Raw genomic sequence first — 144,179 nt, 5'->3', positions numbered from 1 at the left:
ACTCAGCTTCTGACCTCATTACAGCCTTGGTTCAAACATGGACAAAAAGGCTGACACCCAGAGATGAGGTGAGAGTGACTGCCCTTGACATCAAGGCAGCATTTGACCGAGTGTGGCATCAAGGAGTCCTAGCAAAACTGAAGTCAATGGGAATCGGGGGAAAACTCTTCGCTTGTTGGAGTCATACCTAGCACAAAGGAAGATAGTTGTGGATGTTGGAGCTCAATGATCTCAGTTCCAGAACATCACTGCAGGAGTTCCTCAGGATAGTGTCCTTGGCCCAACCATCTTCAGCTGCTTCATCAATGACCTTCCTTTCATCATAAAGTCAGAAGCGTGATGTTTGCTGATGTTTGCACAATGTTCAGCACCGTTTGGGTCTCCTCAGATACTGAAGCAGTCCATGTCCAAATGCAGCAAGACCTGAGCAATATCCAGGCTCGGGCTGACAAATGGCAAGTAACATTCACATCACATAAGTGCCAGGGGGCAATGACCATCTCCAAAAGAGAGAATCTAACTATCGTCCCTTGACATTCAATGGCATTACCATCACGGAAACCCATGAGTTTCAGTGATGGTAATGCCATTGAATGTCAAGGGGCAATGGTTAGATTCTCTCTTATTGGAGATGGTCAATGCCTGGCACTTGCGTGAATGTTAATTGCCAGAAACTGAACTGGACTAGCCATATAAATACTATGGCTACAAGAGCAGATCAGAGGCTAGAAATCATGCGACAAATAACTCACTTCCTGACTCCCAAAGCCTGTCCACCATCTACAAGGCACAAGTCAGGAGTGTGATGGAATACTCTCCACTTGCCTGCATGAGTGCAGCTCCCACAACACTCAAGATGCTTGACATCTTCCTAGACAAAGCAGCTCACTTGATTGGCACCTCTTCTGCAAACATTCACTCCCTTCATTACCGACACACAGTAGCAGCAGTGTGTACCATCTACAAGAAACTGCAGAAACTTGCCAAGCCTCCTTAGACAGCACCTTCCAAACCCACGATCACTACCATCTAGAAGGAACAAGGGCAGCAGATAGATGGGAACACTACTACCTGGAAGTTCCCCTCCAAGTCACTCACCATCCTGACTTAGAAATATATCACCGTTCCTTCACTGTCGCTGGATCAAAACCCTCAAACTTTCTCCCTAACGGCGCTCTGGGTGTACCCGCACCACAGGGACTGCCGCGGTTTAAGAAGGCAGCTCACCAGCACCTTCTCAAGGGCAGTTAGGGATGGGCGATAAATGCTTGAATAGCCAGCGAAGCCGACATCCCATAAATGAATGAAAAAAAAGCCTGACATCATTCTGCTCACTTGCAGGTTTCACTTGGGTGGGTTTTCAAGTGAGTGAGCTGTCGGGTAAGTAATTGTCACATGCAAAATATATCATTAATTGCTGTTTGAACCAACCATTCTGGTATTAACAGCCAGCACACCTATTTCCCATGCTGTTAGCAACTCACAGGGGTCAAGCAGGCAAGTGCACGACAAGGAATGATTCTTCTGTGAAACTGACAGGCTGGGAAGGCTTTGATCGTTGAAACTGATGAATTCCAGCCTTGCCTAATTGAAAGATTGGTACTTAAAGCATTCCTTCTTAGACAGGTGACTTCCAACTTCTTGAAAGTAAGTTCACTTGTCCTGCACTTCATTTACCTTGAGATTCACTTCCCTGTTGCCAACATTTACCCACATAGGGAAGGTGCTTAAACAGCTCTACTTTGCACTTCTGATGAAGGCAATGGCAGGAACAACACCACCCTCAATTGCGGCAGGAGCAACGGCACCAGAAACATCAGCTGCTTTCTCCTCAGCCATATGCTGCAAGACAAAAGGGGATGGACAGAGATCCAGCTGGATGAAGGCGGGACACCCCACACAGGGTTGACAGAGGATCAGCTCTCTTGACATGTCTGAACACCAGTACTTCAGGAGGGTCAGGTGCTTATGGCAGGTCATGTTGACGTCTGCAGCCTCCTGAACAAGACCTTCTTCTCAATGGGCCAGGTGGACAGACATTGCCAGTGGCCATCATAGTGGCTGTTATAATCCCCTGCTGCCTTCCCCAGATCTCTGCCTCTCCCTGAGGTTGTGTGCTCTCTTCTTCTCAAGAAGAGAAAGCAGAGAGTGATGTGTGTTAGAAATAGCTTGTGTGGAGATGTGGTAAGGACACTATTTGTGAAGAGGGACCGTGAGGCATGATTGTATGAGGTCAGTTGGATGAGGGTGAGTATGAGTGTTGGCTGTTCTGATGGGGATGTGAGGTGTATCTGGAGAGAGAGAGGAATAAGTGGAACTGCAAGGCATGTTGTTCTGTGGAATGCTTTGCAGGAGAATTCTGGGAAGGTCAGAGTGAAAGCTTGGCACCTAAAGGTGTTATTCCATTCATCCATCATGCCCTCCTGAGGTCTTTGAATTTTTTGAGCTACTGTCTCCAAGTTGGTGGGACCATGCTCCTGCTGCTGACTTCCTTGGCTTCTTCCATCTGAGCCTGCATGGTTTGAGAGGCTGGCCTCTTTCTCCCATCCGGGTCAGACATCACCTCCCTGCAGTCTCTCAGCAGGACCTCCAGGTAAGAGTGAGAGACCTGAGGATCAGCTTTCCCAGGTTTCCTCTCCATTCCTGTGGTTCCTGCAGCCTCAGGAATCCATGTCCAGTTTTCTTTTTATTTGTTCACAGGATGTGGGTGTTTATTTCCCATTGCTAATTTCCCTTGAGCATCAAGCCAGGGAAATAAAAACAAAAAATGCTGGATAAACTCAGCAGGTCTGGCAGCATCTGTAGAGAGAGAAACAGATTTAACATTTCGGGCAGAATTTGCCATCAGCGTGCGGGGGCGGGCCCGACACGCCGACACGTAAAATGACATGCAATGACGTTGGGTGTGCGTCCCGACGTCATCGCGCATCATTTCGATATTTCGTTCGGTGGGTGTATGCTGGAGGCGGTTACGTGCCTGCCGAACTGTCAACGGCCTATTAAGGCCATTAAAAAAGCTATTAAACTTTTTAAGAACACTGCCCGTCCAACCTTAACGCTGGCGGGCAGGCAAAGAGCCCAAGCGGCTTTCGCGTTTTTCAGGAAACCTCATCCACGGGCGGGATGAGGTTTCCTGAAGGTTTTATGAAATAATTAAATAAACTTCACAAACATGTCCCAGCTCTTGTGTCACTGTCACAGGAGGGGACATGTTTAAATGAATTTTTACTTTATTTATTAAAACGTTTTGTAACCCATTCAATTTTCCTGAGGCAGCTCCATGCCTCAGAGAGATTGCTGCACTCTTGTGCGTGCATGCACCTGCCTGCTCCCACCCAGCCACCCCACCATAGGAAAACTTCTCCCCTTCGAGTCCAGTACTAGACTCGAAGAGTCATATAGGACTTGACACGTTAACTCCGTTTCTCTCTCAACAGATGCTGCCAGACCTGCTGAATTTTTCCAGCATTTTCTGTTTTTCTTTCAGATTTCCAGCATCAGCAGCTTGCTTTTGAATAAATTTCCTTTTAATTAGAATTTCTTCTTTGACAGATTCTGTACAGGGAAACCTGGAAGCGAGGTGCTAATGCCATGGCTCAGTTAAAGAGCCTAGGCAAATTCCACTCCAGCAGCAATCGGGTTCCTGACAAGCTACAGTTCCCAATGTTCCTCCAGGGACTATTAGTTTAAAATTCTGCCTGTAGTTTTTCTTGTAAGGAACGGACAGAAGTTCCACCCCTGCAAGGTAACTTGTAAACTCACAGAAATGGTAGAAATCCACTATATTCAGGCGCTGCTGGTTTCCCATCAAATTTACATAGAGAGCTATAAGACCCTGTGAAATTCATGGTTTTATTGGCAGAGACATTTTGACACGATTCATTACTTCTAACAGGCTACTTGTGCCAGTAACAAGCTTCAGTAAAGGCCATTCATGTTGTTTGACTCCGTCTTTTACATTGGAGTGGATACAATTTAAAATGATTCTCAGACCCTCTCTTTGAAGGCTATAGATTCAAAAGGATTCAATTTGTGTTGAATGATGTAGAATAGAATATGTAAATATGTCACTTTTGACCTTGTGGTGGTGCATAGTAACTAGTAACAATCCACATTATCAAGAGCCTCATCGTGGCACTGGATTCTTGGTTGGTTACTGCAATGGATGTTACTTCAGCCCCAAATCAGGGAACGGAGTAATTTACCTTGTTGGGTTTGACAGTAGAATGGTATCTGGCCTGATGAGGTGCTGGAACTTGGAACAGCACCTTAGCCCTCCAAGAGGCCATGGCCCAAATAGGGCTGCAAAAGGAATCCCAAAATAACTTTTTCACCCTCTTCAGGTAGCACAGGGCCATCCATGGATTGTAATCAATATGGAAACGATTACCTATGTGCTTTTTAAAATTAGCTCTTTCCTGCAGCCCAGTGTGCTACTTATTGTTTTTAAGGCATAGATCCCACTATCAGGTGGTATATGTGCAGAAATCTTCATGTATTCATTTGTATGCCCCCAATCTGTCCTGGGAGATGTTCACATGTTTAGTTCTGCCCATAAAAAAGGGTGGCTGGGGGACATACTCACCTGCAGCCATTTATCAGGATTTCTCATTACAATTAAATGGGAAATATGGGGTTTGATGTTTAGATCCTGCCGGGAGCGGTGGTGAGCGGGCGCTGAAAATAGTTCTGCCTGCCTGCATGCCAATTCCCTGGCTCCATCCTGCCCCCGGGCCATTTTCAGGGAGGTGAGATGGGGTGAGGGCTACTCACCTGCAAGTGGAGAGTAACCGATCAAAGTAATTAAGGGACAGTTAAGGTTGATTGGGATTTTTCAGGTGCTGGTCTGTTTGCAAAATTAATTTTTTAGTTAACGTTTAAAAAATGCTAGAGAGAGGGCACCTCCATTTTGAAGTGCCCTCGCCTTACTTACCTTTCATTGCAGCCTGCAGCTCCTTTCAAGCTTGAAGGACTCTGGCCCTCCAGCTTCAAGGGCCTGCCCACCTTCCTTATTTGAACAGCAATCTTGCCCTTTGCCCATTAATTGACAGCCCCATGGAAAATCACATTGAGTTTTCCACATAATGTGAGTACCTAACCCACATTTGAGCTTCATATAAGGTTCAGAAACCCACAGGGAAATCCTGTCCCCAGTAGGTCCAAGTTTTGCCTTAATCTCTCCCCATACCCTGCCACCAGCACCACGAGATTGGCTCTAGTTGTGACCTTCAAACTCCAGAGGAATTTCAGTCTCCATATTTTGATTTGATTGGACATGCAGACAGAATTATGGCTACATTTGTGTGGACTACTTGTTGATCATGATGCAAAGAATGGCAAGTAAATATCTTTAATTCCTACATTTAATACATTTAAAGCCCACATTCAAGTTATGAAGTTTAACTTTCTTAAACCAATAAATCTGTGCAACATTTGTCTCATGAAATTAGGGGAAAATATAACTTACTGTCTTTGTCGCTTCTCATTCATCTTTGTAGTTGAAGTAATTTCCAGCAATACTGCTCCTAAGCAATGACAAATTGGATTTTCATATATCGAAAATTAATCATAAAAATCCACCCTATAAAATATTTTTAGTTTTTTTTAATTACATGACTTGTTAATAAGAGATGAGTAATTAGACCAACTAATAGGCAGGCTCTGAAGTGTGGTTGCATACACATTGTATAAAATTTGTGCTTCATATTTCTCAACCCATCAAACCAACCCTATTTTAAATGTGAATTGAATTCACTAATTATGTCTGAATTAGTTATCTGCTAAATGCCATTAATTGGGAATGAATGCAAATAAAATCATAGAGACTTTCCGGAGATGTATGATTGATTATTTCCTAATAGGATGTGTGCTACTTTTCTGCTTTGTTATTATGTATGTATTGTAAATTTGTGTTATTTGATTATTCATTTCAGAAAATGAATGTTGTTAGAAGTAAGTCATTTATCCTCATTCTAATGCATTGTCATGTGCTTTTAGCGATATTCCAAATGACTTTTTTATGTAATTTTATTTTTTGTTGACATTATTGCTTCATAATGACCATACGGTTTTCCTATGTATGTGTCTAAAAGTCTTCACCCGGAATTTCTAGGTTGTCTGACCTTATGCCATAATGTAAGTGGGATGCCAAAGTTATGGCAGGGTCTCAAGAAAATACTGCTGAAATTCAGGGTACCTGCATCTATACATGTTCATTGAGTCCAGCTGTGTTTATTGAATCACATGTTTCAAAGACATCACACTTGAAAGTGTGGCCTCAATGACATCATATTTAGATAGTATTATACCTCTCAATCTCACATCTCAAATGCCACATTTACATTGGGGTAAAATTAGTATAGTGTAATTGGCTGCAGTTAATGTTAATTGTTGAGTGCCTCTCTTTTTTTGCATTTTGGTTCCATCTATTTCCTCCGTTAAAATTCCAATGACATGCAGAAGATCCCTCAAACCCCTATTTATTACACCCAGAAATATTACACCCAGCTAATGTGACAACATGCAGAAGGGAGAGGAGACATAGCGAAGAACAAACTTATGGAGACAGTGAAATGGAAACAATGAGAAAAAAAGTTGAATAAAACAACAAATACAGCAGAATGACAAAATTGTGTTTCAGCCATATGAGAACTCTTGACCACAAACTAGGTTGCTGGGGGAGGGGGAATTAAAATGGATTGAGGTGAATGGAGGGTGCACCCACTCCTTTCACACTCACTCCTTTATTCCTGCCCCAATCTGGCTGATTCAAATTTTAAATTGCAGGCAGCTTAGTCCACCCTAAAGAATCAGCTTTACAAATGCTGATCAGGCTCTAGGGCTGTCATTGAAACTGAACCTTGAGGTTTTAACCTGAGGTCTGAGTGGCACAGGAGCGGTGGGTCCCCAGGAGCAAAATAGGTCCAGAGGTAAAAGAGGGAAGATTTTTTAGTTTATAGTGGAGGAGCTGAAGTTCTCATCCCAGTCCCACAAGGAAAACTTGGACCATCCTGCCTTGGCAGGAATGCCCTCTAATGGAATTACCTGTGAAAACAGTTCCCAGAAGTGCCCTCCTGCCACCTAAATTCGAGTTCCTGCTCACTGCCAGGCAGTGATTCATGCACCCTTCAGGTTGGGAGTTTGGGTCTTGTATGTCTAATTATGCCTGTGAGTTCCAGCCTCAGCGTGTAAGTGACCAACTTCGCCATGCACCAATCCCACTCTGTTAAAATAAGGCCACAGAGAGAAGGAAACAAAATGTAACGCAAAGAAGGTGAGAAGATGGACACAAAAAAATAAATTACAGGCCAGAATTTTTAGGATGGCCGGTTTTCCCTTCCCACCCTCTGAAGAGTTGTTGGGGAACACATCCGCGTTGACATTATCTGCCCCTCAGCGATTTCACGCTCCAACAAATGTTTATTGGCTGCAGGTGTGACTTCCGCCCCTCACTCAGCCTCAGAAGGGCATCTTGCCTTAGAGAGCTGCCAACCAATCTAATTGACCGGCATCTCTCTAGCCCCTGAACTGCCAGAAGCTGACAGGACTGGTACTGCATGCAGTCCCCGGAGCTTAAGTCCCGGGATTCCAGGAAGAGGTAAGTTTTGGGGGTCTCGGGATGGGAAGGGTAGGGGACGCCTGGGGGGTGGACAGTGAGGGATTGGGGTGTCAGGGGAGAGGCCATAGGGAGAGGGAGGTCCTGAAGTTACTGGACCTTAAGGGAGGGGGCACTTGAAGTTATAAGGGGGCTGCTGATGGAGGCGCCATCTCCCCCTTCTCGTCTGAGGCCTGAGTCCAATTATTTATGGGTTTCCCCTATACCCGGGATCTCGACCTGCTAGCCTAAAAATTGAGCCTGGGCGGGAAGTGGCCCTTAAGTGGTCAGTAATTGGCCACTTAAGCGCCTCAATTGGGGCAATGGTGGCAGGCCATCCGAAGCCTCACCCACCCCAGAGTAAAATTGCAGAGATGTTAAGGCAGCTGGGAAAGCAGTGGGAAACCCAAGCGAGGAATTTTACACCCCTCCCGTCACCCCCTCCCATCACACCCCCCCCCCCACCCACCCAGCCTACAAACCTGCTGGCAGGGGAGCATAAAATCCAGGCCGCAGTTGCAGGAAGAGAGATTGTATTTATCCACATGCAATGCCACAAGTGATCAAATATGTTATGTATTTGGGGTAGTAATGACTGAGCCTGATCGTGTTAAATGGGCAATATTGATTCAGGTGACCATCTTACATTTCTTCTGATTTCAATTTCCATTGAAGTCAATGAAAATGAAGATTGGGGAGATGTTTAATGGAAGGCTGATTCGACAGTATAAAATGACTGAAGTCGTTTCAACTGTCCATTATACATTTCTTTTGATTTTCATTTTCATTGACTTCAGCGAAAATTTAAATCGGGAGGGATGTAAAACCCGCAGTCAAATCGATATTGCCCACTTAACATGATTAGCAGTTTCCCAAATTAGTACCCCTAACCCAACCATGGACAACAATGTCACTATCAAAGTTATGGTATGGGCTGTGGAGTGGTACCCCAGAGCCAGGTAGCACACTGAGGAGCCCATTCTTGAAAAACTTTATTTGTGCTTGTAGAGATTTATTTACACAACAATTTTTGGTTGATTACTCTCAGAAGCTTTATTAACTTGCCCTCCTGCCATTTACACTTTGCATTGCAGAAATTAAAATTTTGGAGTGGGGAGTAGAATTTCCATCTGGCAATCCTTCTCTTCCTGCATTATGAAGAGGCAAAGGGAGAGGCTAAATTGGAGGAACACAGATTATGATAGTTGCCACTGAAGTTCATTCTTCTCTCTCCTCTTCTCCAAGCTCTCAGTCAGTAGCAGTGACAATTGGGCTGGGTGAGTAGTAGGCGGCTGATCTGATACTGACAGTTTTCACTCATTGGGTGGGTGAGTGAGGGTGAGTGAGTGAGGGTGGGTGAGTGAGCGAGGGTGAGGTGAGGGAGTGAGAGTGAGTGAATGAGTAAGGGCAGGTGAGTGAGGGTGTGTGAGGGTTGGTGATTGTGAGGGTGAGTGAGTAAGGAACAGTGAGTGAGGGAGAATGAATGGGTGAAGTGCTTAGGTGCAGAACGCTCATCAAGGTGAGACTTTCTCAGTGTTGGGGTCTGCTCCATTTGGCTCCACTACCTCAGCCTCCTCCTCTTCCTCTCCGCCACCTCCACCTCCTGATTTTCAGCAACACCAAGATTGACCACGCAGGCATCTTCTGCTGCTTGTGCACCAGTTATTCTGGATCCAGGCAGCTGTGGTCTCAGCCACATCCCTTATTTCTTGTGCCTTACTTGTAAGGTTCGAGACGGGAAATTCTCAATTTTTTTCACCTTGCCTGTACTGCAATTTCATTGTGTGCAAAAAAGCTATCAGAAATGAAACAATTAATGATCACGCATATAATGGATTTTTATTTTGGAACTATTGCAGATTAAACACCAGCTCATTCCCATAGATATGAGGCTGATAATTGTTCAGCTGCCCAAAATTCACATTTAAATTAGCGGTATATAGACACATCGGAAGCCCAGTGTGGCCATATGTGGGGGAAGGGACGTGCTGGAATTCAGCCTGTCCTCAGTTCAAGTTCCCTCGCTGAAAATCACAGCCAGACATAGCCTAAAGCCAGCTGACAAAATCAGGGGCAGAATGATTTCCGGCTGGTTTCTGGCTGGTGCCTGGTTGATTTCTAGCTGCTCCAGTTGACCCCAGGTACATGCCGGTTATTCTGGTTAGGATGTGGCCTGGTTACAGCTGTTTTATCCTTCTGGGAAGGTTGAAAGTTACTCTCATGGTCTGCAATTTTGGTGCAATAATCACTTTAAAAACTGTAATAAGTTTCCCAGGTTCATATTATGAAACAATTACATTAAACCTTGGGTGCAGGGTGAATTCATGAAGGCTTGCATCCTTCAACCTCTTTTAATCCCCTGCCACAAAATTGCCATGAGAACATATCTTCTCTAACAGTGAGACACCTGAGGTTCCCACTCAATAGCTCCATACCTTAATCTCCTCAATCCCTACAGATCTCTCTCTCCCCAGTCAGGCCAGACCTTTGCAAACCTTTTCTATACAATACAAACAATCTCTTTCCCCAACATCATTGGTCCAGGTCCTAACACAGCAACTCCCAACATTCCCAGTAGTGTCTCACGTAATCCCTTTCACTCCAAGTTGTCCCTGAGCTGCTATATTTACCATGGTGGACAGCAGTGCTGTTAAATTGTCCCAACTTTAGTTTGTTCCACTATCATAGTTTGTTTCATATGTGTACTGACATATGTCCTAACTGAATTTACTGAAACATGTCATAATGTCATAGCTGGATTAATGTACACCAAATATAGATTTAACCCAGTAGCATTACTATATGTCAGCAGTTGCCAGTTGTTGGATCATAGGCTTGAAAAAATCTTACTTTTCCAGTTTATCAGATTGTCTTGCAGAAATTGAATAACTATTTTTTTTAAATACTAAGGTTAGGAACCGAGGTTAAGTACCAATAGATCAGACATTAACTATCTGAAGAATTTCAGTGCTCCAAAGTAGGGTGTCTTAATGGAAGAATTTGGAAGTAATTACTGCTAAAACAGTCAATTAATTTTCACTTTGTCTCTCATTTAGCTTTGGCAAGGTCTTTGCATTGACTCTTGCACATGTCCTGTTTCTGCCAATGTCATTTAGCTAGTGTGCCATGCAGAATATACACATACAATTGCTCAATTTGTGCATTTGAACAATCCAAAACCTGACAGGAATACTACCTGTTTTACATAAATATTCTTTATTTCTGCAAATGTGTCAATTGAGTTTTCTTACAAACAAAATTTAAATATGAATTGTCTGGATTTGTTCCTACACAACAAATCACTATGTTTGCAATCCCTAATATATATGCCCAGTTATTGCTGAGTTGCATTCCATCGCAGACCATGCAATGATTTTATGTTTTAAGGCTTTGTTTGGAGGCAGCATGTGAAATTAACTTTTGAAATTGTATCCTTCCTTTCAAGCAACATCCTGAACTTGGGGTCTAGATTTCGTGCTGTGCCAGTAGTGCATTCCTCAGTCAGAATGACTGGGAGTATCCCAAAATTGGACCTTGGGCCTAAATTTTACTTGATGAAATTCGGATAGCTTGGTTTGCCAGCTGTGGCCCCTAGTGCTGGGGCTTGGCGGGGTGGGCATTGATCAGTGGGAAGTGGGCTGATCTAGGTCATGAGGACGGACACTTATACCTCAATCTGCATTTTTGTAAAAAAAAACACAACTTCCATCTTCACTGGCGATTGGTTCCGCAGTGTCCACATCAAAAAAAACAAACAGAAAAGGTCCAATTTCTGCTCAACTCAAAGCAGTACATTTGCTTAGTGGGTCGGTCCAAAACAGGCATTAGACCCTTCATTTGCATATGCAAGGGACTAGCACCAATGTGATGTTCAAATTTTTTCAAGCATCCTTGCCATAGTACTGCAAAATTGATCATTGCTGCTGTAACCCCTGCACCCTCACCATTTACAGAGTGGAAAAGAACACTGTGCCTTGTGTTGAATCAGCCCAGTCATCTGTCACTGCAGGTAAACTCCAGGTGGCCAGCTTCTTTGCCAAGGTGACTCCCTTTTCCTGCAGAATTGGACCAGGGATGAGCAAGTTTTCTACTCAGATTGCCTTGAACCATGTTAGCAGAGCTTTTTCAACACTGGAATAGGCACCTGCTCCCCTTTCTTGCTGGAGAGAATGCCTGTTTGTTGCAGATGTTCCCCTTAGTTTTCAGAATGGTGGATAAACCTGATGGCAGAATCTCCCACTCTTTCACAATGCTTGCTTTCTGCTTCACACCACACTTTTCCACTTGCTGCATCAACTTCACCTTTTCTCCAATCAACAACACTTGTAACTTTCTCAAAGATTTTGCCATACTCATAGGCTTTGCATTTCGCTTCACAGAGGAATCTCTGTGAAATGATGGCTTGTCCAGTGTTTCATAATTGAGCATGCTTAGGTCTAACCACTCCACACTGATCGGTCAGCGTTGTCACATAACCCCTGGCAGGAGAGGCTGGCTTGCTTCTGCCACCTCTTTTGCAAAGGATTTCAGCATTATTTTTCTTGCCGGCGCCGAACAAAAGTTCAGCTAAACTGGATTGATCACTGTGGAATTTTGGCTTATCATGGGAATTGTTCTATGGCATTTGCTATTCTGCCAGCGGGAATGGTTGATACCTTTGACACAAGCAGAATTGTAGAATTTGCATTAAAGTCTGGCCAGAGAGATTATAGGCATTTCCAAGTTTTCAGCTTTTTGAGGAAATGATTTTAGTAGCAAACCTCCGCACAATGTAGATGTAGAAAGATGACACTGATATATTGGAAAGAGTATTTGAGCTGAGTAGAAACAAAAAAAAGGAAGTTTACAGGAACACTGCCCATTGTAGAACTCCAAGTAATGTTTGAAAATAGAAAGAGGTTAATAATTGGCAGTAAATGAAGCAGACAGCAAGCATTTTTTGAAAAATGTGCAGAAATATGAGGTAAGTGCTGCAGAACCACTCAGGATATGGGATGCAGTTTCAACAAAGGAATGGATAAAGAAGTTCCATTTGACAACAAAGAGGGTATTGAGCTTAAGAATGTTGATAGATGAAGGAGGACTATGAGTGGTGCCATTAAAGGAAATAGCTGTTGCTTAGAATTGTAAGAGAAATGGAAAAACACTGGGTGTCAATTTCAACTTTGTCACTGTCACAATGGTGTGTCATGTGCAATGTGGAATATTAACCTTTAGTTTCATCAGCTGGCGTAATGCCTTGGATTATTTGTAAAAAGGAAAGAAACAGCTAGAAATGCAAAGGCGCTGTTTTAAAATGGCTGCAGAAGTCACCTGATCTGTAAATTGGCCAAGTTTCTAGAAGCCTCTGAAATTGGATTACTGGAGACCATTTCTGAGTAGTTCTGTAAAATACTTGGAGTACCAGGCAGGTTTCTTGTAAAAAATAGTAAACTCTATTTACAAAGCTCCTGATGAAGCTACATTGTAGCAAGACCAAGGCTAGAAAGCTCCGCCCCCAAGATTACCCATACTTAGGGCTGATTCATTGGTACAGTCAGATTACAGTATGAAAGGTTTAACTTACAATTACTACATTCCTCTCCCTTTAACTTTGTTTCACCACTCTTATTTACAAAAATATCTTAACTCACATCATTTACAATCATGCAATTTTAGATTTAGTCTTTGAAGTGGTTTTCTGATTCGGGTAGAGCGACGCAACTCTACAATTTAAGATTCTTCCATTGCATCAACTTGACCAGGAACTGCAGCATCAGGGACATCCTTAGACAATGGCAGTTCAGAAATATTTGTTTCAACAGAGACATCAGGTATGTCTATTCTTTGTCAACCTGGCACCTTGGGGATTAAAGGTTCGACTTTAGGTGGATAAGCTGGTTGTTGGAGTATCTCTCTGCTTCTGAGCTGATTCACATGTTTCCTAACAACTCTGTTTTCCACTTCCATTTGATATGGCAAAGGTCCTGTTTCAGAGACAATTGTACCAGGAACCCATCTCACTCCAGTTGCAAAATTTCACACAAAAACTGTGTTTCGGTCATTACTGTGAACATCATGATTCACTTTCTGACTACTCTGGTTTTTCTCCACTTTCTCCTCTAAATTAAACACAATATTTTACAAAAGCAGCATTTCTTTAGCAAATTCAGACAGTGTTGAACGCGTTGTTGCATGAGGAGTCATGTGATAGTTGAAAAGAAATCTTGAAATTTGTGTTTCTAACGTTCTTTGGATAATTTCTTCATGCCTGTTTTGAACGTTTGTATTGATCTTTCTGCTAACCCATTGGATGAGGGATGATGCGGTGCTGTTTTGACATGCTTAATCCCATTTAGGTTCATGAATCTCTGGAATTCCATACTAGTGAAAGCAGTAGCATTATCCGCCACAATAACTTCTGGTAGGCCATGTACACTAAAACATTGTTGTAGCTTTCATTATTTGCACATGATGTAGGTGATCTCATTTCATACACATCAATCCTCTTTGAATGTGCACCAGTGAACACTAGAAATATGGTACCAAAAAATGGACCTACATTGTCTATATGTATTTTAACCCAGGGTCGACCAGGCCACTCCCACGGGTGCAGTGAGCTGAAATGGGCAATTTCTGCTGTTGCTGACACTTGAGACAGTGTTTAACCATTTTTTCCACGTCACTGTCTATACCAGGGAACTTTCAGTGAGTGCACCTTCGTACATGTGCAAACTTCAGCGTTCGTACTCCTTCCGCCCACCCACCCCGGTAGCGCAACATGCTGTTTAGAGTATCTATTTAGAGTCACAGTGCTCCATTAACTGTTTTAACTTTGCGATGTACGTAGCCATCGACTCACTGGGGGCCTTTACTCTAGAGTTGAACTTGAATCTTTGCATGATCACCGAAGTTTAGGCTGAAAACGTGCCTTCACGAGGTTCACCAGCTCAGTAAAGGATCTGGAATTTGCCATGCTTGGAGCCGTCAGACTATGGATTAGGTTGTACATTGTGCTCCTGCAGACACTTAGGAGAATTGCCTTCTGTTTCTCTTCTATTATTTTGTTCGCCACAAAGTAGAACCCTAGGCGCTCTATGTACTGACTGTAGTCCTCGATGGATGAATTGTATGGGTCAATTCTGCTGAAGAATGGCATTGCTGATGAGTATATTTTTCTTTCTTCCCTTAAAAACCAAAATACTCACATTCTTGAGGTGAGGTGCAGCGTCAGAGCTATTTATCCTTGTCGTCATTTGTAATAAACTTGGAGTACCAGGCAGGTTTCTTGTAAGAAACAGTAAACTTTATTTACAGAGCTCCTGATGAAGCTACACGCTTGTACCAAGACCAAGGCTAGAAAGCACCGCCCCCAAGATTACCTGTGCTTAGGGCTGATTCATCTGTACAGTCACGTGATCCCCATAACTGTATGAAAGGTTTAACTTACAATTACCACAAGTTCCCTGATGGACTTCACACCTGCCATTGCATGAACTCTCTGCCAAATGTAAGGACAATAGGCCACCGAACTACCTGACTCCAGAAGCTGCCAAGAACAAAGAAGGACTAACGAAACTCATTATGCACAGGGTGTAATAAGGGCCCCTACCTATTTCAATGGCATCTTGATAACTTTGACAATGGGAGACTGGAGCTCCTTCATTAATATGGATTACCCTCCATTGTGTGCAAATAGCCATAGACATGATTGGAACCCCACTTCCGAAAAGAATGAATATAAGCTTGTCTGTTTATTACAGCAAAGTGAGTCTACAGAATGCAGCAGTAATATCAAGAAGACTGCAGAATGTAACACCAACTTTCTCTCTCCCTGCTATTCGCGAGTTTGTGACACTACCTCTGTTACATTTTTGGAAAACATCACAGAGATAGAGAATTTTAATAGAATTTTAATGGAACGGATCTTCAAGTGCCATAGCATCCACTTTGTGAAAAGAAGATTACAGTTTAAGAGAGACTGTCTCTAGAGAAACAACCAGCTTACATCATCTGTAACACCACTGGAATTTCAAGAGCACCAGAAAACATCTGAAACAGCTGAACCATCATAACTGAAAATCTGTACTTGTACTGTACTTGTTACAGCTTCCAAGTTCACCTGAGAACCAACCTCCTGGCTATTCATCTAGAAGAGGCTTTGCAGCTTCATGAGAATCCTTTGTTTCTAAAAAGCCTTCACTCCAACTAAAGTATCAACTCAAACAAGAAGACATCAGGCCTGCATCGGTATAAAGACTGAGTAATAAATTTCATTTTTATAATTACAGCTTTAACTTCATCTGCATCTAATCTTTGTGGGTTGGATTTTCAGCTTGGCGTGCGGGTGCACACCCTACATGCATGAGTGTGAAATAACGCGTGATGACGTTATTAATAACGGGTGAGCATCCTGACATTATCGTGCATTTGCGCGATATTTCGGCTGGCGGGTGCGTGCGAGAGTCAGCAGCGCACCCGCTGACAATTAAGAGGACTATTAAGCCCATTAATCAATTAATTACATTGAATTTTTTGCTTCCCATCCAATCTTATGGTTGGCGAGAGGGCGAATAGGCCAGATGGCCTTTGCATTTTTTGCAACACCTCATCCACGGGCGGGTTGAGGTTTCCAACAATGGCTGAGAAAACATTAAGAATTTTTAAAACTCGTTTTCCACATGTCCCTGTTCAGGTGACAGAGCCACATGTGGGGATATGTTTTCCTTGTTTTTAAAATCTTTATCTGTCAGTTTAAAAATCTTCAGCTCCTTGAGGCAGCTCTGTGCCTTCAGGGAGTTTTTACTGAGCGCACCCTCGTGCACCTTCAGTACTCGCGCTCCTTTTGCCCCCGCCCCAGCAGTGCTGAGGTTATCAGTGCGCATTTCATGCTGGCTGGCCCACCGCACCTGCCGACAATGGGAAATTCTTCCCCTGTGTGTCTAATAGTGGGAGCGAGATGAATGATTGAGCTGGTGTTCAAACATCAGGAACATGTGTGTGAAAATAAATAACCTTTTATTTTTAAAAATCACCAGAAAGCCTGTTGCTGCAATGTATTTTAAATTAAGCAAAGCCACTTACACATAAATATCCTGAATATGGACTGGAAGAGACCACACAAATCCTGTCCATAACAGTCACTTAAGCAATAATCTGGCAAAGCGGTTTACCTCCCATTACCTGCCCAATTTTATTCCTTTGAAAATGATGTAGGATGTTAATGGTGTAGTTAATGTTACAATATGTAAATATATAGTCTAGTGATGTAAGGTCACATGACAACAGAGCATGGAGAGAGATAGTTCCATATAGAGCCTCGTGCTGAGCCTACCTTGTAAATTGTTAACATAATATTCAATAAAAAGATAGAGTTTACTAACAACATCACTTCCAGCATTATCTGTAAGTTCAGGACCATGGCTACCACACCTAAGACCAAAAAAAACAATAACATGAATGGGTCTGCCTTGTTGCTGCCCAGGTGGCAAAGTTAAACATTACCTCTGCTGTTTCTGGAAAGAACTGAAAGAAGCAAAATATCCCATTGAATGCCAGAGAAGAGTCTGAAGCTATAGTGATTTATCCATTGCAGTATTAGTGGACTGATTTTCTAAGCACCGACGGGAGGTTTTCTGATGGAAGTCGATGATTGTAGATATGGGCATGGTTGGATGACACGTGGAAACAGTCACTGATGTGAAGAACAATATAGTTACATATGAACATATGAATTAGGAGCATTTGGCTCCTTGAGCCTATTCTCCATTTGGTAAGATCATGAGATCTGACTGTAGCCTCTGCTTTCCTGTCTACTCCCTATATCCTTTGACTTCCTTGTCATTCAAGAATCTATCTAATTCAACCTTAAAAATGTTCAAAGACTCTGCCTCCACTGCTCGCTGGGGAACAGAATTCCACAGACTAAAGACCCTCTCAGAAAAAAAATATTCTCCTCATCTCTGTCTTAGAAGGGAGACCTGGTTCTAGTTTCTCCTATAAGGTGAAACATTGCTTCAGCATCAAGATCACCTCCCATTTCTCTAGAATCCGGTGGATACATGCCCAACCTGTCCAGTCTTTCCTTATAAATTCATCGCAGGAATCAGCATAGTGAACCTCTGCATGATTCTAATGCAATTATATCCTTTCTTAAATAAGGAGACCAAAACCTGTACAAGGTATTCCAGATGTGGTCTCACCAATGCCCCATTTTTTTTCATTGTTTCATAGGTTGTGGGCATCGCTGGCTAGGCCAGCATCTAAGGCCCTTCCATAATTTCCCTTGAGAAGTTGGTGGTGATCTGCCTGCTTCAACAGTTGCAGTCCATGTGATGTAGGTACACCCACAGTGCTATTAGGAAGGGAGTTCCAGGAATTTCAGCCGGCAACAGTGAAGGAACAGCAGTATAGTTCCAGGTCAGGATGGTGTGTGGTTTTGAGGGGAACTTGCAGGGGTGGTGTTCATCTGCATCTTCTGCCCTTGTCCTTCTAGTTGATAGAGGTTATAGGTAGGGAAGGTGCTTTTGAAGGAGCCTTGGTGAATTGCTGCGGTGCGTCTTGCAGACAGTACACACTTTGTGTCAGTGGTGGAGGGAGTGAACATTTCAGCTGATGGATGGGGTGCCAATAAAGTGGGCTGCTTTGCCCTGGATGGTGTTGAGCTTCTTAAGTGTTGCTAAAGCTGAACGCATCCAGGCAATGGAGAGTATTCCACAACACTCTTGACTTGTGCCTTGTGGATGGTCGACAGGCTTCAGAGAATCAGGAGGTGAGTTACTCATCTCAGAATTCCCAGCCTCTGGCCTACTCTTGAAGCCACAACATTTATATGACTGGTCTAGATCAGTTTCATGACAATGGTACTCCCCAGGATGTTGATGGTGGAGGACTAAGTGATGCTAATATCATTGAAAGTCGTGAAACCAGTTCGCAATCACCCACCAACATTTCCTGCCATCAGATGTTGGGAACCTCATTGTCATACATCAGCATATTATTATCAGGCCAGCTAGCCAGAATTGTCTCCCCGCCTCCCCCCCCGGCCTTCCCCCATGCCAGCTGGATCATCCATCTTCGGTGGGAAAGCATGCCGTCGTGTTTCACAACAGCACATAAGAGATGTGTACTTGGTGGCCTGCACATTGAGGTGAACTCAGAGGGTGAGTACACAGTAATGTTGTGCAGCGCTTGCCAGTGTCGCCTGTTGGACATCAAGTTTGAGGGGCGCTAGGGGGTCGGGATTCAGGGTAGCCCTGCTGTTGAGGTGACTTGTTGGGCGGTGGGGGCGGTGAGCAAATGTAGCCCTGCCATTGAGGCTGCTTGTGAGAGGGGCGGGCAACATACAGTAGACTATATCAACTGCAAGGGGTTCCATTTGCTGAATGTGCAGCTGGTATGCGACCACCAGAAACGCACCCTGCAGCTGTGCGCATGGTTTCCAGGGACTGTGCACGACACCTACATCCTCAGTTAGGCACAGATCCCTGGGGTCTTCCAGGGTCCACAGAAGCTGCAGGGATGGCTCCTCGGGGACAAGGGCTACCCACAGATGCTGTGGCTGATGACACCCATGCGGCGGATCAGGCTGCAGCGGAGCGATAGTATACTGAGGTTCATGCTGTAGCTCACAACTTGGTGGAGCAGACCATCGGGATGCTGAAGATGAGGTTCTGGTGCCTGGACCGGTCTGCAATACAGTCCGCAGAGGATGTCACTCATCGTCGTCACCTGTTGCGCCCTTTACAACCTGGCGCTGCAACAGGGAGATGAGCTGGCTGAGGAGGAGATGAGGAGCTGGAGGTCTCCTCCGATGAGGAGGACACCCACAGGGATGAGGGTGAGGAGGTCCTTGGAAGTGACGATGAGAATGATGAGGCCCTCGCACTGGCTAGACGAGGTAGGCACACTTGGGAGGGCCTCATAGCTGCTAGATTTGTGAAGGAATATGATGACATGCAGTGAGATGACCCCATAGGTCCTCACATTGCATCTGTGAATGTTTGACTCCAGTCTGGCTTACGGCAGTGCACATACCCTCTGTGATAATGTTCCTGTCATAGAGACGGAGTGGAGGTCCTAATAGTCAGTCGTATGCAGCAGGATGATGACGATATGCAGTGAGGACACTCCATAGATCTTCACATAGCCTCTGAGAATGTCTGACTCCTGTCTGGCCGAGGGCAGCTCACTTGCACTCTGTGATCAGGGTCATATCATAGAGATGCAGCCATGAGACGTTAGAAGCATCTGACCCTTTGTCTGCCTTCATAGCACCCTCGCCTTTGAATCAGAAGGTTGTGGGTTCATGTCCCACTCCCGGAAACCAAGAACTGTGATTGTACTCGAAAGAGTTGCAATCTGTGACTGTTGATAACTCGAAAGAGTTTCAGCACTTGAGCACTTGAGCCCTTCAGTAGCTGGAGCACAGCATCAGTGGTCACAGGTGTGCCAGCCCCTCCTTAAAGGTGCTGAGAGAAGACAGAGAGAAAAAGAGAATTCAGTGGTGCCTGCCCACTACATTCTGGCAGCAATGGCAAGCACCGCCGAGGTCCAGGCATCAGTAATGTTTCCAGGGGGTGTTAGGCTGGACCATCACTTTGGACTGAAGGCTGCACAGAACACAGGGAAGAGGCCCTGCACTGAGACACCTGCCTTCATATTGTGCAGAAAGGTTTCACATCTGAGTGACAAGAACACTGCTCATCAGAACAAGGAGCCATAGACATGGAGACATTCTTGGGAGTTTATTGACAATAGTGAACAGTATGTACAAATGATTAACACCCGTGCCCATGGTGTGCAATTACTTCTCCTTAACTTTCCTAACCCTGCCACTACATCTTGGTGCTCCCCAGTGTCATGTAGTTATTAATGTATATAACTTTATTGGAAATTATTTTTTTAAAGATAGAGGGTTAGTCTGTAGGTCTGTCTTAATTGGTTTAAAACCAGCTAGCCTGGGTGCTTTGATGTATACTAGTTTTGAGATGTAAGAAAGGTAGAGTGCATTTGCATTTTGCTGAAGAGAGCGAGTGAAATCTGGCACCTAGCTAGCAGAGATCAAGCAATGTTGATATTACTAATAAAATTGGTACTATGATAGGGGTTTTATTGTTAGAAAGAGATGGAGTTCAAAGGAGCTGGTGATACAATGAGAATTTATATTCAATGAAATGTGCTGGCTATAACTGATAGGAGTTTTGTATGTGCACAGCCGAGGCATGTAAAATCAAAGCCTATAAGCCTATCACCGTGTCTGCAAAGGAACCAAAGTGAAAGAAGCCTCATTTTGAATTTGTAAGGCGAAAATGCTTTGCCTGGCGTCTGCTTAAAGTCTATGGGTTGCTGTTGCCTTAGTGGAGATTAGTTTGGGAATTGTTAAAAGTTATGATAGTAGTAATTTGTAGCTGTGTGTATATATTGAACTTGTGTAAATTAATAAATGTCTCATTTAGTTTGATATAAAAACCTCTGGAGAACTCGTGGTCTAATTCCTGAATTTAGAGCTGCATCTCAAACATATCACTTAAAATATAGGTTATGACAGTTGTTTAAAGTTTCCCTCTGGGATTTTTAAATAACACAGCTTTACCGACTGCTAGGTCATAACACCAAACATTCACAGTGAAGGTGGAGGCAGCCTGCTGACTGCAGTGCCCTGTCTGTGATGATCTTGGTGGGCACTCTCTGGAGGGCTGAGATTTTGAGGGCCCCGGCCTGCTTTCGGGCAGTGGCACCTTCCTTGGCCTCTGGAGCTGGAGCTACTGAGGTTACAGGAAAAGGGGAGTCGGATGGGCCAGAGTCACCTGGGCGAGTGCCCCCGGGGTGTGCACCTGCTGATTCTCCTACCTATGGATGCCCAGGGTAGAAGGAGTAGCTGGAGTGAGATCATGCTGCCCAGCACCCCTCTCACGTTCACACTGTTGGAGGCAAACTATGGCATCAGCGATGGAGTTGATCCCGTGCAGCAGTGCAGGAGTGACATCCTGGACCAAAGTCTCCATGGCAGCCACCATCCTGCCAGAGTTGACTTCGGTGCATTGACATGCCGGTGTTATCACTTCAGAGTGAAGGCGGATGACTCCTTCATCGTGCCTTGCAATCTGAGGAGTGCAGCAAACATCCCTTCCTGATGTTCCCAAACTTGCCTTTGCAGCTCCAGTAACTCTGATATGACCGAGTTCAGAGGCTCAACATCTGACTTGGATTCAGCAGATTTCTGGCCTCCAGCTACCCTCCAAGTGCCGGACGCCAGGGAGGTCCCTGCCGTTGCCTGTTGTGGATCAGACAGTGTGATGGGCTCACCAGATTGTGATCCTGAGGCTATTCTAAAGCTAGGTCCCACCAAGATATATGTCTCTGCACTGGTGGAGGGTTTGGGTGAGCGCTGTGACGGGACTTCAGGGAGGGTGCCTCCAGATTCCTCTTCAGAGGTTTCTTCGGGGCTTGATTGGAGTCCTAGGTCATGGACTACATCGACTGTTTCCCAGATGTGTCTGTGGAAGCAAGGGGAGTTAATTAATGCATGGTAGCGCCCTGTGAAACAGGCCACATCACTCACAGCATGGTTGTCTGATGTATGTTGCAATGTTGGATCCTCATGTGGTAGAGCACGGCCGACCTCACCATCAGCACAGGACCAGTCCAGATCCTCTGGATAGTGCTATTTTCAAAGTTCGTGAGGACCTTGATTTCAGGCATTCCACCACCGGTCAGTGATCTCTCCCTCTTGTTGTGTGCCAGCTTTCCCTGCTTGAATAGAGATGGAGAAAGTGTAAGCAGGACCACCTACCAGGCCAGCTGATAAGTACGCCTGCCCAGTGTTGCTGGTGAGTGGTCCCATGGATGGGATGAGGACAATGACAGTGAGTGTGAGAGAGTGAATGGTGATGTACCTTTAACTGGCAGCGAGTGAGATCACTGTGGATGCGTAATGGGTTTGTGAGTGTGAGAGTTGAAAGTGATGAGAAGAATGACTTACCCTAACAGAACAGAGGAGATCATTCATCCTCTTGCAGCATTGGGTGGCTGTCCTCTTTTGAAGGGTGTTGGCGCTGACCACCACTGCCATTGCCTCCCAAACTGGGTTAGTGCTGTTGCTGCCCATCGTATGGCCAGAGTTGGGGTAGAGGACATCCCAGCAGGCTTCCACTGCATCCAAAAGGCAGCGTTGCTGAACCTGAGGGCTGCAGTCTTCTTTAGTTTCAGGGCCATGTGTTCCATGCAGCAGTGGTGGTCTGGAAGCACTGAGATGTGTGCTTGCGGCTGGACTTTTAATATGGCGCCTGACGTGATGCAGCGGTGAGATGGTGGCGGATGGGCGAACAAGGGCCCGCTTGCCCCGGAAGCAGCATGTTTCCCAGGAGTGCATAAATAATGTGGCGGGTTTAGGATGATACGGCGTGAAAACCCACCATCGCGTCTGGTAGGTAAAATGTTGTTTTACCCTCAGCACCCTCCTTTTTAGTCTGAGAAAAAATTTCCTGAGAATTTCCAACTACTTCTCTTCCCTGACTACCTAATGTCCTTTCACCTTCCCACTTTCTATCCTACTCTGATTTAAAAGGGTGACGAAAGAAAGGTTTAGATCTAAGAACTAACTCATAATCATCAGCTATCTCTGCTGCTTCTCTTACCATTTTAACCCTCTATTCCTCCGCATGAGTTCTCACTACCGATGGAATTGAATCTTTAAACCCTTCCAAAAGAATTACTTCTCTGAGAGCTGCATATGTTGTCGCTACCTTTAATGCCCATAACCACTGACCAAAATGACTTTGGCTGGATTTTCTAGCCCCGTCATGGGCAGGACCCGCCATGGGCGAGGCGGCGCCCCAGCCAGAAGTCCATTGACTTGCGGCGGGACTGGAAGAACAGTGGGCGGGTGTGAAAAATCCAGCTGTTTGTTTTACTCTCTTAAACTCAATATAAGTTTGCCCAGGTTGTTCCTTATATTCCTAAATTTCTGCCCAGATGCCTCAGGAACCAACTCATATGCAATCAGAATGGCCTTTTTTACTGCATCATAATCCACCGACACTTCTTCTGACAGTAAAGCATATACCTCATGAGCTCTACCCACTAAACTAGACTGTAAAAACAATGTCCAGATTTCTTGTGGCCGTTTCATCTGCTTAGCTATCAAATGAAATAAGGAACATCTCTACATCCCTTTTTCAAACTTAGGAAGAGCTGGCACAAATTTAAACATCTCCCCACTGAATTTTAGGTTGAAGATTTTTTTCATCATCAGAACCTTCCTCAGCATCTGAGATCTCTTTTTTAAAGTCCAGCTTTTTAAGCCAGTATTCCCTTTTTCTTTCCTTGTCTCTATTCCATTGCTAGCTTCTCCCTTTGGAGTTCAAGTTTTCACATTTCCATTTCTCTTTGAAATATTCTCTATTTTTCTTTTCCTTTATTTTTGTTTTCCTTTTTCTGTTGCCTCTAGTTCAAGTTTTTTTTAATTTCCATTGCTTGTTCAAATTCAAGCTTTTTCATTTGTAACTGAAGTCTCACTACCTCCAGCTGTGACTTACTAGTGTCAGGTATCACTTCCAATTTTAAATGCTGTGCTATCACTTCAACTATGTCTGCCTTCTTTACCCCTACAGGTAACCTCAACTACAACCTATCTGCCAATTCTGTTAACTTACCCTTAGACTCTTTTTGTAACCCAATCAGAATTATATCTTCTGCTTTGAAAAAGGCTTTATCCATAGATACATCCATTTTTGCAGTTTCCCCATTTTAAAACCCCTCACACCAACTCTTGAATTCAATGCACTTGCAGCTTTAAAATCCACCAACTCCAAACCAATAAAGGAATTTCAAATATCCCACAAAAAGTCCCCAATTTGTTATGGCATGGCAGACGATGTGTGCCAGGTGGTCCAAATTCAAAAGGGAAACTTGGTAGCGCTATCACAACGGTTTTGCAATTTGTATTTATTACAAAAAGATGTGTGCACTGAATTGAGAAGTAATAAGTCCACCAAGACCTTTAGTGATTTTAAAAATTAAATTAAAATATTTATTAACAAAATAAAAAAATTCAAACACATACATAAGACTATAATTACTTACTACTATAATAAATCCTAAAATCCCTGATTAACCTGACCGCCAGTTATACCCCCTTCAAGGCAATGGCCCAAAAATAGATTTTGGATTTAAAACAGAACCAGCAAGTTAACACAATACCTACTTGACAGTGGAATTCTAAATGGTTTTTCCCCAACTTCAGTTTTGTTATATAGCAGACTCATGCACACATGGTTGGAGGCTTCATTAAGGCTATTTCACAGATTCCTGTTAGGTCTTACGTGACACTTCTTCCTACACAGCCTATCATTCTCCTTTGTATATATTTCTCTCTTTTTAATATGTAAATTCTATTGTTCCATTTGTCTTTGAAACTGTATCTTCCCATAATATAAAAACGTTCGTGTTGCCAATATTTTCAGTAACCTTTGGGAAAAATAAAAACATTCTTTAGCCTCATCTGGCTAGTTGTAAACAGACTAAGATCCCTTTGAAATCTAAATCTCTTCATTTATCTGAAAATGCAAATTCCCTTCACACCTGGCTAAGCCAGCATTCATGTTTACTCATTAGTATGTCAAGCACATAGCTTATTTTGATGATTTTAACCTTGCAGTCTACTTGACTCCAAACATAATCACCCAGACAGACTCAACTATACTTACCCCCAAAACCTACTTCACAATAAACCAGAAAAATATTACGAAATATCATATTACTTTAATCAAAGTATCTGAGGAGCCATGAATGGTGCTGAACATTGTGCAGCAAATATCCCCACTTATGACATTACAATGGAAGGAAGGTCATTGATGAAACAGCTGAAGATAGTTGGACCTTGGACACTACCCTGACTAATTCCTGCAGCTATGTCCTAGGATAAAGATGATTGACCTCCAAAAATGAGAACCATCTTCCTTTATGCTAGGTATGACTCCAACCTGTGTGCCTTTTGGATTCCCAGTTTTTGAGTTGCTAGATCTGTTTGAAATCTATCCCATTTATCACAGTGGTATTGCCACACAACACGATGGAGGGTATCCTCAATGTGATGACAGGACTTTATCTCCACAAGGTCTGTGAGGTGTTCACTGCTACCAATACTATCATTTACAGATGCCTCTGTGGCAGGCAGGTTGGTGAGGATGATGTTTTTCCCTCTAGTTGGTTCCTTCAACACCTGCCGCTGACCAATTTTGCAGCTATGTTCTTCAGAACTTGGCCAGCTCGGTCTGCAGTGTTGCTACTGAACCATTCTTGGTGAGGGACATTGAAATCCCTCACCCAGAGTACATTCTGCACCCTTGTTCCCTGAGTGTTTCCTCCAAGTAGTGTTCAACATGGAGGAGTACTGATTCATCAGCTGAGGGATAGGAAGGTGGTAGGTGGTAATTAGCAGGAGATTTCATTGCCCATATTTGACCTGATACCATGAGACTTCAAGGGGTCCTGAGTCAATGTTGAGGACTCCTAGGGAAACTCCCTCTTGGCTGTATACCACTGTGCCACCACCTGTGGCGGGTCTGTTCTGCCAGTGGGACAGGACACACCCAGGAATGGTGATGGTGGTGTCTGGGACATTATCTGTAAGATATGATCCCATGAGTATGACTATTGTCAGGCTGTCTGTGGGACAGCTCTCCCAATTTTTGTACAAGCCCCTAGTCATTAGAAAGGAGGACTTTGCAGGTTGACAGGGCTGGGTATGCCCTTGTCATTTCCAGTACCAACCAGAAAATGACCCAATTATCCCTACTCTGTGTTCTGTTAGCTAACTAATCCTCTATCTATGCTCAAATATTACTCCCTACACCATGAGTTCTTATTTTGTAACAACCTTTGATGTGGCACCTTGTCAAATGCCTGTGTTTCTTTTTCACAAAACCATGTTGACTCTGCCTGATTGCATTACGATTTTTCAAGTGCCCTGCTATAACATCCTTAATAACAGATTCTAGCATTTTCCCTATGACAGGTGTTAGGCTACCTGGCCTGTAGTTTCCTGCTTTCTGTCTCCTTTCTCAAAGAGAGGGGTGACATTAGAGATTTTCTAATCTGACAGAACTTTTCCAAAATCTAGCAAATTCTGGAAAATTAAAAGCAGTGCATCTACTATCTGAGCAGCCACTTCTTTGAAGACCCCAGAATGAAGTCCATTAGGACCTGAGGACTTGTCAGCCTTAGGGCGGAGTTGTCCTAGATTTGTACAAAGTTGGGGAGTGGGTGGGAAAAAGGATGTTTTACCTGCTGGCCGAAATGGCAGCTTTTCGCACCATATTGTGCCATTCCTTGCGTGTCCCGCCTCATAAATAATGCGTTCCCGGGAAACACGCTGGGTTGCTGGCAAGGTGGCCTCTGATTTTCCTGCCCTGCCGTCATCTCAGGCCTTCAGTAACCGGGCTCTATGTTTAAAGGGTGCTCCTGCACAGAGCAAGCTCTCTCTAGGGCATCAAATGCTGCTGCAAAGTCAAGGCTGCCAAAAGGAGGAAACACGCTGCCCCCAAATTTAGCAACGCCTCCCTTGGGTGCCTACTGGACGCAGTGGAGGCTCACCATGAAGCCCTCTACCCGCACTTTGGGCGAAGACCAGCGACCAAGGTCACCAGTCCAGCATTGGAGGTGGTGGCAGCGGTGGTCAGTGCCAACGCCCTGCAAAAAAGGACAGCCACCCAGTGCCAAAAGGGAAAGTCACTCTTCTCATCACTCTCAACTCTCACAGTCACAAACCCAACACACATCCACAGGGATCCCAGTCACTGGCAGTTAAAAGGACATCACCATTCACTCTCTCACACACACCTTCATCTGCCTTGCAGACCATGTCCTCATCCTGTCCACAGCAACACACACCACCCACACATGCTGGGCATTCTTCTCATCTGGCCTGGCAGGCGTCCTGCTTACACTGTCTCCATCTGTATTCATGCTGGACAAGCTGGCACACAACAAAAGGGAGAGGCCGCAGACTGGTGGAGGAATGTCTGACATCAAGGTCCTCACAGACTTTGAAAATAGAGTCAGCAGCTGGCCAGCGATGACGTGGACCATTCCTGTGCTGACGGTGTAGTTGGCAGTGCTCAACCAAGAGAGGATCCAGCAGTGCAACATCCATCAAACAACCATGCTGTGAGTCACTTCCCCTGTTCCGCAGTCCCCTGCCATGCACTAATTATCTCTCCTTGCACATCTGGGAAGCAGCCAAGGGGGTCCACGAACCAGGTCCTTGACTCAAGCCCCGAAGACACCTTGGAAGAAGAATCTGATGACATTCTAATTGAAGACCCATCAAAGCGCTCACCCACCCCCTCCACCAGCGCAGAGATATACACTTCAGTGGGACCTAGTTCTAGAATATCCCTGGGGTTACAACCTGGTAAGCACATCGTACTATCTGATCAACAGTAGGCAGTGGCAGGGACTTCCCAGGATTCCCAGGGACTTCGAGGACTGCTGGAGGCCAGAAATCTGCTGAGTCCAAGTCAGATGAGGAGCCTCGGTGCTGGAGCTGCAAAGGCAAGCTCATGAACATCAGGGAGGGATGTGCGCTGCACTCCTCAGATTGCAATGCATGATGGAAGAGTCCATCCGCCTGCAGTCTGATGGGATAGCGCCGGCATGCCAACACACCGAGGACAACACTGGTAGGATGGCAGCCGCCATGGAGACCTTGGTCCTGCGCTGCTGTGTGGGCTGAACTCCATTGTTGGCTTCCAACGGTGTCGATGCGAGAGGGGTCCGCACAGCTCAATGTCTCTCCAGCTTCCCCTTCTCCTCAAGGAGTCAGCCAGGGGCCTTCAGGCACCCATAGGAAGAAGGATCAGCAGGTGCACACCCTGAGGCCACCTGCCCAGTGACTCTGGGAGTGTCTGGCCTCCGAATCCCCTCTTCTTGTGACTTCACAACTCCAAGGAGAGTGCCACTGCCACACAGCAGGACCCCGAAAGTAGGCCAGGGCCCTCCAGATCTCGGCTCTCCAGAGGATACCAGTCAAGGTCATCACAGACAAGGTGTAGCAGTCAGCAGGCTGCCTCCACCTCCACTGTGGACGTCAGGGGAGCACCAAAACTTAGCAGCAGGTTTAGGATGGTTAAGATGTGCAGCCTGGGCAAATCACTTGTACATATGTTCACTTTTTCAATGAACTCCCAAGAATGTCTCCCAGCCTTGTTATGATGAGCAGTTTTCATGTCACTCAGATGTGAAACCTTGGTTCCTGCATGAGATAAAGGCAGGTGTCGCAGTCCAGGGCCTCTTCCCTGTGCAGTGTATAACCTTCAGACCAAAGTGATGATCCGGCCTCATATTCACTGGACACATTAGTGATCCCTGCACCTCGATGGTGTTTGTCATTGCTGCCAGAATGTCGTGGGCAGGCGTCACAGAGTTCTATCATTCTCTCTGTGTGCTCTCAGCACCTTTGTGGTGGGGCTGGCCTCCCTATCTCTTCAGCACCTGTGACCATTGATGTTGTCAGGTGCGAAGGCTGACAAAGGATAAGGTACATTGAAAGTTTCACGGCTGTGTCTCCATGATATGACCCTGATCACGGAGCAAAAGCAAGCTGTCCTCGGCCAGACAGGAGTCAGACATTCACAGAGTGCTATGTGAAGATCTATGGAGTGTCCTCACTGAATGTCATCATTATCTTCCTGGAATCACGTGACCATTAGGGCCTCCGCCGTGCCTCCATGAATGAGCCTGAACTCTGAGGGTATGTGCGCTGCCACCAGTCACACAGGAGTTAAATGTTCACAGATGCAAGGTGAGGATGTCAGGATTATCCTCACTGCATCTCGTCAGCATCCTCCACGAATCTTGCCGCTATGAGGGCCTCCTGAGCGCACCTGTCTCACTTGACCAGTGCGATGGCCTCATCGCTGACATCCTCAACTTCAAGGACCTGATCATCATCATCCCCTTTGACATCCTCAACGGAGGATACATGCAGCTCCTCCATCTCCTCCTCAGCCAGGTCCTCCCCTCTTTGCAGCACCAGGTTTTGTAGTGCGCAGCAAGCGATAATGATATGTGACACGCTCTGGGGACCATATTGCAGTGCTCTACTGGACTTGTCAAGGCACTGGAACCTCATTTTCAAAATGCCTATCGTTTGCTCCACCAATGTCCGGCTTGTGGCATAAACCTTGTGTACCGTCGCATATGTGACCAACCACTTCCCTAGACATGCGCAGTTTTCGGCGACACTGGTTTTCAGTCACCTGCAGGAATGACAGATGCCATCTGTAGACCTTGGATCTAGCGAGCCATGTATTAGCAATGTCTCACTGTGGATCTTCAGTTGCCTGCGCAGGAGGCCCTGCCGGCCCTTCATCTTTAGGGAGGTGTTCCTCCCTTTGTTGAGCCAGGTTCCTCCACTGCTCTCTTCTCCTTCTTCTTCTTCTTCTTTGGTGTCTGTAAGCCATGAGGCATACCGCTAAATCACCAGCTTCATAATCCTAATGTTCTCCTCCTGCAGGATCAAAGAGAGAGACGCATGGCATGGGTGTGCTAAGAACCACTGTTGGTTAAGTCTGAAGGATCCTTCACGTATGCCGGAGAGTACTGACCACCACTTGAATGGCCAGTGTGTAGTGCGCTAATTGGCTGGCTGAAACCCCAACCACTCTACTTGACCAATTAGCCGCAGCTTTGGCCATTGGACTGCATGCTGTGCTCTCAGCTCAGGCGCAGGCATTCTCCTGCACACTGCACAACACACACTGCAAGGCTGCGCTGTTAGCTTGAATCATGATGGATACTGGTCAAAACCTTAATAAATACATTGCAAGGGGCTGTGGGTGCCTTCACCAGTGACTGCACCATGGCCAGCTTTCACAAAGGAATTCTACAACTTGCCCAGTCGGCCAATTGCTCTACTGCCCCCTAAAATGCACATTAATTTGCAGTCTGCGCCTGAGGGATGAAATGTTCTAGAGCATTTGGTGACACATTCATGCTTTTGCTTTGCTTGAGTGGGCAGAAAAGCTTCAGAGGCCCGACTCCAAGCACGTCAATGGAGCTGCTGCTGAACAGTCTCAGCTGCATAAGAATGCTCACTTTTGACAAGTTTTTTTCAAATGTGTGGCGGCTTCCTTCACCCCCCCCCACCCTGGCATTTACCTGAGTATTTATTTCAGTCTATCTGTGCAGCCTTGCCCACCACCCCCAGCACTGCGGTCTGACCCACAGTGGAGCCCTTGCTCCGGCACCGGTGGGAAATGCGGCCCGCCACTGACAGGTGGAGCGGATGATCGCAAACTGGTTTCATGATGGCATAAAACTGATTCTTGGCCTTCTTGCCATATTGCTCCCCCATCCGCCCACACACCGTGACAGCAGCGCCAACGGGGCTGGAAAACTCTGACCCTAGCTATAATCATTTTCTCAGAGCCCTTTCTCTAGTGATTATAATTGTTTTAAGTTGAAGAGAAGTTTAAGTTTTGTGGTACCTCACTGAAAAAAAACCTTATTTAAAACAGTAAGCTATTTGTTCAGGCCTGTGGAGATGTCCAAGAAAATGACAGACGATTCATCCAAATATTCAAGAGCCGAGTTTCATTAGTTGCAGCATGAGAAACAAAGTGACCAATGAAAAGGCCATTGCAAAAAAAAAATTGTATTCTCATCTAAAATGTATTGAGCTTGGCTATGAATACTCTCTTCCCCCTTCACCACCATGATTAAACATAACCTGTGATGCTTCTTGTACAGGGTCACAAATAAAGAATGGCCATGTTAATGAGGCTCAAAGAGGTATCAGTGCTTCAGTATCACGTTACAAGTTGCCATTATATAAAATAACCTAACTCAACATAGATCAGCAATCCATGGGCTATTGATTTTTGTGAAGGCTGCTTCTGTAACAAAAATGCCTGTGTGTGGCACAGTAAATTTAGAATCAGGAAAGCATGTCAGTGACCAACTGATAAAGCAGTGCGGCACATCAACCCCAGTCTGCTGGCCAGCAAATTCAAGTTATTGCAAAATAAAGGGGTAGTAAAGAGCATAGCCCTGCTTCCCAAAAGAAAGCATTATAACCTGCCTGGAAGGGGATGGGTAAAAAGGAGTTTAGGAAACAGCTGATCATTACAATTACTTTAAATACCAAGCAATATGGTATATGTTAGTGCAGTTCTGCATCTGACTAACTGTGGATTAGTAGCTTGTACAGTCAGTTATTACCAGGTAAGATGTGCCTCTGGCTGATAGGAGAGTATTGGCAGGGGCAAGCAGTCTGCCTCTCCTTCAGCCTACCCTGTCTAACATCCCTCCATAATTCCTCTGCTTCTTCCTTCAAAGAACATAATTAACGTGGGATTCAAAGTGAAAGCCTATTGTCCCAACCTTGAACATGTACTCAAAAAAAGATAATGCTGAAACACTTGACACAAAACTCATGGCCATCCAAGAAATTTTTAAAAATCAGTAGAAAGGGTTCATAAATACCCTCAAAATTCTGTTACAAATCTTACTATAGGGCTCCTTCTGCGAATGTCACATTATAGTAGCTATCAGCACCATTTTACAGAGGCAGATAGATAACTGAGTGATATATCAGTACAAATGACTGACAATTAATGGTTGTTATTTGGGTCTGTTTTTAATATAATCAGCTACAAACTAGCAAATGCTTTTGGTGTCAATACAAAACCCCACAGGGCAATTGTAATAGATGGAAATCTGGCACAACAGATCTCTGCTCATTTTTCTGATGGATTACTCCTTCTATATGTCAATCAGGCATAACTGAAATCTATCCTCCAATCTGGAGGCATGAAATGAAGTTTAATGAAAAGTAATGTCGCACACATCTTCCTTACTTATGGTGAAGTGACATTATGATGTATGAGATGGGTGCTATAAGAATTTCTCTTTTTAGCACTCGAGGGTACCTCTCTCATAGGACAGCAGTGCAGAATGTCTGAACTGACAAAGTGGTGTGAAAGGTAAAGGTTGATTTAACCTCCACAACTATTGGCAGTTTGGTGCTTCTGGTAGTTTTTTTTGTTATTATTCATTCACAAAATGTGGGCATTGTTGGTAAGGTCAGCATTTATTGGCCATTCCTAATTGCCCTTGAGAAGGCAGTGGTGAATACAATTGAGTGGCTTGCCAGGCCATTTCAGACAGCAATCAAGAGTCAACTACATTGTTGTGGGTCAGGACACACATAGGCAAGACCACATAAGGATGGTATGTTTCCTATCGAAAGGATGTTTGTGACTCAATGGGCTTTACCCTTGGCCCTTGGCCCATTCTTGGCCCTTGAGAAGCTGGTGGTGAATATTGGCAAGGGCAGTGGAATAGAACTAGCTGAGTTGCTCTGACAAAGAACAAGCACAGAAACAAGCCAGATGGTGGCCTCCTGTGCTGTAATATTCTATTCAAATTTAATTGTCTTAGGTTGATAAATACTTTACAAGATTAATCTATCTGATTCCATTTGGACATCCCTGGGCTGAGTTTTATAGGAGAATGTCAAGTCCCAAAACCGGGGTCGAAAGCGGGAGCTGATCCTACATGGGCAGGCGGCTGGACCCTGGGGTGCCAATTTGCAGCCATCCAACTAAGAATGGCACTACCCCCACACCCCCCTCCCCCAAAGCCCCCCCACCAGAGATGCCAGGAGGGCCGGCAGCTCAGCAGGCTTGGCAGCATCACCACTAGCGGATGTATCATGAAGAAGAGGATTGCTCAATGCTAAGGTGCCCTTGAAGATACGTGAGCCTTTTGGGAGAAACCAGGGCCAGGCAGCCAGATTCAGCAATCAGGAGGGGACGGGCTTGTTCCAGTGGCTGCACAATGCCATTGCCATCAGAGGGCCTTTATACGGGCAATGGAGCAATCACCAAAGAGCAACTTCCTACACCAGTGACCCCTCCTGATGCTGATACTATCATTTTTTTTATTTCATATTTTATTTAATCAATTGAATTTAAATTTCCTAGCTGTCATGGTGGAATTTGAACTTGTACTTCTGACCATTAGTCCAGGCCCCTGGATTACTACACCAGTAACATAACCATTAAATTACCATACCCCTCACTTTTGATACTAGGCACAATTCTGCCAGTACCTTGATGGTGTATCGGGGCTTAGGTGCACAGAGTTTTCCTGGACAGATCTGGGTGGTGTGCCACCTTTGTCTTTGTAGTTTTGTAGTGGGCAGAATCATCCTCTGATGTGCATCCTCACCTGGCAGGCATTCTCACTGGCTTCCTCTTACGCAATATCCAAATTTAGGGTAAATGAAGGGGACCATGTGACCTGTTTTAAAGACTGTCTCATAGTTAGCCTGGTTGGTTTGATTGTTAGAGATCAAAGGTCTTACTGGGAAGAAAGTGTAAGGTATTGATGCTTGGAGACAATGGCAGCAGCCTCTGAGTTCACGATGGGTAGACTCTGAGGCCTGAAATTTGGCTCCCAAGGTGGGTTTGCAGAGCTGGGAAATCTCCCAGCTTGCCGCACCCAAATTGGGAAAAAGTGCCCCAAATGGCGGGATCTTAGTTCCAGGGGGACTTGAGTATGGGATGAAATTGGGCCCACCAGCCCTGGATGCAGAGCAGAGGTGGCGACACAGAGACTGCCAAGAGCTAAGATGAACTGTTTAAAAGGCTCACCTTAGTTTTCTGGGGCTTTGTCCCAGTTGTTTTGTTAAACATTAGGCACTCTGGCCTTCACTCCCCATACCATCTCAACTCCCACTGCCCAAACCCATACATGCCAAACTATTACCAATGGCCTGATACCCTCCATGCCTCTCCAACCACCCTTCCCCAAAGGCCTCTCATGCCTTTCATGTCAACTCATGGCCCCTTTTAGCCCCTATGCCAACTTAGTGTCAACTCATGACCCCTCACCCACCACCCATTGTCCTTACACCCAACATGACAACTCACCCAGTATTCACAATGGGCATACCTCAGTGAATAAAAGAAGTTCAAGATATCTATTGCAGACTTCGCTAAAAAAAACACACACTAATTCATGAATATCCTCAGGTATATAATTCCTTTAGAAGAACAAACATTTGTATTTAGAGCCCCACATCAAAGAGAGCTAATCCTTTAATAACCTCTGTGAACTGTCAATCAAACTGTGAACTTACAGTCTCCCACTCTGATAATGATAGGATTTGGAAAGTAGTCAAGCTGTAATAATGGCAGAATTTTACACCAACGGGATTTTACGGTCCTGCTGAAGTCAATGGAATTTTGAATGGCTCACAGCATTTTACGGCCCCACCCCTGCTGTGACGGGCCATAAAATTCTGCTCAATTCTATCATGAAAGCATTTAGGGTTAAATCAAGAAACAGCTATTAAAATTGCTAGAATTATTTTTTTCAACTCTCAGAAGCAGGCAAGCATTTTTCTTTCAGCATTTAAAGGCTGACCATTTAAATAACTTGACAACGTAACTGTTCTACAGACCTTATCTGCCCTTCACGAGCATTTACATCTACTCTAAAAATTCATAACTCTCACACTGCAAGATGAAGCCCTTGCTCCAACGAAAATGGGATCTATTTGCACTCAGAACTGAATAACTGAGTCACATAGGAACATGGGAAATAGGAACAGGAGTAGAACAAAAACAGACTTACCTGGAAAAACTCAGCAGGTCTGGCAGCATCGGCGGAGAAGAAAGGAGTCGACGTTTCGAGTCCTCATGACCCTTCAGCAGAACTGAGTATAGTTAGGAGAGGGGTGAAATATAAGCTGGTTTAAGGTGAGGGGTTGGGTGGGAGGTGGGGGGAGAGAAGTTGTTGGGGGGGGTGCCTTCCTAATTGCTTGCTGCACCTGTGTGTTAGCTTTCACTTACTCATGAACAAGGACACCTAGGTCCCTTTGGATGTCAACACTTCCCAATTTTTCACCATTTAAGAAATAGTCTGCATTTCTGTTTTTCCTAAAATATCTCATTCCCTTGTTGGTTCCTCAGCATACTGTTCTAAAAAACCATCTCGTATGCATTCCAGGAATTCGTCTTCCACAGCATTAATGCTAGTTATGTTTATCCAGTCTATATATAGATTGAAGTCCCCCCATAATTACTGTATTAGTTTAAATGGCACTGCTGAGTTTGAGTTTTGCACATATGGGAGTCACTTTGTACCCTCACATTGTCTCGGCAACTCTGCAAAAATCCGAGTCTGTGTCTGCCAAAGTCCCAGAAAGGTGTTATAAGTATCAGGTTGCAAACTGATGTGCTGTAAACTGTCTGTTTCCTTCTAAGATGAAAGGGAGTTGGGATCAAGGATAGCTAATTAGTATTTCTACCTGAGTACACAGCTAATGTGTTTCACATTGCCATGGGGAAGAAGGCAGAGGAAGCCATTTTTGAGATCAAGTTACAGGCTTCCCTACTAATCAGTGAACATCAAAGACAGTTAGCCATTCTGTGTGGTCAGCAGAGAGAAGAGGCTGCTTAGCTTTGCGATCTACCACAGACAGATAGAGGAGGGAGATGGTCTCTAGTTGAAGAGATGCAAGCTGCAGCCATCTTAGGATTCTGGGAAAATCGTCCTGGCACGGACAGGGGAAGATTCATCTTCAGAACAGGGTTTACTCCTGATGGTGGATATAACAAACTAATTGAAACTGAGGAAAATGCCTGTGGACAGTTACTTGAAGTTGCTACTCAGTGAAATGGGGATAAGCAAAACCATTGGAAGCTATCAGCAACTCTTGAGTGTTTGCTGTAAGGACTGTAATTCAATGGAGACTGCAGTGTGTGATATACATATAAAGGGGAATTTTCCATTCTGTAACTTAAAGTTTAAGTTGCCTACAAAAAGAAAATAGTGTTTTGTCAATGGTGTTCTTTAGTCATTTGCTATAGTAAAGGTTTTAAAATGTGAAATTTTGTTGTGTCATTCTTTCAGCTTGTAACTGAAAGTTTACATCTTTTTTTAAAAGGTTATCGGGCTCTATGGAGATCACAATAATGTGTAACAAGAAATAAGCAGAAATACTTACAAATCTTTCTTCAAAACCTGTAATGTATCTCTTTCTCTACCTTTTAAACAACACGTCTATTTACTAAATCTGCCCTGGGTATTCCTGCCAACTATTGTACATGGATGAATGTAGATCCAAGGTGAAAAGGCAGAATTTCAGGAATGTGTATAAAAAATAATACCCTCCTCATCAAAATGGTGAAAATTAGCCACTGTCTGATGAAAGCTCTCCACACATTAAATATCCATTGAAAGTGTGTTTGATGTATATTGCGCACAATTTACCTCTTTCCACATTTCCCTTCCAAGTATGCTCTTGTATGACGTGTAAAAGAGCTTAAACTCAGAAGCACAAAGTGTCAGGTGTGACATAGAATCATAGAATTGTTCCAGCACAGAAGGAGGCCACTTGACCCGCTGAGTTTGGCTGGCACTCTACTTGAGCAATTTAGCACTTGGAAGTTGCGTAACAAAAGGAATTTCAAATAGTATCAAATCAACATCCTTGTTGAATATGTAAATAGCCATGAATTCTCTTCACTTTGTAATTTTAAAACACTGTGACAATTCCTAAATTGCATTGTTTCCTCAGGGGCTATTTTAGTACTTTGCCATTTTATGGAATCAATCGAGGATGTCTGGCGACTATCTTCTGATAAACTCGATTAGTACTGCAGAAATGTGTAACTTATTTAGCAGCCATTTTCCTTTTTTGGATGTATGAATCTACTCAGTAGACTGTAAATTGGGGTTTTCATCTGTACTTTAAGATCAGAAAGTGAAACCATTCTACCTCTGTGCTTTAGAGCTTCAGTGAATTGCAATCCTGATGAACCCATAACATTGGAATTTATAGGTAACATTTATGATCTGTGTGTTGTGTTCCACTTTTATGTCATTATTTATCCATCAACTTTTACAATGCATTTCCAAAAGGCCCATAACTATCTAATCCATACACCTCTGCTTCTGCTTAATGGCCTGGTGACAGGTATTTGTCCTACTCCATAAACTAAAACTATGTAACTGTGATGGAAGTTGAAAGCACTGTTGGAATAGTTGTGGCCTTGAACCACTGAATATAATAGTGTCACAGAATGGTCCTGCATCAACTGGAACTTTGTGCAGCAATACAGTTTCTAACACCAACCCACTCTCTGGCACTCCTTCAATACTTTACAGTGCCTGCCAGCAGTGTGAGGATGTGTGGTTACCCAAAGAGAAAGATACCTCATTGGACCCTTCTCCTGCCATATCTTTTGATGGCAAGAATCCTAACTGGATGATTAATGATCTGCATGAGAGAAATTCTTAGGCGCACCCCAATGTAAATAAATCCTGTTAACACTTCTCTTCCAGTCTGAAAAATTGAGGATTAATAGATAAGTAGGTGTCCAAAAACTCAATGGTACCAGTTCATGAGAGAATATTCATTCTGTGTTTGTTTCCTAATTACTTTGGAACTCCTTTGCAAAAGATGATAAAAATGCCCCTTGCTCATGGTACTTTGTAAGTCTCTCCTCAATACTGCATTGATATTGGAGGCAAGAAGAGTAATTAATGTGTCTATGCTTGCAGCTCCACTTGCTCTTGCCTCACAGTTGACAGAACCTATAGGAAGAACAGTTTCAATGCTTCCCAAAGAGAGATAAGCCCATAAGATATTTTGTGCATGTACATAGCAAGTATAGCCCTGCAGGAAGGATTAAGAAAATTAATGTAGGTAAGATAATTAGAAATTAACGATAATTGCTGGTTGATGGCACCACACTTTCAAACTCATTTCCATCAAACCCTTCCACTGATTTGTGAGCATAACAGGCCAGGCTTTTTGTGCAAACTGCCTAACATAGCTGGGCCACTGCCTGTCGTGATTCGTTCTTGGTTTGTTATGTATTGTCTTTCTGGCTCATTATATATTCCGAAACACCATATGTCTTGTCTTTCATCTGTCCTTGTTCCGAGGATTGGCCGCACTATTAACAATCTTGCTCCACTGATTTCTATTCTCTGCTGCCCACACTGCCTGTCCCATAGACAGGCCAGTCCACATTCTAATATTATCCATCCATGCCATCTTGAGTCTTTCTTGTGCATGTTTTCCATCTCTTTCATCTCTTTTTCCAAACACCCCCCTCCTGTTCACATCACAGTCCAAAATATCTGAGCTTCCTTGATATTACTGCCTCAAACAAGTTCCTCTTAACACCAGCTTTCTCATGCATCCACTCATTTGTTCATTTGGCTGTCCATGACACATGTAATATCCGTCTGAGTCCTTTCATTTCAAATGCTCTTATTGAGCCTTCACAGCCTAAACAGAACAAATTTAGGAAAATGTTAGTAACTAACTGCACACTCCAAAAACCATCCCTATTTTCAAGTTAGATCTTTACCAAGGCTGAAACTTTACAGTTAGTTAACATGGTACTTATGCTGGAAATGTTCTATACAAGTTGAACTTTGAACTGCTATGTGCAAAGCACTATTACTGTGCTCACTAAAATTGTGCCCTCCATCTGATGTATGATGAAAAGGGGTAAATATTTTCTCTGTACTATTTCTCTGAGGGTTGAGAAGATGAACGTTCCCATTAGGGTAGTGTAATAGTTATATTAATGGACTAGTAATCCAGACACCTGGATTGATTGTCCAAATAATGTGTTCAGTGCAACCAAGATAGTTTGAGAATTTGGTTTAGTAATGTACTTTAGGAAGGAACCTACCATCCTTACCTGGCCTAACCTATTTGTGACTCTAGTTAGAAAAATGTGATTGACTCTTATCTGCCCTCTGAAATATTCTAGCAAGTTACTCAGTTGTACAAAACTGCTAGAAAGAAAAGCAAGAATCTAACCTCATGGACCATTTAACTGCAACCCAGGCATTGAATCGGGACAAGACTCACCAGCCCAGTCGTCCCAACAAATATCTCCTCACTACCCTCTGGTGGCTGGTGAAAAAACTGGGAGAGCTGTCCCATAGACAAGTCAAACAAGATGCTGACATAGTCTTACTCACAGAATCATACCAATCAATGTCCCAGAATTCTCTGCTACCATTCCTGTGTATGTTCGTTTCCATCGGCAGAAAAGTCCTACCAGAGGGGGTTAGCACAGTTATATGCAATTAAGAAAGAGTGAGCTCCAATATTGACCTTGCACCCAATGAGGCCTCTTGGATACAGGTCAAAAACAGGCAAGAAAACCTCTTGCTTATTACCACTTAAGGACAACCCTTAGCTGATGAATTGTTACTGCAGCTTGTTGAATGCCACTTGCAGGGAGCACTGAAGATACTCTGGGTCATGAATTTCACTGTCCATCATGAAGAAAGGCTGGGCAACATCCCAGTGAAGGACCGAGCTTCTAGGCTGCACTTGCAACAGCTGGTAGGAAACCAACATGAGGCAATAACCTAGTTAACATTGGCCTAATCAATCAGCCTACCACAGTTGGTCTTTCTATGACAACATTGGCAGGCAAATAGTATGTTAACCATTAGTACATAGGGGGTTAAAGTACAAGAATAAAGAAGTATTTCTGCAATTATATAGGGTTTTGGTGAGACCACACCTGCAGTACTATGTACATACTTGGTTTCTTACCTAAGGAAGGAAGTACTTGCCTTAGATGAATGCATCTAAGGTTCACTAGATTAGATCTTGGAATGATGGTACAGTCCTATGAAGAGAGATTGAGTAGAATAGGCCTATATTCTCTAGGGTTTAGGAAAATGAGAGGTGGTCTCACTGAAACAGAAAATGTTTAGAGGACTAAACAGAGTAGATGCTGAGAGGCTGGCTGGAGAGTTTAAAACTAAGGGTCATAGTCTCAGGTTATGGGGTCAGTCATTTAAGACTGAGGAGAAATTTCTTCATTCAGAGGGTTGTGAATATTTGAAATTCTTTACCAGTATGCTGGGATAGATAAATAGGATAGATTAAGAACAGATCCAGCAGCTCAAATATGGACATTCCTATGCATTGTGGATATTGGTAGCAATAGAATTGCATTCCACCACAATCTGCAACCTCATAACCTGGCCTATCCTCATTATTGAATCACCATCAAGCCACGTGACAAAACCCTAGTTGAATGAGGAATGTAGAAGAGCATGTCAGAAGCAGCACCAAAAAATGAGATGCCAACCTGGTGGAACTACAATGCAAGATTACCTGCATTCTAAATAGCTAAATCAGCATATCATAGCCTAAGTGATCCCACAACAAACAGATCAGGACAAAACTTGAGACATCTATAAATGATGGTACACTTCTAGATAATTATGGGAGGAGGAGACTCCATAAACACATGGAACCCAGCACGAGTGCAAAAGGCAAAGTTAAAGCCTTTGTGACCATCTTTATTCAGAAGCGTCATGTGGATAATCCTTTTCAGAATCACAGAATCACACAGTGCAGAAGAGGCCCTTCATCCCATCGAGTCTGCATCGACATGTGAGAAACACCTGACCTACCTACCTAATCCCATGTACCAGCGCTTGGCCCATAGCCTTGAACGTTATGACGTGCCAAGTGCTCATCCAGGTACTTTTTAAATGATGTGAGGCAGTCCGCCTCCACCACCCTCCCAGGCGGTGCATTCCAGACCGTCACCAGCCTCTGGGTAAAAAAGTTTTTCCTCGCATCCCCCCTAAACCTCCTGCCCCTCACCTTGAACTTATGCCGCCTTGTGACTGACCCTTCAACGAAGGGGAACAGCTGCTCTCTATCCACACTGTCCATGCCCCTCATAATCTTGTACGCCTCGATCACATCGCCCCTCAGTCTTCTGTGCTCCAACGAAAACAACCCAAGTCTATCCAACCTCTCTTCATAACTTAAGTGTTTCATCCTAGGCAATATCTTGGTGAATCATCTGTGCACCCCCTCCAGTGTAATCACATCCTTCCTATAATGTGGCAACCGGAACTGCACACAGTACTCCAGCTGTGGCATTACCAAGGTTCTATACAACTCCAACATGACCTCCCTACTTTTGTAATCTGTGCCTCAATTGATAAAGGCAAGTGTCCTATATGCCTTTTTCACCACCCCACTAACATGCCCCTCTGCCTTCAGAGATCTATGGACACACACGCCAAGGTCCCTTTGTTCCTCAGAACTTCGTAGTGCCATGCCGTTCATTGAATACTTCCTTGTCAAATTACTCCTTCCAAAGTGTATCACCTCACACTTTTCAGGGTTAAATTCCATCTGCCACTTATCTGCCCATTTGACCATCCCATCTATATCTTCCTGTAGCCCAAGACACTCAACCTCACTGTTAACCACCCGGCCAATCTTTGTGTCATCTGCAAACTTACTAATCCTACCCCCAACATAGTCATCTATGCCGTTTATATAAATGACAAATAATAGGGGACCCAGCACAGATCCCTGTGGTACGCCACTGGACACTGGCTTCAAGTCACTAAAGCATCCTTCTGTCATCACCTTCTGTCTTCTACAACTAAGCCAATTTTGAATCCACCTTATCAAATTACCCTATATCCCATGTGCCTTTGCCTTCTTTATAAGTCTCCCATGTGGGACCTTGTCAAAGGCTTTGCTGAAATCCATATAAACTACATCAACTACACTACCCATATTTACACACCTGGTCACCTCCTCAAAAAATTCAATCAAATTTGTTATTCATGACCTCCTTCTGACAAAGCCATGCTGACTATCCCTGATCAAACCTTGCCTCTCCAAATTGAGATAGATACTCTCCTTCAGAAATGTCTCCAATAGTTTCCCTACCACTGACATGAGACTCACTTGCCTGTAGTTCCCTGGCTTATCTCTACAACCCTTCTTAAATAGCAGAACCACATTAGCTCTCCTCTCTTGGTCCCAACCATCACAGAAACCAGTCTCAGCCAATCCAACTCACTCCTCATGAGGTTAGGAAATAACTGAGTGCAATAAATACTGCAATGGCTCTGGGCCCCAACAACATTCCAGCAGTAGTGCAAAATGTTTGCTCCGGCAAACTAGCCACACAGTTAACCAACCTGTTCCAGTCGAGTTACATTATGGCATTTAATTGAAAATGTGAAAATTGCCCTGGTATATCAAAAGCAGGTAAAATCCAATCCAGACAATTACAAATCTATTGGCCAATTCTCAATTATCAGCAAACCGATAGAAGGAGTCATTAACAGTCACATCAAGGTGCTCATATTCTGCAATAATCTTCTCCATCTGTTCAGTTTGGTTTCTGCCAGTTTCACTTAGCTCCAGGACTCATTACAGGCTCAAATCCAGAGGTGAGATGAGAATAAGTGCATTTCACGTCAAGACAACATTTGACCAAGTGTGGCACCAAGAAGTGAATGGGAATCCAGAGGAAAACTTTCCAGTAGTTGAAGTAATTCTTGACACAAAGGACAAATTATTGTAGTTATTCATGGCAGGACAACACTGCACGCACTCCTCAGAGCAGAGTCATAGTGATGACTATCCGTAGCTGCTTCATCAATGACCTTTCTTCATCATCAGGTCCAAAACGGGGCTGTGCAATAAAGGTTGTATCGTGTCCATTTCCATTTGCAATTCATCAGATGAGGGAGCAGTCCAAAATTAAAATACTGTGGATGCTAGAAATCTGAAATAAGAACAAAAATGCTGGAAAAACTCAGCAGGTCAGGTAATATCTGTGCAGAGGAACAGAGTTAACATTTCAGTTTTATGACCTTTCATCAGAACTGAAGAAAAATAGAAATGTAAAAAGTTTTTAAGTTAATGGAAGAGGGGAGGGGGCAGGAAAAACAAAGAAGAAGGTCTGTGATAGGGTGGAGGCCGGGGGAGATGAACTAACAAAAGTTTTCATGATGCAACAGCCAAAGAGAGTGGTAATGTATAAAGTAAAGAAACAAAGGTTGTGCTCAAATGAGGCATAAATTGCTACATAAAAAACATTGGAATGCAACAGGAAGGGATAAAGAAAGAAACCAGGCAGAACAAACCCAGCAAAACAAAGACAAAAGAGAAGAAAAAACAAGATGATGGCAGAGGTTATGATCTAAAGTTGTTGAACTCAATGTTAAATCCAGAAGGCTGTAGAGTGCCAAGTCAGAAGATAATGTGCTGTTCCTTGAGCTTACATTGAACTTCATTGGAACACTGCAGCAGGCCAAGGACAGGAAGCAGTCCATCCTACATGCAGTAAGACCTGAACAAAACCCAGGCTTGGTCTGATAAGTGGCAAGGAGCAATCACACCCCACAAATGCTAGACGGTGATCATCTCCAACAGGAAAGAGCCTATTGGCCTTCCCACAACATTCAGTGGCCATACCATAGTGGAACTGGTCATGTAAACTTTGGCTATGAGAGCAGGTCAGACGTTGGGTTTTCTGTGGTAAGTGACTCTTCTACTGACCCCCTAAGTTTCTCCACCAGTGACAAGACATAAGTAAGGAGTGTGATGGAATACTTTCCACTTGACTGTATGGATGCAGCTGCACTGCTCAAAACAACATCCAGGACAAAGCAGTCTATTGATTTGACACCTTATATAGTAGCTTAAACATCTACTCAGGCCATTAATGGTGGTCTGTGCCTGTACTTTGTTCTATCTATAAGATACAGTTCAGCAACTCTTCAAGGCTTCTTTGGTAGCACTGCAGAAACCCGCAGTCTCCACCACCTAGAAGGGTAAGGGCAGTTGGTTCATGGGAGCATTGCGGAGCTGAATTTTAAAGGAGTTGGGGAGACACGTTTATGTTTGAAAATGGTTGCCTGGACCCAATTCTGGGATTTCTGATCCCATTCCATGAGCTTCCAGTTTTCACCAGTGCCATTTAAGTGTATGGGCTGGTTTAGGCTGCGAGCCTGCACCCTGCACTCTCGTCCTGGCTGGCTCTGTCACAGGGGTTGGCATGGCCTGGTCCTCTGCAATTTTCATGAATTCAGGCTAGCTTAGAAAGGACTCATGGTTCACAGCACTGCAGAGGTGCCATGAGCCACCGTCTGGATTAGGGAATCTTTTGAAAGGAAAGTTCAAAAGGTCTTACCCATGCCACCCCTGCCTTGCTATGCATCCATACTCATACCCCATGGCCACTCATACTTTCCATGCTAAGCTATGCTTCTCTAGCCACCCACCATGGCCTCTCATACGCTTCATGCCAAGCAATCGCACTTCCATTCCCAGAACTCTAATGAATGCCTGAGCTTTCAGTCTAGCTTCATCAAGCATTCTTGGCTGAGATCCCAGACATCCAACAGTTTGTTGAAACAGCTGAACCTCAGGAAAAACATTGTTTTATTGACAACTCTGGCTCTCTGATCTATTCTGTCAATTTCACAATGTTTATTTACACAAGATAAAAAGATTACAAGTGCTTGCAGTTTCTGCTATTGATACTTTAAAAGGTCTAGATGACTGACACTTCTATTGGGCTGTAGTAAAGCAATTGTTATGAATGAATGACCTTTTTAAAAACTTTTTTTTTTAACACAACCTATTATTATAGGGTTCATAATACGAATGAATGGTGAATGGGTGAATGGGCATGGAAGTGCCAGAGTTTGGCATGGAGGACAAAAGGGGCAATGGGAGGTGGGTGGGGCCATGAGGTGGCATCAAGGGTATGAGAAACTATGGAGGGGGTGAGAGGGGTGAGCAGGATGAGATGTGAGGGCTAGAGGGCTTTATTGTTTTCATTATAACTGGAACAAAGTGCCAAAGCACTGAAGCAGACCTTTTAAACAGCCCGCCTTGGCACCTGGCAGCCCCTGTGACTGTCTCTGAACTCTTTTCGGGGATAGCGGGCCCAACTGCAGCCTGCAACCATCATCCCCTGGAATGAAAATTCCATCTTTGCAGGTACTGAGACGGCTGCACCGAGCAGGGAAATTTCCCGAATCCCACGATCAACTTCGAAATCCAGCCCATAGTCTACAATTTCTTCTCTAAGTTGTACACCATCCTGACTTAGACAAATCTCACCATTCCTTCATCATCGTTATGTCAAAATACTGGAAGCCCTTGTCCAACAGGATTGTTGGAGCACTTTCATTTATCTTCTGCAGTAATTCAAGAAGAAGACTTGCACCATCTTCTAATGGCAACTAGGAATGGGCAATAAATGGTGACCTTGCCAATGACACCCACATACTAAAGTTGTATTACAAACATGTATATAAGGGAAGGTTCCTTCATTTCAAGACCAGAAAACATATTCCTTAGTAGTTCCCAAGTTCAGTGGTTCTTGGAGACTGTATTGATTTGCTTGGGTATCTTCCTCTATACTGCTTGTGTCTTAGCTGTAACAGGGGTTAGGCCTTTTGCCCTATAATAGAGCACCTCTGTTAAAGCTCCTGCTCCACGTCCTTCAAGATGTTATTAGAAAATAGGACAATTCTTCCCACGTTTCTCCTAGCATCCATTTTTTATCCATTAGAGAGTTGTTTTGGCTCCTTTAAAAACCATCGCAGCCCTTTAAGAGCTGCCTGATCGGATTTTCATTATCCATTTCATAATATCCCTTACCAGGCTCCCAAATAGCAACGCTATTCAAATGAAGGGGGCAACACTTGCTTTGTAAAATTTGATGAGACCAGCCTCTCCTGCTACTGGGTTTGTACATTAGTTCCATTAAATTGTGGTTAATTCTCGCTACCCTAGCTGTGTGACATATATTATAACATGAAGGATGGTGCTGTAGAGCAAGTAGATAGAAACTCAGCATGGTACAGAATGATAATAGAATCAAAATGAGCCCAGCACTAAGAAACTCTTGTAGTAAATTAACAAACACAGTTAAAAATTCTCATTCTCAAGTTATTATGCCTAGCTCAGTTATGATGCAGTAATTGATTGTATTGAGAATGCCCTTGATCTGACAAGGAATTTATATCAGCAATAGATTTTGCTCTAGAAAGAATGTAAAATAGGCAGTGACAAGGGGCGGTGGTGTGGTATTTAGGGTAGAGGGACAGTGGGGGAATGACAGGGAAATCACAGCCTCTTCTGGGAAAGTATCACACAATAAATCTACCTTATTTTTCACATTCATAGTCTGCATTTCCATGAGCATTCTCCTGGGGAAGATTTTCCCCTCGTCGGGCAGGCACAGCAGGCAGGCCTGGGACAGCCGCGCAATGGTCTGCTGCCCGCGATTGGGCCTTGACTACGATTTCATGCTAGCTGGCCAATTAACTGGCCTGGGTGGGGGTGGGGGGGGTGGGGGGGGGGGGCGGAGGAGGGTGAGCGCAGAAGTCAGCACATGCGCGTGGGTGCACTCAGTGAAAGCTCCCTGAAGGCACAGAGCTGCCTCAGGGAGTTGAAGATTTCTAACATTAAAAATATAGATTTTAAAATTAATGTACACATGTTCCCTCATGTGGCTCTGTCACATGAGCAGATACATGTTAAAAATGAGATTTAAAAATTTTATTTTATTTTTAATTAACATCGTAAACCTCATCCTGCCCGTGGATGAGGCTTCCTCAAAAATCCAAAGGCTGCTTGGCCTTTTCGCCCGCCCGCCAACCAAACGGTTAGACGGGCAGCAAAAAGTTCAATTTAATTAATTGATTAAGGGCCTTAATAGGCCACTTAATTGTCAGCGGGTGCGCTGCCGAGCACTATCGCGCACACTTTTACTCCTGTTCGGGTCAGGCACGTGCCTGCCCGCAGGATGAAAAATTCAGAGTGCTGTGTGTATGCTTTAATTTCAGTGCAAGATTCACAAAGCCCCCAGATAAATAAGAGATTTAATGTAAATTTGTAGATGGGATAAGGATATTAAAAGGTTACCTTTTCTATCTTTTTAAATGTCAGTAGATGGAAGGTGTTTAAAAACCAGGACCTTTCTGGTTTTATTAAAAACAGGCATTTCATAGGTGCAGAATGCTGGCTTTTCCCCATAGTGCATAGACAGTGCTATTTTAGAAATGACAGCAAAATATATGATAGCAGTTTGGTTTATTTTGATAACTCAATTTTCTGTATTGGTTTCAGTGAAATACATTATAATCCAGAAAAATAACATTGTTACATTATTGTGAATGGGTGTCAGTTAACTGAGCTGCTCAGGGCTATAACTACTTGACCATGCCAATGGTACAGCCAGAAGGACTGATGCTGGTTTTTACATAACATTTCATTGGAAATGCTATGGAGAAAACAAATCCACAGTTCATAAGTTGCATCACCATAACTTATGTTTCAGTAAATATCTGTTTAGCTGATTTAAATATCTCAATACCATTGCAAATTAGTGGTGACGCTGCCTGATGTCTCATCAACTAATTGCTCTTTGTTGAAATTGAGGAGACTGATAAGTGCACTGGTGAATTTCCTAACACAAGAACTACTTTTTAAAATCTTGAAAAATTATACTGCTCATACTCCTCTGTTGGGAGTGTGGGAACATGCTCTTAACAATAATCAGGCTACAATGCTAGAGTGGAAGAATTGAAACAATGGGTGAGTGGGAAAAAGGACATTTTACCTTCCGGCTGCAAATGACGGTTTTTCATGCTGTTTCGCTGGTGGGTGGCCTCTGATTCACCCGCCACTCCATCACCTCGCCGCTTCATCACGACGGGCGCCATACTTAAAGTGCAGCTGTGTGCGCACCTCTCAGGACTGCGGCACAGAAGACATGGCCCTGAAAGGCAAGAAGACTGCAGCCCCCCCAATTCAGTGACACTTCCCTGAAACGCCTATTGGACACCGTGGAGTCCCACTGTGATGACCTCTACCCATTGTCTGGCCGTAGGAGGGGCAGCAACATCACCAATCCGGCTTGGGAGGTGATGGCAGCAATGGTCAGTGCCAAGGCCTGCAAAAGAGGACAGCCACCCAGTGTTGAAAGAGGATGAATGATATCCTCCATTCTGCCAGGGTAAGTCACTCTTCTCAGCTCCATCACTCTCAACTCACATGCTCACGCACTCACAAACCCATCACACACCCACAGGAATCTCACTCACTGCCAGTTCAAAGGGCATCACCATTCACCTTCTCACACACACCTTCATTGTCCTCATCCCATCCATGGCATCACTCACCAACCATACATTCAGACATACTTATCATCTGGCCTGGCAGGCATCCTCCTTACACTCTCTCCATCTGTATTCATGGAGGGCATGCTGGCACACAACAAAAGGGAGATGTCACAGACTGGTGGAGGAATGCCTGAAATCAAGGTCCTTAGGGCCTTTGAAAATAGAGTCATCCAGCTGACCGGTGAAGATCTGGACCGGTCCTGTGCTGACGGTGAGTTTGGCGGTGCTCTATCAAGTGAGGAACCAGCAGTGCAACATCCATCAGACAACCATGCTGAGAGTGATGTGTCCTGTTTCACTAATTATCTCTCCTTGCTATTGCAGGCACATCTGAGAAACAGCTGAGGGAGTTCACAACCCAGTTCAAACCGTGAAGACATCTCAGAAGAGGAATCTGCTGAAACCCTCAGTGTTTACCCACACCCTCCACCACCACACAGACACACACCTTGATAGATCCAAGCCTTGGGGTCACAATCTGGTGAGCACATCGCACTGTCTGATCCACAGCAGGCGGAGGCAGGGACTTCCCAGGTTTCTGGCACTCGGAGGACTGCCGGAGACCATAAAAATCTGCTGAGTCCAATTCAGATGGTGAGCCTCTAGACTCGGTCATGTCAGAGTTGCTGGAGCTGCAAAGGCAAGCCCAGAAACTTCAGAAAGGGATGTCCGCTGCGCTCGTCAGATTGCAAGGCATGATGGAGGAATCCATCCGCCTTCAGTCTGAGGTGATAGTGCCAGTATGCCAACGCATCGAGGTCAACAATGGTAGGATGGTGGCCACCATGGAGACCTTGGTCCAGAACATCGTTCCTGCACTGCTGCACGGGCTGAACTCCATCACTGACGTCATTGTTGGCCTCCAACAGTGTTAATGCGAGAGGGGTGCGGGGCAGCTTGATCTCACTCCAGCTTCCCCTTCGCCTGAAGGAGTCAGTCAGGGACTCTCAGGCACCTATAGGGAGGAGGGTCAGCAGGTGCGGACCTTGGGGCCATTCAGCCAAGTGACTCTGGGACTGTCTGGCCCATCCGAATCCCCTCTTCCTGTGACCCCAGCAAATCCAGTTCCACAGGCCAAGGTGGATGCCACTGCCACACAGCAGGACCCTGAAAGCAGACCGGGCCCTCCAGAGGACATCCATCAAGGTCACCACAGACAGAGGGTAGCAGTGAGCAGGCTGCCTCCACCTCCACTGTGGATGTCAGGGAGCAACAAGACGTAGTGGAAGGGTTAGGAAGGTTAAGAAGATGTAGTTGCACAGCCTGGGTATGGGTGTTAATCACTTGTACATAATGTTCACTTTGTTAATAAACTCCTAAGAGTGTCTCCTTACCAATGGCTCCTTGTTCTCATGTGCAGTGTTCGTGTCACTCAGATGTGAAACCTTAGTCCCTGCACAAGATGAAGGCAGGTGTCTCAGTCCAGGGCCTCTTCCCTGTGTTTTGTGCAACCTTCCCAGTACACTGATGGTGCACCTTCACTGTCACTGGTCACATCAGTCATGCCTGAACCTCGGTGGGGTTTATCATTACTGCCGGAATGTCCTAGGCTGGCGGCACAGAGATCTGTCATTCTCTCTGTGTGCTCCCAGCACCTTTGAGGTACGGCTGGCCCCCATCTTATCAGCATCTGTGCCCAGTGACACTGTGGTTCTGAAGGGTTCAGCTCACAAAGGATGCCATAGGATTAGGACAAGTTAAAACTTTCCTGCTGCATCTCCAAAATATGACCCTGTTCACAGAGCGCAAGCGATCTGCCATCAGCCAGACAGGATATGTGAGGATCATGGAGTGTCCCCAATGCATGTCATCATCATCCTCCTGGAATGTAGGGATTGTGGGCATCCGCTGCATCCCCATGACAAGAGCCTTATCACAGAGGGTATGTGCGCTGCCATCAGCCAGACTGGAGTCAAATGTTCACACATGCAATGTGGGGCTCTATGGTGTCTCCTCACTGCATGTCGTCATCATCCTCCACAAATCTAACAGCTACAAGGGCCTCCTGAGCATGCTTGTCTCATCTGGCCAGTGCGATGGCTTCATCGCCATATCCTCATCTTCGAGGACCTCCTCACCTTCATCCTCGTCAATGTCCTCCTCATCAGAGGAGACATGCAACTCCTCCATCTTCTCCTCAGGCAGCTCCTCTCCCCATTGCAGCATCAGGTTGTGATCGCAATGAGTGACACCCTCTGTGGGCTGTATTGCAAGGCTCCATCAGACTGATCCAGGCACCAGTACCTCATTTTCAACATCCCTGTGGTCTGCTCTACCAAGTGCGAGTTGCAGCATGAGCCTCATTGTACCTTCTTTCTGCTGCAGCCTGAGGCCGCCGTATGGGTGTCATCAGCCATATCCTCTGCGGGTAGCCCTTGTCCCCAAGGAGCCAGCCCTGCAGCCTCTGTGGACCCTGGAAAATGTACCTGCTGAAAATGTAGAAGTCATGGACACTCCCTGGAAACCGTGCGTAGACCTGCAGGATGCATTTGTGGTGGCCTCACACCAGCTGAACAATCAGCGAGTGGAAGCCCTTGCGGTTGACATAGTTGACCCCTTGTTGCCGCGGAGGTCTGAACGCCACGTGAGTGCAGTTGATGGCGCCTGCCCCTGTTGAAAACCTGAGATCTGGGCAAATCCAATCACTCTTGCACCCTGGCTTTCCTGATCTCACACAAAATGCATGAAGTTGTATCCCTTAGTGAAGATGCGTCTGTGACCTCATGGACACATTTGTGCTTGGAGGTTGCCATATCCCACAGAGCTCACCTGTGGTTCCCCGAAGGGAGCCACTGGTTTGAAAATTGAGTGTCACAGTCACTTTCAGTGACTGGCAGTGGATGCCCTCCATGTCCCCGTGGCACCAAATCCTGCAGCAGGTGGCAGATGTGACCGACCAGTTCCATGGACATGCACAGTTTTCTGCGACACTGGTTCTCGGTCATCTATAGGAATGACAAGCACTATCAATAGACCCTGGGTCTAACTAGGCACCGACCAGTGGGTAGATAAGCTAGAGACCCGACTCCACGCATGTTACTGTGGCTGTGCCTGAATTGTCTTAGTTGCAGGAGGAATGGTCACTTTATACATGGTTTCCCTAATGCATGGCCGCTTCCCTCCCCACCCCCTGCTGCGCACATGCTTTGCACTACCATCAACCACTGTGCAGTCCTTTCCTCCCCACAGCTTGCCTCAACCACAGTGCAGCCCTTGCCTCTGCAACTCACCTGAACCGAGGTGCAGCCCTTGCGTCCCCCAACTCGTCTCAACTGCAGTGCAGCCCTTGCCTCCCCCCACAACTTGCCTCAACAACTGTGCAGCTCTTGTGCTCCCCAACTCACCTCAACCGCAATGCCACCTTTGCCCCCAACCCACCTCAACCACAGTGCAGCCCTTGCCCCCCAACTCGCCTAAACCGCAACGCCACCTTTGCCTCCAACTCGCCTCAACCATAGTGTAGCCTTTGACCCCCCCTACCTCACCTCAACCACAGTGTAGCCCTTGCTCCTGCTCACTCACCTCAACCGCGGTGCAGTCCTTGCCCCGGCATCGCACTGTCATCCAGCCGGGAAAATGCAACTTGCCTGAATGAACCTTGAGGCCCAACAGTTGACCCTCATGAACACTGTGCAATGTTATTGTGCACTCACCTCTAAGTTCCCCTCAAAGTGCAGCTTGCCAAGTGCACGGCTTATATATGTTGTTGTGAAACAGTTTGGTGTGCAATTACGCTGATGTGCACAGATGATCCAGAGCGGGGGGATGATTCCAGCAACCTGGACTTATAATGATATGCAGATGTATTACAATGAAGTTCCCAATGGGCAGAATTTAGCCCTCGATGGGCGGGCGGGCCCCACCGGCTTGGTGGCAGGGGGGCAGCCGAACTCCGCCGCCGAAACGGGGCCCACCACCATTTTGAGTGGGTGGGCTAATTAAGGCCCGCCTAGCGGCCTGCCCGACGGGAAATGCTATGCGCTTCCTGTGTGGGGAGAGGGATTCCCCAACTGTCAAAGTACGCTTTTTCGCACATGCGCGCGAAAGAGCGCACATCTCCCTGAGACTAAGTGATGTCTCAGGGAGATTGGTGACATGTTTAAAAAACATCAAAAATAGAAAAATAAAAAAATTAATATGGCCCCCTCATGTGACGATGTCACACGAGATGAGACATGTTAATAAATATGACATAAAGTTTATTAAAGATTTTTAAAACGGATATGAAACCTCATCCTGCCAGTGGATGAGGTTTCATGTTTTATCTACTGCCCGCTGGGGATCCTGGCCTACCCACCAGCCTTAAGGTTGGATGGGCAAGGCCTTTAATTGGGTTAATTATCCTGCCAATGGCCTCAATTGGCCATTGAGAGGTTGGTGGGTGGACAGCTGATTTCACTGTCCGCCCGCCTTCCTGAATATTTAAATGGGGCAGGATGATGTCGGGGGTTCCTCCCGACGTCATCCCGTGTCATTTTCCTGTCAGCAAGTGGGCCCCACCCCCAAATCGCCGACGGGAAAATTCTGGTCAATGTGTGGCAGTGGGAAATGCTACCCACCATTGACGGGCGGAGTGGATGATTGCAAACTGGTTTCACAATGTTGTGATTCCAATTTTTGGCCTTCTCACCATATTGTCCACTCATGCCCGGCATGACGCCCGACGCAAATGGGCATGGAGAATTCCACCCAATGTCTGGGAAAATATTTTTTTGAGTGACATTACAGACTATGTTGAGTCCCTCGAGCCAGATAGCACCATGGCCAGAATTTTTCACTGAGTGGGCCGGCGCGCACTTGACCTGTTCGAGCATAAAATAACGCGTGATGACGTTGGGCAAGAGTTCCGATGTCATCATGCACTCGTGTGATATTTCGGTCAGCAGGCAGGTGCTAAACACGGAAGCGCATTGACCAACAATTAAGACGACTCTTAAGCCCATTAACGGCGCAATCAACTAGGATTTTTCACTGTCTGTCCAACGTTACGGTTGACAGGTGGACATATTGGCCAGGTGGCCTTTGTATTTTTCAGGAAACCTCATCCATGGGCGGGATGAGGGTTCTGTTATTAAGTTAAAAAAATTATATGCACTGAATTTTTATAATGTCTAGGCTCAGGTGACTGCTTGTGTTACACGAACATTTTTTTTCAGATTTAAACATTTTTATTTGATACTTTTGAAGATATTCAGCTAACTGATGCAGCTCTCTGCCTTCTGGGAGCTTTCTGTGAGGGCTCCCCCGTGCCCGTGCTGACTTCAGCACTTACCCTCCTCCCGCATCCAACCCAGGCAGCGTTGATCATATCAGTGCTCGCTTCACGCTGGCTGGCCGTTAATTAGCCAGCCAGCGTGAAATCACTGTCGGGGGTCGATCGCAGGTGGCAGTCCGTTCCCTGGCTGCTCTAGGACCCGCTAATCGCACCCGCACACCGATCTAAAAATCCTGCTCCATGTTCCAGAAACTTCAGTGATGAAACCCGTGCACAAGTCATGGTTGGGGTATACGTCAGGTTTCTGACAATTGGAAGGCCAGATAATCTGCACTATTAATATTCATTTTTATGGATAATTCACTGTCACTCTTACCTGATGTCAGTTGTGAGTCACTAGCAGCTGTTTTACCTCTGGGTCAGAAGTTTGTGAGTTCAAGTCCCATGTGAGAAATTTAAGCACAACATCCCACTGACAATTCAGTGCACCACTGAGGGTGAATAACGGTCCAGATGGTGAAGGCAAAATTTATCTAATGCACTTTCCAGTAAATAAGGGCACTGTCAGCAATGAGGGGTGTTACAATCTCAGTAGAGACCAATAATTTTTTTTTTAAATAGAAGAAATATGAAATCCCAGTTCTTTACTAAAAGAATTAAGCCACAAGATTCCACAGTTTAAAACAGAAGAATTTTTACGATACAAGAGTTGACATACTACCTATCCTATACTGTAACATCTAGAATTAACATGAGTTAAAGGTGAATTAACAGGAAAATTGGGGTCGAATATCAACTATAAATTACACATTGAATGGCAGATTCTAAGACAGATCTAATGAATTAGCTTAGCAGTCCACTTAGATTTTGGTGATCACACTCAATCACAAAGTTCTACAAACTCTGTTTTCCTCATGAGGAACTTTAGCTCCTCTCCTTCTAGGAGTTAGTCCAATCTCCAACCAACAGCAGCACACAATCAACCTGTGTTCCTCAGACACGGCCTTCACCACAATTGGCACATGTCTGCAGGACCTGTTCAACTCCCTGTGGATTGCATAGAAGCACCAATGTTATCTTCAAGTAACAGAAAACAACAACTTAATTCTCAGTCATCGAACTACTTGCTCAGCTTGGATTTATCTGTGTCTTTTTATATCTTTTAAACAGGTTCAGTTTGCCAGAAGTTTTGGTTTCCAAACTTCAGTTTGCTTTTGTTTCCATGGAAACTGGGAGAGTCAGTTACCTTTCTATATGTTTCCCTTTCACTTTACAGTTCAGTTTCTGTTTTAGTTAGGGTCTGCCTCAAAAAATGCAAATTAAAACCAAAGATACAGATTCCCCCACAGGGGCTCGAGGTCTTACTCCTTATTTCTTCCCTGGCTCAGGGATGTTTAGGGCAAGTTTAATTGTCCAAGCATTGTCCAGTTAAAGTTAGCTGAGCAGTCCTGCCCGTTTTAGAAAAAATCTGCACGCAGCAGATGCACAGGTGTCAAAAATGTATAAGTACAATCAGAAAAAGATCAAATGTGTCACAGGATCCATTGTAAGTTGTGCAGATTTTAAATAAAATATAACAGAATCAGTGCAGTGGAGCCAACTATCCTAGAAGGCTAGAAATCAAAAAACATTTTCAAGAACACTGACAATCAGGTGCATCGACACAGAATGATTAATTAACAAGCAGAAATACATTAAAAGGACCACAGAGTCCATCAGAACTGTTAATAGATTATAGTGGGACAGTGCCACTCCAGGAGAACCCCACAATCCTATCACTAAAACAAAAGTTTTAGCACAAGGGATCTGGGTTTCCTACTGCATGAATTGCAAAAGGTGAGTACGCAGGTACAGCAAGTAATTAGAAAGCTCATAGAATGTTAATGTTCATTGCAAGGGGAATTGAACACAAAAGTAGAGAGGTTATATTTCAATTATACAGGGCATTGGTGAGACCACACCTGGAGTGCTTTGTACAGTATTGGTCTCCTTATTAAAGGAAGGATGTAAATACATTGGATGTAGTTCAGGGAAGGTTTACTAGACCAAAATCTGGAATGGGCAGGTTGTCTTATGAGGACAAGTTGGACAGCTAGTCTGGTATCCGCTGGAGTTTAGAAGAGTAAGAGGCGACTTGACTGGAACGTATAAGATCCTGAGGGACCTTGACAGGGTCGATGTGGAAAGGATGTTTCCTTTGGGGAATAATCTAGAACTAGGGACCAATGTTTAAAAATAAGGGGTCACCCATTTAGAACAGAGATGAGGAGAATATTTTTTTCTCCAAGAGGGTTGTGATTCTTTGGAACTCTCTTCTTCAAAAGGTGGTAGAAGCAGAGTCATTGAATATTTTTAAGGCAGAGCTAGATAGATTCTTGATAAGCAAGGGGGTGAAAGGTTATCGGGGGTAGGCAGGGACGTGGGGTTGAGGTTACAATCAGATCGGCCATGGTCTCATTAATGGTGGAGCAGGCTCGAAGGGCTGAGAGGCCTACTCTTGCACCTAATTGACTGTTCATGTGTTCATATACAAAAGTGACTAGAGTTTTTGAGGGCAGATGGATATGTCAGATTCATGAAGGCAGTAATGTTTTGAGGCTCTAATCACAGAAACACCTCACAAAAATAACCTGGACCACTGCCACCCCTCTCTCATTCCCTGATACTGCTTGCTAGCTAGGCACCATGAATCCAGAAAGCTGCATCAATATGATCAATACAATTCAAATTAAGCCCCCATGTGTTTGGTGATACAGCTTGAAAGTTTATGATGTTGTTCCGCTGAGGGTGAAAAGCTTGAGCTTGAATTGTAATGAAAGATAAAAAAATGTCCTGCAAGGCTAAAGATGATGTAGTGGTGAGTTCAGTATTTGATACTATTGGTTTTGAATGTTATGAGGAGCCTGTTCAACATTCTTCAGGGCTAAATGGATGATAAAATACATATTGGGCCATAACCTCCCAGCTCCCCAGTGTTGGATTTGGGGGGTGCCCCAAATGTGCACTGGGGAATCCGTCTGAGAGGTTTGCACGGCAATTGCCCAAAAGTGCACACTTCCTCTGCACAATTGTGCTGTGCTGGGAACCATCCGAAAATGCTGTTTAAAATGCAAACTTCAGATGGTTCCACCAGGGTTATACTGATAGTTACCCAGACAAAGATAGAATAATTAAAACCTCTTCTAACTTCTTGGTAACTATTGTAAAGACCCAGACCAATCCCCGCACGGGATGCCCCCAACAGCCCTGACCCCCCAGGGGACTCCCCCACCCCTGACTAACCATCCATCCCACCATATTCCACACCTACCAACCCCCGATGGGACTCCTCACCCAACACCCCCTCCCCGTGGACCTGACTGTTACCCTCTGACCCACACCCCAATGTCTGACCCGCACCCCCTGGAATTCCAACACCCCCAACCCCCCGAATGACTGACTCCCCCATCCCATCCTGATGTCACCCTCCACCAGCCCCCACCCTCCCCAAATGTCTGGCACACTCTACCTCCTCCCGGTGTCCAACCCACCCACTCCCTCCTGATGTGCGACTCACCCCTCACCACCCCCGATGTCCGACCCCCCCCCTCCCCCATCCCCACCCGACCTCTGAACACCTCCACCCCCCAAATCCTTTTCACTTACTTTAGGCACTTACCTTCTCCCTGGTCTGTCAATTTCAATGGAACCTTTAAACTTACCTGCTTTATGGCAGCTAGTGCCGTAGGGGTTGGTATTGTCGCTGGACCAGAAACCCAGGGTAATGCTCTGGGGACCCAGGTTCGAATCCCGCCAAAGCAGATGATGGAATTTGAGTTCAAAAACAAATCTAGAATTAAAAGTCTATTGATGATCATGAAACCGTTGTCAATTGTTGTAAAAACCCATCTGATTCAGTAATGTCCTTTAGGGAAGGAAATCTGCTGTCCTTACCTGGCCTGGCCTTCATGTGAATCCAGATCCACAACAATGTGGTTGACTCTTAAATGCCCTCTGAAAAAGGGTAATTCGGGATGGGCAATAAATGCTTGCCCACATCCCAGGAATGAACTAAAAAAAGGGGGTGTGTATTCCTTCAATTCAATGGTGCTGGATTTCGGAGACAGCTGCGCTGCCTGGATCTCTCTTGGCCTGAGTTGGAAGGTCGAGTGAGACAGGCACAGAAGAAATTTGGCATAGGTAAGTGGGCAAAGAGTGGCAATCTGATGCTGATTGCCACTCCAAGGAAGATACGGCCTAATGTATTGTAGTTTGCAGTAATGGATTTAGAAATAGGTGATATTTTCTAAGTAAAGATATTTAATAAAATAAAACCACCAACTATTCAGAAAAGATATAAAAATCATGCTTCAGCCTGAGTTGGAAAATATTGTCTATCTTATTTAATTTGTTGAGCAGTAGGTAACCTCATTAAGTCACATGGCAGCGCTAGAGGTTGCAACTTCATATTTTCACTTCAATAACAACATAATACATACAGCAGCTCTAACTATTTTCTAGTACAGATTCAAATTAAAATATAGCTAGATGTAAAACTCATCCTAACTGGGCAAGAATAGTCCCCTTCAACATATTGTCTCACAATGGGTCCTGAACTCATGCTACTATTATTGTACAAATACAACCACATAAATGTAAAATATCATCTGTAGCATTAACCAAGTTCTTACTCATTTTTGACACAAGGATACATCCAACAATGAATTTTTTTTTTATCTCTACACAAACATTTCGAGGAGAATTCCCTGACAGGGCCAGAAGAACTGTGAATAATTTTACGTCAAGCTGGAGTAACAGATTGGAGTGAAGTTTAACAACTCCTCTTTGTCTGGTGGGAATGATGTGTGGGAGGAGATAAAATCATTTGGGTCCACTCACCATTTTATTCTTGCCCATCAACCTTTCAACTTCACCAGGTGCAGGCTATTGGGGGCCTAATTTAAATCGAAAAATTACTGCCCATTATCATCGTTGGCACCACAATGGCATTTTAACTTTGGCATTCCTGTGGTTGGTGAAGACCGACTTCGACAGCCCTACTTCGGTGGTAGCCGCTGAGTGGTCAGAGCCTTGCTTCCTTTATGACTTCCAGAGGTACCACCTCTTCCTAGCCCCCTACACTGATCCTGCCCTGAGTGAAAACCAACACTAATAACTCAATGCAGTGGTGTTTCCCGGATATTGTATCACTAAAATGCAAACAAGATTATCATGACACTTTGCTGACAAGAATGATTGGGAAAACTATAGCAATCATTTTTCTTGAATCTGCCTGTGTTTCTCACGTGTCAGTGCAGACTCGATGGGCCGAAGGGCCTCTTCTGCACTGTGAGATTCTGTGATTCTGTGATCTCTCCTTCCCTCAGATTCAGCATCTCAGGTCATCCCTGAAGGCAGGTTCTCACTTCTCATGGCCTAGAGCTTTTCCTCCCTAATATATTGATAATTTGCAACAAACCTAGGGATCTAACAGAAAACTCTTATGATTGTAAATTGACTGCTATTTATATCATGTTCACTCCAATAATAATATTGGACTTCAAAAACAATAGAAGAAACATTTCATTAGACTATGATGACTAAGCTACCAAACAGCATTATTCGTCAATAAATGGATAAGTGAATGGACACATTGTAACTCTTATAGAGTCAAAACAATAAACTAAATTAACTGGACACATTGTAGTCTTACAGGAGTTGCAGGTGTGTTAATATGCCTTTAAGGGATAGCAGCATGCCATCACTTGAGGGGAAGTGTGGCATCTGATCCAGCCTCAATTTCACTTTGGTCTGTGAACAGAGCACATGACACACAGCTCCACTGCTGATGTCTTCAAACTCTCAATCCATCTATATATGTTCCCATGTGCCTAGTTTAAATAAATGAACCCACAACATATGTACACAATCCCTTATGCATGATTTGTGCCTTTACATCATGACAGCAGGTTTAAGAATCCAAAAATGGGAAAATAGTAAAATAACAGTTGCATATACTGTGTAAAACTTCAATGTAAACTGGGCTAGACATAAGGCGCTGGATTTTCACCCCTTCTCAGGGCCACAAGTGGAGATGAGCAGGTGCTAAAAATAGCCCTGCTGGCTGGTGTACTGGTTTTGCAGCACCGGGCCAGTTTTACCGAGGTGGGATTGGAGGGCGGCAGGGCTACCCAGCCGCACACAGTGGGTACTGACTCGACTCGTTAGGAGCCTATTGAGGCAAATTAAATGAGACTGTCTGAATTTTCCATCAGTCAGGTTTCCGCTGGAAGCAGGGGCCATTTTAACTGCCTAGAGGTATACTGAAGAGCTAGCACTCCAGGCAGGTGTAAAGTCCCCCAGTAGCCCTTTGCCTGCCTGGGTGCAGCAGCAGCCACAGGCTGCCCCTCCTGCAGTGGTGGACTGCTTGCAAGATCAAATGTTTAACTTGAGTAAGTTAATATAGTAGGGGAAGACAGTGCTGGTGGTGGTGGGGGGAAGGGGTGGGAGGCCTGGGGTTAGGGGAGGCGGCGGGGGGAGGCATCTGCCACCTTATTGCTGCAATGCCACATTACCAGCAGCAGGAACCTCCACGACACAACCACCCACCAGTGAACTGAAACAATATATGCCCAATTAAGAGCCACCACCCATGCCCTTTGGCATTTTATCGGGAGGGGTCACTGGTCTAGGAGGTCGCTCTTTGGTGATTGCTCCATTGCCCATGTAAAGGCCCTCTGACGGCAATGGCATTGTGCAGCCGCTGGAACAAACCCGTCCCCTCCTGATTGCTGAATCTGCCTGCCTGGCCCTGGTTTCCCCCAAAAAGCTCATCTGTCTTCAAGGGCACCTCAGCATTGAGCAATCCTCTCCTTCATGATACATCCGCTGGTGGTGATGCTGCTGAGCTGCCAGCCCTCCTGGCAACTCTGGTGGGGGGTGGCGCTGTCCTCAGTTGGATGACTGCAAATTTGCACCCCAGGGTCCAGCCGCCTGGCTACATGGGGTCAGCTCTTGATTTCAGCCCCGACATTGGGACTTGACGTTCTCCTATAAAACTCAGCCCAGGTTCTCTAAATGGAATCAGATGGATTAATCTTGTAAAGTATTTATCATCCTAAGAGAATTAAATTTGAATATGCGTCTCAACTTCAAAAAGAGCTACCAATCAAGCATACAGGCAAATTAAATATATAGAGATGAAGATATCACCAAGCATGTGCAGGATATTCTTGAGGGGAACGAGATCCAGCCAGAAGTCATAGTCTATGTTGAAACTAATGACATAGGTAGAAAAGATATTGGGTCCTTCAGCCAGGGTTTCAGGAGCTAGGAAAAGGTTACAAAACAAGATCCTCAAAGCTAGTAATGTCAGCTTTACTCCCAGTGCCATATGCTCATGAGTGTAGAAACAGGAAGACAGTGCAAGTGAATGCATGGCTAGGAAGTAATGCAGGGAGGGTTTCAAATTCTTGGGGCATGAGGCCTGACTTTAAGGGAAGGACCACCTGTACAAGATGGGATGGATTATACCTGAACAAAGCCATAACCCAAATGGTCTCACTGAGAGTTTAAGTGGTACTATTGGGCAGAGTTAAACTAATTTGGCAGTGGGAGACAAACCAGAAAATAGCAGAAAGGAGCAGCAATAAGATTAAACCATAAGACCATAAGACATAGGATCAGAAATTAGGCCATTCGGCCCATCGAGTCTGCTCCGCCATTCAATCACGGCTGTTAAGTTTCTCAACCCTATTCTCCCGCCTTCTCCCCATAACCTTTGATCCCCTTACCAATCAAGAACCTATCTATCTCGGTCTTAAATACACTAAGAGATTAAAATTAGAATTAACCCAAAAATTGCAGGAACTAGATTGAGTAAAATAGCAAAAGTGACAAAGGAAGTATCAAATTGTATGTCCATCAATGCCTGTAATGTAACTAATAAGGTTAATTACCACATGGGATTATGACATAGTCATATTAGCAGAGACATGTCTCAAAGAAGGTCAGGAATGGATTCTTGATATTCCTGGGGGAGAATTTTCTCCCCGCTGGGGGAGGGGGGGGGGGTGTTGGGCAGAAGTGGGCGTGGGCGGACGCGCAGCCGATTGCCGCCATTTTACATGGGCGGGCCAATTAAGGCCTGCCCGGCGTGACGCGCACCCAGAAGTGCTGAGTGCTCTCTGTGCGTGTGGGTCGAGTAGGCTGAATCGAGGCACAGAGCTGCTTCAGGGAGTTCGGCTTGATATGTAAAAATTTAAATAAAGGAAGAAAAAAATTTCTATGACAGTCCCCTCATGAGCTGGGACATGTCTATGAATTTTATGGAAACATTTTATTAAAGTTTAAAAACCTTCATGAAACCTCATCCCGCCCGTGGATGAGGTTTCATGATAAATGCGAAGGCCACCTGGGCTCTTCACATGCCCGTCAACCTTAAGGTTGGATGGGCAGCTATGTTAATTATTTGAATTGGAATTTAAATGGCCTTAATAGGCCTTTGACAGTTCGGCGGGTGCGCACCAGAGTCGGCTGTGCGCCCACCAAACTCAAGGTCTGAATGATGCACATTGACGTTGGGACGCATGCCTGACATCACCACACGTCATTTTACGCATTGGCAAGCGGGCCCCATCCCCCCTTGCCGAACTGAAGATTCTGTCCCTGGTTGCAAGTATTCACGAATGATAGAGAAGGAAAAAGAGGAAAGGGTATGGCAGTATTGATTACGGAATATGTTACTGTAGTGACTCGATGGGGCGGACAAGTTTCAACAAGAAACAGCTAAACTTTATTACAGAGAGCTTTTCAAGTGCTGCACGCTCGATCAGGACTCTCGTCAGGAAGCCCACCCCCTGGATTGCGGATTGCCCGCGCTTAGGGCTCACTGGTCAGAGCCTTAACAGAACACCATGTGACCCCCGATAGACAGCAGAAGGGGCTATAACCTCAGTTACCACAGTTACAGTTCTAAATACAAATTATATACAGGATTGTTCTTGGACTGAATTTATTTGGCTTGAGTTCTGAAAGGCGAGAGAGAAACCAGGGAATTATAGACCAGTTAGCCTAACATCTGTTGTTGGAAAATTGCCGAGTCTATAATTAAGGATAGGGTGACTGAACACCTGAAAATTTTCAGCTGATCAGAGAGGGAAGGGTGGAAATTGGAAGTAAAGTTGTTGAAATTTTCCAGTTGGGGTGAGAGCAGAAAGTGACACCAATATAGTCATAAATGTACCAGAAGAGGGGAGGGGACCTGAGTAGGTCTGGAACAAAGAATGTTGCACATAGCCAATGAAAAGCCCCCAGTATACCCATGTCAGATGGGGCATCAATTTCAAGATGCCGTTTCCAGTGCCAGAAATAAACCAGGGCAGTGGAAGGGTGGGTGCGCGTGGATCGGGGAACAGGAATCCCACTCTCCTTCCCATTGAGACTAATTCAAACTGTTTAAAATCATGCCAAGAGCTTGTCAAGGTTTAAAGTTTAAATTTTTAATGGGGTGCACCAGTTACCCTTGCCTTCAAAAACAGATCAGCTGTAGAGAGGTGGGATCAAAAGTTGGAAACAAGTCATGGCTGCCCCCACCCCAGAAGGAAAAACTAATAAAATTTGGAAATGAATGGTACCAGTAAGACTTTTCCAAACTGGTCTCTTATACCATAAAATGGATCGCCAGTATTAGGTACTTGTTTGACTGGCGCAGACTCGATGGACCGAAGGGCCTTTTTCTGTGCTGTAGACTTCTATGATTCTACGGCTCTATGGCTGAGCATTACTGATTTTTGTCAGGATTTGACCATTTTGAACTGGTTTTTCCTTCTGGGAGGGCATCAACCTGGTTGCATATAAGAGGTCGGTAGGGGTAAAGGGGAACTGGGAATTTGGGTGCTTTTGGCACTGCACAGGTGGCAGGGAGAGTGGGCACTCAGCACCCAGACTTTTAAGGGAATCAGCAACCTCTGGCATCATGGGGCTGAAGAGTAGGGGGTAAAGCTTCCAAGACAATTGGGCAGCCATCTGCCCAGAAGGAAGGCTCCAGCTGGTAAGGGCTTGGGTCCAATAGCAATTAGGGGGCAATGCACTTCGCAGGAAGGACAGAACCTTGGGTATCAGGAGGGCATGGGAGAGAAAGAGGGGTAGGAAGGCAATAAAGGCAAAATCCTCAACACAGATTGACTGCCGAAGTCAAAATGATCTAGGGATGACCGAGAACCAGTGTTGCAAGGGACTGTGACTCTCCAGGCAAATAATCACAGACATCTGCTAATGCATCTTTGTTTAAAAACGGAATGAGGGGTAGACCAAATAATTACAGGCCGGTCAGCCTAACCTTGGCAGTGAGCAAATTATTGGAATCAATTCTGAGAGACAGGATAAATTGTCATTTAGAAAAGCACAGAGTAATCAAGGACAGTCAGTATGGATTTGTTATAGGAAGATCATGGCTGACTAACTGGATTGAATTTTGTGAGGAGGTAACAAGAAGGATTGATGATAGTGCAGCTGATGTGGTCTACATGGATTTTAGCAAAGCTTTTGTCAAGGTCCCACACGGTAAACTGGTTAAAAAAATAAAAACCCATGGGACCCAGAGAAATGTAGCAAACTGGATTACAGTATTGGCTCAGTGACAGGAAGCAAAGGGTAATGGTTGACAGGTGTTTTTATGACTGGAAGGGGTTTCCAGTGGGATTCCACAGGGCTCAGCACTACGTCTTCTGCTTTTTGTGGTACACATTTATGATTTGGACTTAAATGTAGGGGACATGATCAAGAAGTTTGTAGATGACACAAAAATTGGCTGCATGTTTGATAGTGAGGAGGGAAGCTGTAGACCACAGGAAGATATCAGTGGACTGGTCAGATGGGCAGAAAAGTGGCAAATGGAATTCAAATCTGAGAGGTATGAGGTGATGCATTTGGGGAGGTCAAACATGGCAAAGGAATACACAATACATGGAAGGATACTGTAAGGTGTAGAGGAAGTGAGGGACCTTGGAGTGCATATCCACAGATCTCTGAAGGTAGCAGGCCAGGTTGCTAAGGTGGTTAAGAAGGCATATGGAATCCTTTCCTTTATTACCTGAGGCATAGAATATAAGAGCAGGGAGGTTATTCTGGAGCTATATAAAGTTAGACAACAACTTGAATACAGCATGCAGTTCTGGTCACTTGAAAGGATGTAATTGCACTAGAGAGGGCATAGAAGATTTATGAGGATGTTGCCAGAAAATTGCAGCTATGAGGAAAGTTTGGATAGGCTGGGGTTGTTTTCCATGGAACAAAGGAGGCTGAGGGGAGATTTGATTGAGGTGTACAAGGTTGTGAATGGCCTGGATAGAGTGGACGGGGAAGATTGATGTCACTTAGCAGAAAGGCCAGTGAGTAGGGGCCATAGATTTAAAGTGATTAGTAGAAGGGTTAGATGGTAGATGAGGAAAAATGTTCTCACCCAGAGGGTGGTAGGGGTCTGTAACTCACTGCCTAAAAGGGTAATAGAGCAGGAGCCCTCAATTCATTTAAAATGTGTCTGGATAGGCACCCGAAGTCCCATAACTACCAGGGCTACAGACCAAGTGCTGAAAAATGGGATTAGACTTGGGGGGGGATGGGGGGTCATCTTTCAGCCAGCATAGATACAATGGGCAGAGTGGCCTCCTGTGCCATAAATTTTTCTACACTTTCTAAATTTTCTAAATATCTGAGAAGGAGGAATGTGAAGGGATATGGGGTGAAGGTGGATGACTGGTGAACGGCTCCTTAGGAGAGCCAGCATGGACATGATGGATTGAATGGACCTCTTCAGTGCTGTAATGATTCTATGATTCTATATTATCTGTGCCATTGTTGCTGAAGACTATGCATCTTACGGCACTGGTTGCCATGTCCCTGCCAATGGCTGTCAAAGACACTATGGCCTTGAGCTTCTTTGCTTCTGGCTCCTTCCAAGGAGCCCCGGACTATGGTAGCATCTCACAAACAGCAACACACCACAGCATCTCACAGGTTACTGATGCCCTCTTTGCCAGCCCTGGACAGGATATTAATTACATGACAGAAATGACTTTAAACAAGAACAAAGGGCATTGCGACCACAACAAGAGCTTCCTCCATGTCCGCAATCGTGTTCCTGGCAGCTGCCATGACTTCTTCATCCTCCACCAGTCCAGTCTGCCAGATCTTCACACCAACCCTCCAAAGTACATGGAAGGATTCTAGGGTCAAGGGATATCCCTTGAAGATGTGGCAACTCACCCCTCTACAGGAGCCCCAGACAGAGGCACAGAGGCAATACAACCAATGGTATCTGCTCGCTTGGACAACCAACGAGCAGGCCTTTGGGCTTCTGAAGATGTGATTCCAGTGCCTGAACCAATCGGGTGTTGCTCTGCAATACCCTCCTGCAAGGTTCTCTGTCATTGTCATAGTCTGCTGTGCTCCCCATATCGTGGCCCCTCAGAGAGGTGTGGACCTTGAGGACACTGAGGCCCTGCAAGGAGACAGCTAGCTCATCCTGGGAGGAGCAGATGGTGAGAGAGAGGAGTAAAAAAAGGAGATGGAGGGAGATGATGCTTAATGGAGAGGTGCCTCTGCTGCAAGATGAGGTGACCTCCTCCTGCCACCCTCCAGAAAGAGGATCTGCCTCCTCTCTCTCAGGGCGTCCAACATGAGAGCCAAGTTGGCATCAATGAAGCGAGGGGATGCCTGCTTCTGGTGTCAGGCTTTGATGCAGTGGAAGGCTTTGGCACAAACCACAGATCTCTCCCATCCAGCTACAAATAATGGCTGTGGGGAGTCTAAATCAGTCCCATGCTTCACCAGAGCCACCTCAGTTTCCGCCCCCACTGGCTCGAAGAGCACAGAAAATCTGTCCCATGTGAAAATCTTAACTTTAACCATTTTCCTATTGGAGGTGAGTTTCTGACCCAAGAACAAACTCCGCTCCTATTCCCCACTTCCATGATAAAAAAAATTCAGCCCCAGATCTTTACAGAGTAAATTAAGGATGGAGGTCTGCCGCCAAGAACTGCTGACCCAATTAGAGGGTCAGCAGCAAAGCAGTCTGAGCAGCTGCACCATCACTAGTGGTGGCCATTCCTGGGCCTGTACCTGCAGGATGAGGGCACATCAATGACCGTGCGCTCTCAAAATGGGGTCTGGGGATGCAGGGGCCAGCCATGCCCTAGCGATGAAGAAGTGGGTGAGATGTCACTGGGATCAAGCAAAGGCATTGCTGGGCTTCGGCCATTTCTGTCAGGGAGCTCCTTCACCAAAAATGAAGAATTCCTCCCCTCCCCGGAGCCCACCAGGTTTCAGAGGACAGTCTCCCCACTCTACAACGGGCTCTGCCCCGATGGGAAGAGGCCGTCAATTGGCCACTTAAGTGCCACTCTTGCTGCCATGGCCAAAATGGCACAGTGAAGGGAAGGCATCAAGTATGTCACCTGATGCCTTCCTATGCCATCTCACCAGCCTTCCTACCTTCCAGCCCATCCCAGAGGGCTGGTAAAGTTCAGATCCAAGTATTTGCTTTCTAACATTGTTGGGTAGATTTTTTCTGTGCGATTGTATAAAACTGGTAACAGCAAATCAGTGGCCCATTTTAAATTCCCCATAATTATTATTTCCATTGAAGTCGATGTCTTAAATCATTCTTCACTCACTCTTATCAAGTCGATGACAGTCTGAAGCTCAACGAAGAAGCAGTTAGTTTCTCTTTTCTCACTTACCTTGATGTAGAACCAAAGGAATTCAAGACTATTCCTCCTGGCTCTACAAAAAAAACTCCAAGCCACTGCCAACCCATGCTTACCTCCCCCAACACTTTTGTATCTTGTCCCTTCCAGATTTTCCACACTCACTTTGTGTCCACAGCTTCATGCTTTTATGGAGTGGATGCCCAATTTGGGATGTAGAAAAGATGTTTCAATGAAAATAAGTGGATGTTGAGCCAAAGAGATGTTAACCTCAGTGACCAAAAGCATGGTCCAAGAAATGGGTTTTATGGAGTGCCTTAAAAGAGAAGAAGGAGCTGCCGAGACAAAGAAATTTAGTGAAGAAATTCCTGAACTTTGGGTCTAAGTAGCTAAAGGCACAACAACTATAGTGGATTGAAAGGAGAGAAAGAATGCATAAGATGCCAGAGTCAGAGGAATGGAGTGATAACTTTAAATTGATGACCCCTTGTCACTGACTTTCCAACCTGAAGAAGTAGTCTTTCCTCATTCACTCTTGTAAAACTCTTCTGGGCAGGATTTTACGTCCCACAGGTGGGCGCGTGCCCAACCCGATCGAGTATAAAATAGTGCATGATGACATCGGGCGAGCGTCCCAACATCATGGCACACTCTCGCGATAGTTCGGTCGGCCAGTGCATGCGAGAGTCGGCAGCGCACCCACTGACAATTAAGGGCCTATTAAGGCCCTTAATTAATTTAAACATACTTTTTGCTGCCTGTGCAACATTACAGTGGGCGAGTGGGCGAATCGTCCAGATGGCCTTTTGATTTTTTAGCAAACCATATCCATGGGCGGGATGAAGTTTCCACAATGACATAAAACTAAATATAAATTTTTGGGAAGAATTTTTATTCTGTTCATGTTATTATCAGTTAGTCCCATGTTGAGACATTTTCTTCAGGTTTTAAAAATCTTTATTTTTGACATTAATATTGTTCAGCTCCCTGCCTTCAGGGAGCTTTCAGTGTGTGCTCCCCAGCGCATGTGCAAACTTTTGCGCTTGCACTCCTCCCACCCCCACTCCAGTAGCGCTGAACCTTTCAGTGCGCCTTTCACACTAGCTGGCCATTGATTGGCCAGCCAGCGTGAAATCGTGGTTCGGGGCCGATCATGGGTGCCACTCCCATGCATGCCTGCTCAATGACCCAAAAATCCTGCCCTCTATAATTTTAATTAGCTCTATTAAGTCTTCTTTTAACCTTCTTTACTGCAATGAAAGTAGCTCCAGTATCTCAAGCCTCTCCTCATAGCCATGGTTGCCCACCCTTTGAACCCTATTGGTGAATCTATGGATTAAAGTTTTCTGTCACTGACCAGAACTGTGTGGAGCGCTCTAACTGTGGCTTAACCAATGTTTTGGTTATTAAACAATTTCATCATTAGTTCTTTATTCTTGTACTCTATGTCCCTATTTATAAAACCCAATTTACCGATCTGCACTACAATTTGAAGGAATTATGTATTTGAGTTTCTGGGTCTCATTGCTCATCCAAACTTTTCAATGTCTTTCCATTTGGTATGTGCTCCTATTCTTTGTTTCTTCTCCCAAAATTAATTACTTCATACTTATCAATTACATTAAATGGCTTCTGCCCACTCTGTTAAACTGTCTGTTTTCCTAAAGTTGACATTATAAAAAGTAAGGACAGTGGTTTCTAAAAAAAATGCATCATTTTTTTTTTCAGATGCTCTAACAATATTCTGACAAGTAATTAAATTTTAAACTGTGCATATATTAATAGACCTCACTAAAACTGGTTATACTGCACAAGCATTAAAATAAAAGTGTTTATGCGTTTAAATATTCAGAGGAAACCACAAGCTATAGTGGTTTTCTTTTAGATAATTAGTATTGACATTTTTTATTTCCATTACAAAAAGTTGTAAAAAGAAGTGTAGTGTCATTAAAATTAAATATTCGTACACAGCAGCCTGGAAATTACTTCTAGTGTTAATGAACTATAAATTGCAAATTATTTTCCATTACGGTTAATTTTCATGGCAGTCTGCAATTTATGACCATATGGCATTTTGGTTCCTAATACTAATGACATTTCAGTGACATTCACAACTTTACTTTGTATTAATTTTTTTAACAATTCCCAACAATGTTAAATGAGAGTTGGTGCCCAAACAAATACCTAACTCTTGAATAAAATGACAGAAATGGGCACTAAATTTAGGCCCTGCCAGCCAGTCCCAGCAGACTCGTGTCCACAGCACAAATCTGTCCTTCAATTTTGTAATAATTGCTGCTACCTACATTTTTCAGTCTTTTCTTGAGATTTAAGTGTGTGTGTGTGTTGTCTGCATGAATTGTTTTAACTATTTAGGCATTCTTGAGCATTTTTCTTCTCATCAAAATAAGGCAGAGGTTTTTATTATTTTCTCTGTAGAATGAGCCTATGTAATAATATACTAATTTCCAAAGACTACGTGTCCCAATTTCTGAAAGCCCATAAGTAAAATCTTGCACTGCTTCAGAGTGACATTGGCAGAATAAAGGCAAGGCTAATACTTGAACAGCTCCACATACCTATTCCTTGTCCATTGTTGCGCTGCCTAACCACTTTGAATTGTTTGCTGAATTGTATATTGAATTGTATATAGCATGAATTCCGTATGCTACAATGCTGTTTTTGACATTACATTGAGGAGAATAATGAACTGCTGAGGACAACATGTGCACTTGTGTTCTTTGCATTGCAAGTACATTTAGTGCAAGTGATAACCATTGACAATGGGTGTAAAGGAGTGCAGGCTTCCCTTAAAACTAGCAGTGGGACAGGACAAAATAGAGTAATTTTGAAAGAATTTTAGGAGATGTTCACTTTTCATCTGTGTGTCCTCTAAGATGCTTTGCTAGCGGTAATGTGTAGTTTGCTTTTTTTTTTGCACTTATGTTTAAAATGCTTGGTGACCCATGGGAATTTCCCTATATTTGTGTATCCTGTAGAAATAATATGAGTGAAGGAGAAATAATTGATCGGTCACATTGCACTTCAGGTACATTTATCTACTTTCAACTATCCTCCAATCCACATATAGTAACTCAGAAGATTACATATCAATTTATCTGAGAAACAGTGCCCCAGAAAGCTGCTTTTCCATGAAATGGTTGTGACAGAGTTGTGACATGCTTCACGTAGACCTCCACAGACACGCCACTGTCACTGGCAGTGAAAGATCACCATTGCTTGAAAACAGTCACTGGCAGAGGCAAATCCGATGGAGACTTTGGACATTCATTTGCCTGCCTGATTGAATTTTCAGGCAAGCCTTTAAATGGGTATCCAGCACTCCAAAATAAATGGGAGACTGTTTAAAGATACAAGTTGGTGTTATACAGCAGTTGTAGGATGCTAATTTCATTGACAAATGGGCAAAGTATATGAAGTGCATACTAATCCCACTATCTCCAAGTACTGAGAGGCCAAAACATTGGGCAAGATGCTCATAAAAGATTTTCTTGTTTTTTAAAAGATTTTTTGAGGGCACAAGGAGCATTTATTGTTCATGACCACAAAAAAATGATCCAAGCCTGCTGCTGACATGTTAGGCCTATGACCACCACACCACTTGCCTGCCCAGCACCCCTTCACCATCCTGAGATCCACGACAGACAGGCCTGACCTGCTGCTTAGCTGTGTGCAGAACTTGGTCAATTTTCTGAGGTCTGAAACAAAGCACCATTTTGACACCCACGGTTTGCCAGTGATATTTAAGTGAAGCCTGAAAATGAAAAAGGTGCAAGCCGTGGGTGCACTGTTAGAACAGTGTTTGTTTTGTGTCAGGATCCATCTAGGTGCTCACAGGGAATATCTACCATATGTGTCAGTTTAGCATCCATAACTGTATCTACTAAGTCACCATTGATTGCACTGAGCAGCCTCCTCATGGACCATCATGATCACATTGTGAATTTCTATTGTGCAGCAGAGCCAAGGGGGTCACATAAGAAACACAAATCTTTATGTCTCCTTGCACACGAACAGGGGAGAGAGCACATCCTGAGTGAGGCACAGCCAGAGTGGGTATTGGCAATTTGGTGCAAAGTAGGAATTGAACTGGTAAGTCTTTCTCTTTAATTTCTCTTTAATTTTTGTAAATTCAGTAGTCTAGTTAAAAGGTTGGTATGGTAGCTGACTTAGCTGACTGTGTGACAGTTAACTGTCAATCACCTGAAGCCTGATTAGGGCCTGATGGGGCACAGCCAGAGTGGGTATTGACAATTTGGTGCAAAGTGGGAATTTGGTGCATAGGGGACGAGGTGCTCTTTGCATTTTTTCCTTGCTATCCAACTTCTTCAATCTGCAGAGCAAGGGTCTTCCCCTGCTGCAGCAGTAGAGGCCACAAGGGAAAGGAATCACTGGTAAGTAGTGGGTAAGGTATTTACGACTTTAATCATTTATAGTTTAAGGTCTTTATGTGGTTTATAGTTTGTATATTCTACAGTAACGAGGATCAGGAAAGAAGGGCCCTAGAGTAATTGAGTTAAAAGATTTAATTTAAAGGGATAAGTCATGGCAGGAGTGCTCAAAGCCGTGGTGTGCTCCCCGTGCTGCATGTGGGAAGCTGGGGACATTTCCAGTGCCCGGGACTAGCATGTGTGCAAGAACTGTATTCAGCTGCACCTCCTGGAAGCTCGGGTTTCAGAGCTGGAATGGTGGCTGGGGACACTGTGGAGCATCTGCGAGTCTGAAAGCATCGTGGATAGCACATTTAGAGAGGTGGTCACACCGAAGATGAAGGGACTTGAGGAAGGAAGGGAATGAGTGACCACCAGGCAGTCCAAGAGAAACAGGCAGGTAGTTCAGGAGTCCCCTGGGGTCCCACTCGCAAATCAGTATTCCATTTTGGAGGCTGATGAGGATGCTGGTTCCTCCAGGGAATGCGGACAGAGCCAAGCTTCTGGCACCACAAGCAGCCTGTCTGTACAGGAGAGGATGAAGGGAGGAAGAGCAAAAGTAATAGGGGATTCTATAGTCAGAGGAACAGATAGGCGCTACTGTGGCTGTCAACGTGACTCCAGGATGGTATGTTGCCTCCCTGGTGCCAGGGTCCGGGATGTCACTGAACGGCTGCAGGGCATCCTGACGGGGGAGGGTGATAAGGCAGAGGTGATGGTACTTGTTGGTACCAGTGACATAGGTAGAAAGAGGGATGAGGTCTTGCATCAAGAATTCACGGAGTTAGGCAGTAGACTAAAAAGCAAGACCTCTCGGGTTGTAATCTCTGGATTACTCCCAGTGCCACATGCTAGCGAGCTCAGAAATAGGAGAATAGCACAGATGAATACATGGCTTAAGAGTTGGTGCAGGAGGAAGGGTTTTAGATTCTTGAGTCACTGGGACCATTTCTAGGGAAGGTGGGACCTGTACAAGCGGGACAGTCTACACCTGAACCAGAGCGGGACTAACATCCTTGCGGGCGGGTTTGCTAGTGCTGTTGGGAGGAGTTTAAAATAATTCGGCAGGGGGAGGGGACACAGAATGTTAGCAGAATAGGGACACATCATAATACAGTAAAACAATCAAGTCAGAGGGAGTACAGCTGCATTAAGCTTCAAGGGAGTAAGGCAAGGCTGGATGGCCTCTACTTTAATGCCTGGACTATAACAGGTAAAACAGATGAGTTAAGGGTGAGGATTGACACGTGGAATTGTGATATAGTAACCATCACTGAGACGTGGTTGAGGGAAGGGCAGGATTGCCAGCTCAACATTCCGGGATATAGAATCTTCAGGCGAGACAGGGGAGGGGGTAAAAGAGGAGGAGGCATTGCATTATTAGTTAAGGAGTCAGTTACTGCAGTAAGGAGAGATGATATCTTGGAGGGGGCATCCAATGAAGCTTTGTGGGTAGAGCTTAGGAATAAAAATGGGCAGCCACATTATTAGGTGTTTATTATAGACCCCCAGATAGTCAGCGGGAAATTGAGGAGCAAATATGTGCACAATTTGTGGAGGTGTGTAAAAACAATAACAATAGGGTAATTATATTAGGTGATTTCAACTTTCCAAACATTAATTGGGATTGACATAGTGTTAAGGGCTTGGATGGAGTGGATTTCATAAAATGTGTACAGGAGTACCTTTTAGGTCATTAAGTAGAGGGTCCAACAAGGGACCGCGCAGTGTTAGACCAAGTTCTGGGGAATGAAGCCGGACAGGTGGCTGAGGTGATGGTGGGCGAGCAATTTAATGATAGTGACCACAACATGGTACAGTTTAAGTTTGTTATGGACAAAGAAATCAATAAGTTGCAAAAAAATGTTTTGGATTGGGGGAGTTAATTTTAGTAAAATAAGGCAAGATCTGGCCAAGGTAGACTGGGAACAGTTACTTGTGGGGAAATCTACAGAGGAGCAGTGAGGGGTGTTCAAAAAGGAAATGGGGAGGGTACAGGCTCAACATGTTCCCTCTAGGGTGATAGGAAGGAGTAACAAGCCCAGAGAACCATGGATCACTAGATATATTCAGGTTACGATGAGAAGGAAAAGAGAGGCTTTTAGCAGGTACAAGGGAAGCAAATCAGCAGAGGCATTAGTGGAGTACAGAAAGTGCAGGGTGGAGCTTAAGAAAGCAATTAGGAGAGCAAAGAGGGGATATGAGAAAGCTCTGGCTGGTAAAAGTAGGGAACATCCCAAGATGTTCTATAAGTATATCAATGGGAAGAGGAGAACCAGGGAAAGAGTAGGGCCCATAAGGGACCAGGGGGCAATCTATGGGTGGAACCAGAGGACATCACCAGACTGTTGAATGAATACTTCATATCCATCTTCACCCAAGAGAATGAGGATGAAGGTATCGAACTCGGGGAGAGAGAATACGAGGTTCTTAAGAAAATTGATATAGGGAGTGACAAGGTTTTAGAGGCGTTGGCAGGCTTAAAAGTGGACAAATCTCCAAGTCCGGATGATTTGAGTCCCAGACTGCTGAGGGAGGCAAGGGAGGAGATCGCAGGGGCTCTGACCCAAATTTTTAATTCCTCTCTGGCCACGGTGGAGGTGCCAGAGGAATGGAGAACAGCTAATGTGGCTCCGCTATTTAAGAAGGGTTGTAGAGATAAGCCAGGGAACTCCAGGCCAGTGAATCTCATGTCAGTGGTAGGGAAACTATTGGAGAAAGTCCTGAAGGAGAGTATTTATCTCCACTTGGAGAGGCAAGGTTTGATCAGGGATAGTCAGCATGGCTTAGTCAGAGGGAGGTCATACCTAACAAATTTGATTGAATTTTTTGAGGAGGTGACCAGGTTTATAGATGAGGATAGTGCAGTTGATGTAGTTTATATGGATTTCAGCAAAGCCTTTGACAAGGTCCCACATGGGAGACTTATAAAGAAGGCAAATGCACATGGGATACAGGGTAATTTGATAAGGTGGATTCAAAATTGGCTTAGTTGTAGGAGGCAGAGGGTGATGACAGAAGGATGCTTTAGTGACTGGAAGCCAGTGTCCAGTGGTGTACCACAGGGATCTGTGCTGGGTCCCCTATTATTTGTCATTTATATAAATGACATAGATGACTATGTGGAGTGGTAGGATTAGTAAGTTTGTGGATGACACAAAGATTGGCCGGATGGTTAACAGTGAAGTTGAGTGTCTTGGGCTACAGGAAGATATAGACGGGATGGTCAAATGGGCAGATAAGTGGCAGATGGAATTTAACCCTGAAAAGTGTGAGGTGATACACTTTGGAAGGAGTAATTTGACAAGGAAGTATTCAATGAACGGCATGACACTAGGAAGTTCTGAGGAACAAAGGGACCTTGGCGTGTGTGTCCATAGATCTCTGAAGGCGGAGGCGGATGTTAGTGGGGTGGTGAAAAAGGCATACGGGACACTTGCCTTTATCAATCGAGACATAGATTACAAAAGTAAGGAGGTCATGTTGGAGTTGTATAGAACCTTAGTGAGGCCACAGCTGGAGCAGTGTGTGCAGTACTGGTTGCCACATTATAGGAAGGATGTGATTGCACTGGAGGGGGTGCAGAGGAGATTCACCAGGATGATGCCTGGGATGAAACATTTAAGTTATGAAGAGAGGTTGGATAGACTTGGGTTGTTTTCGCTGGAGCAGAGAAGACTGAGGGGGCGACCTGATCGAGGTGTACAACATTATGAGGGACATGGACAGGGTGGATAGGGAGCAGCTGTTCCCCTCAGTTGAAGGGTCAGTCACAAGGGGGCATAATTTCAAGGTGAGGGGCAGGAGGCTTAGGGGGGATGTGAGGAAAAACGTTTTTACCCAGAGGGTGCTGACGGTCTGGGATGCACTGCCTGGGTGGTGGAGGCGGGTTGCCTCACATCCTGTAAAAAGTACCTGGATGAGCACTTAGCACGTCAAAACATTCAGGGCTATGGGCCAAGTGCTGGTAAATGGGATTAGGTAGGTAGGTCAGGTGTTTCTCATGTGTCGGTGCAGACTCGATGGGCCGAAGGGCCTCTTCTGCACTGTGTGATTCTGTGATTCTGTGATTATGAAACATAAGGAATATAACCCTCTCAACATGATGGGCGGAATTCTCCGTGTAGGGCAGGAGTGGATAATCCAGTGACAGGCAAAAAGTTGCAAATTGCCATCGTAAAAACAGCTTGCAATTCTCCCAGTGGTGCCTTCATGGCAGGTCGCCTATCCTGCTGACTACTGGCAACAACACCATTTGCATTCATTAGCATGTCATGAATACTCATTAAAACAGCTGCTCGCCGGAAACTTGTCAGACCTTCCAATCTTGCATCACGCCAGCGGGAAACCACATCAGCCTCAAATCCGTTTGAAAAGGGGTGGTGTGCACAAGTCGGACCTGAGTTTGCTGGTAACTTTGAGGTGAGTGGAACATATATAGTCTACCTGCCACAGCGCTGTGCCGGTCTTGTTGCAATGAGCACCTCACTGCTGGGGCTTTAGGGTTCGTCTGCTCCTACTCTTTGTCTACATTGTCCTGAGGAACACCACTGTGCTGTGGTACTCATGCAGGCCTTCACTTTCAAAAACTAGCACTTCAACCAGGTATGGGCTGTGAGAATAGGGTGGGGTTGATGAATACAAGGGGCCAAGGGGAGGGAAGGCTGTGAAATGGCAGTGAGGGAGAGTGAAAGGGCAGGGGGGTGCTTTCTAAGGTCACACTCTAAACTCGTGTTGCCGCAGGGGTCTGCTTTGAATGAAAGGAGGAAGACCTCTTTGTGATGAAAGTGACTGAAAGCCAATGGCTTCATTAGCACTGTTAAAGAGCTACTCAGAACTCAGTGGCTTCACATCACAGTCATTGTATCTCAAGAGTAACACATGGGAATGTAGAAGTTGGGAATTCAGACAATTGTGAAGGAGACACAGCTGTAACATATATGGAATTCCATCAATGAAGCCCACCACATGTTCACCAGAATTGACACTCCTAACAGGCCAAAGGGTATCCACTCATTGACCATGAGCAACTGATTGGTCATCAATATACCACATCAGAGACTGGAGCACAGGGCTATGTCGGGTCATTCATCTTACTAAAACTTTAGCATCCCTTCCAAGGCTCAAGATGTTACATATCTACGATGCCATCTTGGTCACCTCGATGTGTGTGCTAGTGTGGCATCAGCCACCATGCAAGTAGGACAGGGAAAAATATGGACCCTTACAGTTTCCATCTTCTGAGCTTCACTTTCTTACTCCTTGAATCATTAATGTCTTCAATGTTTCCTTTCAGAGAGAAGTCAAAGGCAGATATGGATCCAGGGCTCAATGCTGCCTTTGTCAGGGTCCTAATGCAATGAAGGAGGCGAAGGAGGGAGAGGCGACTCTGCGCACAGCTCCAGCAGCAGGGACCCGGTCAAGCGGGGCCAGCACAAGAACAAGAGGGTCAGGAGGAGAGACCCAGACAATGCCAGGCTTAGGGTTTATTGTAGAAGAGTCTCCTATTTACAAATGAGTGAGAGGCAATGCTGTGCACGCCTGTACTTGTCCCAAGCTCTGATACATCACATATGCCATATTTTTTGTGAAGACCTGACACCACGTGGATTTGGAGAATATCCCCTGCCAGTGGCTTTGAAGGTGACTGCAGCAATAAATTTCTTTGCTGCTGGCTATTTCCAAGAATCAACAGGGGACCTGTGCGGCATCTCTCAGTCCGCAATACATCGATGCATAAAGGAGGTCACAAGTACCCTTTACAGGAAAGCCCTTCATTATGTCAGGTTTGCTCTGGACAAAGATAACCAGGCTGTACGATTCACCGGCTTTGCCACCACCTCAGGCTTCTCAAGAGTGCAGGATTCAATAGACTGCACCCATGTGGCTATACTGGTTCCATGGCAGCAGTCACTAATGTTTATGAACTGCAAGGGCTATCATTCCATCAGTGTACAACTGATGTGCGATCACCGGAAGAACATACTGCATGTTTGTGCACAGTACCCTGGGAGTTGCTATGACTCCTACATCCTGAATCACTCCCGGGTGCCTGAGATTTTCGAGGGGCCATTACGTCTGCAGGGATGGCTGCTTGGGGATAAGAGGTACCCACTAAAACACTGGCTGATGACACTGGTGCATCGCTGTCAGAGTAATTCGGAGAAGAGTTACAACACTGCTCACAGCTCCACATGCTCCCTTATAGGGCAGACCAAAGGGCTTTTGAAGATGCGCTTCAGATGCTTGAACCGCTCAGGTGGCTCACCACAATACACTCCCTACAGGGTTTCCCGCATCATCGCAATGTTGCACCCTTCACAATCTGGCAATGCAAAGAGGTGAGCCCTTGCCAAAGGATGAACTAGAGGAGGATGAAAGCTCTTCAGAGGATGAAGATTCAGAGGCCCAAGAACCTCACGAGGCTGCTGAGGGTCTGTATGAGCCTGATCACACCATGGAGGGAGGAAGATGTGGGAGACGTGCCTGTGATACATTTGTTGCTGACAGGTTCCGGGAAGAGTGAAATTAAGGGAGGGAATATGGCCACGTCTCTCCTATCCCCCAGTGTCATTTTCCTTCAACTCCTGGATGTCCACCCACTTGCAGTGAGAACAACTCCTGCATTCACACTTGTGCATTCTGACCTCATGAATTGCCAGGCCATGATCTTTGCTTTGGTCCATGTGGCCCTGTGAGTGAGCTCACTCTGGGAACTGAGAATCCACTTAGGAACAAGAGCAATGCGAGAGAAGATTTGAAGCCTTCACCACACCTCCCTGACATTACACAAGGCTGTGGAGATTAGTTCAACTGAGGTTGACATCACAGGAATATGAATTTCACAGTGTACACTAGCACTGAGTGGAAGCAAGTTTAAATCTCGAAATAAGAGGATTCCAAAGTACAAAATCACAACGCCTTCAATTCACAGGAACATTCACATAACCATCAAATGAATTAACAAAAGTGCAATTTATTTAAATGTCAAGCACACCCATGACACAAAAGTGACATCAATTTTTCTTAACTTTCCTAACTCTAGCACTACACCTGGTGCAGCCCCGACATCCGCAGCAGAGGTGGATGCAGCTTGCTGACTGCTACGTCCTGATGGTGGCCCGAGACCTGGAGAGCCCCAGCCTAATACCTACCCAGGGCAGAAGCACCCTTGGCAGCTTGAGCAGTTGGAATGGATGGGGTCACAGGCAGAGGGGTCTGTGAGTGGCTGTACATCTTTGGATTATCCTGAGAGGAGGCCCCCAGGGTGTCCGGATGACGCTCATCCTCCCTGTGGGTGCTAAAGGGCCTTGCCCGGACTCCTGCAGGAGGTAGTGCACCCTGGAGGGAGGTCAAGGTGTCTCATCCCCATGTCACCTACATCCTGGTGGTGCCCACCAGGGTGTGTGGCCATGGAGTGCAGGGCTGAGCGCAAATCCAGCCTGACCTGCTGGAACAAGTTCTCCATAGTAGTCTCTCCATAGTGGTCAGCTGCTTCCCCATGGTGACCTTGAAGCGCTCGCATGTCGGAGCCACGACATCAGACAGCATGTTGACAGACTCCTCCATCATTTGCTCTAGTCTGCGGAATGACTGTCGAAACTCTGCCTGATGTTCCGCCACCTGTCGTTTGCATCTCCAGCATTGATTTGGCGTCCGCTTCCAAAGACTCATCATCTGATTAGGACTGAGCAGGTGGCTGATCTCCAGCAGCCCTCTGAGTGTCGGAGACCTGGGCTGTTCCTGCTTCCAAACTGCTCTGGGGATGTTTGCCCAGAAAGTGAGCCCGAGCCTAATCTACAGCTGTGCCCCACCGACGTGTGTGTTTTGAGCTGGTGGAGGGTGCGTGCGAGTGCTGTGACAGCTCTTCCAGAGCTTTCTCCTCAGATGAAGTCTGGGGGCTCGCACTAGTGCTGGACTGGCTTGGGGGCCTCGATCTGCTGATGCCTTGAAAATATAAAATAGAGTTTCAGTTAATGAGCATGTGCTAGATAAGACTGCATGTGACTCAATGTGAACATCAGGATTTGATGAGATGATGGAGCTATGATCCGTACTAGATTGCTGGGAAAGGCCGATCTCCTCTTCCCCACAGGAGCGATTCCTGTCCTCCCCAGCCAGCTTAGCTGCAGCCTCCTCAAACTCACTGAGGGCAATGATGTCAGTCGCCCCTCCCCAGGTCTGTGATCTCTCGAGTCTGTTGTGTATAAGCTTGGCCTGTATGAAGAAGAAAGAAAGGGATGGAATGGAGGTTGGGTGAGATGCATGTTCCTGTGTGTGTGGTGAGCCCTCCCCAGAAGGACCAGAGGATGAAGTGTGAGAAACATGATAGATGGGATGGTGGGAATGTGAAAGTCTTACTGAGAGAATGAGTGTTGATATGTGTCCCCCACTAATGGTTGTGAGAGATTCCTGAAGAGAGTAACCGTTTGAGTGCATGATGCCACGTTGTGAGTTTGATATTAGAGGGAGTTGAAGGATGACTTATCCTGGTGGAGTGGAGGAGATCATTCATCCTCCTCCTGCACTGGGTGGCATTTTGGGCGTGGTTGACAGCCACGCTGACCTATTTCGCGACGGTTTCCCAGGCTGGAGATGTGAGGCTGCTGTGCTCCCTGCAGCCGTCCCTGGGATGGAGCATGTGCCTTTGCGCCTGCACCCCTCTGATCAAGGCCTGGTGTGTGAGGCGGGGGAGGTGCTGCCTTTATCTTGAGACTCTCAGCCTTCCTCTTCTGGCTGCCAGACATTTCTGGTGGGCTGGAGAGAGTCAGATTGTGTGTTGGGCTGGCCTTTAAATATGGTGCCCGGACCTTCGGACCAGCCAGCTGACAGCGGCCACATGAATCCACTCCCGACCTACCAGGTGATTCGGACCAATACACATCTTTGCATAATTAATGAAGCTCCAAGCGCAGAATTGGTTGTGAATTCCCGCTATTCCAGACAGCAGGGCGGGTGCTGCCGAAAATGCCCGCCACTGTACTTCATCTCATTTTGGAGAATTCCGTCCAATAAATCAACATCCAAAACAATTAGCAGCCTCTCAACAATCAGTTGAGAAATAGAAAAATATTTACCTCCTTTTTAAGTGGGCTCTACTATTGTGCATTACCATGTTTTTCTGTAGTGACCTTAATGATTTATATGGATTTGATCATAATCTACTATTCCTTTGACATGCTTCCTGAGTGGCTGGACATAGTGATGTTTCCATTGGGATTCATTGAGACTGAGGTGTGCTTCTAACTCTTGAAGATAGGTCTTGAAATCAACCAATTATTTGCTTTGCCGCATCCACAGCTAGATTTTCGAGCACATGTAGGTAATGGAAGAGGATGGTGACAGATTAAAGCAAAATACTGCAGATGCTGGAAGATGATGAGAAAGTCTGGGTGTGGATCTGCCTAGAAAGATGACACCCTTGTCTTTTTTAGATCTAGCCACATCTCTGCTGCTAGACCCTGGCATCTTGTGCCCAGTAATTTGAATAACATCAAACCTAATGATATCATTTTAAAGTCCTTGGAAGCCAGAGGAAATGCCATGTCACGTAGTGCACTACAAAGCACCACTCTGTGAAGGCTTCGTTGCATATGTTCCTGAAGTTTCCCACACAGAAGAATAAAGAAGTAGGAAGAGGAGGCCAATTGGCCCCTCTAACCTACTTCACCATTCAATAAGATCATGGTTAATCTGATTGTAGGTTTAACTTCACTTCATGCCTGCCTTTCATAACCTTTGACTCCCTTGTTAATCAAAACTCTGTCTAACTTAGCATTGAATATATTCAATGACTCAGCCTACAGTGCTGTCTGGGTAGTGAATTCTAAAGATTAACAAACTGAGAGGAGAAATTTCTTCTCATTTCCTTCATAAATGGGAGACCCCTTATTTTTAAACTGTGACCTCTAGTTCTGGATTCCCACATGAGGGGAAACATCCTCTCAGCATCCACCCTGTCAAGCTGCCTTGGAATCTTACATGTTTCAAGAAGATCACTTCTCATTCTTCTAAACTCCAATGAGTATAGGTCTAACTGCTCAACCTTTTCCCACAAGACAACCTCTTTATCTCAGGAATCAATCTAGTGAACCTTCTCTGAACTACTTCCAATGCAAGTATATCCCTCCTTCAATAAGTAGACCAAAACAGTGTGTAGTTCTCCAGGTGTGCTCTCACCAATGCCCTGTCCAGTTGTAGCAAGACTTTGCTATATTTATATTCTATTCCCCTTCCAATAAAGACCAACATTTCATTGCTTCCTAATTACTTGCTGTACTACATGCTAACGTTTTGTGATTCATGTATGAGGAACCCAGATCCCTCTGTATCACAGCATTCTGTGTCTCTCCATTTAAATAATATGGTTTTCCTATTCTTCCTGATAAAGTGGATAACCTCACATTTTCCCACATTATGCTTCACCTGCTAAATTTTTGCCCAGGCACTTGATCTAGATCCCTTTGCAGACTCTTTGTGTCCTCCTCACAACCTGCTTTCCTTTGTATCGTCAACAAATTTGACTACAATACTCTCTGTTCCTTTATCCAAGTTATTAATGCAAATTATAAATTTTTGAGGTCCCAGCACTGATCCCTGTGGGACCCCACTTCTTTGGCGAAGCTGAAAATGACTGATTTGTCTTGATCCGGTGTTTCCTGTGTTATGAGAACCAAACTTACGTTGGTGTTGAGAGTGGAGGTCGGGAACTTCAACTGCCGACAGGCCTCAGAGCTCTTGCACATACGTAGATTAGAAGCAGGCTGCACATGCACAGATTGGCACTTTTACATTCTTTTGGGTCCTGTGCAGTTGTGCATAAGGAAGCGGCACAAGAACCTGGGTCAGCGGACCAGGAGCAGAGCACCATCAAGAAGAAGTGTCCCAGGAAGGGGACAGGGAGGAAAGGGAGAGGTCCCAAAAGAAGAGTCCCAGAGAGGTAACATGGACAGGAAAAGGTCCCAGTTAAAAATAGAGGAGCAGAGAAAAAGGCTCCAAATAAGAAAAGGGCTGTGGGTATCAGACTATTTTTTTTATGTTTATTCACGGGATGTGGACTTCGATGGCATGACCAGCATTTATTGCCCATCCTTAGTTGCGCTTGAGAAGGTGGTGGTGAGCTGCCTTCTTGAATCACCGCAGTCAATGTGGTGTAGGTGCACCCACAGTCTTGTTAGGAAGGGAGTTCCAGGATTTTGACCCAGTGACAGTGAAGGAACGGCGATATATTTCCAAGTCAGGATGGTGAGTGACTTGGAGGGGAACTTCTAGGTGGAGGTGCTCCCATCTATCTGCTGCCCTTGTCCTTCTAGATGGCAGTGGTCGTGGGTTTGGAAGGTGCTGTCAAAGGAGCCTTGGTGAATTCTTGCAATGCATCTTGTAGATGGTACACACTGCTGCTACTGTGCATTGGTGATGGAGAGAGTGAATGTTTGTGGCTGTGGTGCCAATTGAGCAGGCTGCTTTGTCTTGGACGGTGTCAAGCTTCTTGAGTGTTGTGGGAGCTGCACTCATCCAGGCAAGTACTTGTGTGGCGCAAATGTTATTTGCCACTTGTCAGCCCAAGCCTGGATATTGTCCATGTCTTGATGCATTTGGAAATGGACTGCATTAGTGTCTGAGGAGTCGCGAATGGTGCTGAACATTGTGCAATCATCAGCGAATATCCCCACTTCTGACCTTATGATGGAAGGAAGGTCATTGACGAAGCAGCTGAAGATGGTTGGGCCTAGGACACTACCCTGAGGAACTCCTGCAGTGATGTCCTAGAGCTGAGATTAGTGACCTCCAACAACCACAACCATCTTCCTTTGTGCTAGGTTTGACTCCAACCAGTGGAGAGTTTTCACCCTGATTCCCATTGACTCCAGTTTTGCCAGCGATCCTTGATGCCACGCTTAGTCAAATGCAGCCTTGATGTCAAGGGCAGTCACTGTCACCTCACCTCGGGAGTTCAGCTCTTTGGTCCATGTTTAAACCAAGGCTGTAATGAGGTCAGGAACTGAGTGGTTCTGGCAGAACCCAAACTGGGCGCCAGTGAGCAGATGTTAAGTGAAGAGGACTGAAGGAAAGCCGTGGTAGTTGAAGAGGGGTCAGAAGAAGCCCTGAAAATCCAAGGAGGCAGCTGAAGTTTGGTGACTCCAAGCTATGGGCCACTGGGGAAAAGTTACCCCTTTGGAGCAGTAGTGTTCTGCTTGGCGAGGCCGAAGATCTGAAATTGTGCTTGTGAGTAGGTGCTTAAGTGCATACTTGGGAATCCAGGGGAATGGAATCTTGGGAGGCAAGACTGAAACCCTGTGAGGTGGCCCGTCATTGACACTGTCTAAGTTGGAGTGAAGCCGAAGGTGAAGATTGGAATCCCTCATGAGAAAGACAGTTTTTCAGTGAGATTGGTTGACTCATAGTGTTACTGACATCTGGGTGGATTGTTAAGAAATCTATGTGGCGTGTTTGACCACAGTTGGCTTGTTCATTCACATGTGCCTCGTACTTACCCGGAATGTTAGAGTATAAGATACAAATTGTAAATGGTTTCATTTTTCTAACATTTTTAAGTAAAGTTTATTTTTGCTTGTTCAAAACCTGTGGAATCATGTGGCTTTATTCTCTCAGCAAGTATCTTGAATCTCAAACTTCATCTACTTTAAACAAAATGTATTGGCCCGTAACTGAGTCTAACCAAAACCTTGGGGGTCTGGTCTAGGATCATAACACTTGTTAGTTAGCCAATCCTCTATCTGTGCTTATATATTACCACCAACACCATGGGCAGAATTTTCTGCCTGTCAGGCGGGTGGGCCCGACCCAATCTCCGGCGGGTACGGAGCCAATCTCCGCCAGCAAAGCAGGCCACACCGCCATTTTATGTGGGCAGGCCAATTAAGGCCCGCCCAGCGTGATGTTCGCGGGAAGCGCTATGCACTCCCTGTGCGGGCGGGAGGGAATCCCTAAAAGCGAGAGAGCGCTCTTTCGCGCATGCGCACAAAAAAGCGCACATCTCCCTGAGGCTAAGTGCAGCCTCAGGGAGATCACTTCAACTTTTAAAACGACTAAAAATAGAGAAAAGAAAAATCCTTTACATGTCCCAACTCATGTGACAATGTCACATGAGTTGGGACATGTTCATAATTTACAGAACAACTTTATTATAATTTTTAAAACCCTACATGAAACCTCATCCCGCCGCTGGATGAGGTTTCATGTTTTCTCTATTTGCTGCCAGGGCTCCTGGCCTGCCCGCCAACCTTAAGGTTGGATGGGCAGGTCCTTTAATTGGCTAAATGATCCTGTCAATGGCCTCAAGTGGCCATTGATAGGTCGGCAGGCCCGCAGCTGATTTCACTGTGCCACCGCCTCCTGAAAGTTTAAGTGGGGTGGGGTGATGTCGGGGGTTCCGCCCGACATCATCCCGCATCATTTTACATGTCGGCAAGTGGGCCCTGCCCCCTGCTCGCCGGTGGCAAAATTCTGTCCCATGAGCTCTCCCCTTATGTAATAATCTTTTATGTGGCATCTTATCGAATGCCTTTTGGTAATCCAAATGCACTACATGTACTGGTTCCCCTTTATCTACCTTGCTTGTTACTTCCTCAGAGAACTCTAATACAGTTGTAGAATATTGTTTTCCTTTCATAAAACCATGTTACTGCCTGATTGTATTATAATGTTCTCAATATCCTGCAATGACTATCTTTTTAATGGATTCTAGCATTTTCCCAATGACAAATGTTAGGCTCACTGGCCTATAGTTTCCTACTTTCTGTCTCCCTTCTTTCTTTAATAAAGATGTTACATTTATTGTTTTCCAATCCACTTGGGAATTTTGGAAAATTACATCCCAATGCATCCACTATCTCTGCAACCACTTCTTTTACAACCCCAGGATGCAGCCATTGGATCCAGAGAACTTATCGGGCCTTAGTATTTTTTCTCTGGTTAACATGATTGTTTTAAGTTCCTTCCTCTGATTTGGCCCTTGACTTGCAGCTATCCTTGAGATTTCTTTTCGGTCTTCTACCATGAAGGCAGATAGAAATTACTTGTTCAAATGCTCTGCCATTTTCTTGTTTCCCATTATTGATTTCCCACTCTCATCCTCCACAGGCCAACTTATATTTTAGCTACACTGTTCCTTTTTATATATTAGAAGAAGCTCTTAGTGTTGCTTTATACTTCTTGTTCATTTACTCTCATATTTTAATTTCTCCCTCTTTATTTTTTTAGTCAACCTTTGCTGGTTTCTAAAGTTTTCCCAGTCTTCTGCCATACCACTAACCTTTGGAGCATTGTGCACCTTTTTTTTTCAATGTGATCCCATCCTTAACTTCCTTAGTTAGCCAGGTATGGTGTACCCTTCTCATGGAGTCTTCCTTTCACAATAGAAGATACCTTTGTTGAGAGCTATGAACTATCTCCTTAAATGTCTGCCACTGCTTCTCCACCGTCTTACTTCTTAACCTATTTTCCCAGTCCACTGTGGTTAACTCTGCCTTCCTACACTGTAATTGCCTTTGTTTAATTTTAAGACACTAGTTGCATACCCAAGTTTCTCACCCTCAAAGTGAATGCAAAATTCCCTCATGTTCTGATCACTCTTGTCTATAGAGTCCTTTACTATGGGCAGAATTTTCCACTTGGCATGCCAGGGCAGGCCCGACACGCCGGAACAAAAAATGACGCACGATGACGTCGGGCATGCATCCCGAAGTCATCGCGCTGTCTTGTGATATTTCATTCGACAGGTGTGTGCTGGAGTAGGCTGTGCGCCCACCAATAATTGAAAGGCCTATTAAGGCCATTAATGTACTAATTAACTCCAAATTTACACTGTCTGTCCAACCTAACGGTTGGTGGGCAGGTGAAAAGGCCAAGTGGTCTTTATGTTTTTTAGGAAACCTCATCCATGAGCAAGATGAGGTTTCCTAAAGCTAATAATGATTATATAAAAACTTTCTCTGAAAAATAAAAACATGTCCCATCTCATGTGTCAGAGCACGGAGCTGCCTCAGGGAAATTAAAGCGTCCTTTCGCGCGCATGTGTGAAAGAGCACTGGACCCAACTCTCTCTCCTCCCCCCGCCCGCACTGGTAGCGCTCAGAGCTACCGCTCACCTATTACACTGGGTGGGCCTTAATTAGCCCACCCACGTAAAATGGCGGTGCAACCGCTCCTGCCCGCTCCCGCCGAGCCTGCCCGACAAATGGAAAATCCTGGCCTTTGAGATCATTAATTAATCCTGTCTCATTAACCATTGCCAGGTGTAAAATAGTTTGTTTCCTCATTGGCTCCAGACCATATTGTTCACTTCACATTGCACAATAATATGTTGAATGCTTCCTTAATCATCAGTGGTTTTCAGGTTGATGTGTAAAGTGTCTACTGAGTGTATCATGTCTTTATGCACAGAAATCACCCTTATTAAAGAAAGCTCCATCCGCCATTCCTCAGCTAAGGAAGGACAGAAACTAATTCCTCTGGTTCTTCTCCTCCTCTGTCATGAGCACCCTCTTCTTTTGCTCATCCATGCATTGGGAGCACTCTCATCATTTCCACTAAGAATAAAAGTAGTGAATTTATCTGCGCTGGTGAGTTGGAGGATGGAATTGAATGTTGATGACTATTGTGAAGTGCAGTTCCAGTATAGTGATTAAGTAAAGTTGCTGCTGCCTAGTAGTGAAAGAAGATGTATTACAATGTTTCAATCCTATGCAAAATTAGCTCCATGATAATGTCCTACATATTGCATGATTGTGTGTACAGATGAAGTAAGTGATAAGGTGACAAATTTATTCATGTTTTTGATGGTGTGACTAGTGGGATAGATAAAGGGGAGCCAGTAGATTTTATATGCTTGGATTTCCAAAAGACATTTGATAATGTACTGCACAAAAGGTTGCTAGGCAAGATAAGGGCTCATGGAGTTGGGGGTAATATATTAGCATGGATGGAGGATTGGCTAATGGACAGGAAAGCAGAGAGTAGGAATAAAGGCAGCGTTTTCAAGGTGGCAGGCTATAACGAGTGCAGTGCCGCAAGAATCATAGCTGGGGCCTCAGTTATTTACAATCTATATCAATGACTGAAATGAAAAGACAAAGTAATGCATCCAAGCTTGCTAATGATACAACGCTAGATGGGAATGTAAGCTGTGAAGAGGACACAAAGATATTGCAGTGAGATATAGACAAGTTAAGTGAGTGAGCAGCAAAGTGGCAGATGCAGTACAATGTGGGAAAATGTGAGGCTTTTCACTTTGGTAGTAAGCAGAATGTTCTTAAAAAGGCATTAAACTTTTAATAGCTGATATTCGAAGAGACTTGGATGTATTTGCACAAGGAACACAGAATTTAGCATGCAGGTACAGCAAGCAATTATGAAGGCAAATGGCATGTTGCTGCTGCAATGTCCTCTTTGGGGAGCATCTGTAAATGTTAACCTATGCTTGAGACTGAGTGGTGGCAGTGCAAGTCGTGTGGAGGATAACCAAAGAGAGGAAGAGTTAGTGGGGAAGGGTGGAGCAGTGGCCAGGCAAAGATAGAAAGGATAGTGCAGGCTCTCTGGGTGCCATTTAAAGATGGCACCCGGACCTTTTACCCCATGAGGTAATAGTGTCAGTGACTTCCTGCCTGCCCCCATTGTGAGAATTGATGAGCTCCTCAAGGATGCATATGCAATGAACTAAACAGTGCAAGATTGTGCGTGGTCAGCCTCCCCCATCCCCCCAGCAGAAATCACTCTCACCTCTGCGCCCACCATCAAACTTAGACTCCAGAACAGAAGATTCCAGCCAATGTGTGCAATTGTGGTCTCCATGTTTAAGGAAGGATATACTTAACTTAGAAGTGGTACAGCAAAAGATCACTAGATTAGTTCCTGGAATGAGAGGGTTGACCTAGCTATGATGAGTATATTGTTCCAATACTCTCTGGAGTTTAGAAAAATGAGAGGTGATCTCTTTGAAACATACAAGAATCTGAAGGAGCTTGACAGGGTGGACACTGAGAAGTTGTTTCCCCAAGTTGGGGAATTTAGAACACAAGGGCACAGCTTCAGCATAAGGGGATGATCATTTATGACTGAGATCAGGAGAAATTTCTTCACTCAAAGGGTTGTGAATCTTCGGAATTCTCTGTCCGAGAGGGTTGTAGATTCATTATTGTTGAGTATATTCAAGGCTAGCAGTGAAAGATATTTGATTTCTCAGGAAATAAAGGAATATGGTGATTGGGCGTGAAAGTGAAGTAAAGGCAGAAGATCAGCCATGATCTTATTGAATGGTGGGGCAGGTCCAGGGAGACATATGATCCACTTCTGTTCCTATATCATATGTCCATGCCAGCCCTCAACTTTGAGAACCTGCAATGAAATTCCACTCCCTCTGCACTATATTGAAATAGTGTAGGTATGTGGTTAAATTAATAAAGGCCATTGTGAAGGCAAAAGCAGGCATAATCATGCAGGCATAGCTATGGAACTAGATTACAGTTTACTGTAATTGAAGAAGTACCAGAGATAGCTGCCCTTCTGGAACCATTTAATCCAATATAATCTCAGTGCTGACAACCTTAAAATTGTTGATTGCTGCTCCTCTGTTACAAAAGTATAATAATTTTCATGTTATTCTGGTTTATTTTCAAGTAGGTTTATGGGTGTGAGCGTAGATGGTTCTGTCTGTGTGATTTAATTGCATTTGGAGTCAGGGAGACTGCATGCTTGAAATTATCAAAATAAGTTAGGTGTAGAAATATACTTGAAATGCTAATGAGTAAACATTGATGCTGTCTTAGCATGTAAGGTGTGAAGGAAATTTGCATTTTTAGATAAGTGAAAGAATTGGTTGGATTTCAAAGGGATGTTAGGATATTTACAACTAGCCAGATAAGCAAGGCAGTGTGTAAGCAGTGTGTTTATTTTTCCCAAAGGTTACTGACAATATTGTCAACATGAAAGTTTTTATATTATGAGAAAGTGCATTTCCAAAGACAAAGGGAACAATGAAATTTACAGATTAAAGAGAGAGAAACAAATATAAAGGAGAATGAAAGGCTATGTTGGGGGGCCATGTAAAATCTAACAGGAGTGTGTGAAACAGCCTTTGGGAAGCCTCCAGCCATTTTTGCATAAACCTGCTGTGTCCAGCAACTAAAGCTGGAGAAAAGCCTTTGGGAATTCCATTGTCAAGTGGGTACTGTGGTAATTTGTTGGTTTGCTTTTTAAATTTAAAATCTATTTTGGACTGTTGCCTTAAAGGGCGGGGGGAGGGGGGGGGTGGTGTAATTGGGAGTCAGGTTAATTAGGAATTTTTGGATTTGTTACAGTATTAAGTAACTGTAGTCTTATATGCTTGAAATCTTTTATTTGTTGACAAATATTTTAATTTATTTTTAAAAAATCTCTAAAGGTCTTAGTAGACTCATTGCTTCTGAATCAGTGCACACATCTTCTCGTAATAAATAGAAATTGCAAAACCTTTGTGATAGCGTGGCCAAGTTTCCCTTGTGGACCTGGTCCACCTGGCACACATCATCTGCCATGTCATAACACTGCCAGCCTGTAAAATCTCCTACACTGTTTCAATTTACCGAGTGCTTCTACAAACCTTTTAAGACCTAGTTAAAGGTTGGTAAAACTTAAAACACATCAGATCGCCCACAGTGTCATGAGCTCCCAAAATAGGTATTGTATGTGCCAAGAGATTATTTGATTAATATTAACTAAACAGATCATATCAGTCCCTACGTGTGCCATCTCCAACCAAATTTGTGGTCAGAAGATTCCCTGCATCTATATCCCCCTAGTCCACACTCAGCCCAGAAGAATTACCTTAATACCAACCATCCAAAGAAGAAAAAAGGTGTTGTTATTGCGGATAGATGCTTTATTAAACAAACATTTTAGGCCATTATGCTAACAATGCTGAAAAGTTCAGAAATCTGATGAGCAGAAATTATATGAATCAGGGATGGTGGAGGTCCCTCAGAAACATGATCACCTTTTCCCTATCTTGTTTAGATTCTGGGGACTTTGTTTGAAAACTTGGGAGAATACTGTTGGAGGATAAATCATTTCCACTTTTAGTATTTCATATCATTTCAAGGTGAGATCTAGGAAAAGTCATTTGCAGGCACAAATTTCTAACTAGTCTTTTCCAACAATGCTGAAAAATTAAATCACTTATTCAAAAATTGGATGGGATTTTTCACGTTTTCTGTCACTTTCTCGGGACAAATCTGTAGAGAAGTTCACGGTGATACCGAAGGAAACCGTTTGGTGCAATGCACCCGTGTCAGATCATGGAAAGACCAAACTGATGAGTCCCAATGCTTTGCTATCTCTCTATGGCCTTACAAATTTTTCCTTTACAAGCATATACCCAACTCCTTTTTGAAATTTACAGTAAATCTGCTGAAACCACAGTGTGAGGTAGATCATTCCAGATTGCAACTTGCAGCATTAAAAACAAAATTCTTGTCATTTCCACCCTGGATTTCTTTTTACCGATTATCTTAAATTTGTGTCCTCTGGTTACTGACTCTTCTTTCAATGGAAACAGCTTCTTCCTACCTACTCTACCAAAGCCCCTCATAATTTTGAACGCCTCTTAATTTTCCCTTTAACCTTCTCTGCTCCAAGAAGAACAATCTCGTTTTTTTCTAATCTCTTTAAATAGTTGCAGTCCCTCACCCCTGATACCATTCTGGTAATCTCCTGTGCATCCTCTCTAAGGCCTTGACATCCTTCTTAAAATGAGGTGCTCATTTAATAATGATACCATGACTGAGGCCTAACCAGTCATTTATTAAGTTTTACCATATTTTCTTTGTTTTTTTTGCTGCATAGAGATAATTTTAACTCCCAAAAACACATGGGCCTGAGTTAAGACAGAAGATAAAATTTGAAAAAATTCAAACCTGAATCTAACCCACCTCAAAACTGCCCACTTCCAGCTTTAACAAAGGTACAAAGGTGGGATGAGAGTGTAGGCGATCAATACACTTTCAGCAGGTGGGTCATTCAGTAATAGCTTTTAAGGAGGCTATGTTGCTTCATTTTAACAAGCTTTTAATTTTTAACTAATGTTGCCCAGATTTCAGGGCCTGGGAAGCACAGCAGAGAAAAGGAAGCAAGAAGCACTGGATCCTTAAGGCACATGCCTTTATAGCATTGCTTGTGGGCCAGGAGGAACAGAAGTATTTTCTCCAGGCTCAACAAACTTAGCTTTTAAACCCTGCTACAATATCTCCACTTCCTCCCTGAAACCTCAGGTCCCCAACCACCATCTCATCCCCAATCACCATCATGTTCCCTCAAATCTCCATCTCCCCTGACCAGCATCTCCCTTCCCCTGACAACCAACACACCCTTGTCCTTCTAGATGGTAGTGGTCGTGGGTTTGGAAGGTGCTGCCTAAGGGGCCTTTGGTGAATTTATGCAATGCATCTTGTAGACGGTACACACTGCTGCTACTGTTCATTGCTGGTGCAGGGAGTGAATGTTTGTGGATGGGTTGCCAATCAAGTGGGTTGCTTTGTCCTCGATGGTGTAAAGCTTCTTGAGTGTTGTTGGAGCTGCACTCATCCAGGCGAGTGGAGAATATTCTACCAAACTCCTGACTTGTGCCTTGTAGATGATTGACAGGCTTTAAGGAGTCAGGAGGTGAGTTACTCACTGCAGGATTACTAGCCTCTGACCTGCTCTTGTAGCCACAGTATTTATATGGCTAGTCCAGTTCAGTTTCTGGTCAATGGTAACCCTCAGGATGTTGAAAGTGAGGGATTCAGTGATAATAATGCCATTGAATGTCAAGAGGTGATGGTTAGATTCTCTCTTGTTGGTGATGGTCATTGCCTGACACTTGTGTGGCACAAAATATTACTTGCCACTTGTCAGCCCAAGCCTGGATATTGTCCAGGTCTTGCTGCATTTTGACATGGACTGCTTCAGTATCTGAGGAGTCACGAATAGTGCTGAACATTGTGCAATCATCAGCGAACATCCCCACTTTTGACCTTATGATGGAAGGAAGGTCATGGATGAAGCAGCTGAAGATGGTTGGGCCTAGGACACTATCCTGAGGAACTCCTGCAGTGATGTCCTGGAATTGAGATGATTGACTTCCAACAACCACAACCATCTTCTTTTCTATTAACTATGGCTCCAACCGGTGGAGAATTTTCCCCCTGATTCCCATTGACTCCAGTTGTGCTAGGGCTCTATGATGCCACACTCAGTCAAATGCTGTCTTGATGTCAAGGGCAGTCACTGTCACCTCACCTCTGGAGTTCAGCTCTTTTGTCCTTGTTTGAACCAAGGCTGTAATGTGGTCAGGAGCTAAGTGGCTTTGGCAGAACCCAAACTGGGCATCAGTGAGCAGGTTATTGCTAAGCAAGTGCTACTTTATAGCGCTGTTGATGACCACTTCCATCATTTTACTGATGATTGAGAGTAGACTGATGGGGAGGTAATTGGCTGGGTTGGATTTGTTCTCCTTTTTGTGTACAGGATGTACATGGGCAATTTTCCACATTGCTGGGTAGATGCCAGTGCTGTAGGCATACTGGAACAGCTTGGCTAGAGGCATGGCAAGTTCTGGAGTACAAGTCTTCAGCACAATTGCTGAAATATTGTCAAGGCCCATAGTCTTTGCAGTGTCTAGTGCCATCAGCTGTTTCTTGATATCATGTGAAATGAATTGAATAGGCTGAAGACTGGCACCTGTGCTGCTGGGGACCTCCAGAAGAGGCTGAGATGTCCAGCATCTCTCCCAGTCCAACCAACATCTTTCCCCTGTAACCATCATCTCCTGCCCCCTAAAGACACTTTATCCCCTCGTGATCTCTGGACCCACCCTGAAGACCATGCACTCTAGCTCCCTCTGCACCTACTCTTTTCTCAAATGTGTCCTTGTCTCTCAGGGTCTTTTGGCCTGTCAGTTAGGCAGAACTCCTTCCCCCACCCTAGCCATGCTCCCAATGCATGGCCCCATAAATATCTGGGCCTATGTCTCCCTGTATGAAGCCAAAGATCCTGTATGCTTTTTTAACAGTTTTTAATCTCTGAAAACTCGTTCTTCCACCTTCAAATATTTGTGCACATGAACCACCAGGTCCTGAATTTTCAGGCTTCCCTGAAATTGAGAATGGAGACAGTGGAAGGGTTTGGGGGTACGGCCAAATTACCAGCATTGGGCTGCTTGTCAGTTTCAAGATGTTGTCCCATACCAGCAATGTTAATCAGTGTAAGGGGAAGGCGTGACTGAGATCCCGTTCTTCTCCCCATTAAGGCCGACTGAGTATTTTAAAAGCTTGATAAGAGCTTCTTGAGGGCTGGGAAAGTGAGATTTTAATGGAGGTGCATGGGTTTCTGGAGGTGTCACAGATCTGCTGATGTGAGGCAGGTATATACAGCAGTGGAGAGAGTTATGCCTGCCCCAGTGCATCTCCCCTGGCCCTATAAAAGGGTCAGTGGGGCAAAAGGGAACCCAGCATTTGGTCAGGAGGTGCCCTTGCTGCTGTGCAGGTCTTGTGAAGAGTGGTCACTCAGCACTCAGACATTAAATGTGGTTACCACCCTCTGGCATCACAGGAACAGAAGAGCAAGGAGCAAGGCTGTCAAGGACAATTGGGCAGCCACCTGTCCAAAAGGAAGGCTGTAGGTGATAATTCGGACAGGACTGTTAGATATTGGGCCCAGTGGCAATGAGAGGCAACATCATCTGCAGGAAAGGTGAAATGCTGAACCGTAGGAGGACATGTGAGGGGAAAGAGGGGCACAAAGGCAACATAGGTAATAGCCGAAGCACATCTACTGCTGAAGACCTTGCACCTTGCAGCACTGGTCACCATGCCCTGCCAGTAAAGGTCAAAGCCATTTGAACATCTTTGTTTCTCACCCCTTCCAAGAATCAGCTGCAGGCCTTAGATACGGCTGGACAACACTGCATCTATCTGGTCATTGATGTTCACTTTTCCTGAGCTGGACAGCACATTCACTTTATGACAGACAGGGCCTCTTGAAAATAGATGGCATTGGATTTTGCCTCCATCGCTAGATTCACCCAGGTGCAGGCCAACATCGATTGCACTAATATAGTCCATTATGCATGTTGTGACTACCCAATCAGATTCTTTGAGAGAAAGACTACTACTTCCTCAATGTTCAATAGGCCTGCGACCACAACAAGAGCTTCCTCCTGGTGCATTCACTTTCCTGGCAGCTGCCGTGACTCCTTAATCCTCTGCCAGTCTAGCCTGCCTCAGATCTTCATCCAATTCCAAAGGTCCATAGATGAACCCTTGGGGACAAGGGATATCCCTTGAAAATACGGCTACTAATCTCTCAATGGGAGCTCCAGACAGAGATACAGAGGTGATGCCAGCCATGCCACCTACTCAGTGGGACAACCACTGAGCAGGTCATGCAGTGTGACTGTCTGGACTGGTCAGGTGGAGCTACCCAACACCTCCTCCTGTAAAGGTCTTGGTCATTGTGGTAGAATACTACAATTTCCATAACATGGCCCCTCAGAGAGACCTGGACCTTGAGGACAGTGCAGTGCTGGAAGGAGCCATTCATGAAGCAGCAAGAGATGAGCAAGGAGAAGGAAGACGAGGAAGAGTGAAGTGAAGCTGCATAACCAGGTGGCCCCCTCCTGCTATCGCCTGGGAAGAAGGCCATTCACCTCTCCCTCACAGCCTCCAGCACTAGGTCCAGGCTGGCATTGATGAAGTGAGGACCAGCCCTGCCCCTGTTGCCAGGTGTCTAACTTTCCGATGACATCTTGCTTCCCCTTGGTGCTGTGAAAGGCTTTGGCACAATCAACAGATTTCTCCCTTAAGACAATCAGCAGCTTCAATAATGGCTGTCAGAGTCTCATGGAGACCTAAATCGGTTCCACACTTCATCTGAACCACCTTTTGTTCTCATTCCCGTAATTGGGCAGGAAACCCAACTCCATACAACAAAGGACTTACTCACGTGCAAATCTTAACTTTAATCAACTTTTCACCGGAGGTGGGTTTCTGACTCAAAAACAAACACAGCTCCTGCTTCCCACCTCCATGATGAAAGTTCAGCCACAGGTATCTCCAATCCTGCACCCCTATTAAAATTGCTTGATATAATCCATATTGCCTCTCATTTTTCTTCCAAGATGCATTATTTTGCACTATTCTGCATTAAATTTCATCTGCAATTTGACTTTGCTATTTCATCAATCTGTCTATGCCTTTGTTGTTATCCTCCTCGCTCTTAATCACATTTCCATCGACAAACACAGTACTTTGCTATAACTTGATATCAAAATACACTCCTTAGGAGGCATTGAATATTTTAAAGAGATTCAATGCAATTGTGAAGCATCTTATGTTATGATATCGGTAGAGACCAGTAGTGTTTATATATATTTTTTGAAACCGAAAAACCAGGTATTTGCTAAAAGAATGAAGCCACAAGGTTCATGGTTAAATTCAAAAGAATTTTTCTACATTGAAATCACTGTTAGGAGTCCTTCATTTAACAAGAGTTGTAAACTCTTTTAGCCAACAAACAAAATTTCAACCGAACTCTGTTTAAGGGAAATGGTTTTCTTTCTGCAGCCTCCTTGTTCTAAACCTAAAAACAAAAAAAAACTAAAAAAAAAAGAACTGCTTGAACTGTCTTAAGGGAGTGATAAAGCATTATAAAGCAGTAATATAAGTTGTTTTCTTTATTCAAGTACTGTATCTTCCATATTTCTGCACTCAAAAAACTGTACTAAAATGATGCTTGGATCTGCTCAAACAATTTCTGGACAACTGGTGTTTCTGAACAATTGATTTCTTGACTGGAGAGGTTATGGCGTAATGAATTATCCAGCTCTGAATGTGCTGCCACCAGCTATAGTTTGCTATATTTGACTATTCAATATGCTGCAGTAGATAAAAACTAAGCCTGATGCGTTTCCAATTAGAAAAGAAGAATTTGTTTTGAATTATCAGTAAATCTTGGTTTAGGCCGAAGAATATACCCTGTAAATATTCTGATATTCATTGCCATAACATTTTCTACTTACAAACTTTATGCTTACCTTGGGAGTCTGTTATCCTCCTGTTTACATTCAGATGTCACATAAAGAACAAGTGAAAAATCTAAACGGAGAATATCAATCTAAAACAAAAACAGAAATACCTGGAAAAACTCAGCAGATCTGGCAGCATCGGCGGAGAAGAGCAAAGTTGACGAATCCTCCTACCTCTCCCTGGGCCATGGCCCCACCACGGAACATCAAGCCATTGTTTCCAGGACTGTCACTGACCTCATCTCCTCTGGAGATCTTCCTTCCACAGCTTCCAACCTGATAGTCGCCCAACCTTGGACGGCCCGCTTCTACCTCCTACCCAAAATCCACAAACAGAACTGTCCCGGCAGACCAATCGTGTCAGCCTGTTCTTGCCCCGCGGAACTCATTTCTCGCTATCTTGACTCCCTTCTCTCTCCCCTTGTCCAGTCCCTTCCCACCTATATCTGTGATTCCTCTGACACCTTACGTCACATCAACAATTTCCAGTTCCCTGGCCCCAACCGCCTCCTCTTCACCTTGGACGTCCAATCCCTCTACACCTCCATCCCCCACCGGGATGGTTTAAGGGCTCTCAGCTTCTTCCTCGAACAGAGGCCTGAACAATCCCCATCCACCACTACTCTCCTCTGTCTGGCTGAACTTGTTCTCAAACTGAACAATTTCTCCTTTAACTCCTCTCACTTCCTCCAAATAAAAGGTGTGGCTATGAGTACCCGCATGGGCCCCAGCTATGCCTGTCTCTTTATGGGGTATGTGGAACATTCCTTGTTCCAGTCCTACTCCGGCCCCCTCCCACAACTCTTTCTCCGGTACATCGATGATTACTTCGGTGCTGCTTCATGCTCTCGTCGGGACCTGGGAAAATTTATTAATTTTGCTTCCAATCTCCACCACTCCATCATTTTCACATGGTCCATCTCTGACACTTCCCTTCCCTTCCTTGACCTCACTGTCTCAATTTCTGGTGATAGACTGTCCACCAATATCCATTACAAGCCTACCGACTCCCACAGCTACCTCGACTACAGCTGCTCACACCCCGCTTCCTGTAAGGACTCCATCCCATTCTCTCAGTTCTTTCGCCTCCGTCGCATCTGTTCTGATGATGCTACCTTCAAAAACAGTTCCTCTGACATGTCCTCCTTCTTCCTTAACCGAGGTTTTCCACCCACGGTCGTTGACAGGGCCCTCAACCGTGTTCGGCCCATCTCCGGTGCATCCGCCCTCATGCCTTCTCCTCCCTCCCAGAAACATGATAGGGTCCCCCTTGTCCTCACTGTTATCACCCCACGAGCCTCCGCATTCAAAGGATCATCCTCCGCCATTTCCGCCAACTCCAGCATAATGCCACCACCAAACACATCTTCTCTTCACCCCCCCCGGCGGCATTCCGTAGGGATGGTTCCCTCTGTGACACCCTGGTCCACTCCTCCATCACCCCCTACTCCTCAACCCCCACCTACGGCACCTCCCCATGCAAACGCAAAATATGCAACACCTGCCCCTTCACTTCCTCTCTCCTCACCGTCTAAGGGCCCAAACACTCCTTTCAAGTGAAGCAGCATTTCACTTGCATTTCCCCCAACTTAGTCTACTGCATTCATTGCTCCCAATGCGGTTTCCTCTACATTGGAGAGACTAAACGCAGACTGGGTGACTGCTTTGCAGAACATCTTCGGTCTGTCCGCAAGCATGACCCAGACCTCCCTGTCGCTTGCCATTTTAACACTCCACCCTGCTCTCTTACCCACATGTCTGTCCTTGGCTTGCTGCATTGTTCCAGTGAAGCTCAACGCAAACTGGAGGAACAGCACCTCATCTTCCGACTAGGCACTTTACAGCCTTCCGGACTGAATATTGAGTTCAACAACTTTAGATCTTGAACTCCCTCCTCCATCCCCACCCCCTTTCCATTTCTTCCCCCTCCCTTTTGTTTTTTCCAATAATTTATATAGATTTTTCTTTTCCCACCCATTTCTATTATTTTTAAATGTATTCCACCCATGGTTTATTTCACCCCACCCCCACTAGAGCTACCTTGCTTGTCCTGCTCTCCAATCTTAATCAGCATATTCTTTTAGATAATATCACCACCTTCAACACCTCTTTGTTCTTTTGTCTGTGACATCTTTTGGTTATCTCCTCCTATCACTGCTTGCTTGTCCCAACAACACCACCCCCCCCCCGCCCCCCCACTTTAACCACCTTATATTTCACCCCTTTCCTATTTCTACTTAGTTCTGTTGAAGGGTCATGAGGACTCGAAACGTTAACTTTGCTCTTCTCCGCCGATACTGCCAGACCTGCTGAGTTTTTCCAGGTATTTCTGTTTTTGTTTTGGATTTCCAGCATCTGCAGTTTTTTGTTTTTATCTCATAGAATATCAATCTATGTTCACTGTGTGTCTGTGGCCTGAGGTCAATTCTAAAATATATTTATTTATGTTCCCAAAGGATTTAATGCAGTTTTGTCTCTGTTCTTATTACAGTAATTGCCTTTTCCAATAACTTAATGAAAATACAGTAGCATATTTCCAGACAAGTATAGTAAGCAAGCAAAGTAAAACAATTATGCTTCCGATATATCACTTCTTTTTATTATAACCTTTTGTTGCTGAAGTGACTCTTTTTCAATTTGCAGAGGATGAGTTGTTTTACTGGTAACTAAGGTATTTCAAATGTTCCTAAAGCTGACCTTTGATTGCAATGCTTTGGTTTCCAAAGGCGTATAATTTTCAACATCACTAATAGCTAATTTTCATAAATGTGGCAGCATTATCCACTCCTCAAACAACACATGAATTTAACTGGTGTTACACCTAAGAAATTATATCTTTCAGTGATCTTAACCCCCAAGTCACAATTTAAATGTTGAATTATGTCATATTTAGATAGAACAATCTCAAAAATTGGCCATAGTACAGCTTGGGAGGTATTTACAGTTTTATGGTGACTATTTTCACTGTAACAGGAAAAGTTCCTGCAGTGCAGGTACTTAAATATTGTCTATTTTATTTACACTTGCTCAATAGTTTTAGAAATTAGTAAATATAATAAAAAATATTTTATTTGATATGCTACATGATAATAATTGAGCTGAAATGAACTACTACTTGTATTTCAAGAGTTCCAATAAAGTTCATTATACTCTCACAGTTTTGATAATTGATGCTCCTGATGGTGTGATTAAGTTCTAACGCACTTAAAACTGTTTCTTTTTTCTTCATATAGAATTTGAGAAAGACTTGAGTTCTTAAACTAAGTTAAAGAGCTTAATTTATTGATGTTATCTACTTAAATGATAACCAGATATCACCACAGTTTTCTAGTTCATGAAAAATGGGTTTAATTTAAAATTCGTTAGTTAAGTTTTGAAATCTAAGTGGTCCAATAGTATAGTACTTTGATGCTGTGTCAAGATTTCCCAGCTAGCGGTAAGTTATGCATTAAGTGGAGGTGACCCACTTTGACACAGGAAGGGAGTGAAACATTCAACAGCAAGTTACTCAGGCAACCTCATTTATCTCCTGATGGCTAATGCATAGATACCTGGTCTTGCACTCTTCACTGGGAAACCATGTATGATAGAGAAAATGTAAAATATTTATTTTAATTAGTAGATTAAATGCAATTCAAAGCACTACCTATGCCTTGCAATGTGAAGTTCAATGTGAGATAAATGTGACATATGGAATTTAAGAATTAAATGCTGACACGTAACTAAAAGTAGCAGTTTTATAAAATGACTCAACTTGAAATCAGGGAATGAGAGCCAAATGCAGTTGTCACTGTTATGGTTTACAATGGATCAGTATGTGCATCATGTTGGTTAACCAATAAATCATCCTTTACATGTATTCTAGGAGATTTCTTCATATATAGAAACATTTTCTCTATTCCCAGGCATATGTCAGGGACTCTAAAAAATCAGGTATCAAAATGAGAGACTGTTGCAAATTTAAAGGCCAATTGGTCTGCTGTGAGCAGGTATGAGTCTGTGGTAAGGCTTTGTGTTTTAATGATATTTAAATTTCAAAATTAGTACTGTATTGGTTTTTGAGAGTATTATTAATTTTAACAGCACTTGACTGTACTGCAACAGTGATAGAAGATCAATATGAAGGGTAACATCAGTGATCCTCCTGTGCTTAATTTGCCTCCAGAGCTGGCTGAATCTAATATTGCTATATGATCACAGCTGAAGAAAAGCAATTGAACCATTGTCATGTTATTTTTGCCCATTTAACTCTGTATAGAGTGGTACCTTGACTCAGCATGTATCACAGAATTGAAGGTCCAGCAAGGGTATCTCAAAATGACATGACAATTGAGATTGGATGTAAGGTGTTCAAAGAATATGAACTCCATGCTTTCATGCTCAAACTGAATGTTGAATATCAAATATAAAAATAGAACAGGAGGTCATGTGTTACTTAAAGCATAAATCTACAGCATGTTTAGGTGCTATCATCATGGTAGGGTTTTTCCTGGCAGTTTCCTTTATAGGCATGCACTCTGACCTCGATTTTCTGATATTCGTAGCATCTGGCGATCTATTGCACCTGGGTGTTGACCCAGGGAAAAACTCCTGATATCTGGAAATATACATTGGCAGCCTTCACATGAAATTTGCACTTCAGTCAGCTCTTTGACTTGCATAGTAACCTATAATGTACAACTTGAATTATTTGAAGTTTCTGCATGTTTATTTATTTTGTACATTCTCAGGATGTGAGCATCATTGGCAATATTCACACTTATTTCCCATCCCTAATGGCCCTTGAGAAGGCTCATAATGAGTCACCTTCATGTGGTGTAAGCATAGTCTCAGTGCTGTTAGTCAGGGAGTTTCAGGAATTTGACCTAACGACGGTGAATGAATGGTATTACATTTCCAAGTCGGGATAATGTATGACTTGGAGGGGAATGTGCAGGTGATTTTGTTCCCATGCACATGTTGCCCTTGTTTTCCTAACGTGGTAGAAGTTGTGAATTTGTGAGGTGCTGTTGAAGCAGCTTTGATGAGTTGCTTTAGTACATCTTGTAGACGGTACAGATTGCAATCACTGTGTACCGCTGGTAGAGGGAATGAATGTTTAATGTGGTGGATGGGGTGCCAATCAAATGGGTTTGGCCTGGATGGCGTCTAGCTTCTTGAGTGTTGTTAGAGCTGCATCACAAAACAAGTGGAGAGTATTCCATTGCACTCCTGACTTGAGCCTTGTAGATGGTGGAAAGGATTTGGAGTCAGGAAGTGAGTTACTCACCACAGAATACCCAGCTTCTGACCTGCACTTGTAGCCACTGTATGGCTAGTCCAGTTCAGTTTCTGGGCAATGGTAACCACCCCCCCGCCTCCCCCCTAGGATGTTGATGGTCAGGATTTAATTATGGTAATTGCGCTAAATGTCAAGAGGACATGATTAGACTTTCTCTTCTTGGAGATAATAATTGTATGGCACTCATGAGGCACAAATATTACTTGCTACTGACCATCCCAAATCTGAACATTGACCAGGTGTTACTGCATATGGGCATGGACTGCTTCGCTATCTGGGGATCGCGAATTGGAATAAGCACTCTGCAAACATCCCCACTTCTGATCTTATAATGGAGGGAAGGTCATTGATAAAATAACTGAAGATGGTTAGGCCTAAGATATGGCCATGAGGAATTTCTGCAGTGATTTTTCTTTTATTCTTTCCTGCCCTTGACAAGGTGGTGGTGAGCCACCTTCTTGAACCACTGCAGTGCATGTGGTGTAGGTGTACCCATAGTGCTGTTAGGAAGAGAGTTCCAGAATTTTGACCCAGTGACAGTGAAGGAACAGCAATATATTTCCAAGTCAGCATGGCTTTTGGCATGGAGGGGAACTTGCAGGTGGTGTCCCATGCATCTGCTGCCCTTGTACTTTGAAGTGGTAGAGATCATGGGTTTGGAAGGTGCTGCCTAAGGCGCCTTGGTGAGTTGCTGCAGTGCATCTAGATGGAGGTACACACTGTTGCAACTGTGTGTCAGTGGTGAAGGGAATAAATGTTGAAGGTGGTGAATAGGGTTCCAATCAAGCAGGCTGCTTTGTCATGGTGGTGTTGAGCTTTTTGAGTGTTGTTGGAGCAGCACTCATCCAGATAAGTGGAGAATATTCCATCACACTCCCCACTTGTGCCTTGTAGGTGGTGGACAGAGGAATCAAGAGGTGAGTTATTCTCCACGGAATTCCCAGCCTTTTAACCTGCTCTTGCAGCAACAGTATTTATATGGCTAGTCCAGTTCAGTTTCTGATCAAAGGTGGCCCCAAGATATTGATAGTGTGGGATTCAGTGATGGTAATGCTATTGAATGTCAAGGGGAGATGGTTGGATTCTCTCTTGTTGAAGATGGTCATTGCCTGGCATTTGTGTGTCACAGATGTTACTTGCCACTTATCACCCAAGCCTGAATGTTGCCCCGGTCTTGCTGCATATGGGCACGGACTGCTTCAGTATCTGAGGAGTCATGAATGGTGCTGAACATTGTGCAGCCATCAGAAAATGTCCCCCACCTCTGACCTTATGATGGAAGGAAGGCCATAGTTGAAGCAGCTAAAGATGGTTGGGCCTAGGACACTATCCTGAGGAACTCCTGCAGCAATGTCCTGGGACAGAGATGATTGACCTGTAACAACTACAACCATCTTCCTTTGTGCTAGGTATAATTCCAACAAGTGGAGAGTTTTCCACTTGATTCCCATTGACCTTAGTTTTTCTAGGGCTCCTTGATGCCACACTCGGTCAAATGCTGCCTTGATGTCAAGGGCCGTCACTCTCACCTCACCTCTTGAGATCAGTTCTTTTGTCCATGTTTGAACCAAGTCCTGTAATGAGGTCAGGAGCTGAGAAGCTGAGTGTCAGTGAGCAGGCTCTTGCTGAGTAAGTGCCACTTTATAGCACTGTTGACAACGCCTTCCATCACTTTGTTGATGATCAAGAATAGAATGATGGGGCGGTAATTGGCCAGGTTGGGTTTGTCCTGATTTTTGTGTACAGGACATACCTTGGCAATTTTCCACATTGCTGATTAGTTACAAGTTTGTAGCTGTAATCCAGAGACCCAGGGTAATGCTCTGAGGACCGGGGTTCGAATCTCACCATGGCAGATGGTGGAATTTGAATTCAATGAAAATCTGGAATTAAAAGTCTGATGATGACAATGAATCATTGTCGATTGTCATAAAAACCCTTACCTGGTCTGGCCTACAGGTAACTCCGGATCCACAGCAACGTGGTTGACTCTAAAATGCCTGAAACCTACACCACATGGACTGCAGCAGTTCAAGAAGGCAGCTCACCATCACCCTCTGAAGACCAATTATGGATGTGCAATAAATGCTGGCCTAGCCAGTGACACCCACATCCCATGGACAAATTTTAAAAAAGACTCAGTCTAGCAGCTATGCCCTTTGGGATTCGCCCAACTTGGTCAGTAGTGGTGATGGAGAGTACCGAATTACTCTAGGTGATGGATATTGAAGTACCCCACCCAAAGTACATTCTGTGCCCTTGCCACCCTCAGTGCTTTTTCCAAGCGGTGTTCAACATGGAAGAGTATTGATTCATCAGCTGAGGGAGGGGGGCTGGGTGGTGACAGTCAGCAGGAGATTTTCTTGCTTTCTTGCTCATGTTTGCCTTGATGCCATGAGACTTCATGGGGTCCAGAGTTGATGTTGAGGACTCCCAGGGCAACTGTACCACCACCTCTGGTGGGTCTGTCCTGTTAGTGTGACAGGACATACCCGGGGATGTTGACAGTGGTGTTTGGGACATTGACATACTCACCGAATCATACTTTACAATGTCAGGCTGTTGACTGACTAGTCTGTGGGACAGTTCTCCCAATTTTGACACAAGCCCCCAGATGTTAGCAAAGAGGACTTTGCAGGGTCAACAGGGCTGAGATTGCCGTTGTAATTTCCATTGCCTAGGATGGATGCCGGGTGATCCGTCTGGGTTTAGACTTTGTAGCAGTTTGATACAACTGAGTGGCTTGCTAGGCCATTTCAAAGGGCAGTTAGGAGTCAACCACATTTCCGTGGGTCTGGAGTCACATATAGGCCAGGTATGGATGGAAGATTTCCTCCCCTAAATGGCATTAGTGAAATGGATGGGTTTTTACTACAATTGACAATGTTTCATATTTCATTGGGCTGCATTTTACGTGCCCCCACCCGGTGTGCTTTCAGAAGATTGTGGGGGCGGCGGGCACGGTGGAGGAAGCCCATGTGAGGAAATATCCAGAAAGTCAGGCAGCATCTGTGGAGAGAGAAACAGAGTTGACATTTCAGGCCAATAGCTGTTCACCAGAGCACCTGACCTGCTGAATGTTTACAGTATTTTCTGTTTTATTTCAGATTTCTAGCATTTGCAGTATTTTGTTTTCTATTAGTTTCCAGTCAAATCCTGCCTTGATATTAAGGGAACTCACCCTCACCTCATCTCTGGAACTCAGTTCTTTGCCTATGTTTGGATCAAGGCCGTAATATGGCCTGGAGAAACACAAACTGAGCACTGCAGCCTTTTAGCTGAAGTGACAGGATAGAGGAGGCTGAGCAGATTATTGGAGAACAATTGCCACTTGATAGCACCGTGGACAACACCTTCCACCTTGTTGCTCATATTTGAAAGTAGACTAACAGGCCATTCATTGGCTAAATTGCATTTGTCCTTTTTTGAACCGGACATACCTGTACAATTTTCCACTTTATTAGGCAGATGCCATTTTTGTAACTCTTTCGAGTACATTCACAGTTCTTGACTTTTTTTTTTGTTCAAAGTCCGGGAGTGGGACAAGAACCCACAACCTTCTGACTCAAAGGTGAGGGTGCTATGAACTGAGCCACAGCTGAATGCCATTTTTGTAGCAGCACTGGAAGTGCTTGGCTCCAGATGAGGCTGGTTCTGATACTGCAACCAGGATGTTATTGGGTCCATAGCCTTTTCTGTATCTAGTAAGCTCCATCTTTGGACTACCTTGTGCCTCAATAGTCAACCACAGCTGTTAGTTGAATCCTCGGTGTAAAAGATAACGGGTTAGTAAATATTTAAAAATTATTTGAATCTGATGTCCAAAGTTTTTGTCCTAAAATCTCCTCCTGCTAGTGGATTAACATGAAAATCTACTGCTGGCATGTTGCACTTTAGTCTTGCCACACTAATAAGTCTTGCAGGGCAGTTTTGAGGATATAAAACCTACCATCATTGGCTTATCACCATAGGGAGGAGAGAAACATAGGCCAGAATTTTCCGGCTGACGTGCGGATGGCGTAGCCCGCATGTCAGCGCATAAAATGATGCGCGAGCGTGCCGACGCCAGCGCGTATCATCGTGATATTTCAGTGGGCGGGCGCGCTCAGTTCGCCTGCCATTAATTGAAGGGCTCATTAAGCCCCTTAACTTGCCAATTGTGTACGATTGTGAGGAGCCCGTGCGAACTTCAGGTCGGTGCACGGGCCCAATGGGAAGGCGGGTAGGAGATTATTTAAGAAAACTTTTGCAATGTCGGGATATGTGGACTCAGAGGGCTTGTTCATGTTTTTGACGAAGTTATAACTGATGAAAGTGTTTAAAAGTTGCCTGTGTGATTGTCAGTAGCTCTCATCGATTTCCAAGAGCTTCTTGTGTACTTTGAAACCAGTCTGCAGACAGTAATCTTTCTCGGGCCTGCAGCTTTCTGGAGTCCTCCATTTAGCCTGGGGATATGGGTTCTGACCTCTCCACTGGAGGCAGCTCCCCTGAGGAGGAAGGGAGGGATAGAATAAGGAGGAGGCCAGGAGTAGACAATCAGCCACCAGAGGAGCCACCTTTGGGATGTCAGGCGCAGGCACAAAGGGTGCAGGGCCAAGAGGTTGTCCAAGGTACAAGGGTCCACAGAAGATGCCACTATCCTGCTGCCAAAGTATACAGGCGGCGAAGCAGCTACCTCAGTATGACTGAGGTGCAGTGCCGAAGGAGGCTCCGATTCTCAAGGGAGACAGTCAACTATATCTGTCAGATGATTGGCCCTGAGATGTCCCCTAACTGTGTGGGTGGACAACCCATGCCAGCGACTCTGAAGCTCACAGATGCCCTCCACTTCTATGCCTCTGGCTCCTTCCAGGGCTCGGTGGGTGATCTTTGCGGTATCTCCCAATCAGCTGTCTACACTTGTGTCAAACAGGTTACAGATGCTCTATTCAGATGGGTATCCACCTTCATCCACTTCCGCTGCGACCAGGCAAGTCAGGCACAGTGAGCCAGAGGCTTCGCGGCCATTGCTGGCTTCCCCTGCGTTCAGGGTGCAATAGACTGCACACATGTGGCCATCAAGGCTCCAGCAGGTGAGCCCGGTGCCTTCATCGACAGGAAGGGCTTCCACTCCATGAACATGCAGATAGTGTGTGATCACAGGATGCAGATTTTACAAGTCTGTGCAAGGTACCCAGGCAGCTCCCACGACGCCTACATCCTCAGACACTCCCAGGTGCCGGGGCTCTTCAGTGCTCCGGCTCGGCTGGATGGTTGGCTGCTGGGTGACAAGGGCTATCCCCTGTGAAGGTGACTCATGATGCCTCTCCGCCGTCCATGAACAGAAGCTGAACATCGGTACAATAGGAGCCAGGGCACCACAAGGGCTGTGGTGGAGAGAGCCATCGGTCTTCTCAAGATGCGCTTCCGCTGCCTGGACCGCTCAGGGGGCACACTCCAGTACCCCCCAGATCACGTCTCTCTGATAGTGGTAGTCTGCTGTGCCCTGCACAATCTTGCGCTGGAAAGGGGGGATGCAGTTGACGATGTAGACCGTGACGCCCTGGATGAGGTTGCACATGATGAATCCAGCAGTGCCTCAGAGGATGAGGAAGCACAGGGCGATGATGAGGGGCAGAATGATGACCTGCATTTACACCAAGGAGGCAGGGACACCCGGGACAATTTAATCCAAAGAACCTTCAGCTAGTTCCACACACATGGATCAGCAGGAATAGCTTTGCCTGGCACTTAGGTGTCACATCTTCCACCTGTTCAGATGCAAATAAGGGCTTAGTACAGAAACATCAATGTCCACTCAAACACTCATGATAAATATGTGAAAAGGAAAAGTGCGCTACAAACTAAAGACCCTCAGCCATGGTTACAAAGGTGGAACTTATTTTGTCCAAAACAAAAACACACGCCACTTGTTAATGATCACAAAAATATGGGTCCCTATTCTAAGGCCAACACAAAATCACCAGTGACATACCCATGGAGTGCGTAAGGTGCCTTATGCTTATGTTTTCGGGTGCTACGTCTAGGTGCTGCCCCATTGCTCGGAGTGGCTTATGAGACAGCCTGCTGACTCTGCTGTCCTGTTGGGCTCGATGAGCTTGGCGGGTGTCCTCTGGCCCGTGGAGCCTGTGATGGCCCCACCTGGGAGGGAGTGGCCAGTTCCAGAACTTGTCACAGCCTCAACAGAAGAAACGTTGACTGGCAGAGGGGCGGAGGAGCTGCTGCTCTCATCCGGAGCACCATGAGAGGAGCTCGCAGCGACGACAGGCAGCTGCTGCGCCGACGTGACGTCCAAATCCACCTCCCTGCTCACCGTAGATGCATGGGCACCGAGTGCCGACGCTTGGTGTCCACAACATCTCCCACAATGGGAAAGACCACCTGTGGCCAGTACCGCTGTGAGGGCTTGTAGGTCAGAGCGTAACCCAATCATATTTTGATCCATTTGGTGGAAGCCCCTCTCTATGAGAGTTTCGAATCTCTCATTGAAGGAATCCTGATGCTCTGCCCTGAGGGCAGAATCTTCACATGTGCTCTCTACCTGGACTCCTCCGTCGCAGATAGCAACTGAACCATTCCCTCATGCAACCCTGCCAGATGCAAACACACTTCCTGCCACCTTTCCTGCAGCTGCTGCAATGGGGACAACTCCAGAGGCACGTCATCAGTGCCGAACTCAGCATGTGCCTCGTCCCCTGAAGCCCTCCAGCTGCTGGAGCCATCGGCACTCTCTGCCCCTACCATCTCCTCCAGCGATCGTGATGTGCCCTCTCCACTGTGACCCGGAACACTAGCCGACGGTAAAGTCCCCACCGAGGTGTGTGTGTCTGCGCTGGTGCCTGGCTGGCTGAAATGATGTGCCACAAGTTGCACTTGTTGGCCCTCAGGTGTGGAGGGGGTGCTGCGGGGTCGAGGTGCGGGTCGCTCTGGCGGTGATGCTAAAATTAACAACAAGGACAGTGCATTAGTTAGACTACATTCTGTTCAACCTTTCACCTCTTTCCCCCCCAGCCTCATAAGTCGCTCACCCTTCAAGACCCTAAGGAGAAGAACATTGGTGAGGTGAAAAAGAGTCAAGACGAGCCCCAAACATTAAACGCACATGCAGATAGGCTGGTCAGATGGCCTCAGGAATGCCACATGGCATGTTATGAACCATAGGAGTGGGGAGAGTGCAGAGGTACCTGACCTAGATGCATTGTGTCCTGGATTGTTGCGGGGCTGAGGAAACATCGCAAACAGTAGCGACATTTGCCGTCGATCGCAGGAGATTGAGAGGTCATATTATCGGCCTTCATTCCATAAGGAGGGGCATAGACCGGGTGGGCAGAAGGCAACATTTCCCCTTGGCGCAGGGATGAGTGACGTGGTGGCATTCATCTAAGTTGAGTGCCATGATGTTCACAGCTGAGGTGCTGAGGACCTTTTGGACAAAGTAATGCGGGGTGCACTGGCTGAAAGGGTGCTGGAGGTCCCAAACCTCAGATGAAATAAGTCTTTGGCTGTGCAGCAGCGATCCAATGGCATGTTAGACCATGGTGATAGTGGTCACAAATGGGATAAGGTGACTTTGGAAGGTGGTGGATACGTGATTCCTCAAGGGGATGAGGGTCCCTTCTGTATGACCCACACGTCAGAGTGTCTCAGCCTGTGAATGAGCATTGTGTCAGAATTTACAGTTGCAGCAACCATCAGTGGTTTGGATGGTGTGCAGACAGAGTGGATGGGACTGTAGACCTCAAATACCTGCCCGCCGGACCCCAGCCTTGCTACCCCCGGCCGCCCTGGCCTCCTGACTGCTGCCCAGCTCCATGGCCTGCTCTTCAAAAGGCACGAGGTGCTGCAGGAGGGCGCGCCCACCTCCAGTCCTCTGGTGCTCCCAGGCATTGTCGTGAGTTTTTGCCTGCAAAACAGAGAAGAGGAACTATTGGGGCTGTTCGCGCATGTAGACTGCGCGCGCACACCACACCTCAAGCACAGTGGTCCATCTGAGGCCTCCAGCGGCTCCTGTCCACAACACTGGTGATCAGTCCCCAGAAGATAGCACAGCTGGTCCCAACCCCCTCCCCCAACGGCCACCTTAGACACATTCGGCATCCATTACTTTGAATATCACACGGCTCTTAGCGCCCATGGCAAGGAGGCACAACTAGGTGCGGCGCCGATGCCAGCAGATAGCACTTGCCCAAAACACCTTGAGGCACCCCTTGCACCATCTCATTACCATCAATATGACATGTGTTGGAGTTCTCAGTATGTGTCGTGCAGCCTCCCCTGCAGGTTGCCCCCAGACTACTCAAATGCCACAAAGACCAACATATGCTGTGGGGAGAACCCTTCTCCTCCTCAATCACTAAGGCTGATGTAAGCATGGTCAGTACCCATTTGCCCACCCAGCGTGCGACAGATGCCCTATGCAGTAACAACAGCAAGACATGGTGGGGGTGGGGTGGTGGGGAAGATCAAAGGCTAAGGCTGCCTTCTGGGTCAAATGGCCAAGACAGACATGGTACTCACCCTTCCAGAGCGCAGCAAATCATTGAATCATTTCCTGCACTGTGTGCCAGTGCACCGTACATCATCATGGGCGCTTACAGCATCACCCACCTCCTCCCACACCTGGCTGGTGACATGAGGGGCCCTCCTCCTCCTCCCATCCTCCGGATACAGAAGGTGCCAATGGATGCCCACCTCTTGCAGGAGGGCAGCAAGGCAGGCATCAGAAAATCGGGGGGCACAGTGGCCCCCCCGCTGGTCTACCCCCCTCCTCCTGCTCATGCTGCTGTCCAATCGGTCCTCCCTCCCTCTCTCCCCGAGTGGCCATGGTGCACAGCCTCAAGCAGGCTGCCTGGCCACTCTTTATGCAGGCTGCCGTTTCCCCATTGGAACCGACGGTCTGAGGCCGCCCGCCCCGCGACTATTTTCCTGTTCTCCACGGGAGTCGCTTACTCGTGGGGCGGGCCTTAATTTGCCCGCCCGTGGAAAATGGCGGCACGGCCCGTTTCTTCAGCGGCAATCGACCACCCGCCCGCCGCCAAGTCGGTCGGGCCCACCTGACCGGCAAACGGAAAATTCCGACCATAGTTTATGTTGTAGCATTTAAGAGGCTGCAGGCAACATTTCCTCTGCCTACTCTTATCCATTCTTTTCAAAATCCCAAAAGCTTAATGAAGTCATGCCCAGTTTATGTAATTTGTCCTCATAATTTAACCCATGGAGCCCTGGTAACGTTGTCAACCTGCTTTCTGTTTTCCAGCTGCAGAAATCACGAAATGCTAATAGATAAGTACAGCTGGGATGTTGTTGGGTCTGTAGTCTTTTCTGTATCTAGTAAGCTCAGTCTTTGGACTGCCTTGTCCCTCAGTAGCCAACCACAACTGTTAGCTTAATCCTCTATAAAAGATAAAGGGTTAATTAAATATAAAGCTGTTGAAAAATCATTTGAGTTATTGATTTGAAGGCAGCCATAGGGTGTCAGCAGTTGGAAGGACCCGCAGGTTTTATTGATGAGTCAGTGAAGGTCCTGGTTGAAGAGAAAGGGCTGGGGTGGGAGTGGAGGGGTGATTCTCTGGCCCATGGTAATGACAGCAGGCCATATTGAAGTGTGGTTCAGACTGTCTGGAGAGAGGAAGCTGAGGCAGTCCCCGCCCTTCAAAGAACTGCGTGGAGTGAGTGCAGTGGTTTCCAGTTTTAAACACAGTAACAGCCAAGTAACTTCGCATTTTACTGTGGAATCTGAACAACAGGATAGGCTTTCCTCTTCCCCGCCTCCCAAATTTTGTCGGGTTATGAATACAATGCAGAGGAAAAATTTTTGTTCAGAACCTTTGCAGCAATTCCACATCTCATTTGCACTGCCTATGGACTTCTACTGATAGGGAAAAATTTTCCCCCTGTTGGTGGGGGGAGGTGCGGGAGCGGGCGCAGGTTGGCGCATCTCTGATCGGTGCCCCCAATTGGGGGCGTGCTGCCATTTTACGTGGGCGGGCCAATTAAGGCCCGCCCAGTGTGACGTCTGCTATGAAGCACTATGCACTCCCTGTGCGAGCGGGGGGGATTCCCTCAGCTGGGAGTGCGCGAAAGAACATGCTGATCTCCCTGAGGCCTAGTGCTGCCTCAGGGAGGTCAGCTCCGAATTAAAGTTTGCAATAAAAATTATAGGAAAATTTCCCTAACATGTCCCCTCATGTGACACTGTCACATGAGTTGGGACATGCCCATAACTTTAACTGAAACCTTTACTGAAACTTTAAATACCCTCATGAAACCTCATCCCGCCCGTGGATGAGGTTTCATGCTTTTTCTGAAGCCCACCAGGGCTCCTGGCCTGCCCACCAACCTTAAGTTTGGAGGGGCAGGTCCATTAATGATTTTAATTCGTGTCTCAATGGCCCCAATAGGCCGTTGACAGGTCAGTGGGCGCGCAGCTGACTCGGCTGCACCCCCGCCAACCTGAAAATGGAAATGACGCAGGGTGATGTCGGGAGTTCCACCCGACGCCGTCCCGCGTCATTTTATGCATCAGCTAGCGGGCCCCGCTCCCACTCACTGACCGGAAGATCCTGCCCATAGATACAAATATTACAATGCGAGAGTGTTTCAGAAACAAGCAGAAAGAGACAACAATAATGCCACAGACACGAAGTATTACATGAACAAAGATTTATATGTAAAAAAATTGTCAATAACTGCTTCTTGCAAAGGAAACAGTGCCACAAATAAGGGATGTTTGCAATCAAAATAATCTTTTTTCAATAGATTCTGTTTACAAATTGATTATGATCTGTTTGTTAACATAGGAAGAAACATCGGAACAGGAGTTCAGTCCTTCAAGCAAGTTCTGCCATTTAATTAAACCATGGCTGATCTGCATCTTAACTCTGCCTTGGTTCAATGATGCTTAATACACTTGCTTAATAAACAACTATCAATCTCAGTTTTGAAATGCTCAGTTGATCTAACCTCAATATATTTTTTGGGGAGAGAGTTCCAGATGTCCAGTACCCTTTGTCTGACAGCCCAGCTCTAATTTTAAGTTTATGCTGCCTTGTTTTGGACTCTCCACTAGAGGAAATGGTTTTTCTCTATCTACCCTATAAATTCCTGTGATCATCTTAAACACCCCAATTAGATCACCCCTTAATCTTTAAGGGAATACAAGTCTAGTTTTTGCAACTAATTAAACCCTTTTAGCCCTGATATATTTCTGGTGAATATATGCTGCATCTGCTCCAAGACCGATATATGTTTCCTGAGATGCTGTGCCCACTGAATATAGTACTCCAGATGGGGTCCAACCGGAGCTTTGTACCATTGTAACATGACTGGAACCCCTTTGTATTCCAGTTCTCTTGACATAAAAAATCAACAGTGCATTAACTTTTTTAAAAAAGTATTTTTGTACTTATCCAATAATCTTTAGTAATTTCTGTAATTGGAAATAATGGAGAGAATTTTCTGCCTGTTGGGCGGGCTGTTCGGGAGTGGGTGGGGCGGGCGCGGAGCCAATTGCCACCTGCAGTCAGCTCCGCGCCACCATTTTACGTGGGCAGGACAATTAAGGCCCGTCCAGTGTGACTCACAGCCAATAGTGCTCAGCACTACCTGTGCGGACAGGGGGGGAAGAGGGAGAGTTGGAGCTGTACTCTTTCGCACGTGTGAAATCTCCCTGAGGTACGGAGCTGCCTCAGGGAGATTAAGTACATATTGAGGTTTTTTAATAAAGAAAGATAAAAATTGTTTACACATGTCCCCTCATGTGACAGTGTCACATGAGCTGGGAAATGTTTATGAATTGTGCAAAGATTATTTATTTATTTAATAAACCTTCAGGAAACCTCATGCCGCCCGTGGATGAGGTTTCCTAAAAAACGTGAAGGCCGCTTGGGCTTTTCGCTTGCCCGCCAACCTTAAGGTTGGACAGGCTGCATCGATAAGAACTTTAATTGGTTTTTTAAGGCCTTAACAGGTCTTTGACAGTTCGGTGGGCGTGCAGCCATCTCTGCACTTGCCCTCTGAGCAAAAGATCTAAATGACGCACAGTGATGTTGGGACGCATGCCCGATGTCATTTTACGCGTCGGCGTGTCGAGCCCGCCCCTGCATTCCGACATCAAAATTCTGACCAATAATTTTAAATGGATTGAATTAAGTTACAGATCAATTATGAACTCACTGAATAGAGAAAGAGGGTTGAAGGACTGACAAATCTAAAACATGGAATCACAGTCTTAGGATAAGGGGACAGTCATTTAGGACTAAGGAGAAATTACTTCACTCAAAAGTTTGTGAATCTTTGGGCTTCTCTATCCAGAGTGTGGTGGATGCTGCATCGTTGAATATATCTAAGGCTGAGTTAGACAGATTATTGGTCTCTCAGGGAATCGAGGAATAAGGTGAGGAGGCAGGAAGGTGCAGTTGAATCCAAGATCAGCCATGATCATACTGAACGGCAGAGCAGGCTTGGTGGGCTGTGTCATCTATTCCTGCTCCTATCTCTTATGTTCTTGTGTGAATGACCTACTCCTGTTCCTATGATCCTATAATCCTTGAGTTTCAATGTTCAATTGGAAAACTCTTGACAATTCTAATATTATGGGCAGGATTTTCAGGTTGTCGGGCAGGCCCGAGAGCAGCCGGGAAACGTCCACCGTCCGCAATCGGCCCCGACTGCGATTTCACACTGGCTGGCCAATTAACACCCAGCCAGCATGAAACACGTGCTGAAAGGCTCAGTGCTGCTGGGGTGGTTGCAGGAGGAGGGCGAGTGCTGTAGCCTGCACAGGCGCCGGGGAGCAATGAAAGCTCCCTGAAGGCAGAGACTTGCCTCAGGGAGCTGAAGAATTTTTAAATCAAAAATAAAGATTTGGAAAATCTGAAAAAAATGTCCGCACATAGCACTCACTCACATGAACATTAATATAATAAAAATTATGTCAGAACATGTAAAAAAAAATTAATGTTGGAAACCTCATCCCGCCCGTGGATGAGGTTTCCTCAAAAATGCAAAGGCCTTCTGGCCAATTCACCTGCCGAGCAGGGAAAAATCTCTCTTAATTAATACTTTAATGGCCTTATTAGGCCTCATAATTGTCGGTGGGTGCCCTGCCAACTCTCACACGCCCACCGACCGAAATATCGTGCGAGCGCGCAATGATATCAGGACGCTCGCACAATGTCATCGCACACTATTTATGCCTGATTGGGTTGGGCATGTGCCCGTCTGCAGGACGTAAAATCCTGCCCTATAATTTACAACTTTAACTGAAATTTTGGTGACCCTTGCTAATCCCACTTCCTTTGTCTTGATGTCTATTTTCCTTGAGCCTCAATGAACCACTTTGGCATTCCTTTCTATATAAAAATGAACACACAAACAATGATAGACAGGAAAATAACCAGTGGTCCATCTAGCCTGTCCCACAGAATTATGATGAAGTACTTAGTAGAATTCATTTTCTTATAAGTCCATTGCTATCACACAAATCAGATTGCACCCTATAAGCATAAACACACCAATGGACTGATCCAGTTGCTTTATTCCCATGGTAGTAGAATATGGATATATAAAAAAAACTTTATCATTTATGGAAGCACTTAATTGGAACATAGTGTATGTTCTTCAGACAGGCAATGTTTGTAATTTTCTGTTAACTATAAAGCTATCGGCCTGGATCTCCTGAACAGTGGCAATGATCGCCAACTTGCGCATTTCTACTGTGATCTTCTGAGCCCGACTTTCACAGAAATATGCAGTGCTACGTGCCCTGGAGAACTCCATTGGAGAGGAGTAGAGCCAGGTAAAGACAAGACACTCCCCAAATATTAATAAATGGATATATGAATGGGTGACTGAGTGAATGGATCGGTGAATAAGTGGGTGAGGTAGGTAAGTGGGTGAGGTAGGTAAGTGGGTGAAGTAGGTAGGTGGGTGAGGCGCGTAGGTGTGTGATGTGGGTAGATGGCTAAGTGGGTAAGGTGGGTAAGAGGGTGAGGGGGTAAGTGGATGAGGTGGGTATGTGGGTAGTCGAGTCAAGGGATAGTCTGGTAAGGGAGTAGTCAGGTTTGGAGGGTTGTTGGGTCAGGTCAGAGGGGTAGTTAGGTGGTCAAAAGGGGGTCTGGCCAAGTCGGGGGTGTAGTTGGGTGGTTAGTGGGGTAGTCTGATCAGGTTGGGAGGTAGATGGGTGGTTGGGGAGGTACTGAGGTCATGTCAGTGGGATAGTTGGGTCAGATCGGAGGTATGGTTGGATGATGGCAGGGTGGTCGGGTCAGTGGATAGTCAGGTCAGGTAGGGAGGGTATCTGGGTGGTTGGGGGGTGGTCGGGTCAGCCAGGAGTTGTAATTTGGTCGGGTTTGGAGGGTAGTTGGTTGGTTGGGGGGTTAGTCGGGTGTCTGGGGTTGTAGTCAGGTCAGGTTGGGTGGCATACTCGGGTCAGGCGGGCTAGTTGGGTTGGGTTAGATGGGCAGTTGGATTAATAGAGGTGTACTCAGGTCGGGAGGGGCAGTCAGGGGGGATAGTCAGGCCAGGTTGGGAGGGTAGTTGGGTGGTCGGGGGAGTATTCAAGTTGGAGGGTAGTTGAGTTGGGTCGAGGGTTAGTGAGGTGTGGGGAGTGTCGGGCGGGGATAGTCGGAGGGGCAAAGGGAGGAGTTGGTGGGGTGTTTGTGGGGGGTCAGTTGCATAGTTACCTAGGTGTTAGACTAGGTTTTAATCCGTCTAATATCTCCTGGATAACTACCCAGTAAGTACTGTGGAACTGTCCCAAGTCTTCGACTCTGACTCTGGGTCGGAGACATTTACACAGGGTCCCAGGAATCGGGAATTTTCCATCAGAAGTTGAAACTTGCCAGGCAATTCCCACAGAGTTCCACTGTCAGGATTTGTCCTGGGTCCCGATGTGCATCTTCGGTCATCCGCTCTCAACAATCCGGTGACTGGAAGATTTGGCCAATTTTCCTGCTTCTCTCCTAATAATAACCTTTAGGGATGGAAAACCATGGGTATGATTTTAAATATAGCTGTTCAGATGAAACTGGGCAAGTGGGTAGTTAAAATCTCCTCAATTACTTACCCACCAAAAATCCTCCAGGTATTTATATTTCAAGTTTTAGCTTGCTCAACTGAGTGATGGCAAAGACATTTGCACAAGGTCATCAGAGTCCTTCTATGTGTATGTTAAGTTGCAGTGACAAAATTGGGACTTGACAATAATTTTAATGGGTGGTCTAAGCAGGAATTTGCTGTGACTTTTTCATCAGAGATGACAGCAAAGAGTCAGAATAAAGAAAGACTCGAGCAGAGAGGTTGGGGTGCTCGGGGTAGAGGGGAGGTGGGGTCGGGGGGGTAGTTTGGAGGGACGTGGGGATGCTGTTACATTGCTGGGAGCTTTATTATCAAGCTCCAAACAGTTAAAAGCAGATGGTCAATTTTTTTGGCAAAAAGGCTTGTTACGAGAGTAGAATTGTAATATTAAGAGACTCTAATTATCTTAATATAGACTGGGAAAAACAGTGCAAAGAGTAGGGGAGGAGAAGAATTTCTGACGTATGCAGAGGAGAACTTTCTCAATCAATTTGTCTGCAGTTCAACAAGGAAAGGAAGCAGTGTTGGATCCCTTTTTGAGGAATGTATTGGGACAATTTGGGTATGTTACAGTAGACATTCATGCAGCTAAAAGTGACCACAATATAATTGGTTTAGAGTAGTTATGGAAAGAGATCAGAAGATATTGATGATATTAGTGCTCAACTGGAGAAAAGTCAGTTTTAATGATTTAAGAAACATTAGTTGGCTGGAAAAGGTGATTGAGTAAAGCAGTAATGGAGCAATGGAAGGAAGTCAAGGAAGAGTTAGTTCAGGTGCAAACTAAGCATATTCTTCTGATAGGGAAGGTAGTGCTTTCAAAGCTGTGTGCCCTGGATAACAAAGGAAATAAAAGTAAAGATAAAACAGAAAAAGGGGACACATGTCAGGTGCAAGGGCCAATTAATAACCATGGAAATTATAGAAAACACAGGAGGGTATTGAAATAGTTGATATGAGAGGCAAAGAAAGAGTATCAGGAAAGATTAACAGGCAACCTTAAATTGAACCCTGGACCATATATAGTAAATGAGAAAAAGTTGGGCCTATTAATGACCCAGAGGGAAATCTTCATGTAGGAACAGAGGACTTGACTAAAGTATTAAATAATTGCTTTGCATCTGTTTTCACAAAGGAAGTGGATGATGTGAAAATTGTAATGAAAGAAAATTAGAAAGTAATTTGCAGAATAACAACAGATACAAGAGGTGAAAATATAGATTAGCATTACTGGTAATTAGCATCATCTGATCCAGATGGAATGTATCCAGATAGGTTGCTGAAAAAACAAAGGTAGAAATAGCAGAGACACTGGCCACAACTTTTCAATGCACATTCAATACAGGAATAGTACTACAGGACTGGAGGGTTGCTAATGTTATACCACTATTCAGAAAAAGGGAGAGGGGCAAACCAGAAGACTACAGGCCAGTCAGTCTAAGGTTGATGGTGGGGAAATAATTGGAAGTCATTATCAGGGAAAAACTAAAATTTCATTTGTAAAGGTATGGGTTAGTTAAAGAGAGACAGCATGGACTTGTTAAAGGAAAGTCTTTTCTGACCATCTTGATTGAATTCTTTGATGAAGTAACAGAAATTTCACAGAATCACAGAATATTTACAGTGCAGCAGGAGGCCTTTCAGTCCATCAAGACTGCACTGGCTCACTGAAAGAGTACTGTACCTAATCCCACTCCCCTGCCTTATCCCTGTAACCTTGCACATTCTTTCTTTTCAGATAGCAATCCAATTCCCTTTTGGATGCCTCGATCAAACCCGCCTCCACCACCCTCTTAGGAAGTTCGTTCCAGACTCCAACCACCCTCCTGGCGAAAAATCTTTTCCTCACATCACAATTACTCCTTTTGCCAATTAATTTGAAATTGTGCCCTCTAATTCTTGATGCTTTCTTGAGTGGGAACAGTTTTCATTATTCACCCTGCCCATACCCCTCAGGATCTTGAATACCTCTATAAAGTCTCCTCTCAGCCTTCTTTTCTCCAAGGGAAACTGTGCCAGCCTCTCCAATCTATCCTCATAGCTACAGATCATTATCTCTGGAATCATTCTTGTGAACCTCCTCTGTACTCTCTCCAATGCCTTCACATCCTTCCTCAAGTATGGTGCCCAGAACTGGTTGCAGTACTCCAGATCAAGCCTAACTAGAATCTTATACAATTTCAACATGACCTCCTTACTCTTGTACTCAATGCCCCTATTAATGAAGCCTAAGATACTATACGCTTTATTAACTGCTCTCTCAACATGCCCTGCCATCTTCAATGACTTATGTACATGTACACCGAAGTCCCTCTGTTCCTGCACCTCTTTTAGAGTTTCTTCCTTTATTTTATACTGTCTCTCCATATTATTCCTGTCAAAATGAATCACCTCACACTTCTCTGCTTTGAACTTCATCTGCCACTTGTCTGCCTAATCCACCAACATGTCTAAGTCCTTTTGAAGTTCACGACTATCTTCATCACAGTTGTTACTGTTTCCAATCTTCGTATCATTTGCAAATTTTGAAATCATGCCCTGAACACCACAGCCTAGATCATTAATATATGCCAGGAAGAGCAAGGGTTCCAACACTGACCCCTGGGGAACTCCACGACAAACCTTCCTCCAATCTGAAAAGCAATCATTTATCACTACTGTCTGTTTCCTGTCACTCAGCCAAATTCTTATCCAAGTGTCTACTTTCTCTTTTATTCCATGAGCTAGAATTTTGCTCACAAGCCTGTTGTGAGGCACTGTATCAAATGCCTTTTGAAAATCCATATACACCACATCAACAGTGCTGCCCTTATCAACCTTCTCTGTTACCTCCTCAAAAAACACCAGCAAGTTAGATAAACATGATTTTCCCTTAAGCATCCACGCTGGCTTTCCTTAATTATCCCGCACTTGTCTAATTGACTATTGATTTTGTCCCGAACTATAGTTTCCAGAAGTTTCTCTACCACTGAAGTCAAACCAGCTGGTCTGTAGTTGCTGGCTTTATCCTTGTACCCCTTTCTAAACAAGGGTGTAACATTTGCAATTTTCCAGTCCTCTGGCACCACCCCTGTGTCTAAGGAAGACTGGAAGATGATCATGAGTGCCTCTCCAATTTTCAATCTCACTTCCCTCAGTACCCTTGGATGCATCTCATTCGATCCTGGTACATTATCTATTTTAAGTAAAGTAAATAGCCTTTCTAACCTCCTCCTTCTTAATTGTTAATTCTTCTAGTGTACTAGATATCTCCCCTCTCACCCCAGCCTGGGTAGCATCCTCTTCCTTTGTAAAGACAGATGCGAAGTACTACCTCCACTATTTCTCCTGCCTCCATGTAAAAGTCCCCTTTTACAACCCTAATTGGCCCTACTTTTTCTTTTACCATCCTTTATTATTTGTATGCTAACAGAAGACCTTGGGATTCCCTTTTATGTTAGCTGCCAGTCTCTTTTCATGCTCTCTCCCTGCTTTACTTATTAGTTTTTTTTTTCACTTCTCTTCTAGTCCTTCTTTATTCAACCTGATTCTCCATTGTATTTTCTACATGGCACCTGTCATACGCACACTTCTTCATTTTCATCTTCACCTCTATCTCTCTCATCATCCAGGACTCTCTGGATTTATTTATCCTGCCTTTCCCCTTCAAGGGAATATACATTGACATTAACTGCAATACTTTTTCTTTGAACGTAGCTCATTGGTCAGCCACCGTCTTTTCTGCAAACATTTGACTCCAACTAACTTGACTCAGATGCATTCTCATCCCATCAAAGTTGGCTTTACCCCCAATTAATTATCTCTGCTCTTGATTGTTCCTTGTCTTTTTTTATGGCCAACACAAACCTTTTGATACAATTGTCACTGACCCCTAAATGCTCTCCCACTGATATTTGATCCACTTGGGCCAACATATTCCCCAGAACCAGGACCAACAGTGCCTGCCCTCTCGTTGGAACGGAAACATAAAATTATAACAGGAATACCTGGAAAAACTCAGCAGGTCTGGCAGCATCGGCGGAGAACAAAGTTGACGTTTCGAGTCCTCATGACCCTTCAACAGAACTAAGTAGAAATAGGAAAGGGGTGAAATATAAGCTGGTTTACGGGGGAGGGGGGGGGGAGAAGGGGAGGGTTTGTTGGGACAAGCAAGCAGTGATAGGAGCAGATAACCAAAAGATGTCACAGACAAAAGAACAAAGAGGTGTTGAAGGTGGTGATATTATCTAAAAGAATGTGCTAATTAAGATTGGAGAGCAAGACGAGCAAGGTAGCTCTAGTGGGGGTGGGGTGAAATAAACCATGGGTGGAATATATTTAAAAATAATGGAAATGGGTGGGAAAAGAAAAATCTATATAAATTATTGGAAAAAACAAAAGGGAGGGGGAAGAAACAGAAAGGGGATGGAGGAGGGAGTTCAAGATCTAAAGTTGTTGAATTCAATATTCAGTCCGGAAGGCTGTAAAGTGCCTAGTTGGAAGATGAGGTGCTGTTCCTCCAGTTTGCGTTGAGTTTCACTGGAACAATGCAGCAAGCCAAGGACAGACATGTGGGCAAGAGAGCAGGGTGGAGTGTTAAAATGGCAAGCAACAGGGAGGTCTGGGTCATTCTTGCGGACAGACCGAAGGTGTTCTGCAAAGCGGTCGCCCAGTCTGCGTTTGGTCTCTCCAATGTAGAGGAAACCGCATTGGGAGCAACGAATGCAGTAGACTAAGTTGGGGGAAATGCAAGTGAAATGCTGCTACACTTGAAAGGAGTGTTTGGACCTTTGGACGGTGAGGAGAGAGGAAGTGAAGGGGCAGGTGTTGCATATTTTGTGTTTGCATGGGGAGGTACCGTAGATGGGGGTTGAGGAGTAGGGGGTGATGGAGGAGTGGACCAGGGTGTCACGGAGGGAACGATCCCTACGGAATGCCACCAGGGGGGGTGAAGGGAAGATGTGTTTGGTGATGGCATCATGCTGGAGTTGGCGGAAATGGCAGAGGATGATCCTTTGAATGCAGAGGCTGGTGGGGTGATAAGTGAGGACAAGGGGGACCCTATCATGTTTCTGGGAGGGAGGAGAAGGCGTGAGGGCGGATGCGCGGGTGATGGGCCGGACACGGTTGAGGGCCCTGTCAACTACCGTCAACTACCTTTTCTACCTGAAAAGCCGGGGGAAGCTGATGCCATAAATAAATTTAATAGGCAGTTGGGCAGGTGTTTGAGGATGAGGAACTGAGAGAGTTAAAGACATAATTAACAATGTAGGATTTAGCACAACTGCTCTTTAGCCAACATAGGCATAATGGGTAGAATGGCTTCCTTCTGTGTGGAGAATCAGAAATGGATTGCATCAGAAATGAGAGTGCAAAGGTTGAGAATTTAGTGAAAGGGGAATTCTCTGGCGAAGAGTGGGATTTACAACTGAAATAGTTGAACATTTTGAATTTAACTTGGAACTTTTAAAAACTTTAGAAGAAATTTCAAGTTAGTGAACTGAAACTGCCTGTTAGTGGCATGTAACTGTCAATCAGCTGTCAGTGATAGCCAGAATAGATGTGAATTACTGTGAATAGGAAGCTGAGTGAGCACTTGTAACTTGTGTGTGGCTCAATAAGGTCTATAAAAGTAAACAGCATCTGCTGACACAGAGTGAAACATTAAAAGAGTGCATGGTAAACAGAATGCAAAAACTGGGAATTTGGTGAGAGCGGGCTTTGGTGCAGAGGGGGAAGAGGTACTGCTTACTTGTAGCTGTTCATGGGCAGAATATTACGCTTGGTAAAATGATGCACGATGACGTCGGGCGAGCCAACAGAGTCACATGAAGGGACATGTTTTATAATAATTTTATTTCCTTTACTTTTTTTTTAAACAGCACTTCATCTCCGTAAGGCAGCTCCGTGCCTCAGAGAGATTGAAGCGCTCTTTTGCGATCATGCGCGAAGATTGCGCTAGGCCGCTCGCCCTCCTTCCTCTGCCTGCACAGGCAGCACTGAGCACTGCCGCTCTCGTTTCATGCAGGTTGGGCCTTAATTGTCCCACCAGCGTGAAATCGCAGTGTGGAGCCGATTGTGGGTGGCAGTCGGCTTACCGACCGCCCCTGACCGACCCCACTGCGCACCCCCGCCAAGGGCAAAATCCTGTCCCATGTAAACTTGAGGCAGTAAGTATTTGTTGCGCAGTGTTTTGGTCTACAGTGAAAGTTACTATGGTAGAAAAAGAAATGAAAACGTACAACAAACTAAAAAGTAGGTATAAATGATCTAGACTAAGATGTGGGAGAGCAGGTTGTGTGGGCTGCAATATGTGTGAATTTGTGGACAGCGAGACTGATCGATGCACACACATCTACAGTCGAGGTCTCCGTCTCTAATTTCTGACTCAGAGTCATTGAGTTGGAGTGTTAGTTGGAGGCTCGTCGACACATAAGAGAGGGGGAGCAACATCTGGACAATTTGCTCCAGACCTCAATCACACCTTCGTAGAGAGGTGTAGGTTTAGAATGGGGTTGAAACGACCAATAGTTTACAGATCAAGGGGAATCTAGGGGAGATAGGGAATAAGGATCTGTACATACTGATCCTATTCAACAGGTACAATGTAGTTACTACTTGTGAGGAGAAGGATACAGGCAGTTGGAGGTCCAGCCAGAATGATGACCGTGGCACTTTGGTAGTGGGGCTGCCCAAAGGAGGTGGTGGGGAGGGCTGGGGGGAGGGGGAGGGGGAGGAGGAGGAGAAGGGGAATGTAATGTGGTAATTGTAAGGATTCAATAATAGGACAGATGACAGTCTTTGTAAGCAAGATTTAAAGTTCCATAGGATAGGTTGACCACTAGGTGCTAGAGTGAGGGACATCTTGAATCAGCTTTAAAGGATCGTTGGAGAGAGAGGGAGAGGATTGAATCATTATGCTCCATGTTGGGACCAACAACATAGGGAAAAGTAGGCAATAGGTCCTGTTTGGACTATACCAGGACCTAGGAGATAAATTAAAGAACAAAACCTCAAGTGTTATAATCTCTGGTTATAACCCAAGCCACATGCAAAGTGATGAAGGACACAGGTTACAGAGATGAACATGTGGCATACGAAAGAGGGACTACATTTCATTGGACACTGGCACCAGTCCTGGGACAGAAAGGAACAGTTTTGTTGGGATGGGCCTCAACTGAACCATACTTGGACCAGACTCCTCGTAGCAAGGATAAATAGGATGGCCATGAGGACCACACAAGTAAATGGGAGTAGGGGTTGGGGCTGTTTCAGTAGCAAATGTAATATAAATAATAGTTCAATAGCAAACGAAAGGGAATAGAGTAAAATGCAGCCAGAAATTGTGCTTTAGGGATTTAGGCACTGCAGGTAAAAGGAAAACTAAATGATGTAAACTAATTAAACCAGAAGAGAGTAATAATAAACATACAAATAAAACATTAGAACAGAAGGACAAGGTAGGTACTGTGGTCCAAATTAGCATTCCGTACACAAAGGCATGGATTATAAGGAACAAATTGAATGAATTGCAGATGCATATTCAATTTGGGCTCTATGGCCTTGTAGCTGGGGTATGGCTGCAAGATGATAAGCACAATGAATTAAATATATCATGTTCTAACATCTACTGGGAAGATATGGGAAATAGTAGAAGGGGAGGAGTACCCTTAGGTATTAAGAATTAAATCACATCCATGTGTATAATGAATGCCAAGTGGGCAGTGGAGACTTTATGGGTAGAATTAAGAAATCGCAAGGATTTAAGTATGTAGTCGGAGTTGCATATAGGCCCCTTTGAAGTGATAGATTGTATAAAGGCAGAAATTAGACATGATGTCGCAACGAGACCATGGTTTTAATGGGGGGGAATTTAACTTGCATTTACATTAGGGCAAGCATGTCAGAAAGTTACGTCAGTATGTCAAGAATAGTTTTCTGCAACAATACGTCCTAGAACCTACAAGGGTACATGCAAAATTAAATTTAGTAATGACTAATGAACTAGATTTAATTAACAGCCGAATGATACATGAACATTTATCTAATAGCAACCATAATATCTTTCAGTTCAACATCATGTTTCTAAGAGAAAAACATAAAACAGCTATTAAGAATTTATATTTAGTAAGGCTGACTTCTGTGCGATTGGAGAGACTGTCCACACTTATCTGGGCAGATCTGTTAATGGTTAAATGATAGAAGATCAGTGGGAGGTGTTCAAAAATAATTTGCGATATAAGATCAGCTTAAACCTCTAAGGGCAAGAGCTCGACATGCCAAAAACAAAAATAGCCATTGACAGTGAAAGAGGTAAGAAAGGGATTGGAGGGATACAAAGAAGAACAAAGGATGACACAGTTGATAGTAAGAGCTACAAAAAGGGAGTTTAAAGAAACATGCAAGAGACATAATAAATCAGCACAAATCATTTTGCAATATGTTAGGGAAAGAGAGTGATCAGGAGCAATGTGAACCCCTGGAAAACTGGTAACACTGATATTGTTAAAGTAAATAAGGAAATGGCAGACATATTTAATAATTATTTTACATCAGTTCGTACATGGAAAGTGTCAGCATGCTGGATAACCCAAGGAAACAATACTTAAGTGGTGGACAGGGACTCATCAAAATCAATGTAAGCAAAATAAATGTAATGAATAAAATAATAGCATTAAAGGGTGGACAATTCCCCTGGACCAGGTTGTTTCCATCCCAGGGAATTAGGGTTATGTTCCTTGGAATTTAGATGGTTACGGAATTGATCAATTTTTCCAGGATAAAACAGGGAAAAGATAGGTTAGATACAAACTGCTTATGTTGGTTGGAGATATTAGGACTCAGTCTAAAAATTAGATCCAGACCATTCAGGACTTAAATTAGGGCCAGAAACTTACCTATGTTGGGCGGGCCGGGCAGGAGCAGGCAGGGGTGGAGCCAATCGCCACCTGCGATCGGCTGCGTGCTGCCATTTTACGTGGGCGGGCCAATTAAGACCCGCCCAGTGTAAAACACATTCTGCAATGCTCAGCGCTACCTGTGCGGGCGGGGGAAGGTGGGAGCATCGGGGCCTGCGCTCTTTCACGCGTGAAAGAGCGCAGCAATCTCCTTGAGGCATGGAGCTGCCTCAGGGAGATTAAGTACATGTTGAAATCTTTTAATAAAGAAAGAGAAAAATTATTTACCTATGTCCCCTCATGTGACAGTGTCACATGAGCTGGGACATTTTTGTCAATTTATCAATATTTATTTATTGATTTTATTAAACCTTCAGGAAACCTCATCCCGCCCGTGGATGAGGTTTCCTGAAAAACACGAAGGCTGCTTGGGCTCTTCGCCTCCAACACTGTTAATTATCTAAATCACTTTCCGAATGGCCTTAATAGGCCTTTGACAGTTTGGTGGGTACGTAGCTGCCTTTGGCACATGCCTGCCAAACAAAATATCTAAATGACGTGTGATGACGTCGGGATGCACGCCTAACGTCACCGCACGTCATTTTGCACATTGGTGTGTCGGTCCCGTCCTCGCACGCTGACGGCAATATTCTGGCCTAGGAAACATTTCTACATACACAGAATAGTAGGAGTTTGGAATTCCCTTCCACAAACAGCAATTAATGTTAATTGTTAATTTTAACTCTATGCTTGATAGAATTCTGTTAACCAAAGGTATGAAGTGATAAATGGCACAGGTGGGTATATGGAGTTAGGCCACAGATGTCCCATGGTCTCATTCAGTTATGGGACAGGCTCAATGGGCTAAATGGTCTACTCCTAATCTTATGCTCTGTGTTTTCTTATGGTTCTACGAATATAAATTATGACATTAATGTTCAAGTTGATTATGCATTCCAATCCCTCTGTTGCCTACTGATCATAGAAATTCTCAAATATACCAATTCTCATGTACCATGTTCTTCAGGGACATCTGGCACAGTCATGGAAAAGATGCAGGTAGTTGGGATGAATGGTCCCCTCGACTGTCCGGTACCTAGAACAGTTGGTGGCCACCGTGGCTTGGCCCTCGAGTAGAACAACAAGGAGGTCCAGTAAGATTCTTCACTCCGCGTGCACCCCCCACACCTCTCTCCCTCCCACCAATGGCCAAACAGCAGGAGCACGGTACTGTAGCGCCACCAGAAATTGAAGGGCAGCTCAGTGGGAAAAGAGTCTGTAACCTCTCGCACTCCACATAAAGATGGAAAACAGACACTTCATGGTCCCAAAACTTGCAGGCAGCCTAAGATTCTGTGAATTTATTTAAAAACCGGTTGCACATGACTAATCCATACAACACTTACACACCAAAGCTACAATAGAAGGAGGACTTAAGTGCAGGACTCCCAAATCTCTGCCAGATGGTAAGGCAGAATGCAAGTTTATGACCAGCCAGAACACAAGGACAAGGGCAGGGAAGTGGAGAAGGAGAGTTTGCATGTGTAGGAGCATCCCGTACAGGAAAGCCTCTGTACAGTGGAAAGGCACAGAGGTTATTTCCGAGAGACAGCTGAAGTTGTGAGTTGGAGGCTTTGGTGCCATGTGCCCATGAGAAATTCTGAATGAATGGAGGTCAGATTGAGTGGGGTCACTCCACATGCCTGAGTCTCCTTGACACATCTAGTAAAGTTGGAGCCAAGCATGGTTTTAGAGCCCAATTGGCATCAGATACACTACAGGATATCCTGTGTGCCATGACTCCAGCAACATCCTAGAACCTCTGCTTCTGCTAGTGTTACATAAGAGCAATTTCCAGTGAGTCTGGAATAAAAACAGCCATCACATTACCACTCTAACCTGAGTATGGAGCAGAAATAATAGACAGAATTTTAGCAACCCATGAGAGATGGGAACAAAGGTGTGTGTTTGGGGGGCATTGTGGTTGGGGTGGTGGGGGTGAGGGGGGGTGGGGGGGGCGGGCGGTAGTGGTGGTGGTGGTTCGTAGAATCACAGCAAGCCATGGCGCATCAGATTTTTAAAAAGTTATTAATGGGCTGTGGGCGTCACTGGTTAGGGCAGCATTTATTGCCCATCCCTAATTACCTTTGAGAAGGTGGCGGTGAGCCACCTTCTTGAACTGCTGCAGTCCCTGTGGTGTAGGTACACTCACCGAGCTGTTAGAGAGGGAGTTCCAGGATTTTGACCCAGTGACAACGAAGGAACAGCAATATAGTTCCAAGTCAGGATGGTGAGTGGCTTGGAGGGGAACATCCAAGTGGTGGTGTCCCTATCTATCTACTGCCCTTATCCTTTTCAATGGTAGCAGTCGTGGGTTTAGAAGGGGCTGCCTAAGGAGCCTTGGTAAGTTTCTGCAGTGCATCTTGTAGGTGGTACACACTGCTGTCATTGGTCATCGGTGGTGAAGGGAATTAATGTTTGTGGAAGGGGTGACAATCAAGTGGGCTGCTTTGTCCTGAATAGTTTCAAGCTTCTTGAGTGTTGTTGGAGTTGCATTCATCCAGGCAAGTGGAGAGTATTCCATGACACTCCTGAGCTGAGCCTTGTTGATGGTGGACAGGCTTTGGGGAGTCAGGAGGTAAGTTACTCGTCGCCGAATTCCTAGCCTCTGAGCTGTTCTTGTAACCACAGTATTTATATGGCTAGTCCAGTTCAGTTTCTGGTCAATGGTAACCCCCAGGATGTTGATATTGAGGGATTCAGCAATGATAATGACATTGAATGTCAAGGGGCAATGATTAGATCCTCTCTTATTGGAGATAGTCATTGCCTGGCATTTGTGTAGCACGAATGTTACTTGCCACTTGTCAGCCCAAGCCTGAATGTTGTCCAGGTCTTGCTGAATTTGGACATGGACTGCTTCAGTATCTGAGGAGTCGCGAATGGTGTTGAAAATTGTGCAATCGTTGGCGAAAATCCCCACTTCTGTCCTTATGATGGAAGGAAGGTCATTGATGAAGCAGCTGAAGATGGGTGGGTCGAGGACAGTACCCTGAGGAACTCCAGGATGTTGGGCCATGTCCCGCCATTGGGGAATTTACCAATGGCAGGAATGGTATCAGACAGGCTGCCTGCCCCAAGATAGCAGGCAGCCAATTTGAATATGCAAAGGCCCACTTAGGTCCATCTTACCAGGCCTTTGGCATTTTTGCTCATGGTGGCCTGACCGCCCCTCCACCCACCCCTCCACTCCTCTCCCCCCCCCCCCCCCCCCACCCCACCCAAACACCATGCCGTTAGCTAAATGTGGGCAACCTCTCCCAGTTACAGGCTGAAGGAGGGGGTGGAATTATTTTCTTAAAACAAAGAGAGGACCACAGGCAAGGAAGGCAGCTCCCCAGGGCCCCAGCAATTTCATTGGAGTGCTTTCCCCTCCATCAACAACATTCTTATGTTTCTTTAAATTTTCTTTGCCCAACCTGCTGTGTGCTGCCAGGCCCCTGTCCTGTTCAGCAGTGGCTCCCCCTCCTGGTGGTGCTATTGAGGCTCCTGAACTGCCACCCCTCTGACTGAGCTGGTCTCTCTCAGGAATTGGGCTTGGTTCTGAACAGGGCGTTAACCTGGGCAGCAGCCACTTACTTGGCTGTTGCCCATAAAATTGAGGAGCCGGTTCTGCCAGCCGCCCACGTGTGTTTCTGACACATTTCCAGGCTGATGGTGGGACCTTCACGATTTTGGCAAAACTGTGCTTCCTGTGTATGAGTTTGTAAAATCCGCCTGTAGTTAAATTCAGGGCTCATGTTTTGTATTCTACTTAAGTAATTTTATTCATTACTTGTGAGAATTTTAGGCATCTATGTTTTAAAATAGGTATTCAAAGAATTAAATATTGATTGATTGTTAAATGGAGCAGAATATTGAATAATGATGCTAAGTGGCAGTTTAAAGCACTTACGGTACATTTTCATTTCTTAGCTAATCGATAGAACAGAAGGAACCATGAATTGTTCTACTTCATTGTACAATGCCATTACAAAGTTAACTAAAAGAATAATTTGGCCTTTTACTAATATTTACGGTTATAGTTATTGCACATTCTGGTACAACTACTCTGCAAGCAGATTTTTGATGCATAAACATCACCTATTGTTTTAGACATTAAAACAACATCAAAGCAATCCTAACACCCAAACGGATTAATGAGCAATAATGGCTTTTGTGGAACTGGCTGGTGTACTTTGGTTTGCAGGTTGTTCTGTCAGCTCTTGAATCCAGGATTCAGCCCATACTGATAACATGAAATACTTGGGTGAGAAGAATTCTTTGATGGGGTAGCATAACCGGGGCACGATCCTGGTGAGGAGATGCAATTTGAAGAATCTGGATCTGCAAGGTTTGCATCTCTCAAGTTCCTCAGGAATTGAGTTTGGAGAGGAGTCCTTCTTCTGCACCCCACTGCCACCAACACCCCATTACTGTCTAAAACAAAAATCTGGGGCTCTATATGGAGGTGGTTCTGGATTCTTTGGGATTCTTCCAGGCCTGGATTCTATCTAGCCAGTGGATCCAACTGAAATGGTAGCTAAACTTTACAGTTGCTGTAGAACCAGCCAGAGTATGAACTGAGTATGATGTAAAATGTGCATTTGATTTCCTGATATTAGCAAAGGGCTGAGCTTTCGTGCCCCACAGACGCTGGAAATGGAGGCAGACAGAGCCTGAAATACAAGGTCAGCCAGTATGTCAGCTTTCCAACTCCTTCCCAAATTTCAGCAGTTTTGGCTGATGTGGGTTTGGGGCCTAGCAGTGCTGCCTGCCCACTGAGATGGGCAAGTAATTAGGCTTAAGAGTTTAGTTAAGGTAGGTAATGGAGGCCAACTAGGATTTTCTAGTTGGTCTCCAGTTTCCTAACGCAACAGGGGAAGGAAGTTCAACTGTCTGGAAGCAGGCACCCAGTAGCAGGCTGGTCTGCCACCACCCCTAGCAGCTTACAGTCCATCTTTGCCTGTCTAGATAGGGGTATAGCCAAAGGCTGTCCTGTCAAGGTGTTCCCCGTCCCTCACCGCCCCCCCGCCCCTCCCAACCCCTTCACACAGTGTTGGTCTGACTGTATTTTGTGTATTTTTATTCAAGTTTTTAAAAAGTGGCTGAGAGGACACCTCGTTGATCAAGTGCCCTCCCAGTTACTTACCTTGAACTACGTCTGGGTTCTTCTCTGAAGCTTGATGGTCTCTGATTGGGCCTCCAGCTTCATGAGCCCACCTGCTGCCCTTAATTAGACAGGGAACCTGTCTTCATTCCATTAAGGGCTCGCCACTTTAATCAGCTCTCCCCAAGAGGCAGCTCAGGACCTGAAAACAGCCCCGACTCCTGTTTCCTGCCTCTGTGGGGTGAATTCAGCCCATGGTTCTAATACTGAGCTAATCTTTGAACCATTAAGTTGCACAAACACTTTTCAACTAAAAGTGATAAGTTAAAATGATACATGCATGTACAAAATGTTAAATTTGGTGGTAATAATCTGTACTATATATATATCAACTTTTTATTTCAACTTTTTCCTTTTATCTCTTATCCTTCCCCTAGTTAGAATGACAGGAGGTAAAAATGTCTAACAGCAGTGTCACCTGTTATCAAGATCAAAGAGTTGTAACTATGATGAGAAAGCTGATTCACTGAAGGGATCAATAATCAACTGAGACACTTGTCTTCACATTTTATTGAATTATAGATTGCCACAGGGAGCAAAGCAATTAAAATGCCGAGCTAGTGCACCCCTATAGTTATAACCTTGTATCAGCGTCCTGGCTCTCAAACAGAAGACCTACATTTAAATCCTTGACTTAACTGTCATTCACATTCAAGACCTCCTTTATAAAGTCAGTCCAGTAATGTTGGATGAGATGTGCTGACAACAAGTGGAAAAAGAGTAAGACCCTTGCCGGGTGGCAGTGTCCATGCCACTCCAGTTCCTCCTAGCTCCACGCAAATAATTCTTCACTCACCTTTGTGGAACCTCTTCTTCTTTATTGCCCACTTCAGGACACATGTGAAGGTATGGAGAGAGTGCAGAAAGAATGGCTCCAGGGATGAGGGACTTCATTTATGAGGATAGATTGGAGAGGTTGGGACTGTTTTCCTTGGAGAAGAGAAGGTTGAGAGGAGATTTTACAGAGGTATTCAAAATCAGTCGAGGTCTGAAAGTAGATAGTGAGAGAATGTCCCCACTCATGAAAGGATCAAGAATGAGAGGGCACAGATTTAAAATAATTAGCATAAGAAACAATAGTGAGGAAAATCTTTCTCAAGGGTTTGCAGGGTTACAGGGAGATGGGACTGGATTAATTGCTCATTCGGAAAGCTGGTGCATACACTATGGGTGGAATGGCCTCCTACTGCCTAACAATTCTGTGAACTGCCTTGTCCCGTGACAGGTGAGCTGGGGCTCCATTACAACATTCACAGCTGATGTCACCTCACGTAACATTTTATGATGTTCACATCATCGGAAAGGCACGGTGGGATGAAAGCTTTTCATGCACATTTTGAACAGCTAAACCTCACAGTAACAGAAAATAAATTCCAGATGTGCTGATGAAGTTGTGTGCAGTAATAGGTGTCTCCTCTGTCGCTGCAGCACCCTGAGGCACTGGTGTCACTGATGGGGTGGTGGGGGGTGGGGTGGGGGTAGAGGAGAGACTGCTCACATCAGGATCGCCCTGAGAAGCCCTACGACGTCCCCTCTTCTTCCTCACAGATAAGTACAGGACCTTCAGGTATGGTGCCACTAACTGAACTGTTGTACAAAACAAAGGCTATCAATGAATCTGAAAACATGAATCATCAGCAGAGGTTTTAGCATCTCGATGGTGAACCTTCACCTTTCAACCCTTTACACAAAATGATGTCCTGTCAGCCTTTGAGCTCAAGACTCCCAATGTCACTGTTAGACCTTGAATCCTAACGTGCCATTATCTGTAGTGCACTCAAATGATTCCCTTACCACCCCCTCACCTTCCCCCCACCCAAGCGTGAACTCCAGCCTCTCTATGGCTAACAGATCCGTAGCCCTAGTTACTTCACAGCTGCAGTATGTCCTCCTTGGCGAAAGAAATGCCAAACTGGGCACACCCCGCCCATCCTTAACATCTCTCGGGCATTATGGGTCCTCTTCTCTTGGGAGAGAAATGGAAAAATGAGGTTGATCCTCTCAGATAGCAACAAGCCCTCCTGATTTATGCCACAATATATGTTGCCTTATTACAGCAACTGGCCTGAGTTCCTGCTCCTGACCATTCTTTCCCAAACACCATCTCCCAGTTGCCTGAATCCATCGTGTTAGGTGCAGAGGCTCCTCAATTATGCTGTTTGACCGATGGACATTGATTGACCAATTTTCCAATCACCATGCCCTTGTCCCAAATAATCTTCCAAATGTTTGCACCTGCAATGCGAGCAATGTTAATCACGCACTCTTGCGGAATGGATAAAGGTAATTTATAAAGGGCAATAAATGCTGGCCCAGCCAGTGAAGCCCACATCCCATGAATGAATAAAACAAAAGCCTCTTGCGAAACTGCAACCATACCCTCTGGATGAACTCAGAGGCTCCTGACTTCCTCTGCTATTTTCATCCAAGCTGCTTGGTCTGTCGGGGTTGCCTCCTTTCTCTGTCCTGCGCCATTAGAACATCGTGTCACTCGACGACAGCCTGTCGGAGGCCGCACAGCGATTCATCATTACACTGCAGGGCTGTCCGGTGTCTGGCCTCCTCCAGTCTTCCTGGTGCTTTCCCAATGAGATTAGCTACAAGTGACCCAGTGGGAGTGTGGGGTGGTGTTGCCCTGTAGGAACTATACCTCCGTCCCTGCACTGTTAACTACTGGTGGGGTGTTCCGTTATCACAGATTTGTGACACAAGGGGCTGATGTTAATCCCAGGGTTCTCAGTCACCTCCTTGGCCTGTGACTTCAGTCTTTTCAAAAATGTTTTCCACTGGCCAGATCATCTGAATCTCTGCCCACATCACTCCTCTTTTTACTTGCTTCTGGCCCTTTAAACCCTCAGCAAGACCCTCCTTCCGGGTCATGGTCCAACCTCACTGCTACCGGATGTCCCATCCTCAGGACACAATTTGCGTGGATCAGTGCCTCGCGCTGAGTGATTAGCCAGCAGTCCCACTGGGTGGCCTTTAATTATTCACCAGCGCTTAATTGGGCTGGATCAGAGCTTTGGGCAAGAGTGTATAGGCTGCGCCTTCCTCCTTCTGTCATTGGAGCCTGCCTCTCACTGTTAAATCCAGCCCTATGTCATCTCTTTCTCTCTGCAGTACCAAATCCTGGGGAGGATACCACAAAGTTCGTTTATAAAAACTGTGAGCTGATTAGATGTGTGTTATAAACAATAAAATGAATAACTTCATGCTTAAATGTAAGAAAAACTTGCATTTTTATGTTCCTGTGTTTCCTGTTGTGAGTTTTGATTCCAAGATGACATTTCTACTTAAAAGTAACCAATAAACAGGCAGCCTGAAGCATATCTGCAAGAGCCAAAATGACTGGATATCAGTGCTTCAGTAAAAATGAATAGACGCAGCATGTCAATATAAGGACGCAGCTTGTAACCTGTCAACTTCAAAACAGAAAACCCACAGTGATGTGCACTTAACTCCCAAATATGAAGCAGAAAACTGCAGATGTTGGAAGTCAGAAAGAAAAACAGAAAATGCTCGAATCAGTAAGCATAGCTGTCAGCATTAGGAAAAGAGATGAGTGTAGACTACCTCCACCTTGCTTTAAAGAAAGATGGTATTTGGCATCAATAGCAATTTGGATTTTGACTTTTTCGACCAAGATTGTTTTTTTGAAGTTAGACAATTTTTGTAAATGCTAAAGACCATGGTGCAGGCTGGTTGCTATAGTGATTTAAAGTGTTAGTTAGCTATCAAGTAGGAAGATCATTATGTACGAACTCAAACATTGTGTGCCATCATAAGAAGATTGCTTCTTGCAATGCTTAAAAGGGCCAGGAATCATTCCATTCCATCCTCATAGCCTAGGGTCAGCCAAGGTAGTTGTTGGGGAGGCACCTGCTCCTGTGTCAAAATTTGCATTCATTACAGGGGAGTAACTGTGATTGATTGACAGCTCAGTGGCCTGAGGCACCATTTTGGAAGGCCTGTTGAGTTATGTTTTAAACAAGGGGCAGAATTTTATGCTCCCCCACCAGTGGGTTTGCAGGCAGGAGAGTCGTAAAATTCCCTGGGTGTCCTTCCCACTGTCCTCCCACCTGCAGCCAACCAGTCCACAATTTTATGTGGGTCAGGCGAGGTCTAGGACATCCTACCTGCTCTCGCCCCAATTGAGGCTCACTTAAGGGCCGCTTCCCACCTGGCCTCAATTTTGAAGCTGGTGGAAGGAGTTCACAGGTGGAGACAGACCTAACAGGTCAGCCTGCTTGGGTCTCAAGCAGGGAGAGGGAGGCATCTGTAGTATAAGGGTCTGGCACATATAGGGTTAACATAGGACTGAGTACAGTACCGCCCACACACCGATGTAAGAGAACACATGACCTGCACCTAGGGGTCAGTCTAGTGTTGTCAGTGCCGTGTGCGCAAGTAAGCATGGAGACGTCTCCAAGTTTGAAACTTTTACTGAACCCTATGCACATAGTTCTTGTAATTAAATACATACAGTTAATCTACTTAAGACTACAAAGACTTCATTAAGAGCTACCAAGCGGTATCCAACACCCTACAATAGTGTCTCCCTCAAGGGCCCCCCCCATTTTTCCACATTGGGTGTCCAGCCCCTCCACCACACCCCCGGGTCTATTTCCCCCTGCCCCCCCCACCCGTCCCCCCCTCCCTCCCGGCCTCTCCATCGAGACCACCAACGCCCTGTGGGCCTCAACTCCCCTCTCCACCATGAGACACCACCCCCTCCCCTCACTTACCTGTCCTGAGCTCTGCAACTTAGAATCTGAGGACTGTTTGCAGTCAAAATCTTGGCCACCACTGCCAATGGTGCTGCTGAGACCATAGAGCTGCCAGCCATTCAGATTGGCCAGCAGCTCTCCGAGACAGGACTTCTGCTTGGGTGAGGGGCAGCTCCAGCCAATTAATACACTTTGGGCTGCTGTGATTGGCAGGAAACCCTGCTGTCTGAAAAATCCTTCCCTTGGTTTAGATTCATTAAAACAAAGAATTCCTTTGGCAGAATTTTCCCGTTGGCATGCGGAGGACCAAGCCCCGCATGTCTGCACATAAAATGATGCGTGGTGATGTTGGCCGAGCGTCCTGACGTCACTGCGCGCCATCGCGATATTTCGTTGGGCATAAAGACCAGTAATGAACCGGCCGCTTAAGGCCCTTGACGCACCAATCGACGTCGATTTTTCGGCGACCATGTGATCTTCAGGTTGGCGCATGGGCATAACGGGCAGGCGGGTAGTACGCATTTGTATAAATCTCATCCACAGGTGGGATAAGAGGGCTCACTGGGGTTGCGAGTGTGCTCTCAAGTATTGATTTTTCAAAGTTTTTAAAACTTGCCTGTGTGATCTGCAATACTTCAAAACGCATCCCAGCTGCTTTGTCCGGACTCTTAACCTTCAGGTCAGCACTCTGCAGTGAGGAATCTTTTTTGGGCCTGCAGGTTTCTGGAAGCCTGGGAATGGGAGCTGAACACTCCACTGGAGGCACCTCCTCTGAGGTGGAAGGGAGGGCTAGAAGGGGGAGGAGGCCAGGAGTGCACATTCAGCCTCCAGGGGAGCCAGCTTTGGGAGGACAGGCGCAGGCACAAGGGGCGCAGGGCCAAGAGGTAGACCAAGGCGGAAGGGGCTATCCTGCTGCAAGGGTATACAGGTGCAAAGCAGCTACCTCAATATGTCTGAGGTGCAGTGCCAAAGGAGGCTCTGTCTCTCAAGGAAACAGTCAACTATATCTGTCAGATGATTGGGCCTGAGATCTCCGCTAACTGTGTGGGTAGACACCCCATGCCAGTGGCTCTAAAGGTCATGGCTGCCCTCAACTTCTATGCCTCTGGCTCCTCCCAGGAGCTGGTGGGTGATCATGGCAGTGTCTCCCAATCAGCTGTCCACACTATTGTCAAGCAGGTAACAGACGCTCTGTTCAGGCGTGCATTGACCTTCATCCACTTCCGTTGGGACCAGGCAAGCCAGACACAGCAAGCCAGAGGCTTCGCAGCAATTGCTGGCTTCCCCTCGCGTCCAGGGTGCAATAGACTGCACACATGCGGATATCAAGGCGCCAGCGGGTGAGCCCGGTGCCTTCGTCAACAGGAAGGGCTTCCACTCCATGAACGTGCAGATAGTGTGTGATCACAGGATGCAGATTCTGCAAGTCTGTACAAGGTACCCAGGTAGCTCCCAAGACCTACATCCTCAGACACTCCCAGGTGCCGGGGCTCTTCAGTGCTCTGAGCCAGCTTGATGGATGGCTGCTGGGTGACAAGGGCTATCCCCTCAGAAGGTGACTCATGATGTTGCTTCGCCATCCAAGAACAGAAGCTGAGCAGTGCTACAATAGGAGCCATGCCTCCACAAGGGCTGTGTTGGAGAGAACCATCGGTCTTCTCAAGATGCGCTTCCGATACCTGAACCACTCGGCGGCGCACTCCAGTGCCCCCCTGATCATGTGTCGGTGATAGTGCTTGCATGCTGCACTCTCCATAATCTTGCGCTGGAAAGGGGGGACGCAGTGGACGATGAAGACTTTGATGCAGTGGCTGCGGCTGCACACGATGAGTCTAGCAGTGAGTCCGAGGATGAGCACGCACAGGGAAATGCTGAGGGAGTTGATGCTGGCCTGGGCATATTGCAGGGAGGCAGGGATACCCGGGAGGCTTTAGTCCAATGAACCTTCAGCTAGCACACCACAGATGGAGCTCCAGCACAAGCCTGGGCTGTAGGCTCCATATTCGATATCCAAGTGCCAAATCTTCCAGTTTAGGAACAGTAACTAAGGGCCTTGTTAATAAAGCTGAATGTCCTACAACACTCTCCTAACATTTTTGGAAACCATACACATGCAGGAGAAAAGAGGCACCCTCAGCCATGGTCACATGTCTGAATTCAATATCACAGCCAACGAAACTTAATGAAACAAAATGATAAGGGTGTTCTAATTCAAATCAAATCATTAAGACCTCATCTTGGGCCAACACAAAAGCGCCAGTGATAAACCCGTGGTGTGCCTAAGGTGCCTTATGTTTACTTTTCCGGGTGCTACGTCTTGGTGCTGCCCCATAGCCGAGAGTGGCATCTGAGACAGTCTGCTGACTCTGCTGTCCGTTGGTCTCGATGACCTTGGCAGTCATCCTCTGGCCTATGGAGCCTGTGCTGGCCCCGCCTGGGAGGGAACAGTTCCAGAGCTGGCATCTTCCCAGTTGTCACAGCCTCACCGGATGCTACAGTCACTTGGAGAAGGGCGGAGGAGCTGCTGCCTTCATTCAGAGCACCCTGAGAGATGCCCGCAGAGACGACAGGCAGCTGCTGCACCGACGTGAGGTCACTTCGGTTCTCCCTGCTCACTGTGGATGTATGGGCACCGAGCTGGGAAACTTGGTGGCCACACCATCTCCCACACTGACACTCATTGCTTCGGCGATCATTCACGTAGACTCCTCCACCAAGGACACCAAGACAAGCATAACCTCATGTATCTCCACCAGATGCTCCCACACACCCTGCCGCATTTCCTGCACTTGCTGCGTTGTGGACGACTCCAGAGGCACATCATCAGGCACCGACTGAGCACGTGCCTGGTCCCCTGCAGTCCTCCGACTGCTGGCGCCATGGGCACTTTCTGTCTCTGCCAGCTCCTCCACTGACTGTGAAGTGCCCTCAACGCTGTGTCCCGAGACATTAGCCGATGTTCTAACTCCCACCGAGGTGCTAGTATCTGCGCTGGCGAAGATGGTGTGACGTTGGTGAGACTTCAGGGCCCTCAGGTGTGAGAGGGGGCCTCTGCTGCTCCTCCTCCCGACCCTGCTCCACTAATGCTGAAAGGAAGAACAAGGACATTGGATCAGTTAACGAGGAGACAATGACAAAGTGCGTCCCTGTCCCCCAGATCATTATGCGCTCATCCTTCCATAAGCAATGGTTAAGCCATGTTGCAAAATTAAATCACTGAACATTCAGCACTGCCATGGCTGTTGGGAGAACAATGCTGACCTCACTGCTGGGCATACATACCTGGTCGTGGCACCCCAGCCTCACCGACACCAGTGGGACCTGGGCGCATGGCACCTCTCCAAATCCAGGGCCTGCTCAAACCGGCTGAGAATGGCTAACTGCACCTGGCCACCACCAGTCCTCACACCCTCTGCAGCATTATGTGCATTCTTCTCCTGAAAATGAGAGAAGAGCATTGATTTGTGCAAATTGTACATGGACTCTCTTCGCGCACGGCCCACCCCAACCAGAATGAGACATATCAGGGCTCCAGTGTTTCTCCACCCCTCTGCTGCCGAACACTCACACAAAGATGCTGGGCCTGTCCCCTCCCCCACCCTCTTGGCCAAATGTGCCTACATCACATTAGGCACCACAAGGTATATCCTTTCATAGCAAGGAGGTGCAAGCACGTGGAGCGCAGAGGGCAGCAGATGGTTCATTGCCTTGCCACCTTATGCTCCCCTCCCAGCATGTCATTACCCTGACTTTGACATGTCCTGCAGTTCCAGCACTGCACCTAGGTGCAGCTCCTCCAGGTTGCCCCTGAAACAGTAATGTGGGTCTCACTGTGCCACATACTGCAGGGGCAGAACCCATCTCTTCACCACCCTCTCAGGCTGACCTCAGCATCAATAATATCTGCTGACCCACCCAGCGAAGGACACATGCCGTCAATGATTCAATGCACTCACTACACTCAGACTTGGTGGTGGGGGGGGGCAACGTTGTCCTCACCCTTCCAGAGCACAACAAGTCGTTGAAGCACTTGCGACACTGGATCCAGGTGCTCTGCACCACACCACAGGAGCTCACCACCTTCTCCCAGGCATGTTTTGTCATGTGGGGGGGCCTCCTCCTCTCGTCCTGGGGCAACCAGCACCTCCTGCCATGCTGCCACCACCTCAAAGAGGGCAGCACGGCTGTCATCGGAAAAACGAGGGGCACACTGGCCCCTGCCCTACCCTCCGGCTTGGCCTGCCCCGATGGCCTACCCTCCGGACTTGCATAACCTCCAGTGCCCCTCTGCAGAGCCCTTCGCCCAGCCATTGCAAGCAACCTTTACAAGGCTGTCAGGCTTTCCTTTATATAGGCCGCCAGGTCGCCATTGGACCTGGTGGGCTGAGTGCGCCTGCCGCTGCCTGCCCACATTAGGTATGCACCTGGAGTTGTGAAGTACGCTGGGCGGGCCAATTCCGCGTAAAATGGCGGTGCGTACCTGATCACGAGCGGCGATCGGGTCCGCACCCGCATACGTCCGTTCCCACTCTGCGCCCCCCCCCACCATCCATAAAATTCTGCCCTAAGCATTTTAGAACACGTTATGTAAGACGTAGCTGAAAATGAGAAGGAAAGTTACCTTTCACGATTTTAGCCTTGCAAATATGTGAGAAAGTGCAAGAGTTCAATATTATTTGTCCCAGTCAAAAGTTGATTTTCTTGCAGAAAATAAAAGCTTTAACAAACAAAAGAAGCATAGCGACATTTAATTGCTTCATTATAATCTCAAAGCCTTATGCAAGTATGATGCATGATCAATGCATGAGCATTAATATTCCAAATCAGATCATTGTTGCAAAGATGCTGAGAATTAAAACAGAGCCTTCCTAGCAACATAACTAATGGAAGCAGTGTGGAAGGTTCCTCAGCAAGACAAGGAATGAAAAAGAGAGACTGCTGACAATAACTTTATAAATGGAGAGTAGTTAAAATGTATGCTGTTAGGAGAAAGAAAAAACTTTACTAGGAATGAGGAACTAATCAACTGATTTGTTGGGAAAATGTCTGTTCAATTCTTTTCCATTGTAAAGGTGCTCAAACTGCTTCCTGCATTTTAACAACAAATGAAAAAAGGCTATATAAGCCCCGTTGCAGTGATTTACAGTGCAGCCTTTTCACATCTGCTGTAGTGTCATTTTTTTTGACAGCTAACCTAACATTTGTCGAAATAGAATTTTCACAGCAGGATGCTTTGGAACTAAAACACTCCTGTGAGTTGGATTTGACAGTACCCATTTAGTAGTATTAGTTGAATGTTTTCACTGCTTTAGCCCAGTCCCATTTCAACACATGATAAAACATTAGAGCATTATAGGGCCGAAAGGATTCACTGACTGTTCAGAGCTTTTTGATAGGCGAGCACAAGGTGAGATTACAGCTTCACCACTGGGACCCAACCCTGTACCTAGTACTCATGTCTAGCAAGATTCCACACAGCAACCGAATCTGACAACTACTGCCCTTGTATTGTATATATGAATTAGGAGGAGTAGACCATTTGACCTCTCGAGCCTGTTGCACCATTCAACAAGATCATGGCTGATCTGTTTGTAACCTCAACCTCACATCCCTACCTACCCCTGATAACCTTTCACCCCATTGTTCATCAAGACTCTATCTAGCTCTGCCTTAAAAATATTCAAAGACTCTGCTTCCACTGTCTTTTGAGGAAGGCTAACTACCCTCTGGGAGAAAAAAATTCTCTTCACTTCTGTCTTAAATTGGCAACCTCTTATTTTTAAACAGTGACCCCCCCACCTCCCCCCCTTGTTCTAGAATTGTAATTTTGAAGCAGAGCAGGAGTTGTTCAACAAATTCAATCTAATTAATCACGTGTGAGTGTTGAGTCTCTTTATGCCTGTGGTTGTGTTATTTGAGTAAAATTAAATTGAAAGATTGTTTCTTTTCTACTAAATAGATAAAAACAAACAAATTATATCTCCATAGCATCTGAATGCCTATTATGCTTGCAATAATACAAACGCATAAATTATGTGTTTTTCAACATAATTTTAATTAGATTTTATGATGTGCTGTAGGCTAACAGCAATTAGTCATACATAAGATGCATCACAGCACACTTTAATAGGCTATTTAGTTTCCATTCATTTGAAGGCAGGTGCTTTTTAAAAATCCATGTAAATGCATGTCAACTTCACTCCATAAGGAGCAAGCTAAAATGGTTTTATGGCATGACAACATGCTTCATGTTGTGCAAGATCATGTTGTGCAAGATCCTTATGAGACTATCTCAGTCCTGAATCTCCTCAGAGTTTCTGTCACTGTGCTGCCACAACTTCACACTTCAATGTGCAACAGCAGAAAGTCTGAGGAAATTCCATAGTTCTGCTATCTTTCGTTTTTACTTAACAAGATTAATGTGTGAATTCCACTGAGTGCAATATGAGAGGAGATAAGACATTGCTTTATTAAGCCTATCTGATAGCCAACTCTATGAGAAGGGATTAAGAAGCACTAAAATTAAGAAAACACTGCCCACAGTATCCCAATAAATGATAATGGCAGGCAAGGTTCTTCATCACTGGTGTGTACTCAAAAGATAATCTAAATCTCGCTGTAAAGAAATTTAGAGACTCAATCATGGTTAGTCATGAGGAAGCCCTACCTGTCCGCCTGTCTCTCATTTTTTGAACCTTTTCTCATTGTCCACAACCATTAGTTTCAACCTCAGTAACAAATTTCTAATACTTTAAATAATTTTTAAACAATACATAATACGACATTGCAGAATATTACATTTTAAAATAGCATCTTTAAATTTACCTATTGAATTGCCAGTTGTGCCTCTTAATAGTTTTATTAAAGCTTTTATTTGAAAGCCTCAGTCTGCATAAAAAAGCTTTGGGTTCTCTCTGCTGGCTATATTACCAATGAAAAAAACATGAACATTTCTTCATATATGTTTCAAAATGAATATCAGGCTGAGAATGTCATGAAAATACAAGAATTGTTACAAGGTTATTGGGCTTGATTGTAAAGTAGGAATAGTGGGGTCTGGATAGTGTGTGTTTGTGTGTGTGTGCCTTAAGACAGCTGGTCTGAAGGCTTTGATGTATCAGAAGAGAAGCTAGGTTTGAAATGCTAAATAAGTAAACCTGGCTGAAGTTTTAGAATGTGAGGCGTAAAAGGAAAATTTACATTTTGCGATAAATCAGAGTAGTTGTGAATTTCAAAGAAAGGGTGAAATGTTAAACTTAGCCTGAAGAAGCCAAGCAGTGTGTTTATTTTTCCCAAAGCTTACTCAAAGATTTTTATTATTAGAAAGGTAAAATCCAAAGACATATTGGGCAGGACTTTTCAGTCATCAGGCGGGCATGGCGGAGGGGGCCAGGGCCAGGAGCAGCTGGGAAACAGCTCACCGCCTGCGATTGGTCCTGGGCCATGATTTCATGCTGTCTGGCCAATTAATGCCCAGCCAGGATGAAAGGCATGCTGAGGAGCTCAGCGCTGCTGGGGTGGAGGCAGGAGGAGTGCGAACACTGAAGTCTGCGCATGCAAGGGGGAGCATGCAATGAAAGTTCCCTGAAGGAACAGAGCTGCCTCGGGGAGCTGAAGAATTGTAGAAACAGAAATAAAGATTTCAAAAATGAGGGAAACATGTCCCCACATGTGACTCAGTCACATGAACAAGGACATATTAAAAATGATGTCCAGAATTTTTTTTAAATTACAGATTTTTTTTTAAAGTCCCACCTGTGGATGAGCTTTCATAAAAAAGCCAAAGGCAGCCTGGCCGATTCACCCGCCCACTAACTGTAAGGTGGATGGACAGCAAAAAATGGGTTTCAATTATTTGATTAAGGGCCTTAATTGACCTCTTAATTGTCGCCAGGTGCGCTACTGACTCTCGCGCATGCCTGTCAACCAGAATGTCGCAAGAGTGCGATATGACATTGGGACGCTCACCCAATATCATCGCGTGCTATTT

This window comes from Cetorhinus maximus, chromosome 1 (assembly GCF_964194155.1).
Source record: "Cetorhinus maximus chromosome 1, sCetMax3.hap1.1, whole genome shotgun sequence".
Classification (NCBI taxonomy): domain Eukaryota; kingdom Metazoa; phylum Chordata; class Chondrichthyes; order Lamniformes; family Cetorhinidae; genus Cetorhinus; species Cetorhinus maximus.
The sequence above is the reverse complement of the archived record's forward strand: the minus strand, read 5'-3'. Positions refer to the sequence as shown.